General features: G+C 47.2%; 2 protein-coding genes and 1 long non-coding RNA gene across 4 annotated transcripts; 1 reads left to right on the top strand and 2 right to left on the bottom strand.

Moving 5' to 3' along the window:
• Positions 1–73,064: 73,064 nt before the first annotated feature.
• LOC115339453 lies at positions 73,065–75,197 on the bottom strand. 2 transcript variants are annotated; one of them, XR_003922722.2, is made up of 3 exons: positions 74,952–75,197; positions 73,991–74,235; positions 73,065–73,781 (listed from the first exon to the last, which is right to left on the bottom strand). It is a non-coding gene; the product is annotated as an uncharacterized LOC115339453 (long non-coding RNA). The 2 variants fall into 2 exon arrangements; XR_003922721.2 differs by having other exon boundaries at positions 73,991–75,197.
• A 226-nt stretch (positions 75,198–75,423) lies between these two features.
• GARS1 (glycyl-tRNA synthetase 1) lies at positions 75,424–104,264 on the top strand. Its single transcript, XM_030009618.2, has 17 exons — positions 75,424–75,632; positions 79,235–79,336; positions 82,311–82,413; positions 83,553–83,694; positions 84,710–84,798; positions 86,256–86,332; positions 88,090–88,235; positions 89,287–89,436; positions 91,009–91,171; positions 92,083–92,247; positions 94,873–94,980; positions 95,514–95,659; positions 97,537–97,622; positions 99,823–99,932; positions 101,294–101,387; positions 102,329–102,519; positions 103,909–104,264. Exons 1-17 carry the CDS (start codon positions 75,471–75,473, stop codon positions 104,032–104,034), a joined length of 2,160 nt encoding a protein of 719 aa, XP_029865478.1. The 5' UTR covers positions 75,424–75,470; the 3' UTR covers positions 104,035–104,264.
• Positions 104,265–112,312: 8,048 nt separating this feature from the next.
• Positions 112,313–121,628, bottom strand: LOC115339283 (oocyte zinc finger protein XlCOF6-like). The gene is given in 4 exon segments (XM_041122699.1): positions 112,313–116,604; positions 116,606–117,341; positions 117,733–118,786; positions 121,043–121,628. Coding segments are annotated over 3 exon segments (2,250 nt in total). The 5' UTR covers positions 118,593–118,786; positions 121,043–121,628; the 3' UTR covers positions 112,313–115,950.
• Between the last annotated feature and the right edge of the window lie 268 nt (positions 121,629–121,896).

Below are 121,896 nucleotides of genomic sequence, written 5' to 3' on the forward strand. Positions count from 1 at the left end.
CACAAAGCACGGGGAGACTTTAGGAGGAAGGAACACGAGGTTCTCCTCTCTCTTATTCAAACAAGTCTAAATTGCAGTGCTAGTTTTTTTAGCCAAATGTTTTTTTAGAAAAAAAAGGGAATTCAGCTATCCAGAAATGCCGTGCAGATTTGCGTCAGCTTTTGTTGAATTGCCCAAAAATAATAAAAAAAAAAGAGCCTGTAGGAATTATTTTCAATAAAGTCTGAGGTTTTCATTTCAGGATTATAAAAATCAAGAAAAAATAATTCACTTACAAATAGTTTCTTGTTTTTAACATTGCCTCAATTTTATCTTTTACAAGTGTTTAAAATCTCACAAAGTCAACCCCCCCCCCCCCCCCATTTGTTCCCAGCTGAAACAAATGCTTTCTTCAGCAAGTTTTTTTCCTTATTAACTGATTGATTGATTCACTTCAAATTTTAAAAGAATTGCATTTCTGGTCAGCTTAAATCTGAACTTTCAATGAACTATAGCAGTCACTGAGCTGCTTTATAAGCTTAATTAGTTAATGAAGTGCTTATTATCAGTGCCAAAGATTTCTTTGACGCAAATTAATAACACCTAGAAATGTAAATAACCCCCCAAAATCAGTTCTGAGAAAATCACATTGACTAATTTATTTTAAACACAACTAATGGGTTATATTGCTTGGCCAGTTAGTATCGATTTATTTTAAGCAGTAATTAACCATTCTGTGAATAAGAAATGTATTATCTTTTGCCTGTAAGAACATGTAGTTATAAAGACGGATCGATACCGATCCAGCTAAACCCCGCTGCACTGATAAATTGCTGCTGTTTGCATTTATTATTTATACTGTTTCTTAGGTATCCAAGTACATTGTATACAAGTGCATTGTTAATTAAAAAGTGATAAAACATCCTGTTAGTTTATGGGCTGTGGTGAACCCCACCGAGAGAGGCTGGCACAGGGTGCAAGGGGGAAGACCCCCCGCCCCTGCAGAGCACGTGCGCGGTTATCACAGTGGTGAGCGCAGTCTGACCTTCCTCCCGCCCCTGACGTTACCTGACCTGGTCCGATTTCTAGGAAAAAACGCTGCTCACAAGTCTCCCAGCCCAGCTGCACATGGAGGGGCGAGCCTGCCTCTTGCATACAGCACGAACCCAAACCGCTCCGTTTTCTCCACCCCAGCACCTCCCACCAGCCTGCCCTGCCCGCTGGAGCACCCAAAAATGTGCTTTTGGGGCAGGTGGCAGGCGTGGACCTGACGTACCACCCACGGCTGTAATTCTACCGTTCTGGGTACCACCGTCTCTGGGTGATGCTGGAGTGCAACAGCTTCGCTCCCCCCTGCACCTCTGCATAACGCAGCGGGCGAGCACCGTGTATCCTCAAAAAGCCCCTATAACCTAGCGGGCAAGCACGATGTATCCTAAAAGAGCCTGTATAACCTAGCAGGAAAGCACTATATGTACTAAAAAAACCTGTATAACCAAGCAGGAAAGCACCATATATACTAAAAAACCCCGTATAATCTAGTGGACAAGCACCATATGTACTAAAAAGTCCATATAACCTAGCATGCAAGCACCATAGAACCTAAAAGAGCCCTTCTGACGACGCGAGGTGCACACCACTTTTTCACTCCCTTTTATATATCTATGAGTTTTCTGCAGAATGCAGATTGCCGTGATCGCCGCCGCTGCTGGGCAGCTTCTCCCTCCTAACAAGATCTCCAAAGCAACTCCCTCTTGCCTCCAGTGACAAAATGTTTTTTTTTTTTTCTTTTTCTTTTCCTTTAAATACAGCTTTTGGCTGTTCTAATCAGATAGTATCACATGGTTTAAGGTTGTAATTTTTTTAAAAAGCACATTATTTATTTATGCTGGTTTTGCTGCATATTCCAGCGAGGCAAGATTTTGCCTGAGGGTTGAGCGCGCAGGCCTGATACAATAGCCTGCGTAGTGTGTCTCGCAACCAGGCAAGCACAATAAGCAGGCAGACACAAGAGTAAACTGTTGCCACATATTTTCCTCTTCATACTTTAGTGTTGTGGGATTAGAGTGTTTATGTTAGAAATTTTTTTGTTATTATCTTCTGTGTGTAGAGTAGTTAGAGACCTGCAATGTTGCTTAATCACATCCTACATAATTTACCTTCTACCCATGCCCTCTTGTAGTGTCTACTCAAAAGCCCCAGCTCCTGGAGCCTGGCGATTATTCAGCAGTTTAAGAAATTTTTTCTTTCTTAAATTAAAAAAAAAAAAAAAAGTTTCTTTCCCTCGTGACTGGAGAAAGCTGCTTGAACAAAACTCTTCTGTGAAAACAACTAACACGCATGGTTTTTAAAACCCTGTGGTTTTTTTCCAAATCCAGTCTTATGATTTTTCGTGTTGGCTGAGGAGAGGGGAAATCTGCCTTATGATTGTTGGTTCTCGTTAGTGGCACTGTCGTGATTGTTACATGTAGGAATGCGGCTGCCGAATCTGTGCGGCTCTAATACAGAACACCAATGCATCATCCATCGTCTTCCTCTGCAAAGCTGGGATGAACGAGGAATCCCCGCGGGACACTTGGCACATCCAGCGGGATCGAGCCATGGCACGGGGCAGCCACCTCTGGAGGACTCAAACCATGGCTCGTCGAAACTTTGGGGATAGTCAAACGACAGGTTTTTGGCACTTTGGAAGCTCTAGATGCTCAGTATACCTAATAAATGCTCTTCTATTCATCTTGGATATTTATATCAATATCACAGTTAATTACAAGCAATATTTATAGTGTTATACCATGCTATGTATGCATTTATAAATTGAGCAAGGTAATTTTATATTTACCAGAAATGCAGAGCAGAAAAAAAATGACAGTGATCTAATAGTTGTGAACAAAATATGTCTAAAAATATGTCAAGAAACTGGAATTGTTGTATGGAGGAAATATCAACATAATGACATTTGTCTTAAAGACAGCAGGAAAGCATCAGAATAGCAGAACTTTTTGCAAGTTAATGTGGGAAGCCTGAAGTGAGACATTCCAGAATTTGGGATTTTGCCTCAGTTTTCAGAGGTGGGGAGTGAACAGAAAAGCCGAGGAAGGGAGCAGTGAGGAACTGCTCTAAAATTCCTGAACCAAACAAAATGTTTCTGAGTGCCTAGAGCTGCATGACGGCAAGATGCCGGAAAGTTTCTCATGGATAAGTTCTGCTAAAATTGCCAAGTCCTTGCAGATGACTTGGGTGTCAGCAAAACCTCCCTGTCCTGTGGCAAATTTTGTTTCCGGACGACATCCATCTCCAGCCATAGTGTGCAAGTCTCGCAGTGCAAGGGTTAGGTGGTACCCTTAGCTGATGGCCAAGTGCTCTTCTCTGTGTGTCCATCCTCGGGTGATCCTCTTGGGCAGAAGTGGAGCCCGCTCCCCGCAATGCCACAGCAATACCATCACGCTTCTCTCCATTGACCAACCCCGCTAGCTGCCGGCTGGACATCCCAGCCCAAGGAAAGCCTGGCTTGTTCCTGGAGAGCAGAGGAGAACTCATGGAGATGCAGCGCCCGAGCCCCACCGCCTGGGAGCAAAGGGCCAAACTCTTCCTCTGGGAGAGATTTCATGGACCAAATTGTTTAGTGGAAAAAGTTTAGGAAGTAATAGCTTTGAAGTCAGTGGGACTGATTTACACTGTTATGTGGCCTTATTTCTAACCCTAACAGCATGAAAAATAGCTGCCTAGAGTGGTTTGATTTCTTTTTTTTAAAGGCAGATCAACTGTTATTACTGGAAAAAGTGAACAAAGGTTCAGGGGCACAAGGACATCTTCAGTCTTCTAGGTGGGAAACCTTTCTTTAATTTCTCCAGTTGTTTCAGGTAAATAATTAAAATGATTGAAACATTAAAATGTCCAAAATTTAAATAGTAACACCTCAGTTATAAATAAAATTATGTACAGTACGTATTCTATTACTACAGATAAATTATAAAAACAAAATATTATTTATATTATTAGAAAACAAACCTTTTATTAAAAAAAAAAAAAAAATACCCCCAGGTAAAAGCTGCCCCTGTTTTTCTCTCTGTACCAAAGAGCTTTGAAAACTTCGGGGTCCAAACCTGAGGGGTGCCCATGAACAACCTCCTTTGAAGCTGTTGAGGACTGAGGACACTTGAATCCCTGTAGGAAAAGGCCCCGAAAGTTTCTGGACCTCAGTTACAGAGGGAAACTGGAGGAACCTGGGAGTACTCAGCAGCTGTGCAACCCAGGCAGGGTCATTGGTGGAGGTTTTGGGACAAAGTCATATGCTTTGGACTTCACTGAAATGAAGAAAAAAGGAAACAAATAAAATCAGGGGGAAGTGTTTTTATCATAAACTCCTGTCCTCAAAGTGCTGTGGCAATAACAAATGCATCCTCCAGCACATAAAAGAGAAGAAATAAAGGTTAAAGCTGGGTGGAACTTCATCGTATATTTTTTTTTAAACCTTTTTACTTTAATTGCCAGTTGTGATGGCAGGGAAAAAAAAAAATGTAAAAAGCAAGAATAGCTAAAAATAGGTCAGATAAAAGGCAGCATATCTAGCCATAAATTATCCAGAGCCCAATAAAAGCTCAGTGAATGAGACAGTGGAATGTGTGGGGGCATGAAGACATAATGATATTAAATTAGAGCTTGCCTTCAAAACTGAAGAGGGTTGTGAATTACTCTCATTTAAGAGCCTTGCAGTAATCGATAGCGGCTTTTGCTGCCTGTGGACAAAATCTCATAAATTCCCCTTTATTTTAGGTGTCTGTGCAGGAGGAACGTGTGCCATGGAGGCTTCAAGACAGGCGAGCGGAGCGGGTCCCGGTGCGGTTGCGGTCCTGGCAGTGCCCAGACTCTTCATTTCAACTTGGATTTGCTCCTCCTTCCCGCCCCCGCTCCCAAGGGGAAAGCAGGGTGCTGAATGCTGGATGTGCTAATTGCTGTGCCATCGCACTTAAGAGGTAAAACACTGTCAAGATGGGCTCCCTTTGGAGAAGTTAAATCTCCCTGAAATCCTCTGCCTACATTGTGTGCACCATCTGGCTGGACAGCAGCTCCATAATGTATCGCCGGCTCTGATTGATTGTCTTCTCACCACGTTTAGACCAGTGTAACCCTAATATGTAGGAGCAACATAGTTTTCCATCACATAATTTGAAGATCTTCTAGTGAGTGCCCAAAGCATCCAAATTATTCACTTCTGCAGCCACCTGAATTTAGCACAGCTGCCGTGTACGTCTCCTCGTAAGCCCTGTCCCTTTGTAGATGGGTACCATTAGTAGACTGGTACAATTTCCATGCTTAGAAGTTCCTCATAGTCTGAAACCTGCCAAGAATTGCTGATGTCTTGATTTCTAGGGTGGGACACAATGGCGTGACAGATGTCTCTGGGCACAGAAGGTCTGCAGAACCCGTTATCCCATAGCCAAGACTTACTATGGGCCACAAAACTCTTCCTAAGACCTTCTAACACACTTAAGACCTACAATAAAAGACCACAAGTACAATGTGCCACGGAAAGAGAGGAAGACACAGAGAGGGCATCTCCCATGTCCCAAGGGGATTCATTAAAGGCCTCCCAGAGGGACCTAGAAAATGAGCCATGCCTCATACCATGGAAAAGGTAAAAAATATCAGCAGTCCTAATAAAGTCCCAGGATGATCCAAGCTTCTTTGCCTTCCTGCGATATTTGCATTGCCTCTTGCATGTTAATATTTAACAGGAATCTGCTTCTGGGTCCATTACCTTGGGAGTAACGTGCCCATCTTCCTGATGGGCTTTAGAAAACAAGCCTTCACGACAGATGGACGTGATCCTTAGAGCCACAGATGGGCGTGATCCTCGGAAGAGGTGAGTAAGGACAGGTCTTAGCTTGGCAATGAGGAGGAAAAAGCCTGCTTTTGGCAATGGCACTGGCCAGAGGAGCTATCAGGAGTGTTATCAGGATCTTTGGAAGGAAATGGCCCTGTCGTGAAACCCAGCATCCCTTGTCCAGCCGGGGTTTCTCAGCTCTGCATGCGAGAAAGCAGAGGCCAGCAGTTATCTGCATTCCTCTCATTCCACCAACAAAGTCTCCCTGAGGTTCATTTCCTCTAGAAAGGTATTAAGGAATATTAAAGGGATAGGAATCTGCTCATTAAAGACACGTCCGGCAGATCCCTCGCTCGCAAAAGGAAAGACTGCAGGGCTTAATTTACCCAATTGTTGATGATTGATTAGCAAGGCCATTTTAAAAATGCTTTTGATCCCCCAGTCCCCTCATTACAAGCATGGCTGGGGCTGGAGCGTTGGACTATTCCCAAGTAATCTCGGAAGCCGTGGGAGCTTTGAACAAGTTTTTATTAATATTCCAATCGATGAGCACGAGGGAGCAGATGAAGAAAAGCATTTTGCCATATTGCGTCCACTGTGCCAGGTTTTCAGCAGGCTTGGACAGCTTGCTTGGCTGCGTAGCTGAGCTGCTGGGTGCTTTCCACGGCTGCACGCTGGGTGTGCAACAGGGCCTTTTGCACGTGCGCTTGGCCGTGGCAGCCTGCGCAGCTGCAGCAATTGTGCAACGCGCTTTAGATCTGCTGTTGCAGTCACGGCTGCTTGCTCGTTGGAAATGGGTCTGAAATGCTGGGCTACAGGGGAAACGCGCGTGTGGCGAGGCAGGCTGGGCTAGAGCTGCTTTGGAATATGTGGGGGTCCCCAGGTCATAATGTTTTTAAATGAGTCTTTTCATCCGATGTGCTAAAATTTTACCCGCTGTGAGAGGGTGAAGCAGTTCAGAAACAGCAGACCAACCCAAGGAGAGCCTGTTCTCCGAGAAGAAACGTCATCTCTCCAACCTCAGTCCCCAGTGATATGATGAACATTGCAGGCAGCATTGCAGCGAAAGGAGGGTGGAGAACAGGCAGAGAAATGGCAGGACAGGTCCTGCCACTGCAGGCAGGGCAAAAGCCAGGAGTTTGGCATGGGAGGGAAACCTTGCATGAAGCAGTCCCTGGCGCGACTCTCGTGCTTCAGGCTATCCCTATGTGAACAGTCACATCCCAGTCTGGTCCCAGACCTGACTCTGAATTTGCATCCAGACGACCCGGAGATCTGACTCCATAATTATGCATTTGAAGGCTGCTCGGAGTCTGGGCTACTCAGGAGACACATGTGGTGCCAATTTGGGCTTGGGACTCTGGAGACTCATTCAGCTGCAAAGTGATCACAGGTAACTTCTCAGACACTGATGACCACAAGAGGCACGCTGAGATCTGCTGATGAGAAGCCTTCTGTACAGAGTAGGCATTCATATTGTTATTAATCAAGGTCTCACATCTTACCATCTGGTTCTCAGCCTGGTTTCCAGGTGGCAGCAAGCTGTTCAGATGGGCTCGCTCCCACCCACGGCAGCCCTCTGGGCTCCAGTGCCTGTCAGCGTGAGCATGGAGAAGATCTCTTCTGAGCTGTGCTTGCAGCCCTGCCTTTTTCATCCGCACGCGTAAGGGTGGGGATGGTTCAGAAATCAGAGATGGCATCCAGCTCACCTCACTTTAGATGGCTCCAGCACAAATGTCTCTCTCTGAACTCATTGCCGCAGGTTCCTCCTTCAGTCGGTGGACTGAAACAGGCACTTTTAAGACATGATTCATCTGTTCTGGTTTAGATGCCAACTCCAGGATGAATTGTGTGCTAGTCTCCATTGCCCAGACTGTTTAGATAGATCTGAATTTAAAAAAAAAAAAAAGTTCAAGCTGACAAGCTTAGAGGTAGACATCTACAAGGGAGATAAACCAAATGAGATGCTTCCTAGTACAGGCATGTGAAAATGTTTCCTGTAACTGGAGACTGGCAAGGTCTACTTCGGACCAGAGGACTTGACTCTTCTCAGCAGAGATTCCCATGAATAATACTAATAGCAGTCCCCACACTTCCCTGGGTACAGTCATCCCCTCTGCAGATTGAGAAATAACTACATGTGGAGCGCCATGATTGCAATGCAGCGACCAAATTAAACACCTGAATTTAGGTCCTTGCGTGTGGGTTTCTCTGTGTGAGCAAGGTGTCTCAGCAGCTATGACAGTCAATGGAGACGCAGTTGATTGATAGTTTGCATTGGTTAGGTGTGATGCCGGTGACCAGGCATTAAAGTGTGATTCAGTTGCCTAACATAAAAGACGATGGCATTTTTGATGTCATAAGATGTCACACTTGGCCTCTTGCTACAGAACCAGAAAGGCACAGGTCACATACAAACCCAGTGTCATCCGGGTCTGGTGTCTGCCAGGTGCGTGTGGATGACTTGGATGCTCTGGGACATCTCAAATGGCACAAACCATCTATATTTAGGCAATCAAATTGCTCCCCTGTGACACTGTGAGTCCACAGGCTGAATTCCAGCCCAGGTCACCACCACCGTGAGGACTTAGGCAAGCCACGGTACTCCTCTGAAAGAAAGCGCTGCCCGGCTCTTGGTTGCTCTTCTGAGCCTGTTGATGGTGTTTTGCAATAACTGCATGGTCCCATGGCAAAGGTGTGCGCTCTGCTCCTGGGTGTAGCCACACTGGTTACTTGTGCTTTCCTGTTAGCCGGTCCACTAACATCTCCCTCCTGGAACGACACGTTGAACAAATGGCAGTCAGGGAAAAAACCACAGAAGCAACAATATCTGGCAGGGATGTGGTGGCCTTAGAGAAAATTTCAGACAATCACATCAGACCTGAATTAGTTGTCATGCTTGTTTTTGTAGCTTGGCAAAGTTCTAACAGCAGACATTAGCACTATGACTTTTAATGTCAACATAATTTTAAAGGACTCAGTGTCTTAAAGCTGAACCCCATTGTGCTAGACATAAATGCAGAGCAAGGACACAAACAGCTCAAATAATTTGAAAGATCAGTTGCATGTTTTTGCAGTGTGAAGGAGTGATTAAACTTTTGGGGTAGCTTTATGCCTGGGTCTTCACTGAGGTGAATCCTAAAGTTGAGATTAAGCTTCATAGGCATTCATTGAAATAAGTTAGTTACTCCAGGGATAGTCTTGGTGGAAGATTGAGTCCTTCGCTCCCAGTCAACCAGAATTCATCCTTTTGAGGTTTTCTGAGCACTTAGTTCTGTCGAGCTAGCTGGTTTATCAAAAACACAGGACTGGAGGGTCATATATAAATTGAGGCTACACTATTTGCTCTTAGGTCTTACTGGAAGCTAGGAGTACTTTTCGTTTCCATAAGGTTTTGAAACAAGCTTGAGGAATCTTTCCCAATTTTTCCAGAGATTTGCTTGGAAATGCTGTAAAGCATCAGTATGGATATATCGAGGTAGTATTCATTTTCTTGTATCTACAGTGACTAAAGTCATAGCCTTTATATGAGAAGAAAATAGGAAGCAGAAGAAATGCATTGCTGAAAATCATCAGAAAGTTCTTTTTACTCAGGAAGAAAGTACAGTTAAACAGAATAAGTAAAGGTCAGCACATTCAACTTTCGGGTCAATTCCCCTACAGATTTCATCAAGAGTTGCATTTCTCTAGTGGATGTGGCATTTTAGGTACCATTGACCAGAGACAAAGCAAAACACACCTCCCAGCTCTCCTCCGTAGAACCACAAGGTTTGTTGCTCTTCTTCCATTTCCCTGAAGTCAGGCAATTACCAGGCCCTTTCAGTTTTCATTTTTTTGGGGGAAGTATGCTTCAAATTCCTATGATCATGAAGAAAAGGGTCAACACTGAAGATTTAGAAGGATCAGTTTTTATCAATGTAAACACCTAGCTTTCTTGAGAGTGCATGGGATTTGAATCATCATTTTAAATGGAGTTTGTAATTCTGGACCAGCACTACCCAAATCAGCATCCTGTCCCCCAATGACTCTGCAGGTCTATAGAGACGGCTGACTTAAGGGGAAGAAAAGGTCGGGTTTGAGCTGGGGAAATAGGGGTGAGGGCAGACCTGAGCAAGACAGAGTCACTGTGCTTTGTCTCCATGCCTGTGATGCCCTCGTGGTGAGTTGTGACAGCAAACACATCACATACTGCCAGGTGCTCTGGAAAGCGCTCAGAGAGCGAGATGAGTAGGTTGACTATCAACAGACTGACTGTCCTCTTTGACTTGCTTTTTAATGTGGTCTCTCACCAAAACACTGTTTTATCCTCCTTGCAGCTTGAAAAGCTGATTCCGGTCCCTCTTCACACGAAGCTCAGCTCTCAGTCTCAGCTGGATATCCTGATAGCTCGTATTAGGTGATTAAGAGAGAAGTTATGCTGCAACATTTCTTCATGGCACAGATGCATCTGATGCACGGATCCATCTGCCAGCTGGCCAGCAGGACAAGGATGGCCAGTAAAACTTCCAGCCTGCTTTTCTAGATCAAGGTGGTGTCCGCAAGCTATATTCATTCTGGGACAAACTCTACCCTGGGAGACTCATGGGCAATTCCAATTTTCAATATGCTCTCTGGCCTGCTGGAGTTTATCTCACCCTAAGCATCACTGTAAAATCTATCACTCGCTGGTTGCATCCCGGGACGTCCCAGTTCACAATCAGTGTCAAAGTGCAGGAAACCTATGGCTACGTTTTCTTCCCCTCAGATATAGCATTTAGGTTAGGAAGGGAGTTGTAAAGTTGACTATTACTCAAGAGAAAGAGCCCATTACCCTGTGCTGGGTGCAAATTTGTAAGGAGAAACTTCTCCTGACTCAAGGAACTCTCTGTCTGGACAAAAGGAGGGTATATGAGATGGAGGAAGAAGCAACATGCAAGGCAGGATACGGTGCATGGACTTTGGTCCTCCAAAGTTCAAATCCTCTGAAGGTCTTCCCAAGCTTTCTCCTCTGAACCTGAAATCCTGCTCTGGCTGGGACCTTGGCAAGGGTTGGGGTCTGAATGTGCCTCAGTTCCCTCTCTGCGGTAACAGGGTCACCAGTACTTGTCTGTGCCACTGAAGCTCTCCAAGTGCTTGCAAATTGTTCAGACACCGTGTATGCTCTAAACAAACTGAACTGGGGATTGTATAAACTATCTATGCACATCAATTGAGTGTTTTAAGAGGGGAAGAAGGAAGGTTTTGTTTGTGTATTTTTTATTACAGGATATAAACAGGCAAATAAATAATTTACCATGTGGTCCATGCTTTAAGGCAGCCCAAATCCTTTCCTGCTGTGTCTTTCAGACCCCTATTCAAAGTCAGAGGCAGGCAAGGGAGCAGCTATACATTTACTTTATTGCTCTGCAAAAAGCAAACAATCTCAAATTAGTTGAAAGTGAGGATAGGAAAGAATGTGGCCATTCTCATCTCTTAGGTCCTAGGAGTAGTGTCTCTGCATTTCTTGGACTAGGGTTCATCTCACCAGCCTTTAGATGTCCACGTCATGGATATCTCCTAAAAGACTGATCATGGAAGGCTCCCTTTATGGAGAAAATGGGTCATTTCTACAGCATGAGTCATCTGATCTTCTCTGAACTATTTTAAACAGTCAGATAAGCATCACCCTCTGTCTTCTGGGACAAGCCCTACAGCAGGGAGATGGACTGGCAGCACTTGTGGACTGAGGCCAAGAGGTTCAGAGGAGAGGACAGGCTTCTGCTTGTTTTCAGATGGCTCCAAAATCACAGAAGTGGACTCCTAGGGACTGCAGATTTAAGGGCACCATATTTCAGCACACCCAGGTGGTGCTAGATTTGTGCAAGAAGCCAGCCAGAAAAAGCAAGATCTTTAAAGATGCTTTTAAAGGTTGTGGGAATGGATATGCAACCTGAAAACATGCTGAACAGACTTTTGGTAGATCACTTTTGGTCTCCTCCTTCTGGGACCAGACCTTGGATTCAGTCAGCTACATGCTGTGATCTCCATCTAGATTAGTCAACGGAGTTCCCAATATGGGTTCAGTTCATCACCACTACAAGCTGGTGTTGCATCATTTCAGCCCCAAACCAATCGTGAGACATGATCACACACAAGAAACATCTAATTTCCTACTCTGAACCAAATCAAGAAAGAAGGGATGCTTGGACATACACCCTTAAAGTTGTTAATGCAGAGTTTGGCTCAGCCTTGATATTTGTGTAAAATTGCCCATCACATCTCCAGGGTGTCTCAGCATCAATGTTGACGAAACCTAAGCTTTTCTTAACTATATTAAAGAAAACAAAGCCCCTTCCCTCCCACCTCTGACTTACCACCTGGACTAGGCAATTTGCTGCTCTAGAAAAGATAGAAAATTAAAGCCACAAAGTAGGTAGGAGTTTCCTCTGGAAAATCCAGGCTCATCAGGACAAACTTTTGGGCATGGAGACAACTATTGTGTTGGAAGGAAACTCAGTGAAATACAGGGAAGGGAAAAGCCTTGTTCATGTTTCAGTAGGTCACAAGGTGCAATAAATGACCATATTATTGAATGCAAATATGTACTCTGGATCAGTTGAATGGCTTTTTGAGTTTGGTTAATCAGTTACAGAATATGTTGCTTGCTGTTGCCTTTTCAACAGACTTCAGGAAGAAGGCCTTGGGTTTTTAATTTAGACCAGATTTGTCTCTTTTTAGGAAAAAAAGCCCATAGTGTCTATGGCACTGCCAAACCTATTTTGTACGGATTCCCGGCTTCATCAGGCCCTTAGAGGAGAGGGGACCACAGCCTGGCATGATAGCGGATTGATGAGGTATCTCACAAGATCTCTGACCTAAAGGTCAAAACTCTGTAGCCTACTGCATTTTAGCAGCTCCAGAATTCAGCTTCCACCTAGATACAGCAAATGATATCACAGAACCAGAGAATCATAGAAAAAAATTGGTTGGAAGAGACCTCTGGAGATAATCCAATCCACCCCCCTGCTCAAAGCAGGGCCAACTTCAACAGTTGCTCATATCTTTACACTTCTTCAGCCTGTGTTCAGAAATAAGGTCTGTGAGTGAGTCTGCTCTTTTTTAGGAGCACAGGAACTGTGCAAAAACTGTGCTTTCCAAGACCTTTACTAGAGAGATCTTGGCAGTACAGCAGACTGGGTGACTTTTCCCTATAGATTTCCTTACTAGCCCTCTAGGCATCATCTGAAGTCCAGCCCCATGACTTAGACTTCAGCGGGACCTATTTCCTTTTTCTCCATGTAAAACCCTCCAAAATGAGCCCAAAGCTCTCAGTATCTCACCTTAAGTTGCTAGGAGTTAATACACAAAAGAAGACCACACTGCCCAGTGCGTTGCAAGAAGATAATGAAAAAGTTTTCAAAGAACACATTCCAACACTCAGAGGACAGGGCTTCTGGGAGATTGTCATGGAGGCAGGATGACACTTTCTGATGCTTTTGACATGTTTAGGCCTGTATTCATTCTCCACTTCCAGGCAAAGCTGGTACATGCTGTGGCAAGAATTATATAAGTAGTGACAGGTCGATATCCCCAGCACCTGATTTTTGCTCAGAAAGAGAAAAAACAACATTAGAGATTGAAAATTGTGGTTTATACTCAGGGGGACAGTAGCACGTAGTTCAGCAGACTTGGTTTCTCTTGCTGTCCCACTGAAAGTAACAACTCTGCTTCCACAACACTTCCTTTTCTTCCACGCTCACTCAGATTTGAGCTAACCGTTATCCCCCATGGCTGCGTCCCACGAGTGGCACTCACGGCCCGTTTCCTCCTTCTGTCCAGCCATGAAGCGAAGATCATACGCAGGGTGACACGTGGGAGCACAGCTCGCCAACAGACTGCAGCACAAAACATTTCCTACAGGTATCTCCATCTTTCCAGGTAGCTACTGACGTGGTGGGCAAGAATACTTGAGTTACTTTGAGGAAGCAAAGCTGGAGGGATTTGTGTTGTTAATCACTCATTTTCCTGGAGCAACTGGAAGTGAAATCCTGAAAAGTTCGAGTCAATTCCTGAAGCTTTGTTAACGTTGTCTTCTGGGTCCCATCAGCAAAGCTGGCGTCTCAGGTCAGGACTCGTCCCATACTCGGCATGGTCTGTTCAAGGTCGTGCTAGACCCGTCTGAAAGAAATCCCACGGCTCATTCCCCTCTGCTATAATTTATCAATACAGCAACCTCATTGAGGAGAGACATCATTCTCAGTTTTAATTCAGCAACTGGTTCTGAAGATATCAGGGTATCCAGTGTTGCTGGATATCGGGCAACGCTCTGAGTGGTTTAGGAGAAGCCCTTGGTAAAGGCAACACCGCAGAGGTTGGAACAAAGGATCAACAGCAAAGCTAGTAACACACCATAAATGTCCCCCTCCAAACTCTGAATTAAACACCCACTCAGCTGAAACGTTTGAATGATGAATATCATCATCTGGGGGGGGGGGGGAGGGAAATCTGGGCGGCTTTATTTTTTCCAGCGTTACAGAAAGTATTTCCTTCCTCCTGCAGATGTGCAGCTAGGCACTGGAAACAGTTACCCATCAAGTTCAAGCAGCTGTACTCATGTGTCACCAGGCAATGAGACTCCAGGCTCGAGCTGTCAGCTCCTCTATTGAAATTAATAGGCCAGACTGTTTACGTTAGTGGAAATCATCCCATTTAAATATATATATGTTATGCTGAATACATAACACAACTGTAAATTGGCAGCACAGAGAGAAGGGGAGCGGGTCTGGAGAAGGCAAGATGGAGAGGGAAATGACAGGGTGTAAAAAGAGAAAATCCGGGAGAGGGAGAAAACATCCTCGGGGGAAAGATACTAATTCGATGAAAGAAGTGTAAGGAAAGCCAAGAACTGATCAGATACCACTGGAATGAGAGACAGAAAGAAGAAGATAGATAGTTATACGTACGGATAGATGGAGGGATAGATATATAAGATCCGTGCAAGAGCAAACTTGGTGTGGGACTGTATCAGTGTCCCAAACATCAGAGGTCACTTGGACCAAATATCTCCAAGGGTCAAAAAAGCTTCAAGTGGTAACAGCGAACTTGAAACCAGGGAACAAACACAGCCCAGGAAGAGAATGTGCTTTTTTTTTTTTTTTTTCTTCCTTACTTAGTATTCAGGAAAAGCAGCTTTTTTTCTGCAGCATTTAAAGAGAGTAAATAATCAGGAACATGCTGCTGGAAGAGCTGGGAAGGGGCCAGAGAACATGGGTGTGCGGCAGGGGAATGGCCAGACGCTGGCAAGGTTTCCCATGCGTAGAGGTGGGTGATGGGGACTTCTCCATCTGAGCCGGAGGAGAGGAGGGGGAAGAGTTTGCAGCCTGTCTGCACGTGGATCCCGTCTTGGGACGAGGTGATAGCCCAGATCCCCTCCCAGTGGTTTGCTATGATGGGAATCGCTTGCTTCCATCAAAGGATCCCTGTTAATTTCTCCTTACAAGCATTTGGCTTGCCTGGGCTTCCTATGGAGGAATCGCATCCCGCGGGGTTTCAAAGAGGCTGTTGCCATAGCTGTTTGGGACCTCCAAGGTGACACTGGGCTGGGGGGACCTCCAAGGTCACTCTGGGCTGGGGGACAGTTCGAGGCTTGGCAGAAACATGTGTCTCTCCATCAGGAGGGATTCTGGGGACTTCTCCCTGCCTTTGATGCATCAACAAGAACCAGGAACCATTTCTTCAGATGTCGATAAAATTCTTATTTTGATGAAAAGAAACAAAGAGAGGGGAAGAGACCTTATCCTGAGACCAGAAGCATCATCTTTGAAAAGCGAGGTTAAAACCAGAGATAACCCAGAATTTGGTGGTGACTTAATTTATAAGGGAAATGGTTTCTCTGTCAAGAAAAAAAATTGTTCCGTTCAGACCCCCCCCCCCCCTTTTTTTTTTTGCAATCAGAAACGTGAAGCTTCTGATCTGAAAAAGAATGTGCCTTTTTGTGTGTGTAAAAGGTTGCAGTTTTTAACAGCTCTTTTGCAACGGTGCTGCTGCAGTGAAATAAATCCCCTTCTCATGCCTGCACTGGTGGGGCAGCGAGGCGAGAGCAGGGTCTGGCAGACGTCGAGTTTCCCTGCATTGCCCCACAGCGCAGCCGTGCAGGGAAAGCAGAAATCATTCAGAGGTTAAATATCGCCGTGAAGAAAACATCAGCCTCGCCTGCATGAGTAAGGTCACAACTCCAGGAGTGTGTAAATGCATTTTTGTTTCGAAGGGGTTTGTGTCACAGTGGTTGTCTCAGCTCTGGGGTGCTGCGAGAGGCGGCCGCTGGAGAGAGAAGGGTGTGATGTGAACAGATCCCAGTATTCAACTGTCAAGTATTAACGGGCCAGGAATGCTGCAGCTGTAAAATGTGGAAACAAAATAATTCTGTTTTGCAGAAGGACCTCGCCGAAGATGACTCCACCAGCACACGATCCACCAATCCATCACCTCCCAGAATCCCACATGAGAAGGTGGGATAATTACTATAATTTTAATGTACTCCAAGATGATTTAAATACACTGGGTAAACTAAAAATATCCTGCTTTTCCGTGAAGGCACTGACTTTCTGAGGTAATGCTGCCCCAGAGCTGCTGACGGTTCATGTGCCAGCCCCTTCTATTACCCCTCGGGGCTCCATAAACCATGTCACAGCTCTTTCCCCTTCGCCCGGTGGAAAGTCTTTGCCTCCTGCGTTTTGCATACCTCTCCTTTGGAAAAAAAAACCTCTGCTGTTTCTCTTGCAGCCTGGAGATCAGGCGGGGAACTACATCTCCCATGGCTGTGGTAGAGCCGCAGAAGGGACAGAGAATGGAGAAGAGGACGTTAGCAGAAAGGGTGGGGAGCAGATGAATGCTTCAGTATGCTTGGAAGTGTCAGTGAAGCGAATAGTGTGTTTCTAACACGGTCCTGAGCGTTGAAATACTGCTTAAGTTGCCTCCAGAACTGATGTGAAGTCTGAAGATTTGGAAATACCTCCTGTGATTGATTGAGTGACTGATTGATTTGATTATATATATTTTATATGTGTGCGTTAGGGCTTGATTCAGCTGTCCAAACATAGTTTCCCAGAGCCAAGTTAGATGCTATAGGGTATCCAGCCCAGCTCCGGCTCTTGCTTCTGAGGAGTGCTCATCTTCCCTCGGCTCCGTGTCACTTTGCCAACACCGTGGGATGTCTCAGATATACAAGGGCATCTCAGATGGCACCAGGCTCCTGTGCGTAGGCAACTGAATCCCACCCTCTGAGTCATTAAGGCTCGCAGAGATCATGTTTTCAAGGTTTTTCTCTGCAGTGACTGGGACCAGAACTTTACCTTAAAAATAAATAACATCCAAAGCCAAGATTCTTGGATAGTCCATTAATTTTGTGGGGGCTGGTTTGGAAATATTCTGAAATCTGATCCTCGCTGTAAAGCTGGGAATCTTGGCAGCAGTGTCAAGAAGCAAACTGTGTATATTTTGCCTAGAATTGTTTCTTCTATACAATCAGGAAATAATAATTAAAAAAGAGACTTTTCTCCTTTAATTTATTTTCAGGGGTTTTCATGGTTCCCTTGCTTGTCCACCATCCTTCTGGAAGGAAGGAAACTTAAGATGAGGTTGGCTCTTGCATTTGTGCAAATGCAAAATTCTTAGATAGCCTGTCATGACTCTTGATGTTAATCGAAGTGGGTTTAGTAACACAGAAGTTCACTGGACCATTCCTATGGATAACTCGTTTAATAAATGAGGTGAAACATGCTTCTTCCCCGGATGAGGATCAGGGTTGGGCTTTGACCAGTGCTAGGGAGGTTTCTGATTTGGAATTGCACAGTTCTTTGGTCTTTGGCAAAGAATGGGGGCAAGTGGGTCGGTCTGGACTGCCAGGTTTTTGCATTCATTTGTAGGGTCTTCTGCATGAGACCTGCAGGGCAAGTTCACGCTAAAGGAAACAAAGGATTTTGCAAACTCCAGCTGATATGAAACCGATGACCTTTGCTCTCCTCCTCGGCTGACCACTGTGAAATTATTATTGCAGAGATAAAGATCATAAGTTTTTGTGTCTGGCTTTTTTCCTAGATCCTGTTTAACAGTATTTCTTGGCAGTTTCTTAGTAGATACTTTTTAGCCCTGGCTCTCTTCCTGGAGTACTGGCAATTAAACATATTAACATTCATCTTTAAAAATAGCGAGGAGTGGGTATCCAGCCTCCCCAGATGAACACCCCTGAACGTGGGGACAGCCTGCGATGGAGCAGAGCCCAGAACTGAACCACGCAGACGGTGGAGAGACTACCTGGTCTCTCAACATCCTTTCTAGTCTTTGTCTCTAGGACCTCCTCACTCTTTTTTCTTCTCCCTGGTAAATTCATGCCTATCGCTTCCAGACTTTCCAACCCCTGGCTGGTTTATACAGAAACTGCCGTGTCGAGAGGAGGTCTTTATCTTTAAATGAATGCTGTGGTTTAAGCTGTTTCACCCCCGGATAGAGCGACCTGCATCTGACATGTTTTCCAGGCTGCTGCAGTGTCAGTGTGCCCGTTGAGCTATGAAGGAAAAACCAACAAACAGTCCTTTTCCTCCCTCTGCTTGAGCTCTGACAGCGTGAAGTGGAAATGACCTGGCTGGTAATTTAGTTTTGAGCTTCCCTGCCTGAGCCTCTCTCAGCCTTTCTAAAATGCAGAGGAAACATATTGTTATCTCCAGATACTGATGGCTGCCCAAGAAGAAACAGACCCCTCTGGGAAGCACATTTTAATCTCTGCTTCTCTCCACACTTCTCCATCAGTGAGGACAGCTGGCAAAAAATGGTGTGGGAAAAGACTCAGCTGTTAAGTGAGCAGAGGCAGAGGCGAGGGCTATATACCCATACTTACACCTCAACTTCACAGTGAGTCCTTGGTGTGTTACCTGGTGAAGGTTTTCTTCCGGCTTGTTCCAGGGCAGTTTCCCGCAGTGAAGAGATGCTCTGAGCTCTCATTCCCCAGGGTTTCTCACCCAGGGGCACCGTGGTGATGCTTTGTGGACCAGAAAGCTCAAATCTCTCCCTCCCAGAAGATTTGGACAAGCCTGAGAGTGAGCAGAAACCCAGGCCAGGACGTGGCAAATGGAGGGCAACGCAATGACTGCGCGCCATTACCCCAAAGGGAGCTCATGGGGCTGAACCACTGCAGGAAGAGCACTCAAGTCCACGGACAGTGAAGATGTCCAAGGACAGGGAAAGGGGCAGCCTGAGCAGAGAACTGGAGGAGCAGGGGGTCTGCAGCAGATATTCACGGATAATCAGCAAGGGAAAGCAGCAGCCTAGGAGATTGCTTCCCTCCAGGAGCCTGCAAGAACCAGCTGCCAAGGACAGCCCCACAGAACCAGGACTGGCCTTTGGGAAGAGCTGGTATTTTGATTTGGGGTCCATCACAGCCAGGACACAACTGAGCTGAATTTGAATGTAAGACTAAGCTTGTAAAACACGGAGCGAGGACACTGGAAGTGATGTGCCTTGAAGGGCAAGAAAAGTCCCGCTCCTTCCTACTGAATCATTCCCCAAAAACATGGGTCCCTCACACCCTCCCAGCCTGCAGAGTTCCCAGCTACTGCGGTCTCAGGGATTGTTTTGGGGGAACGTTGAAGGCACCAGCTGGGCAGATCACTACATGCAGGACTGGGCTTGGTGTGGGGCACAGCCCAGCCACTTCCAGCGTGGGGGTGGCTTGTGCCCCTCTCCCTCTGGCCAGGCAGGCTGGGATGGGGTCATCAAGCAAAACATGGAGGAAGAACCCCAAGGAGCTATTGTCACGGCTGTTGCCAAAACCTGGGCCCCAAAACTCCACATTCTCCATGTTATACAAAGGATGTCGTTCAACATGTTGGTGAGGGCAAATCTACAGAGATTGGTGGTAATAGTAATGAGTAATAGTAATAGTAATGTCTAACGTAGGACTAGGAGGCACCAGTCACGGGCAAATGTCGATGAGCTGGGTGAGTGTAAAGGAAGAGGGGTTGTTGTAGTCACCCTGTTTTGGGGAGGGACAAGGTTCCCAGGCCCTGGGGTTGTCTTTACCCCCTCTGTGATGGGCAGTGACAATGGCTGTCCCATAATTTTTTAAAATGAATTATTTGGTCTTGAAAGCTTGACCCTTTTAGCCCTCTATTCTTTAAAATCAACAGGAAGACTATGGCACTATCTCACAATAGCCAGTCCTTGAGGCGACGCCTTCCACCAGACATTTTGAGGTTTTAATCATTTTTGGTGTTCCTCATAATTTCAGTTAATAAATCCAGGATGGTTACAGTGATGATTCATGCAGGATGCATCCTGTTTCTTCTCTCCCACATCTCTCTGGCAAAAAGCTGCTATGGATTAGGAACTTTGCCCTTCATTTTTGGAAATTGCTCTCCCACTATAGACTTCAAATGAGAACTGCTGTGGTATTTCACTGTGTGCTATTTCAGAGTGCTGGCTTCTTTGATACAGTCATCATCTATATGGAAAAGAGGTGTGTACATGAATCAATGGTATAGTTCAGCTGCATCTGCATTAGAAAGGCATAAAAATGAATGAAATGCAGTAACTGAAATGCGCTCTCCTAGGATGCTATGCCAAATCGGCACTTCAGATATACGCCGAGACACTTTTCAGGTGCAGGCTGCAGAACAAACAGGGTCCTACAATTTCACACCACAGTTTCTACATTTCCATTTTCACCTCTGGAGACTGGAGCATGTCAAGGTTTGGGTGAGTTCCCCAAAAGTTGCATGATACGTCTTTCATCTGCTATTTAAAAAAAATAATAAAATGGTTGGTTTTCTACTTCCATGTTCTTTTTTATTGCCCAATTCTAGAAAATGCAGATGTTTTTCAGCCTAGACTCTGGTGGAAGGCTGCTCTTTGTAAAAGAGGCAACAGAGCAAACTGTGCCTAATCATCTTAATACAAAACAGTTGGTCCATGTAGCTTTAGGCAGTCTTAGGGGCATCCTTTGCAGGAGAAGGACCTGTTTTCTGCTTTGGGTTTGCCCAGCTCACCAGCTGGGATAGTAGAGCCACCCAAACCAAGACCTCTTCTGCTGTTCTATTTGATCAATTAATAAACAAAGCAGTTAAAAGACAAAGCGAAAAATCCTCAGGAGAACAGATGATCTAAGCTGCCTTCCTTGTTCTGCAGTAACAGTGAGGGAAAAAGAAAATATTCTTACTTCTGCCCAGCCTAATCCCATCACCTGTTGCACCTCACAAGCCAGAAGCCTACACGTGAACACAGCCTGCATCTCACTGAGAGAAGGGACCGCAACACCCAAAGCAGGCATTGGTGGTGGGTTTCTGCCTCTGGGATGTTCAAGACTCTGCTTATAACAGTGGAGAGCAATAGGAACTGCTGGAACATGATTAATTTCATCCTAAAACTGACGTTTAAAATAGGTCAGACAAATCCCCCTCAGGGACTGCCATTTTCTCACCACTGGTTCTAAAGGGAGCCTGGGGCACAGCTGTAGATAACTACTGTGAAAATAATAGGTGAGATGAATCTCACCCCTTTATTGAAGGGATCTGAATACGTACTTTAGTTCCCTCTACAGACTGTGTAAAGGGGGCAAGTCCAAAGAAGAGGCCATTAGACTTTATCATTACTCCCTCGGTCTCATAATCAGCTGACAAATACTAGAGACAGCAGAGACTGGAGTTGGTATCTCTTCACTTTCCAAACCTTGCTTTAATGGCTGAGCTTCTCTTTGCCCTGGTGCTTTCAGGTATGAGTCAATGGCAACATCCTCACTCCAGTTTCAGAAGCATGAAGCATGTATTTCTGCTCGTTGTCAAAAGCACAAAAGATAGCAGGTAGAAGAGGAAATGAGCAGCCAGCTCTATTCAATATTAACAGCTCTGCAACTCGGGAGGCATGTTCAAGCGAGTTTATCCCCCCCCCTCCCCAAAACTGGCAGGTTGAGTAAAAGCACTTGGTAGAAGAGTGACCCCAGGGAGGATGAGATACCTTCTACATAATTATCTCCAGTCAGGGTTTGGCTCTGCTATCGTAGATGTTAATCTTACACGCCCACTGCCGAATGGCCACATAACAGCCCTTGTGGTGAAATACGTGAATAGAAGGTAAAGGAATGCAATGTTCTTCTTGTTTTGCATGGTTCAGGATCAAATGCATCAAACACCGGTAGCACGTTTCGCATCGCATAGAGCTGTGCCTTATCGCAAGGCTGTATCCTGTTGGCATCATGACACCCCCAGCCTCACAGCTGAAACTTGTATCAAGCAATCTCTGCCCTGAGGATCTTGTAACTGAAAGGTGAATGGGAAAAAAAAAAGGAAAAAAAAAAAAGAACACAGTATGCTTCGAGAGCTCTAAGCTTTGATTCAGCAAAGACTTTGAGGACGTGTTTCATTTAAATGAGCCCTGAAATTCACTCCCATCTATAAGCCTTAAGAACATTCTTATGAAAATAAGCCATGATTATTTCTTTCCTTAAAAAAAAGACAATAAACTAGAGCCAACTCCGAAGATATGAAAATAATCACCATTAATTTATAGCCTAATCAACTGTGGGAGATACTATTGGTTTCTAAAGGATGTTTGTAAGGCTGTTATCTACCGGGATCAATAACCACCTTGTAGTAAAGCCCCAAGGTGCTGGCAGATGCAACCACAATATTCCCTGCAATTGTTGCTCATATATTTTTGGGAGTGTGGTCACAAAAGCCAGCTGCAGGAATAAATTCAGACCTGGCCTAACCTGACACACTATCTTTGGGAGAGGTACACGCTCCTGCTGAACCTGAACTTTCAAGTAATAAAAACCCACTTAGGAGAACACTTTTTTTTTTTTCCAAACTGCTGACTTACGGGCACTTGGGTGGTCCTGGTTTTAGTACAGGTTTGGGGTTTAGTATCAATGTCATCATTGCAACTTTTATTTCTACAGGTAGTAGTGACTGCACCTTATGCTGAGAGATTCCCTTTCACATGACCCTTAACTTTGGTCTTCATCCTTGGGCTGATATGGGCCTTAAAGACAAAAAGCATGGGCAACTGTAGCTGTGATGGAAAAAAAATTAAGTGAATACGTTACCTTGCATTTGTGAGGAACACGTAGCACGAAAAAAGATAGTAACCATGGCACAGCTAGCACTCTGTAACTCTTTACACTGCGATAATTGTATCCTTGAACCTGAGACAGCAGGGTAAAATGGAAGGGAGAGTGGCAGTGATCCAAGCCCAAGTTTGATAAAGCACTGCCTGTCTGGAGTCTCATAAATCCAGCACGGAAGCAGAGCCCTAAAAGGCAAGAAGGTGTGGAGCAGGTAATCACGGCTCCTGAATGGATTACTGTCACTTGCAGGGTGTGCATCAATGCTCGATGCCCTTCCAGACGGCAGGGTCTGGTTGAGGAGTTTGCAAGTGCAATACTAAGACCCGCAGCAAGCCTTCACCCAGATGAGGTCCCTCCCGGTCTTCGATCTGGTGACCCAACGTTTTGGCTCCGCAGAGCACCGGCAATATCGGCTGTTTGGTGGTGGCCAGCGCATTTCCCTGCTCCCTGCCAGATCTGCCTCTTGTTTTCAGGCTACCCGCAGGCAGAGGAGGCAGAGAGCTTTCTCTCCCCCTCCTTTCCCTTTTCCTATAATATCAGGCTCTGGCACAAAGGCGCTGGGGGGGTCTCACGAGGCTCATCCCTCTCTTGCAGAGGAAGGAAAGGACCTTTGCGCTGTCCTTGTGCCCTTTGGTTCTGTTTTGCTTTATGCCTCTACTAAATCTGTCCCCAGGGCTCGGCGTGGCTGTTAGCAGCTCTACGGCTTGGCACTGGGGTCTGTTTTAAGGTTGCCGCGGTGACTCTGATGGCAGCGTTTAAAAATGGCACGGGCCGTTATTTAATGCCAGCTGGGTAGGGTTTGCAGGGAAGGTCGGTCAGTGACCCGGCGTGACCCGTTGCGGATTGGCAGCCCTTTACAGCAGGAATGTCATGGGGGGTGACTGGGGAGGGGGATTCACATCTGCCCGTGTCTGCGGGGAGTGGGGCATTTTGGCTGCGGTTCGGAGGAATTTCCTGCGGGTGAGAGGCACTGAAAGCTCGGGCCAAGCACCACCATAATCGAAACTGGTCTTGAAGAACAAGGCGCTTCATCTTATAGCAGATAAACCTGCTTTAATTACACGTGTGTAGTAAGCAGGGGAGTAAGGACTGATGATAAGAGAGACGCAACAGCCACAACAGAATTAGCTTAATTTCTCCTGTGCCCTTAATTATCTTAGAGGAGGAAGGGCTTGAGGGATATAAAATGCTTGGGGAGGTGCGGGGGACGGGAAGGCATCACAATCAGTTTGCAAGGCTCTCCCAGGCTACCCCAGTCCCCTGGGGCACTCACAATCCCAGCGTTCCCCAGGCACGGTGTCGACATTGCTGCGGCCACCATCCTCCGTAACGTAGGACACCTACAAACCACCTTTGGGATGCACAGTGCTCAGAGCAGGTTTTGCACCTCAAAAGCAATGGGAGCTGGTCAGCAATGGACGTCATTTCTGGTCATCGATGACATCTGGGAGCGTGTCATCAATGGACATCATCAATAGCACCACAACTAGCAAAGGGCAGACATTGCCCAGTGTCTAAATGAATAACAATAAGTCGGCACTTCGATAGCTTGGTGAGCTTTGCACATCCACGTATACCTGCGAATCACTCACTGTGAGAGTGCATTAATAAGAATGACTCCCAGGCTGTGGCTGCAAGCAGATGAGAGAGGACGCAGCTGCCCCATGATGGGGAGGACGGGTTTGGAAGCTGCTTTTCTCCTGAGTCAGCCAGGCCATGCACATGGTGGTTGTGCTATTGGCCCCTTGGCCTTCTCATGACACTGCCCTGATGTCCAGGAGTGAGGACTCTACCCCCATTTCTCAATTTAAGGTTGAGTTTAATCCCACCTGCCTGTTCCCTTACAAGTCTTCCTCTCCCCCGCAGCAGGGACCATCTCCTCATTTAGCTTTTCCACAGGCCCTTGGAGCTTTCCCAGGGGAGGAAAACCCCCTATTTTTTTCTGTAATTGCACTGGGGTGAGGCTATTTCTCCAGGCAGCATCTGGATGGGAGGCTCTAGGTGACACAAAGCTCAGTGTGTCCCTACCTTGGGGTTTTTGCTGACTCTTCCAGGCAGGAGGAAGACCTCATCATGCAAGTGGCCTCTTAGATACCTCTTCTAAGATCAGTCGTACTCCACTGAGCAGATGCTGAGGTCATGGGCATGCTCATAATTATGTTCCTGGAAGCTACAGTCAACCAGCTGTAGTGTCAGTTGTGGCCCTGGTGCAGCTCTGGTCTGCATCAGCGGCATCTCCCAGACAGACCTGGGCATGGTTCAGAGGTCAGCAGGTACAGGGAGCATCCCCAATGCATGTGATATTGTGAGTATTCATAGGGTCGGGTGTAAGGGCAAGAGCCATGCTGCCATTTCTGGACACAGAGTTTAAAAAAAAAAAAAAAAAAAAAAGTCAGAAAATAGCCCTTAGCATATATAGTACTCATACAGTGTGTCCTAAATTACCTGCTCGGATGTTTTTAGGCAGCTAAAATTAGGTGAAATGAATCCTGCCGTTAGCGCCCATTGCTGATCATCCTGAAGTCTTTGCCAGCTAAGGTGCATTGCAAGGCTCCTATCTACCATACCTCCAGCCCACTGTGTAGTGGTCTGGCTCAACAAAGACAACTGTGATAAACAAGACACCCTGCCATCTCTTTGTCTGCATCCTCCAACCCATTGTTCATTGGTAATAAAGTCCTCCTGAGCTGGAGGTGGCATCTTTACCCTCCCAATTAACCCACGCCGTGCATCTGAGTCATTTCGTAGTGACTCCAGCCCTGGCCAAGCTACGAGATCCTGACCCCCCCAAGTTGCTCCCACCTGGTACCAACGCTAGCTGCTCTCCTCAGTGCCCCGCAGGGTGGGAATGTCCACAAAGGGAGGGGAGCATCGCTACCCAATCCTCAAGACAAGAAATTCAGGACGGTTTTCTCCAAGACCACCCAGGAAGTAAGTGGCGATACAAGATCAGGATTTGGGCTCCCAGCTCCAGCTTCTAGCCCCAGGCTTAAACCACAGAACCAAAAAAAAAAAAGCATCTGTGAACCACACAGTCTCCTGTTAAAATAATCAGAAGATTAGACTATGTTAAACTCTTAATCCTTCAGCCTTTTCTCAGGCCAAACTCCAGTTAAAATCAAATATGCAAAGACCTTAACATTGGGCCATAAGGCAAACAAACTTCTGCGATCATTTTTTTAGCCCACAAAACTGCAATAACAAGTAATTACCCTAAATCTACAGCATTCACAGGAAAAGAGCTGTATATAAAATAGGTTCCTTATGACTTTTTGGGCCAGCTTTGTAATTTTCCTTTTGGAATTTCTGACACACTGAAAGGAAAAGGAATTTTTTAACTGTATCTGCGAGAAGATGGTATGACATTCTATTTCCAGAGTAGAAGTTTGAAAATAAAAACTTCCATGTGACCTGATAAAGCTTGAACTTTGAATATCTATCCTGATTCTCTCTATGAGTATACCCATAAAATTCTTACAGCTGGAGAAAGATAGGCCTTTAAATAAAAATGCTGAAAAAAATTCATTTGGGTTGGAAGGGACCTTAAAGATCATCTAGTTCCAACCCCCCCCCTGCCGGGGGACACCTTCCACTAGACCAGGTTGCCCAAAGCCCCATCCAACATGGCCTTGAACACTGCCAGGGATGGGGCAACCACAGCCTCTGGACAACCTGTTCCAGTGCCTCACCACCCTCACAGTGAAGAATTTCTTCCTTACATCTAATCTAAATCTACCCTCTTTCAGTTTAAAGCCATTATCCCTTGTCCTATCACTACATGCCCTTGCAAAAAGTCCCTCTTCACCTTTCTTGTAGCCCCCGTTTAGGTACTGGAGGGCTGCTCTAAGGTCTCCCCGGAGCCTTCTCTTCTCCAGGCTGAACAACCCCAACTCTCTCAGCCTGTCTTCACAGGAGAGGTGCTCCAGCCTTCTGATCATCTTCGTGGCCCTCCTCTGGACTCGCTCCAACTGGTCCATGTCCTTCTTATATTGGGGGCCCCAGAGCTGAACTTAGTGAAGGAAAGAATAGAGCCTCTTTAATCACTGAATTTTGTTTATTGCAACATATTATGGACTTGAGAGGAAAAAAATTTGAAAAATAATTATGGTTTTAGGATATAATAGGACAGCCATTATGAAATGCATAAAAGTTTGCTGTTTACAGGGGAAGTTGTCTTAAAATTATTATCCCCAGGTTTTCAGCTGAAGCAGAGATGGGTAACTCAGTCCTGTGAAATACAGCGTAGTTCATTGCAGGAGGAGAGGCAGCCACTTCCAGTGAAGAGGAATATGTGAAACACGATGGGGCAGTTTGTTACAGGGTATTTATGGAGACAGCCTTTTTTAGGACCTTAGCCGAGGCAAGAGTCCAAGTCAATGTCCTGCAGAAGCCTTAATTCTCATGTTGAAGCAACAAAACCTGCAGGTGCTCAAGACGATGAGCCATAAAGCATGAAGGCACTCTTCTTTACTTGTTTGCACCAGCGTAAATCAGGAGCAGCTCTGTTGATGTCCAGGATATTAGGGCTTCCTCCACACAGTGCATAGAAGCAAAGGATCAGACCCAGCCACAGATGACTGTGGCGGTGCTTTAGGCTTTGTGGGAATGTTTTAAAATATGTGCTTTATTGTATTGCAGCAGAACATCCTATAAAAAGCCTTGACTGAAAAGAATCATTTTAATAATGGGGAGAAAAGGTCTGAGTTTGAGTCAACAAAAAGATGGGCTTTATTGGGACTGTCAAGGGAAAATTACTCTATTCAGCCTTATTCTTTGCTTGCATAACTAACGTAAAGGGGGAACTGCTCAGGTGAAGTGAATGAGGTGATAGTGGGACTAAATCATTGTAAGGAAGTATCAGGCCTGAGATTTCATTCCTCCCAGCCTCAAAAACCACTGCTTCCCACGGGCTAGATTGTGCCTGTGTAAGACTTTCCTTCTTGGCTCTTTGTAGTGATTTATGTTCACTTGCAGTGTGTTATTTAGCCATAAGTTATACCTTTGTGCTATATGATCTCCAGGCAGGATGCATCCCCTGGTAAGCAATGAGACAAATCAGGAACTCAAGAGATGTATAAACCCTGTTTTGTCTGTAGTGACTGGAATAAGGGTTTTCTCCATATTTCCTGGAATTTATTTGGGGCTGGTAAGATGCAGGTTTCCAAGTCCTCATGCTCAGCTGGACACAGGAGCAGAAACTGCTGGTCCTGGGAGCCAAGACTCCTCTCTACATGGATGCCACTGTTCAGGCACTAAAGTATGCTACCTACTGAATGAACCATAACAATAAAAAAGGAAATATTCAAGGCTTTTCATTGACACATTGCACCCCGCTTCTTCACACTTGATTGTTGCACTTGTTCATCACTGAGGCCTCCAAACCAGATCCTGATCCTTCAGCATCCAAAAGCTGGCTTCAGAGTACGAGGAGTAATATACCTGTATCATAAGTTCATATAATGATTTGGGTTGGAGGAGATCTCTGGAGGTCACCTTGTCCAACCCCCTGGTCAAACCAGGGCTATAGCAGTGGACAACTTTGAAGTTACACTGCATTGCTCAGGGCCTTAAATGTGAAACTGTTCAGCCACTGAGGAGGGTAACTGTGATTCCCATACTTTATTATTCCTTTCTTTAAATCATCTGAGGATTAAAAAATATCTTATCTTTTAATTAAGAATCAGTTTAGCTTCAGATTGCAACATAATTTAATTTATTCAGAACATTCCTAGAGTTAATTGACACCAACACATATACAATGGCACTTTCTGTCTTGGTGCATTTCCCAATCTCCACCACACTGTGGTTTGTGTAGTCCAGATAGCACAGATACATGAAAGAGGAGATCAGTCGTGCCTGGAGGCTGCTTCTTGCACCCTGAAGTTACATTGACTTCAAAGGAATCAGATGGTTTGGCTCAAGCTGAGATACTTCACAAAAGGACACCTACTGAAGGCAATGGAGAGTGAATGACATCCACACACATTGGTCTCATGGCCCATCTAGCTCAGGTCCTGTCTCTACAAAGGGCTCAAGAATCAAGAGATCAAGAGTCAATGGTTGAAGATCAAAGGATCAAGAGCTCGGAGAAGAGTATGAAAGCAGGGCAAACATATAGTGGTATTGCCTTGAACACTAGTCCCTAGTCTCCTGGTGTGGCTCTTAGACTTCCAGAAGTGCTGTTCTTGCACTTAATAGCCCTTCAGGAATTTCTCTCCCATGAGTTAGCTGAGCGTTGTTTTCAACCCATGTAAACTTTTTGCATTCACTCTGTGATAAAAAAGCGCTGCCATCTGACAGAGGCAGTATGAGTTGTAGGTGCAAAGATATTATAGCATTTTTATTGCGTGTGCAGATGTGTGAGCCTGAGCCCTGTGCTATGGTCAGTGTAGGCTGGAGAGTTAAATCTATCATCAGCACAGGGTAGCAAGCAGGTCATTCCCTTTCATGCCACTGTCTTTAAAAAGCCTGCAGTTTTCAGCCACGTCTGCCCTATCAGCCACCACGGCTTGGCATGGCATTTTGTAAAACACCGAACAGAAACTGCTACAGAAATCAATCAGTACAGAAACCAACACTGAACAGCTCAGATAGGCAGGGACCCAGGAGACAGGACAAGCACTCAAGAGTATAGGTGGTGTGTGATCCCCAGATTTATGCTGGCAGCATGGAAATCCAGTGCTGAAGAGGTACAACCATGGGTCAGGGAGTCAGCTTTCTCTTCGGCAGGTGCCGGATGATTGACTTCTTTCTTGAGTGAACCAAGTTCCTGTGCAATGTGCAGAGAGATGGACAAAACCAGTGATAAAATGGCTGGATACATGCCCAACTGCTTCTAGTCTCTTTTGCATCTTAGTTACAGCATGTTCAAGTCAGGTTTCAGCTCGGGATTTGGACATCATGCATGGGACACAGTTGCCCGTACAGACAAACAGACACATATCTCTCATTGCTGTGACGCCCTGAAGTATCTCTCCTGACCTCCCACCACAACTCCAGGATGCTGGAGATGTCCTGTAGCTCTTGCATCCTACTGACATGGATGTTGCAGATCCCTGGTGGCATCTCAACTGCACCTCTATGCTTAAGCGGCAGAATCAAGCCCCTAAATCTGGGGAGAGGATTAGCACAGGAGCAGCAGATAAGTCAGCAGAATTTGGGTCTTCTCACCACTTTGGTGACTGCTGGTTGCTTTGGATCTGCTGCCCAGCCTATTAACATGGTATGTCCTGGCTTACCCAGGTGTGAGGGAAAAATGTGCACGTTACAGGTCACTCGGTCAGTTTGACGATGGAGCGAATTCCTCTATCAACCATAACCTTGCGGAAGCATCACTGTCTGCGCAGGAGCCTGAGTGTGCCCACTCCCCTTCGGATGCGCACAGGCCAGTGGGATGCTGCAGTAGCTCCAGCTGTGCACCCTGAACATGTGTCCCACAACACATTTGTCAATCTCACCTTTTTTTTTTTCAGTTTGTATGACTATACACATCAAGACAGAGGCCTCAGTGATGGGACGATGTTGTGGTGAGTCTAAGCACACTGGTTTTAACCCAAATAATTTCTCTGATTCTGTTCCTGGTGTGGCTACATAAATGCCTGGGTTGGCACAAGTCAAGAGGCAGGATCAGGCCAGAAGCAAATGGACAGGCCTTGGTGGGGATGAGGACTACTTTCAGTGCTGCTAGAATTTTATATTAGCTATAAGTGCTTGTGAATCAATGGCCTGATTTAAACCATTAATATCATTAAGTATTTAATTAAGAAAGTGAATAATTAATTATATATGTTCATACAATAATAGTCATGATAATATTATTGCTAATGAACAATAATTAACAATGGATTGCATTTTGGGAGGCAGTAATAGTGCTGACACCACTGTGATTAGGAATATGGCTGTCCCCGAGGCAGGCTGGGACACGCTCGCAGGGAAACCTTCCCGACACCGCATCCAGCCTTTCTTTGCCTTCCTCACCTTGGCATCACCTTCAAGGACCGTGGACTTGTTAGGGCTTCTGGTCTGGGCAGAGCACGTGTTGGGAGCTGGAGGTGGTATCATGGCTTAGGAGCAGCAGGGGCTGGTATCTTCCAGGGTTCCTGCACCTTCTCCTGTTACGCTGCTGGGGGCTGGCTCCCTTGGCCCCATCCCTCACCGTGCCCAAATACACATCTTCTCCTGTTCTCCCCCCAGTAGAGGTTAGAGAAACTTGACAACAAAAACTGGAAAACCACTCTTAACCATTGCTGTGCACCTCGTGTCAGGCACTGCAACAGCATAGAAAAAGATGCTGGTTTCTTCCCCCAAATACAGGAGTGGTGAGTCTTGCCAGGCACTTTTAACTTGCTGATTATCACCAGTCATTTATAGTTGCTCTGTGTGTGCGCTAATGCCAACTGCTCCAGTCTGAGTTGAGCCCTATAAATAAGAATTAAATAATGGTAACTGCAGTAGAGATGATGATGGCAATGTTATCATGATATATATCCATGCTGGACCCTTTGCGAGCTGTGGGATGAAATGTGAGCTTTCTACACAGTCAGGAACAGCCCAGAGAGTGTTTGGAAAATTCAGGGGGAAAAACTGGTTTGATTTTTGGCCTTCTTAAGGGAGGAAACTTGTAGGAAATATTTTCCTGGCTGTGAGAGTAGCCGGTGTGATGGTTAACATGTTCTCCGTACATACGTTCCCGTCTCACTTTGCATACTCAGGAATGCAAGGTTAGCAGGAAAATGCAGCTGGGAATCTGCAATGAAAAATTCTGCCGACTCTTCAAAGAGCATCTCTGATCGCTTTCACAGGCACGTTCAGCTTTTAAGGCGATGCTGCTGACGTGAGGGGCTTCGGCTCTGAAAGCTGCAGGGCCACCTTCCCAATGGAGGGGCAAAGCTGGACTCGGGGAAAGAAGTGCTGAGGCTGTTGGGAGGGGAGAAATGTATAGCCGTGGGATGCCAATGGGAAAGGGTATTGTTGCTGCTGGGGGAGTGTCACGGTATTTTGGGGTGTTGCACCCAAGTAGGTTTCTTCCCGGTCCAGCTCTGCTGTGACAGCCATCCCTGTCCCAGCCATCCAGCCAGCCCTGCGACCCCCAGCACCGTGCAGAAACCCCCTCCCCGTGACTGCTAAGGCTCTCAATGACTCCTGCTGTCCTTTTTAACCTCTTCAGTCCGCTCTCTTCAATTCCTCTGAGGTTTCCTCCCTCTTCCATTACTCAGTGACCAAGTCCGCTGCTCGGTGCAGGAAGCAGTAAGGACGGGAGAGGAGAAGACAGGGCCAACTGGCAAGATAAACTGTTGGCAAGAAATCCTCCTCACTCCTGCTCCCCGTGCCGCTCAGGACTCGGACCCCCACGGAAACGAATCTGCTCCCAGGTGCCAGCCGGCGGAGATGGCTCCCTCTGCAAGGGCTCAAGGTGATCGGGAGGGACGGTGATGCTGCACTTCATTTGCCAACCTCCGGACGAGCCAGCAAGGAAAAACCAAAGGGCTGGGGAGCTGGAAGGGACTCGCAGAGACATCCAGGCTCTGCGTTAAATCAGCAAAGGTTTTTTTGGCCCCTTCTCCTTTCCCGAGAGGCTGTCCCATAACATCACTGCTCTGGTAGTCAGAAACCTCCTTGTAACTATTAGGTTTCATTGACTCACTTTCAGTTCATTTGCGCTTAGTTTTGCTCTGCTCAATCTTTCATGTTTACCCCTGAGATGAATGTGCAGACGGCAGCTGTATCCCATCTCAGCTCCCATTTCGGTAGACTACGCAAGCTTGGGGAACTATTCTTGTGGGGCAGAAGGTTCACGGATCAAAGGCTTTGCTTTCACTTGCCTCAAGTGATTTTCCCTAAGAGCAGATTTGTCTTGATGTTATTAACATAGCTCACGAGAGGAAAAAAATAATGGAATGTCCTTAGTCCTGGTGATGCCAAATACATACACCTAAATAAAGGGGTTTTTTTCAAATTAATTGAAAAGGAAGATCTATCATGATATCAAGGCTTGTGGAAAAAAAAAACCCGTGTGTTCTTCTTTTGCATGAGAAACCCCATTTGTGGACTGGTGCTATAACAGCTGCTGGAGGATGAGGGCTTTCAAAAGTTAATTGATTAGAGGAAAATCCCACCTCCTTAATAGTTATTCAGACTCATTTCATATTTTACAGCTATTACATAGTTATAAAGTAGCTGATAGAAATGCCCCTGGATTACAGATGGGAAAACTATTTCTCATGAAAAGATCAAAGTCCCAGTTTCCATATTTGAGCACCTCTACCAATAAATCACATGCAGGATACTAAATTTCAGCGTCAGCTTTCTTCTTTCAGACCAACAAGACTGTGCAACTACTCAAAAGCAGAGAGTTTAATTTTAATTAGATTATCAAGTGTTTTTAAAATCAGGTACATATAAAGATATTGGCAATTAATACGCTGTTCGGCTCTGTCATTTAACCAACCTTTTCAAGGAGATTACCCTTGGCTTGGGATAAGCTGCGGATGGTCACTCTTAGAAGCATTTCTTTACTAAATAGTAGCTTATTTCACTGAGAAGTTACACTCTTGTGCTGACAATACATCATTGCTCACCGGACTGGTGTTGTCAGTAAAACCTTATTTACTGCTCCTCTGACCAACTAAAAGCTTTCAAAATGGGCAAGAACACTCATGTCTCTAGAGAAAATGTGAGACCTTCACATCTGGGAACAACTCAGCTGATCCCCTAAAAGTCTGAAAACACTTTTTACGCACCTGTGCTACTGCACAAAATAAAGCCAACCCAGAGACCCCTAAGCTTGATCTGCCAACAGGACCAACAAAGTACCAACAAAGTCAGTGAAAACTAAGCAAGGGTGATTTTCTCTGGAAGGGGAAAATAAGGGATTTTCTTAATCTCCAAGGCTCCTAAAGGGAGAGGTTTTTTGGCTCAGCTCTGGGGCAAGGCTAGGTAAGGTGCTGTGACTTGGCTCTTCCATTCTTATGATTTTGTCTAGAGTCTCAGGCTACCGTGGTGGTGGGAAGTCAGTGGTTGTCCCCTGGAAGGCAATGGGAATTTTACCCTTGGCTTTCATGAAGGTCACTTTTTTTTTCTTTTATGTTTTTACAAATCTCCAGTCATAGGAGTTCTATGAGGATGTGAGAATCATAGGTTTCAATTTTGAGCTAAAAGGTTCTAAATGTGAATTTTAGATATGCGAGCATAGATGCTAATAAGAAGTCACAATTACTAATTTAATATCTCAGCCTTTTTTACAGAAGGAGGTGGAGTGGGACTGAGGACTGGCCCTTGATTTTTGTTCAAGGTCAGCAAAACCGCTGAGGGAAGTTAATTTTTAACCTCCCTGTGGAATGCTGTAATGGTCAGGAGATGTAAGGTGGGATTCAGCTGGTTCACTTGTCACCTAGGTGTCTGGTGCCATTTGAGGTGGCCCAGGGTGTCCCATGTGGCCTCCAACCGGGCCAGAATGGCACATGTCTTCTGCAGGTCCTATGCCAGACTTGTCAGCTCCCTGTCTTGAATGCTCTGGAACTTCTGAAAAGCAATGGCTGCTTATGTGTAGGCACTGAATCATACTCCCATGTCAAGGTCAACCTGTTCTTGACGTGCTGCCTGCAGCTAATAGGGGCAATCCTCTATCCTGTATCTTGCTGTGCCCCTCCAGCCTCTCAAGGTTGAGTATGAACAACTAAGGAATCTCTGGGTCTCGCCTCTTTGATCAATAATTCACTGGGTGTGATCAATGGAGGACATCCCTGGCTTTCCCTGAGGGCCAGATGTGAGAAGGGAAATGAAGAGCTCAGCAGTGGCCTTGATGGGGCTCCATGAACCAAATGATGATGGTCTCCCATGGACAACATGCATTTCATCCTAAGTGCTGTCATCCCACAGTTCAAGAGCCGCACCTTCACTCTCCTGTGCTCTCCAGGGGGGGCTTGGGGAGGTCCTCAGTACATGGGCAACCTCAGCTGGGTGGCAGCAGGGCAGCTTGAGGGAAGAGACCGCATGGCATCCAGGGCAGCGCTGGAAAGCAGATGGGACTAAGAGCTCCGACTTACCCAAAAAGCCAGCGGATCTGCAACGTGCATGTCTGATACAGCTGCTGTCCTCCCAAGGTTTGGAGCACTTTATTTGGACATGCCTGCCAATCTGAGCAAAAGAGAGGTGGGGGCAAAGCCCTTTGTGGCACTCAGGCCATGAGAGAGATGTGAAGAGCTGAAAAAAGGGAGCTAAAATCTCCCTCCTTTTCAAGAGGATCTGCTCAGCCTTTTCATTTGCCTGCCAGCTGTAAAGCCTTCTCTTCCCTTCTTCATCACATTTTCCCGCTCATAATTATTTCATCAAATCAACTTCTCTCTTTTTCCTCCTGCAAGTTTCAAACTGCCCAACCCCACTCTGCAATAAATCCATCTAAAACCACAGCTGCTTCTGCATCCCTCATGCCTCGGTGCCTGTTTTTATTGAGTGCTTTCTATTAGACATATATATGTATACATAAATATATATATTTTATGTGCCTTTCTTTTCCTCCCAGTGCTATTTTCTTTCCACTGTCTTGTTTTCGCTCCCTCTCTGGCCTCATACGGCCATTTGTCACTCTTTGGATGTTTTTTCTTTTATCAAGATGTTTTCTCCGGGAATGTTTCCCACCAACGCAAGCTGCCTGGCCCATTAACTTCCTGAGTTCAGCTGACAGCCTGTATTCCAAGTCCCATTGCCTTGTGATACTGAGTGCTTCTGAGATGCAGGAATTGGTTGGTAAAATGACCTAGTCACATGCATAATGGGAAGAAGAAATACTGTTTCAGAGTAAAGAAGATAATAAATTTTACAGCTGTGCTTATGTCCCTCTCTGTTTTTTTCCTCTTCCTCTCACATGATAATCTGATGAATGGTTGTGAAAGTTTGACTGTTTCTTAACTGGAGCTTTACTGAAGGATTTGCTGCTGCAGACAAATTTGTGTTAAATTTCTCACAAACACACTAAAGACCCCAATCCATTGTCGTTTGTGAAGATCAGTCAGGCTTGTGTCCATATTATTGATACAGACAAATGTCTTTGAAATCTTTGTTTAAGCACTCAACTGGTGCCATGAATTATCTGTATTTAAATTAGCAAGCTTGCATTTGAGGATTCATTAGGCTTCCGTGCTAATTGGGTCTTGCTAATGATGAGAGCATCGTTAAACCGACGTTGTCCCCGCCATCTTGTTAGCTGACAATTTAAGGGATCGTAAAAGGCAGCCAGCGGGGAGGCTGCATGACTCCAGAGGTTGTTAATGGCTCTGGTGCTCGTTCAGCTCCGAGTTGGTGGTTTGGTGCCAGCCTAACATGTGTCTGTGTCACAAAAATAATTGCCGCGGTAGATGCCACGCTAAAGCGCTGCCAGAGGACATGTGCGGGGCACGAGGTGATGGTTTCTCGGCCCCGTGGAGCTGAGGAACGCTGCTGCGGATGCTTGGATGTCTTTGCTAATGGTTTATACGCAGACAAACCTGAAGCCTTCCCGGAGTGAGAAGATGCAGGCTAAAAGGTCTTGGTTAAGGGGATCTTTGTCATTGTCCAGTGTCCAGCTCACCGCAAAACTTAAATCTTTAGCTCCTCTGTCTTACCCCCAGGGTAGGGGACATTGCTAGTAATGTGCACAGCAGAGGCGTGGGGAGGTTGCAGGTCCAAACCCCACGGAGAGCCCAGATGGGCGCAGCTACGTGCAGGTGATGGATGACCCCATCTCCTCTGGAAAAGCATTTTCTTACAGCTAATGCAGCCCCGGGGGAATCTGTCCTTCCATTGTCCGTGTGACGACTGCTGTGGATCATTGACCGCTGCTTAGCCTCTTCTTAAGATGAAATGCTGCCTTGGTGCTTTGTTAGCAGGAGGACTGAGGGCTGGGGCGTGCACCAGCTCCGTTACTGATTGCTTTTGTAAGGGGAAAAAATAGGCTGGGTTTTTGAGCAACAGCATTTTTAATTTTGAGCCACGGTAGTTTTACGTTAGCGCAATTAATGGCATTTGACTGTGGTTGTCTCCTTTGACACCTGGTTATTTGCAGACCTGGGGCACTCCTCACGCCGTTGCACCACGCATACAGCCTCCTCCGGATGGTCGGGTCCCAACAGCTGATGTAGCGAGAGTGCCAAGGGGCAAAGAAAGTAAACAAATTAGGTAGTTAAACCTCCACCTCGATGATTTAGTGATAATTACATATTGAAAAGCAAAACGAGCGGCTGTTTGCATAGCAACTGCAATATAACTACATTCTAATTACAGTTCTGTCACAGACGAAGCTGGCCATTTAGAAAGCTCCCGTCCTACCTCTGTGTCTTCTCTGGTGTGCATGCTCCATCCTCAGATGGTGGAGCAGGGGAAGGCGAAATGCGGCAGCAGCAAATGGATGGACAAACCCACCTCAGGGTATAGGATGCATGATGGGGTTTTCAGAAGCACCTGAGCTGTACAAGGAGCCTGCACCAGTGCAACAGGACGCTGGAAGCACCCATGAACCCACTGCTGGAGGAGAAGACCTGAGTCATGGAAGGTCCCCCAAGATAGGGTTGGAAAAAGCAGGAGCACCCCGGTATAGGGCAGAACACATGCCAACTGTTCTTGCCAGCCGTGAAGATCCAGGGAATGCCATGAGGCAGGCAGTCCACATTTAGGGCAGAAAGGCTCAGAATCAGTGTGTGTGACTGTGGGGGGTTTCTCTTTTTTTTTTTTTTTTTGAGTTTCAGTGTGGCTGGAAAGCCAAAGAACCAGGGCAGGAATATCATAGAATCATGGAATGGTTTGGGTTGGAAGGGACCTTTAAAGGTTATCTAGTCCAACCCTCCTGCAATGAGCAGGGACATCTTCAACTAGATCAGGTTGTTCAAAGAATATATGTGAGGAGGTGACTGAAAACCCATCAGAGATGGGCCAGGGCATGCTTCAGATTCATTAGGGAGTAGGTACTTGAGCCTGAAAAAAGACGGTACCTGCTGGTTGAGCAAAACCCATAGAATAGACTGGGGTGGAATTGTAATTATTAATTCCCACAGAACTTCCCATGGATGAGTTTGGCTCCATGGCCCATTTAGAGCCAAATAATCATGTTATAGATTCTCCCACAAAGTGCTGCATCTTCCTCTCCTTCTGCCAAATGATCTGATTCCAGTGTCAACCTGAAAGTGTCCCGCATATTCCTAAACTTTTCCTGGGGTCTCGATACAGAATAAAGCACCAAGGCACTTAAGCAACAGCCTCCCCTTGACCTAAAGAGGGTTAAGATACAGTGGGGACAAGCAGCCGAATACCCCCCCCATCAATCCTGAGCTGAATCTTGTCCACCTGGGAGAATTCATAACCAGCATTAGGTGATCAAGCTCAGAGATTTTAGGAGTCACAATTTTAATAAGGCAAAAATGAGAAGCCGTGCAGCCTTACAGGCATCTTGTGCCCTTTCGGACCACTCGCAGAACCAGAGATGTCCCCGCCGTGGGGAGGATGGTGGATCTGGGAAGGAGCCACATGGGAGCAGAAGCTGGAGGATGGGGGGACCCGGGACATCTGCAAATACAGTATATTGGGGACAGTTGGCTGAGGCCTTTAATTGTGCAGGCTCTGGAGTCCTGGTTGCAATTTATCACAACCCGGCACAGATGTTGAAAATAGGGCAGATGAATCATGCCCTAAAAGTGCCTGTTTCTGCTGACTACAAAGGGAGCCTGGGGTGACCGGCTCCGCTGGAAATGTCTGCATTGTGGATATATGAAATCAGGTGAGAGAAATCCCACATCTCCCACTGCTTCATCTCTGTTTCTTACCTGGAACAGTCACTTTTCAAGATAAAAGGCTGTCCCAGGCTCCGGGGCTACTTAATCCTGTACTGAGCTGCTTAAACAAATGACAGTGGTCATCTGGGTAGAAATTCCTGCAGACTTGTTTGCAAAGTCGAAGGCAATTTTGAAGCAAGGCTGTTTTACTTTAGTGCAGTGGACAAGAATTCAGCAGAAATTTTGGAGCTAAATTAAAGGGTTTTAGTGCAGCCAACAGGAAAACGAGTGATGCAATCGGCCCACTCTTCCTCGTCTTGCTTATTCTGAGATTAAATTCAAACTATTGTATTCCACCCTGACAGCTTGCACTTCCCACAAGTTCTTGTGCTGACTACACATATTTCCCTTATGAGAATTATTGTGGGGGTAATGGGAGGAATTTGGGTTCTTATCTCTCCTCCACCCCAAACAATCAAGTCCTGTGCCTTCCCAGGAGCAAGCAACTCATGTGAAGGTTTTCCATCAAATTGAACCCCAGGCAAATTGTTGATAAAATGATATGTTTAAATGTCATCAAATTGAACCCCAGGCAAATTGTTGATAGAAATAATATGTTTAAATGTCATCGTTAGGTTTCGTTGTTATCAACCTGCTAAGAATAGCAGCATCGCTCACACTAAAATTTGCAAACTGAAGGAGGCATCAATGAATTGGTTTCCTACGTCTTCTATGTGACCGTAAGGCTCAGGTTTTATATTGAAATCAATTAAATTTATGGTCAATAGTGGATTGCTTTGTTTTATTCCTGGAGAAGGGAGGGGTTTGAAAAAGGAAAGAGGAGAAACTGCAAGAAAATCAGCAGCTGAGGCTGGTTTGACCACGCAGGCTTGACGACAGCATGGGTTGTGATGTATAGACTTGTGCAGTAGGAAATGGACTGGAGCCATGACGGAGCATCTGTCAGATGATAACTTGCAGTCATTTGCAATCTGTGCTGGAGGCAGACCAAAGGCCTGAGCCAATGCTTCGAGTTATCCAGGCCTTTTCTCTGGGTCTTAACTCCATCTTCTTTACATCCCATAGAATAAGACTCTTCTGCTGCTCTACTGTAGCACAGCAGTGACATCCAGGGGCCATTTCATTTGCTGTTGTGATCAGCCTACTGATATCCAAGAGCATATGTACCTAAGCCAAAACCCCACTGAAGTTGCTTGGAAAGATCCCCATCAATGTCAGCAAGCTTTTGATCCATCTGTTTTACTCCATGTTTTTTAACAGTTAGCAAAAAAAGAGCTTTCGTGCCCAATTACCTTGGTTGCTACCTTTTTGGCTGAGTAATCTAAGAAAAGTCTCCCTCAGTCAGCCTTCTGTTCAACACGGAAAGTGACTTTGTGTGCTGTGATTCACCCAGTCCTACCATATCTCCCAAAACCAATGACCTATAGCATTAGCAGTAGGTCCATCCGCATCTCTTGGATCACACCAACAGTGTAGCCTCAAGCTTTTGCACCAAAAGCTAGTCCTATTCAATCCTCTAAGCATGGGGTCAGCAAACTACTGAGTCAAAGGCAATCAGACATGATCTTAGCCACCTTGATGAGCAGTTGGCACTAAAACCTGCCAACCTTTAGCCATGTTGGATGATGGGTGGTCATCTGGACTTGGTGGTGGAAACCTGACCTCAGCATGACTGGTTCAGATCTCTCACCTGGATTTAATCTGAATTTCTTAGACTCCATCTTGTTATAACTTTTCTTGATGTCATTTCCAGCACTTATACCTGTGCAGATGTTGGTAACCTGGAGTAAAGTCACTTCTTCATTTTTTCTTGGATATGTTTTTTTCACTCTAAAGCAGGTTTTCAATGCCTAAAATCACTCTGGCAGGATTTCTCCAAATCTCTGCTGTTTCCTTAAGATCTTTTTTTGGACATGTGAACATCAGGACTAGACATAACTTTTCAGAAATGGTCTCACTAATGCTGTTTACAGAGATAATATCACTTCAGCACTCCCACTTCATATTTGCCGGCTGCGCAGCCAAAGATTACTCCAACCTTCTTGGCTGAGGCATTGCTGGGAGTTCATACAGGAGCAACTGTCTACCAGGACTGTTCAATTCAGTTCTGAGTCACTGCTTTCCGGGATGTATCCCCCCATCTCCTAGGTGTGACCCACATCCCTTGCTCCGAAACATCTGACTTTTCCTATCGCCACACTGAAATAAGTTGTTCAGTGGTTTGCTCTTCAGCCATCAGCACCTGCCTGAACAACCAGCCTGCACCCATTGCTACTTACCACCAGTCCCGTTTTCATACCGTCTGCAAATTTGACCAGCTCTCTGGGATTCTTTTTGCCATTTGCAAATAAGGGGCTGCTGCTTTGTGGTTATTGGATCATTCTCCAGCTATTTGCTCTTTGCATTTTTCTTCCTCCCACTTTCTCTCAGCTTACATTTCACCGCCTGTGCTTTTACTCCTTTTTGCTAACATCAGTCGGGTCTGTTTTTATTTTCTAAAGGTGGCTCGTTTGGCTCAAATCACCGCACACGAGAGCAGATGTTTGGGTTCGAGGGGAGGTGTAATGAAAGAGGATCACACTGAGAACATGCCCTGCACGTCTCTGCTCTGTGTAGACCAGATACGCACCGCGTGGCCCAACGTGACAGTCATCCTGCATTGAAAATGAGAATATGAAAATATTCCTCAAAACAGAATTGCATAAAGCTACCAGAGGTGGCTCTCCCAAAATCCCTTATTCTCAGCAAAAAAAAAAGTTTTCCCATGGTCCAGTAACCTTTTTGATAACCCTTTCCCTGGTATACCAGAATACCAATAAATAGGTAGCAAAGGAAATATTTTGCTACAGGCTTAACTACAGCAAGGTGAGCACTTTCTCCGTTTTCATTTTTCTCCTTTTCTCAGCTAGTAGGCTTTTTTGGCGGGGGGTCCCCAGGTGGGACAGGGCAGGCTGGAGTGCTGGACTGAGCGCTCATAGGAAAGAAGTTAAAGAACAAGTGGAGATTTTGTACCTTAATTCCTGGTTGGGGTGTATTGGGCAGTGAGAGGATGAACTGAGGGAAAAAAAGTAAGAAATTCTCTCTATAAAGAATAGGAGGTTTTTACCCAGCTTGAATGGAAATAGGCAAAAAAGAAGCCTCTCACCAGAGCCTTGTTAAATGCAGAAGCAGGGGTTGGGGTTTAGGGTTTAGTCATGAAAAATTTATTTGTATTCCTCAATTTCAGCCATTTATAGAGCTTCTTCCCCACGGCACCAGAGAAGTTCATCATCTTTTAATGGCTGTAAAATCATAACGTCTGTGCACATTAGTCTTTTTCCCATTTTGCAGTTGGAGAGCTGAGACAGGGCAGCCCAGCATCCCACAGACAGGCGACGGCAGGGAGATGCAGGATCAGAAGTTGGTGCTGTAACTGCTGCACCGTCCTCCCCCTTTGCCCGACTGACCCTGCAGCAGCGCGTGGCAGGGGACTCGGCTGTCACTGGGGCGAGATGCTGTAGATCGTCTCTTGATTGGAGACCGAACCAAACATTTCAAAGGAGTCGTCTTCTGTTTAGAACCAGCACTTCTTTGGATCTGTTATGCAAAGGATAAAAAGCTTTTCAAAATAGCCAGCATGATTATTCATGACTACTCATTTGGAGCAGTGCTTGTTTTCCACGGCAGCGCCGATGAGCTCACCTGAATAAAGATTTATGGGGGAGAATTGATAGCTGAAGGTTTTGCACAAGCAAAGATGTGGGCCAGCACGGTCCTTCTGCACAGGGTGCATCCCGCTAGACCGGAGACCCCATCCCCATCCCAGTGCCGGTCCAGCCCCTGCCATGCCTTCATACAGCTGTACTGTGCCGGCTGGCGCAGTAGAACTCATCCCTGCTTGGTTTATTTACTAGTATCCACATAGGGAAGGGTTTAGGGGCAAACCGGGTTTCTGAAGGAAGCTCTTGATGGATGGGCGCACCTTATGGGGTGTGATGATTCCTGCCAAAACAACCTGAAGAGATATGCCCGAGGCTGCACGAGGAGGACGGGGCAGCGCTGGGGAGGGAGCCCACGGAGGTCCCAGCCTAACTCCACCACGAACTCCGACCAGCGGGCTGCAGGGACTGGAATTTCCTGACTCCCGAGACCTCGACTGCACTGCCTTAACACCCACTGAAGTCTCCCTTGCTTCTCCCTCCCTGCTCCCCCCACCTCGATTTTATTTGTCTGTGGTTTTGCACGGGGAAAAAACAAAGCAACCGGAGGTTTCCCGGAGACCATGCTCCACGCTGCCCATCAGAGAGCAGACAATAATATTTAGCTGCTTTGATCAGTTTATTGTTACAGTATATTTAGATGGCGAGCTGCAAATTCCAGTGCAGCAGCAGCAGCTGTGAGCAATGTAGTGCGTGTGGCGCAGCCCAAAATACAGGCAGGATTTGTCAGTGCAGCCGAGAGCGCCGGTTGGGCTGTCTGCTGCGTGATGTAACCCCTCCTTTAATTTGTTTTCCAGAAAATTCATTTTGAGAAGTGCTCTGCGAATGGCTTGGCAGCAGCCGGAGGAAATGGGCTTGGGAGGACGTCAGCTGTCAGCCCACAGCCCCCGTTGCCAAGCCCTGGCCGGCGAGATGGTGTGGGGGCTTGCAGCGTTGCTTTCCCTGCCCGGGAAGAGCCTTTGGGTTGGGTCCATACTGAGTTACTCTCGGTCAACCGGTGCAGCAAGCTCCAGCGCAGAGACCGTATTTATTTGTATGCTTCCACGGTGCCCGGCACAGAACAGTCTGCACCTGTGGATGTGACAGTAAAACGAGTGATAAATAATAAGCCAAGAAGGAGCCAGTGCAATTTAATTTGTGTAAGTGAATACAGTTAACTGGGGAAGGATGCTCAGGCTGGCTGAGGACGTCCTTCCCTTCCCCTGTGGGGCCAAAGCCTTGCAGCATTTAGAGGATACAGCACAGAGAGCCTTGCCTGCTCTGTTGTGCTCCACTTGACTTTTTCGATTTATCTGGAGGAGATGGAAGGAGTATGGCCGAGAGAGGGAATCGCAAGGTGTGCCAGGTGCAGCGGGAGAGGTACAAAGCAGCAAGTGATCTGCTTGTCCTTGTCCTTGTCCTTCCTTCCTTCCTTCCTCCTTCCTTCCTTCCTTCCTTCCTTCCTTCCCTCCCACTGCTCATGTTTATTAGCACAGAAGATCCCACTGACTTGCTCTGATGTTCAAAGCCCTGTTACACCTTCTCCTCCTTCTCTTGGAAGGCAAGGAAAGATGGGTTGTTCTCTCCCATGGACTCAGAGCTGCAGGGGACCTCCAAGACCATCATGTCCATCTGTGGCTTCAAGCAGAACCTCACCAGGTCCAGCCCTAACAGACGTTGCTATATAAGAAGCAACATCTAGTGCTTGCTCTAAAAGACCTCCACAACCTCCTGGCAATGTGTCCTGGTGACTGCTCACCTCTCCAGCAGGAAGCTTTGCCTGATATGTAGTCCAGATTTCCCTTGGTGCAATGTACCAGTGATGTCCCTTACTTGTCCTGCCCTTCAGGGACCAGGGACACAGAGAACAGACTGTCCCTTAGTGCCACCGCAGCCTTTCGGAAGCAGACCTTGGCCAGTGTGCTGTGCCTCAAATAGGATGGTGAAGTCAGTTCTGCACTTCCAGGTAGTGAATACGTGAAGAAGTCTACTTTCTTTCTGGAAAGGAGGTTCATGCATCTTTTCCTTCCTTCTGCCACCCCATAAGTCTCACTAGGGCCATAAGGGGAGATGACTACTGGGAGTAAGGCCACTGGAAATCAGCTCCCTAACTTCTTCCATGACTGCTGACCCTAAGGCCAAAATTGGGTGCTGTGCAGCAAAAACGGGTACAGGTGATGGTCTTACTGGCTTCAATGGGATTAACATATGCCTAAAAATGCTTTGCTGGAGAAGGTCAGAGGCATCTGTAGTGGGTCACTACAAGATGTGATAAGAGAGCATCTGACGATTTTCCTGGGCTTTGGAGCATGGCAATTGCTGAGCGTTATGGATTAGCACTGTAGGTGAGCAGAAGGGCAGTGCAATCTCCAGTGCAAACTCCTCCCTACTTTGCTGCAGGTCACCTACTCCATAACTCACTGGAGTTATTTCTCCCTGCAAAGAAGGGCAAGCTGAAGAATTTGGTTGGCCAGATTGGATTTTTTTTTTTTTTTCTTTTGGAAAAATAACAGCATAGCGTTTCCTCTGCCTTGTCCTCTCCCGTGCTGTACTGGTAGCTGCACTGAAGCTGATTGATTAGTTTAATAACAGGCAGTTGATATGCAGCCATAAAATTATGCACTTTTACTCATCAGCCTGATTGAACTCCTCTGCTGACTGTACAGGAGCAGAATGGCAGAGTTATAATAATGAGGGAAACAGCCAAGGGAAAAGCAAGCGCAGTGGTGTTATTGTTGTTGTTTTAAAGCTGAGGAAGAAAATGACTCCAGGGAGGAGCTTTTCCAAAATAAATACCAAAATACAGAGGGAAAATGTTAAGATGTAATTAGCACTGGTACAAGTGCCATTAAATGTCTACTGGGGTTGGAGGCGTCAGCAGAGCTTCTTTTACACCCACCTGGTCTATGTTGGGGTTTCAGGACGTTGGGGCTGACCCTGCAAAATACCCCCAGTCCCCGTGTCCTCAGAAAGGGTGAGAAGGGCTGAGCCCTTTGCAGGATGAATCAACTCGGGAAAAAGAAGGGAATTCAGCTTTTTTTTTTTTTTTTTTTCTGATTCTGGCCAAGGAGGGAAGGATATGGGGATGGAGCTGGGAAAAACGTGTCTGGGAAGGGTTTGTCCCCTCTGACCCGATGCTAATGGCATCAGCGGAGAGTAGGTGGTGTGACGGAGGTGTGCGAAGTACGAGGGCTCTTGAAGCCCAGCCTGGTGAGGACATGACTCGTGTCCGTGATGTCCCTACGGCCCTGAGCTCTGCTCTCTGCATTTCTGGGTACCAGAGGAGCTGAAGTCAGACTCTGTCCTGTGGGGTGTCAATCACGCTCTTCGAAGCCACCAAAGGGAGCTGAAGATTCCCGTTCAGCCATGAATCAATATGCAGGAGCAGGCAGCGGGGCTCGCTGATGAAAAGCCACACAGCCCCTGCCCATGCATGGGGAATGGCATTTAAGACTTTATTTCCCAATAAAATATTTCCCAGCGCTGCAGCATGGCTTGCTCGGTTGACAGGCTCACTGTTTGTCCTGCACACATTCATTTTATTTATAAGACTAATTTGTCTGCGAATAGGTCATCCTGCTTCTTCTGCCTGTGATCCTCGTCGGTCTCACTGCTGTGAAACATTTTAATTGAACCTAGCCACGTACTGCACCCCCAGCACGGGCATCACACAGAGGGCTGGCTGCCTTGCCACTAGGTCCAGTCTCCATCCAGAAGGCCCAATACAAAACGATCAGCTTTTTTCCCTTTTGGGCAGATCTCCCTGAAGGAGGGGATGGGAACAGGGGAGGGAACAGGCACCGCTTGGCATTTATTTTCTCCCAGACAAACACTTGGCAGATGGTTGCACAACTCTTCTTGCCCTTCTCCCTGATTGCACCCTATCCAGGTTGTTCCTGGGAGCAAGGCTCTTCCTTATTTGCTCCAAAGGGCTTTGGGTCAGGCCATGCGTGGCTTCTACGATGCTGTTGGAGATTATACACAGCTGCCCTGACATATCCAAGGGTGCTGCTTCTCCAGCTACCCCCGTTTATTATGGGTGCCCGCACCTGTGGTTCTTGAGTGAGCTTTCCTCCTGGGTTCCTCCTATGCCACCTACTGGTTCCCATCTCCCTCTGGACAGGAGCAGCTGGGTTGCTGTTGGTGTGTGTTTTCTTGTCCAGATTATGTCTCCAGGAGCCACAGGTCACGAAACTCCTCCACAGCTCCTGACAGCCAAGTGCTGACTGGCATAGTCACCCTGCCTGGGTGAGATAAGTGTCCCCTGAGGCCGGAGGGGTACAGTTTAGAGTCACGACACGATCCCTGATGTCACCTCCAACAGACATCAATGCCAAGGTCCCCAATGACCATCATGGGAAGGCAGACCCTGAGCTCACGTACAGCCCTTTGGACTCTGCAGGGGCAGGACTGGGCAGGATTCAGTTTCTGTCCTCATTCAGGGTTGATTCAGCCTGTGTCACTCCTCATGGACATTTCTTCTCCTTATCTTTAGAAACCTCTGGTGATGGAGATCCATGATCTTCCCTGTAGTGACTCCAGTGCTTCACCACCCTCAGCCAGAGGTGGGGTTCAGCTGCTTCTCATAGACATCTGGTTTCACTTTGGGCACCCTGTTTTCTGTGATTCCATGAGATTCCTGTGAAACCACAGCCTCAGTAGCCTCCCAGCAAGAGCACAGTCAGGATTTCAAAAGCTGGAGCCATGGCGAACTTCATGTCCCTTAAGGCAATGTCCGTAATCATCGGGCTGCTCCTGGCAGGGTTTCAGTGCCAGCTGCAGCACATCTCGCCTGGGTATTTCTTGTAGTGTGCTATGGAGCTAATCCAGAGTCTGCTGAAAGTGATGGAAGTCTTTCGATGTACAGCGCAGGGATGGATCAGACATTGCGAAGAGCATCCTCTCACGAGCCCAAGAACCAGGAGCGAGGTCCTGGGTTGACGAATTTGGAGCTGGAAGCCCTGAACTCTGTTTTCTCTCTCTACTGTTGTGGGCCTGCTTCCCTCCTGGCAGCCTGTAGTCTTTGTTAGACATAGCAAAGGAAGATGTGGAAGAGTATGCACCTGAATTCAGGGTACTGCTGGTGCTAAAGCAATACCTTGCTCCATTGCTAAGGAGCAGGCCTGCATGTGGCTCCTTGTCCTCTGGGCTGGAGTGTGTCCTCTGGCCTGTAGTGGAAAAGATAAGCACACTGTGTTGTAGCAAAGACTTTGCTTTTATTCGTCTTCATCTAAAGCAAAACCAGACCCCATAAATCACTAACAAGTTGTCTTTCTGCAAGTGAAAATGTTGGTAAGAGCTGTCAGGGTTTCTTTATGCAATGAAGTTGGAAAACAAAATTTAACTGCTCCTTCAGGCTTCCCTTCCCCTTCTTTTTCTGGCAAAAGCCCCATTACCAGGATGGAAAGCTTCAGTATTGAAATTTGCCATTGAAGTTTTAAAAGGCAACAACCACCACGAACCTTTCCAAATACTTTGGAGAAAAAACTGACAGTAAAACCTACCAAAGCTTTTTTCCCTCTCCTTATTTTGAGTAGTTGCAAAGAAAAGCCCTTTCCAAGGTAAAGTATGTCACAGGGAGGAAGCATAAGAGGTGGCAAAGGAAGGTAACGTGGACAGAAGCTGCAACAACAAACAATATTCTGACTCAAAGGATGTTGCAAACACATTGTATATACTTGGAAATATTTTTAAACCAGCAGAAGTTGAGGAGAAGATAGCCCAGGGCAGGAGGAGAAAGATGTGGAGTTTGAGTTAAGAGTCTGGGGAGAGTGAATGATCATCAGCCCTGAGAGGGAGCTTCAGGGCAGCATGGAGGGGGGGCAGAAGCAGAGCCAGTGAGGTTGGGAAAGCCACCAAATTGAGCAGGCTTGCGTGGGACATGGCAAGTCACTAATGCAAGAATGGGTCACGATATAGTCCTGTCTTGAAGTCACCCAAGCGTGCAGAATGTTTGCAAGGTGTCAGGGCCAGAGTCTGTCTGTACAGCTCTAGGTAAGCCTGAAACAGCAGGTACAAATTGTTAATAAAAAGAATGTTCATACAGCAGTTCTTGCCAACTGAGAGGGGGAAACCTATGTAACAACGAATGCCTAGTGATTTCCTGCTCTGGGCAGAAGGTTTGGCTAGGTGACCTCCTGAGGCTCCTTCCAATCTGATTTATTCTCTGATCCTATGAGCAAAAGTCAATGTGCTCACCAAGGTCCTCGTACATACTGCAATAAGGATGATGAAGAGGATGTGGCAAGTGAAGACCAGAATTAATTCAATCCATGGTGAATATCTTTCTCCAGACTTTGAATATCATAGAATCATTTAGGTTAGAAAAGACCTTTAAGATCATCGAGTCCAACCACAAACGTAACACTGCCAAGTCCACCACTAAAACACATCCCTAAGTGCCACATCTACACATCTTTTAAATACCTCCAGGAGTGGTGACTCCACCACTTCTCTGGGCAGCCTGTTCCAATGCCTGACAACCCTTTCAGTGAAGAAATTTTTCCTAATATCCAAACTAAACCTCTGCTGGAGCAACTTAAGGCCATGTCCTCTTGTCCTATCGCTTGTTACTTGGGAGAAGAGACCTCGCTACAACCTCCTTTGAGGTAGTTGTAGAGAGCGATAAGGTCTCCCCTCAGCCTCCTTTTCTCCAGGCTAAACAACCCCAGTTCCCTCAGCCGCTCCTCATGGGACCTGTGCTCTAGACACTTCACCAGCTTCATTGCTCTTCTTTGGATACGCTCCAGCACAATACACACATAACCCCAAGGATCCTCTAGCAGGGTCTTGGTCCCCCTTACAGCATTGGGGTTTTACAGATGTTTCTAGCAGAGTCTGGCTTCATTTTGGGGATGTCCCAGATCATGTCCATGGATTCTCCTTCCCTTTTCTCCCCAGAGAGTTACAATTGCTTGGGAAACGGGGACTTTACACCCAGTTGAAAGAGAAAGGCAGGTGCACAAGAGATCTCAGCCCTGTTGCATCCCTCTCAAGCTGGTCGGTATTTTTTCTTCACTGCCCACCCCCTTCTCAGAACTGACTCCCCCCCTCCTTGCTCTAACACAAACACTGACTGCCATCAAACCAGAGCTGGCAGCTGCTTCCCCCTGCACTGCAGAGTCAGCCTTCCCTGCTGCTGCCCCGGCTCCTCTGTCCACAGCACAAAGCCAGGTCCACTGAGGCAGAGTCCTCATAGTCGTCATTTTTCACCTGGGAGAGAGAAAGAAGAAAGGAGAGGGACTGGGGAGGAGAAAAGAAGAGAGAAAGAAAGGGACAGAGGGAGGAGAGAGGAGAGGAGAGGAGAGGAGAGGAGAGGAGAGAGGAGAAGAGAAGAGAAGAGGAAAAGAGGAAGAGAAGAGAAGAGAAGAAAGAAAGAGAAGAGAAGAGAAGAGAAAAAAGGGAAGAGAAAAAAGGGAAGAGAAAAAAGGGAAGGGAAGGGAAGGGAAGGGAAGGGAAGGGAAGGGAAGGGAAAGAGAAAATTAAAGATTTGCCAGTGATTTTAAAAACATATTTTATAGAAAGTAGAAGGAATGTGGTGTGAAGCAAAATGCACATCTTAAATGTACTGCTTGTGTTTTCCCCGCTGCAGGGGCAGCTCTGTGGCTGCCGTGCACTGCAGGACGGTCGCTGCCTTTGTTTTCTTCCATTTGAGCGACCTCCCGGTCACTCCAAATGTCACAGCAGCCTGTGGAGCGGCGCTCCCCCCAGCAGTCCCTTCCGGAGGGGGGGACACTGTCACCAGATGAGAAACTTGGCTTCAAACACCAGAGAGCAAATCGGTGTCAGAAACGTCAGAGACACTGGGAACAAGAGGGAGAGCGGGTGCAAAGCTGGGGGCTTGGTCTCAGTGATCATTATCGATCAGCATACCCGATACTAATACTCCATGGACTGCAACAGCAGCCTCAATGGGCCAAAATGCCCAAAATTCACCCTAAACACCACCTTTGGAAACAAAAGGTTTCCTCACGTTGCTTCACTGTTGGACTTTGTACCGACATACTGATAAAACCTCGAGCTACACAAGCAACGCGCAGCAGACAGGGGTCTTTCCCAGGCAGTGCTGCTTTATTTTGTGGTTGACATTTAGCTATCACTGAGATGGGCACATTAAAACCATGACAAGATAAATATTTGCTCAGCATGAAGAGCTGTCGATAGGTGAATTGCCTGGCATTACCTCCAGCATGTCTCACACAGCGTGAGTGGGGATGCACGGGCTGGAGCCAGGAAAATCCCAACCTCTGACCGCTCACAAGCTATTAAAGATACCAGTTACTCCTCTGGGGAGTCTGTCTTCTGCCTTAAAGCTCAATTTGTCATGTGAGCAGCATTGATTTGAAAGTATCAGCTGCTGGATTCATCTACCTAAATCTGTTGAAATCCTGATGGAGCAGCTGATGGAGGCCAGGACACACTTGTTCCATCTTCCAGCAGAAATCCAAAATGGACCAGATGAGTTACGGTGCTTCCAAGGTGCCTCTTTCCCTCCATGGCCTGCCAAGGTGTCTGCTAGCTGCACACAAGGTTTGGTGTGGCGGAACATATACTGCTGCCCTTAAGTGTGTCCTAATCATTTGTCACCATCCCTGTTAAAAAAACCTACCTCCTTTCTAATGCAAATTCAGCTGGATCTCAGCTTTCCAACTCTCTGCTATTGTCACATTTTTCTCAGATAGAGTAGGCAGCCCTGTATCTTGTATTCTCACCCTTCTGAGGCAATCCTTAGCTGTAATCAAGTCCATTCCCAACTTTAGCTTGTGTTTGTTAACCCCCTCCCTCTGCTAATTACCTCCAGCTCTCAGACTGTTTTGGCAACTCACCATCCCCAACTTCCCAGCATTGTTTTTAATGGGAACCTGGGAACTTTGTAGTACCTGTTTCATTAACACCCTGCATGGAAGCAACCTTACCTCTTCATCCCTCTCATATTGACTCAGCCCCTCCACCTCCAAGATGAAACCAGTCCCTTCTGACCCTCCTTTGGGGTGAGTTCATGGCCTGCCACTTGTCCACGGTGATCACTTTACCTTTTGCACTGTCACCCCCATGACCAGATGGGACTGTCCTTCCTTTGAATGTCACTATCTAGTAGACACTGGTCCCAAGGCAACCATTAATTTTTCATCCAGCGTTGAATTCATCTAGAGCCACCATACTGAGGTCCTCAACTGAGTGATTTCATTTTCGATGCATGATACTGCGTGTTCAGAAATGACCAGCTGTGTTTTTAGAAACACTAATGCTATTCTGCTATTACAGCTTAGGTTTCTCAGACTGAAATCTCTATTAACCAAAGCCTTTTCATTTCTGCTTATTAAAGGCTGGAGCTCTTCTCCACTTGAATTCAATGGCTCATAACAAATCCCCACCACTACCCACCCTTGGGTAATGTTAGCTCAAAGATGCAAAGGCATGAAAGACTCTCTGGCTCTGAGCTATCAATAAATCTTAAATGGAATGTGGGTTTTTTATTAATAGGTGTCCTCTGCTCCCTTTCCTCCCTTCCGTCTTCCTCCACATGTAACAGCCCATTACTGCAGCACTCCACTCGCCTGAATCCCTCATTTGTCACCCCAGACTCCGCGCAGTACTATATAAGCTGCTGAAAAAGCTCTCCTTCTCTGTCACGTCACTTCAATCTGCTCTTGTCACACAAAATCTGGTTTTGTTTTGCATTTGCCTGCTTTACTCCTGCCTGTTTCGTTATCGGTTTAACACCTTTTTGCTTGCGTTTTCTAGTCTCCAGTCAAAGAAAAAAACAAAAAAAATTTCCTACCCAGGAGCTGTCGGCTTGCTTTGTTATCTGCCCATCTTTGTCTTCTTCCACGAAACCGAAACTTTCAGCTGCATATCGCAGAGGAGGCAGCTCACGCCAGTATTTTTTTCTTTCTTTCTCAATCTCTGAGAATAATCTCCCAGCTGCTCCCCCTCCAAATTATTTCTTCTGCAGACTCGCAGGGTCTCTGAAGTCTGTGCTGACCTGCATAACTCCATGTGATACTCCATCTGTTGTTGACTTTTATGTGTTTACTTACTAAGGGGAAAACTGAAAACGTGACTTCAAGATCTGGCCAGTGTCACTGTCATTCCTCAGAAATAAGATCTGCCGTGGATTGAGCTCTGATTTTGATCTGCCCAAGCCTGCTCTGGTTCAGGCCCAGGGATGCTGACTGAGGAAGGACCCATGAAATGCCTCCTGTGCAGGGCTTCATCTTGTGTGGGGCCACCTCAGCCCGTGGAGAACCAAGGGTGCGAGCCAGGAAGGGACAACAGAAGTCTAGTGTGCACAGCCACCAGCAGTGAAGTTGGAGCTCTTAGCTCAGAGCGGTCCCCAGAGTATCTGTTCTGTACCCCCTGCTCCACCAAGGGGTGCAAAGCACTTCCCAGCACGGGCATCGTGGTGGTCACCCTCCCTAAGGACAGCCGCAGGAGAAGCAGCTCTCCAGAACAGACCATAACCTACTGGTTTGAGCTTGGACCAGTACACGTGAACCTGTTTTAATGGGAGTCAGACCCCGATATCTCAGCATAACCAAGACTCTGCATTCAGATGCAGACTGGATTGAAGGTATGTCTGGGTTTATATGTACATAATTCTCTCTCTGTTTCTGTCTCCATATAGGCATACATGATGCCAACAGCTGGACCTCCAGTTCAAGTATATTTATACATACGCGTATACGTGCATGGCCAGTGAGGTGTATTAAAAACAGTTTATTTCAGAAATAGCATAATTTTTCCTGGCGAAGGAGAACAGCTTCTCTTATTTTCTGTGCCACTTGTATTTTTGGGCTTAGCGAGGCAAAATGCCAAGGAGCGACAGCATGTTTACCTAAGAGCAGCTAAAAGAGCTGTGTAGCAATCAAGGTATTGAGTGGGTTGGGCTGAAAATAGATCAGCTTGGAAAGACTTTGATCAAAAATGTTCAGCAGGAGACTGGATGGCCGTGAGCACCAGTAACAACCTCTTCAGGAATATATCCCCAACTTGCCGAAGCTGATTAGGTGCAATGCTTTTGTGCAGTGTGTCTGTGGTCTGCCTCGCTGACTCACTGTGCCATAGTTACCTCCAGCTGTGGGGACTGAATTGTCCTCTCCCGTCCTTTGAGGTTTAACTTTCTAGGTCAACATTGAGGTGAAGAGACACGTGGAGGATCCCCCTGCACAAACACTGAGCAAGGTGCATGCTCCTTCCTCCAGTCGATCCTGAACCTTATCATGAAATGCGATTCAGTATTGGGAATGTGATCTTTTTTTCTGGGAAAACCTCTTTTTAAAAGGTGTTTGTGGCCTCACTGGGACATCACCGAGTCCTTCACCTCAACCTTTCTGGGGCAATTATTTTTGTTTAACCCCTTGAAGCTCTCCTGAGCTCCCACTAAAACAGGTTCCAACCCTTTTTCAAGCTGATAAAGTTTTGCCTCTTCCTTTCTCGGTGAGCAGAGGTGCTCTGCCCTCTTCCAAGCCTAACCTACCTGTGTGATTACCAAACTATTTGCCTGCAGCTTCGCATATCTCACTTTATACAATACCTTGTGCCAGCTCTCCTTTCTGGGCATGTCTACATAGCTATTTTGGCCCAGGGTCTAGGTCTGGCATGCCTCTTGGCATCCTGACAGTCACGACAGATTACAGAAGAAAGTGTTCAGGCTCTTTCGGCGGCTCCAGGAAAGCTCTCACCCTGCGATAGGAGAACACGAGCACAGCCCAGGCCTTGGCTTTCAAGGTGTGGGTATACGACAGGTCTAGTCATAGGCCCTGGGCTCAGGTCCAGACAAAATGAACAATATCGTCATGTCTCTGTAGCACTTTGTTTGGAAGTGTTTCCAGTCCTTAATTGCTTTATTTTGTAGCAAATGGCTTAGGACGTTGCTTTTTTCTTTGCAGTTTTCCAGTTGCAAACATCAGGGAGAACTGGTCACTGTATAGGGCTGGGAGAAATTTGCCCACCAGATGCAGCACTGTAAAACCAAGGGCTCTCCTCAAACTGCCAGCTGTGGAGTTTGTTACAGACTTCTGTACCTACTATTATCATGAAAACCACGGTTACTTCAGGATTTTGCATTTCCAGGGCTGCCAGACCCCTAGTTCTATACATCATCAGCGGGAAGAAATAAAAGCACCGTGTAAGAGTTGTTTGAATGGGGTCCTGCAGCTCCCCACCAGCTGCAGAGCACACCAGGTCCATCGCTGTTCTGGATGATACTGCTCGTACCCGTCCCCCCAGCCCCGTTGATGTTTAAGGCTTTATCAGACTGCATAGGAAGTGGTTTGAATGTGATCCAAGCAATTACCTGAGGTTTTCCAGCCTCCTACGTCACATCTGGCACGACCAAGCCAAGGGTGTCAGGGTTGCTGGCTCCAGGTCTCTTCCTCCATGTCATACATCCCAGGTCTTCTAATGGGAGGGGTAGTATTTTAGCACTCCGTAAGAGGCTTAGAGACCAAATTACTATCTGAACACAATTATACTGGCCATGCAATTCTCCTTGTAGATCTTGAAAATTGCCTTTCTATCCACATCAGTCCTTTCCTGGATCAACTAACAGCACAAACCTCATTGATTCCCATACGCGCTGCTGCATGCCTACGGCTCTGAAAAACTCGGGGAGAAAAAACCCCAATTGTCAGCACATTTGGGTTGAAAAAGAGGAAATCAGAGTGAAAAATTAAAAATGGCAGACCTTTGCAGTGCCACTATTTTCATCCTGGGCTCACGATGCTGTGCTGGTTTCCTGCCCTCTAGTAAAGCTGAATAGATTTCCAAGCACACAAGCGGTACGAGGACCAGCAGCTTGCCGGCTGACTTCTCCTCACCAGAGAAACCTGCTGATGGCAGCAAGTCCATGACATCTCCTAAGTGAGCCCAGAGGGGCTCGGCCCTCAGCCTTGGGAAGCAGTGGGCTGCGGTTTCACGGAAAACAAATAGCAATGAAATATTTGACCTTCCAGTGTCAATCTGAAGGTCCTTCCTGCCCGATGGGGAACGCAGTAATGGGAGTTTTCTGTCCAGCAGTGACTGTAGACAGGGCTGTGTTTTCTCCCTCGCACCCTTTAGTTCTAAGAGAATGTGAAAGGAAATTTCAAGCTTGGTACGGAGACCAAGCATAGGTTTTAGCTTATGCCTGAATATTTTAGGGGCTGTCTTTTAGGACGCTCCTTATACTGCTGAATCACAGCCCAGGCACTGGGGTTGGAGAACTACTGGTTTAGGGGAGATGATTTCAGAAACTGAGGGTAGAAGGTCAGGAGGCATGGTATTACTCCTACGTGAACTTGGTTAGTTACTGTGGATCAGCTGATAGTCCTCAATTTGTTAAATCAGGTAATTTGACCTTAAATTTAAGCCCATAGATGCAACCACGGAAAGAGCATTTCCAGGAATAGGCTATTTATCCTGTAGCTGTGCACAGAATTACAGCAAGATAACAACTCTGCGATATGGTTTAGTTCCCTCTGGTTGCTGTGCATTTTGGGTGTTTAAAAGAAGGGGGTTTTTTTCCTTTTTTTTTCTCTTTTTTTTAATACTAACATTGGCGTTCCCCTACTTGCTGATTCCAAAGGTTTCAGCTTTAAAATGGAGAAAACTAATGAAACTGGAAATACATTAGTGCTGTCTCAGTGGTAAAGGTACTGCCAACATCCCAGCCCCGGTCTGATCATAGCACCCAACTTTTAGCTTCTGTTTGCAGATGGGCTGCTGGGACTGACTGTTCATTATTATGGGCAAAAGTACTATATACAGCGCATCAGCTACAAAAAGTAGATGCCTCTGTGGTACAGCTGACTGGCTGTAGAAATGCTTTATTTCAGCATGTGATGGGGACACTGAAGCAGTCCGTTGCCTGTGGCTCAGGGGCTTGATTCTGCTCACAGCCAAGATCCCCAAAGACGCTCAGTGTCTGTTATCCCTAACAGTGTCATGCCACTGAAAATCCCAGGTGCCCAATAATCCCTGTACAAGCAAGAACAGACATCAGCCCACCAGCCAGCTCCTTACTTGTTTGCATTCAATGCGCATTTATAAGCAGGCAAAAAATAAAATACCGTGACTGGATAATACTCTCTTGAAGACCACTTGTATTTCATATCACCTCAGCCTAATGCCACATACAAAACTTGCCTGCAAACCTGGGAAAATCATTTGCAGGGCTACCAAAGCTCAAAGAATAGCTCCAGTTGAGGGCTCTTTATTTCTTGGGTTTTCCAGGCAGGGCTTATGTAGGTGACACAGGGATCGTGTTATTTTTCAGGAAAGAGTTTCAGCTCTTAGGAGCCTGCACAAGTGGCCTGATGCTGAGGGGTGCTGCCATGGGCTGTCTGATGCTCCACCAGGTCACAGCTGCAGTCCCTGCGTTAGTCTCCCTGTGCTCCCCTTACAGCCAGGGATGGCCCTTTTACGGCAACCTCATCTCACCACCTCAAAGAAGTCAGCTGGAATAGGTCAAAAAATGCCTACAAACCCATCTTGTAGGCTGCTCCCTCCTCCAAGCATATTAAATCTTCTCCAGTCACATGTGAGACCCGCTGCCTTGGTCAGGGGCTGGAGGATGAGGATGGGAGGAGAGGAGCAGGGCAGCTCTGCTCGGCCAGGCAGGAGGCATTGGGGAAGTCACCATGCCTCAGTGACCCTCTCCAAGTTTTGCCCTTAGTAATGGAAAATCCCCACGTCATGCTTTTCAGAACTACAAGTGAAATTATTGCTCTGTTTAATTCCAGCAGGGATGGAAGAGGGGATCTCTACGGCCCCTCAGGGAACCTATATCCACTATACCTTTAAGTGCAACACTTGCAGCTCTCCTGCATCTGGCCTTTTTAGTGGCCTTTTCCTCTGTGACAGGCATCTGGCTACTCTCCAGGCTGCTCCTCCTGAGTGTCTCCAGCTGATGCTGGGGGAAGGTGCCATAGCCCAGCTTTGCAACTCTCTTACATGGATCCAGAAGCCGGGATAGGAAGACCTAGAAGAGTGTCTGGGACCGTCTCTGATCTGCCTTGTTCTTGTAGCTCAGCAAACCCCCTCATTATGCCCCTATTTTATTCCCAGCCCTCATACTAGGGCTTATGTCAGTCTTACGTGACCCTCACACCAGGGAAAGCTTTCCTCAAAGCTCCCGTATGGCCCATAGACTGTCCTATCGGGTCCACAGCAGGGAGAAATGTCCACCACCTCCTCACCTGATTTATATGTCTCCAGGTAAATTAAAGTGATGGCTTTTACTCATGCTGACTTTCTAGCTGCCTCCACGGTGCCCATGTTGGTGTAGAAGCATGGAAAACTGGGGGTTTGCCATAGACTGTTACAGGTAACATATCCAAAGAATTGATCAGCACCTTGGGAGGGTGCTGGCTTTTTAACATCCATCCCAGTAGTCCCTGGCATTTTTGGCAGGAAATCAGGCAGATGTGATCAGGCTATTTCTGTGTGTGCCTCCTGTTCACCGCTTGTGGACCTGATGATCATTTCCGACCTCGTTTGATGGTGCTTTTGCAGCCCCGGAGAGCTGAAGCCTACAAAGTTTGTGCAAACAGGCAGCCAGGTAGAGAGGGAAGGGAAAGGGAGAGAGAAAGGAAGATCTATTATTTTTTGGGCACAAGAACCCATCCAGGGGTTCAACCTGAAGTCTTGCATCCAGGGAAGAACAGGTCACTTATGCGATCACTCATTCCTCTAAACACCAGTCAAGTAGTTTCCCAAGGAGCAAGGGGGTCTGTTACCTACCCCAGTATCTCCACTTGCTGTATCTCCTCAGGCTGGTTTGAACTGGGGATAAGGCCTGGAGAAGAGCCTCTCTGGCTTAAACCGAGTCCTCACCACCATCCTTGTCCTGCAAGACAACCGAGACGTTAGGAGCCACTGGCAGTGATTTGGAGTCTGACGACTTCAACTGTTGGAAAATGCGTGTGTGCACATGCGTAGGTATTGGTGGGTGCACGAGCTGCTTCACAACCAGACCCTGTCCCCGGTACATCAGGCTTCAATTTGTGTTTTGTTTTCATGTCGAGCAGCTTGTCTGAACAGGCGAGAGCACAGTTAGATGCCAAGCCAGGCTGCAGGTACCAAGGGGATGGGAAAGAGCAGCCGTGGGCAAGCAGCAAGCATTCAACTCAGACCATCTGCTGCTGTTGGATTAATCTCTAACCTGTGCTCTCAGCTGGCCAAGGGGAACTTGCTAGGCTGAATTTATGTCTCTAGCTTCAGGTTACAGCCTGGCATGTTAAAATAAACCAGCACTGACTTTGGGTTAACTTAAAAAGCTGGGCTGTAGATTAGAGATGGAGAAGAAATCGTAGAAGGAGCTGTACGCGATCACCAGTGTGGGAAGGAGACAACCTCATGCTACCAACAGCTTGAGCATGGCCAAGGAAAGGAAAAGGATGGAAAAGGAAAAAGGAAAGGAAAGGATGGAGAGCCCGAAGATGAAGGGGTGGCTGAAAAGAGACTTGGAACCATGAGCAAAGGCGCTCTCCTTCTTCTCTGGGATCAAACATTGTGTGCTCTGAAGAAGCAAATTTGAACCACTGTTTCTCTTGTTACCATTGTTTGTTTTGTTTTCTCTTGCAAACCATCCTCTGCCAGAGGAGTAGTAATCCTGAAAACTTGGAAGTATTGTGGAGGAAGGAGGAGAATTTTTCTTTTTTAAATTCCCTTTTTAAAAAAGGGAATTAAAAAAAAAATCAGATGTTTTCTCTGTCAGGGAAAGGTAAGAACAGAAAGGGAGGAGAAATGAGAAGCTTTCTCCTAGCTTGAATGCTGGAGCAGGAGCAGACGGATGAAAAGCACTAGTAAGAAAAAGTAAGTTTGAGGAGTGGACTTGAAGGCTGAATTATTGCTTATCTGATTCCTCTGCAAACCTGGCAGTCTCGCAGGATGGTTTCAGGTAGCATCTGACCGAGTCTCCCAACTCATCTGCGTGTGGGTTTTGGGTGTGTTGGAGCTAAGCTAAACCTGCCAGTCATTTAAAGTTTGCTTTTACATACACGGAGGAGAGCTGGGCTGGTTGGACTGAGCGTTACAAAGCCTCTTTCTAGGAAAGAAGCTTTGCGCAACAGAAGGGAAAATAGGTCGTTGTCAAGGTTTAGGGCATTTGCAATAGAAAGTAAACAAGTGGTGTGGCATGGCTGGGTGAGATGGGAGGTCAGCTCCGCGCCGAGCAGGATCTGCCCCCTGCTCAAGACAAGCCTGCACTTGCAGGAGGGTTTGGCCGGGAGGAAAGTCAGCCTCCTGTTTGTGGCAGCAGGACTCGGATCGCTACCCTGCCCTGATTCTCCGCGTGACCCTTGGCAAATCATTTAATCCCAGTGCCCCGTCTGGGCACAGGGAGGAATCACCACCCCGTGACACCCGAGGCTTTGGGTGACAAGCTCTGTGGGGCACAGCCCGCACCTGGGCGTGACGCGCCCAGAGCAAACGGGGCCATCGGCATCGCTGCGGAGCTGCTGATAAGGGTGGGAGGCTAACAGGGACGGGAGGCTGGTGCCAGTGCAGTTGCACCAGCCACGGCCATGGCAAACCCAGAGCAGAGCCTGTCCCAGAGAGACTCAGATGCAGAAAGAAGCAAAACCAAGGCAAAAACTAACAACCCCCAACCGACTGCAAAAGCACCGCAAGCCCTTAAAAACGCCCTCAGGCATTTGCCAAGCGAAATCCCAGGGGAGCTCAGCCGCCTCCCTGGATGATACTGAACCACACGGCAAGTTACCTGCCCACCGTCCCCCCTCCTGGGGCGCAGGGCTGGCGGGGGGGGGGATGCTGGGGCACGCACCCACGCGTCGCCTGGCGCAAGAGGCAATGGACGGCTCCGTCCTCGCAGCGAGGGCTGCGGTTTCTCCCTCCCCAGGAGGGGACAGGCTGTGCCGGAGCAGGGCTGCGGCACCCGGGGGGCTGCGTGGGGGCTCTGGAGCACATCTGCCAGCCGCCTGGCCCTCGCCGCCAGCCCGCGAGTACATCTTGTTTGTGTTTTTCTGCGGAGCACACTCCCAGTGGGTTATGTCAGAGGTGAGGAATGCAGGGCCACCCTGTGTCATGAGATCAGACTTACATTTTTAGGCTGAACGCTTACCGTATTTGCTGGGAAGGAGCACGCAGGCGGCACGCGGGGCCCCGGAGGGGTGGGAGATACCCCATTGCCTCCATCCCTCTTTTCCAGCCCTCGCTCCAGCAGAGCCGGGTGGAGCGGATGGGGCCCGTCTGCTGGAACAAGCTCTCCCTCTGTTCCTCACAAGGAGCAAGAAAGGAAACGCAGTGAATTAACGCGAATGAAAAGGCAGCAGTGAAAGGCGGCCGGGCGCCATGCCAAGCGCTCGGAAAATGCTCGCGGAGAGAGGTGGTGGTGAGCTGCTCTCTGCCGCCGCTGAAGGCATCGGCACCCTGGATTGCCCCACGGGGGAAACTCATCCAAACACCAGTACCCCACAAAATATCACCGTCCCGGGGCCTGAAAGCATGAGGAGAGACACGAGGCCATCCAGGGCAATCAGGGAGGCTGGGAAAGCTGGGCTGGGAGCTCTTGACGTGAAAGACGTTTGCAGGGTCTGACCCAAAGCACTGTCCAGATCAGTGACTTTCCCCCAGTTTCATTGCCGGGAGCCAACACTTACGTCCAACCTTTCTAAAATTTCTTGACTGCTTTGCAGGAGTCCTTCTGCTCGAGGAAAGCTGGTGTGAAACAACCCTGCTGACGTCTTGCAGGGTTGCTGCACTGCCCGTTCCCTGGTTTTCCCACTTAAGGCTCAGAGGATCCTTTGCAGCTCTGCTTCCCACCTAGGGCAGAAAGAGGGGAGCCGCTTGGATCCCAGTGCTATTGCACAGAAAACCCACCAAGCCGGGGTCAGACCCTGGCACAGGGAAAGGCTCTCCATCTCTGCTCTAGCATGGATTTTGTTTTTCCTTTTTTTTCCTTTTTTTTTTCTTTTCCTGAAATAGCTGCAGTAGTAGGTATCCTGAGATCGAAAAGCCAAAACGCAAAAAGAAACCCTTCCACAGACCACGTCCAAACTGAACGCCACTGTTTGTTGGTTTGGGGTTTTTTTTTTTGCTCTGTTTTGCCTTACGGAGGGTTTTGACATGGTGCTGTTTTGTTCTGTGTCAGAAGGAAAACAAACCCTGAAATACCAAATTCTTTCACACAATGGACTTTCCTTTCTCTAAACATCCCTGTGAGATGGGCCTCTTGCAGCTCTCTCCTCTTCCCAGAACAAGAGAACAAATACTAGGAAATCTGGAGAGATGAACTGCACGGAGCTGGCTGCAGCGGCGGAGTGCGCACCAGCCCCACGTTACTCAATGTCTCCACTGCCGGCTGGTTCTCACCCGGTGGGGGCAGATGAACCTCCAGGAAGCGCTGATGGTCCCTGTGCCGCTGGTAGTTTTCTGCTGTGCACCGCAGACTCCTTTTTGTGTCCCTGTGAGACGTGACACGGGACAATTTCAGGTCCTCGACTCTTATCCTGGACCCTCTGTCATCTACTACCCATTTGTCATGTCACCCTCCATGTGCAGTTCCAGACTTCTTTGGTCACTCTACCATAGTCCCAAAAACCTCTTAGGGAAATTCCCCCTTTTGGGGCAAATGCTGGTTTTGGGGTCTTCTCTAGGCTTGTGGTTCTATGGAGGCACCAGAGAGTGTCCTGGGGAGATGAGAGAGGTGACGAGCAGGGACAGAAGGGACTAGCAGAGAGCAGGAGCTCCAGAGGGACCTTCAGACCCAGCACCCTCCCCTGGGCAAGAGGGTGGAGGTCCCACAAAACATGAAGGTGATGTGTTGACAGGAACGGGCTGGTTGCTGCCTCGTAAAAATAAGGAGGGAGAAGTTATTGTGTGGGATCCTTGGGAAAATGAGGCTTGTTTCATGGTTTAGGATGTTATCTTCTCTTTCTTCCCTCTCTCTTTGTCTGCCTTCCCTTTCATAAAGTTGTGCTTTGATAAGATTTTCTGTTGTATCATTTGGGGTGGAGGAAGATGGTCTGAGATTGGGTTTCATTTTCCCTGGATTTGGAAAGGAAGGAAAAGGGGGCTTGAGGCAGCATTTAGCAACAGCCCAGGACACTGAACCAGGGCCAGACAAGACCTGGAGAAGGGGCTGCAGGTCCACCTTGGCTGATCCAGAAGACTTCTGCACTATAAATGACATGAAGAAAGGATCCTGGCTTTCATTAGATCTTTCAGATGCCCGGCATGCTTTAAGGAACAGAAGACGTCTTTAGCAATGATTATATATATTTAGGCTTGATATAAGTTCAGTTCAACTGCAGTGAACTCATTCACTTTTGTTACACTCCTTCAGTTTTGGGGAAATACACTGACATTGCTTAGCAACCTTTAATCATTTTGGCAGAGAACAATAATCTGGGAAGGCCGAAGTTTATATCTGTTACCCTGCCCCAGATGGTTACTTGATCTCCCAAATAATAAGTTATCTGGCCTTGCCATTTGCTTCTAATCAGCATTGTTTTCCGAATTGCAATTGAGCATCCTGAAATCATAGAATCGTAGAATATCTCAAGTTGGAAGGGACCCATAAGGATCATGGAGTCCAACTCCCTGTGCCTCACAGGACTACTATAAATGCGTATTGCTCGACTTCAACGTTGGATTATTACTAGTTCCGCAGTGTGGCAGTGCACCATGCTATCTCGGGCAGATCCGAGAATATAAGGCAGTAATATCTCTGTCTGACCCAGGCAGGCAGTCGCTGGTTTGACTCGGCGCTGCTCAGCAGTGGGATGTGCTGTCCCTGCCAAAGCAGATACTGTAGGTTCTTTATTTCCTAATTGTCACTTTTTCTATGACTGCTTCAAACAGAAACAAGGAGCACGGAAAGAACAGTGCTTCCCCTGTCAGGGATGGGGCGGAAAAGACAGAAAAAAAGACTAAAGGAAGAATGTGGTGAAAGGCACCACCACATCCAGGGGCTTGACTCTGATCTCGCTTGAAGCAGTGTAAACAAGCAGGTTACAAAACCTAGGAGGTCTGACTGACGCTGGCACCAGAAGAACAAGGAAAACATATTTTAGACCAATTATGCTGTAGAATATATGTAAGATTTTCAAAGCACCTAAAGCCATTATCATCAAACAGTGCAGTAATCTGATTTTTAGGGCCAAATCTAAACACTAGGACCACAAGAACCAGATCTTCAACCCAGTATAAAATGACTTTGTTTTATTGTTTCTAAAGATTTTGTATCATTTGAAAGATTTCCTACCATAAGATCTCACTGCTGCTCTGCTAATGTCCCTGCTGGGACACCCTGCAGCTAGCCCAGACTCATCTCCCCCAAGCCTTCCACCTATCTTCCTGCTCTCTGTACTCCAAATCTCTAGATATCTCTGTCATTCCCTGCAAACTGGCTTGGGTTTGCCCTTTTCTGCTGGATACTCACCCAGCCTCTCCTGACCTACTGCCATATTTCCCCCACTTCTTGTAACCACCAGCCATGATAAAGCTCTCCGCTCATATTCAGGATGGGACTGCCCTTGCCGGTGCTCCTCCCTGTGAAACTCCCTGGAAGAGCTTCCCACACACTTGGACTCTTGAGCAACTCAACTCACCTACACAAACGAAAATGAGGTAGAGCTGGTAAGCCTGAGAGGCCCAGACCAGCCCCTGTGGAGCAATAGGACAGGACCTGCAGGGACATCTTGTTCCTTGATATTCTCCAGGTTCCCATTAGGAGCCAGGCAGAGCTACCTGGCTTGCGTAGATTCAGCTAGCTGTCCCTCCTGGACCTCTCCACTGGTCACTGGTGCAGGCTAGGAACACGGGGCTGCTGCTCCACCTCTACCCATGTCCTCTGGGGTAGACCTAGAGACTTGGAGAAGCATACAGTCATGGCTGATCTGTCTGAAGGCCAAGGACACTGGGAAATATGCTGGCACCAGTAGAGTGCCCTGTTCCTACCACAGAGAGGTCCTTTGAGCACTATGTTAGGCTAGATGTATTGCTCCAGGGTATGGCCAGTGATTCCCCGGAACATTGCTTTATTCAGGGGCATCAGGTATCCCACAGTCCCATGAGTAAGCCAATTGTCATGCCTCATGATTCATCCTTCCTGATCCCATAGAGCAGTGAGAGAGCCACAAAAGCCCTTGGTGGTTTTGGTTCTCCTCAGCTACGGTTCATTCCTTCCAGTCCTTCTTGCTCTTACATCCTGGAGGGCAAAACAGAAAAGATCATGGTACAGGAGCAACGATCAATATAGTGGTCCGTCTTCCTTTACACTAACCAAGTGCACGCTCCATTGCTGTAAGCAGCTACCCAGGAGGAATGAGAAGACATCTGGGAGATGCTCAAGGGTATTGGTGTACTGCTGCACAAGCCACTCCAGAAAGGGGTATAGTAAGGGTTTCAGGCAGCAACAGCACAGTGATTTAATCAACTTCAGCAGGCTCTTTGCCAGGCATATCCTGTCCAGCTTGCGTTGAACTGACTGGCAATGAGGTGAGCCAGTGGCAGCCAACTCCAAATGACCACGACTAGCCTGGTTTCAGTACTCAGTAGCTGATTCATGTTTTGGTCTTCTGCCCCACCCAGTCTAGAGTGAGTTCAGCACGTCTACCCGAGCTTCACTTTCCTGCTTTCAAGGCTCTCCCTCCTCCAGAGATCTTCCCACATTCACGGCCCAACCCTCTGCCATCAGTCCTCGCTGGTCTCCTGGACTGGACACCATGCAAGGCAAGAGCCAGCAGCCTGCTGGCTTTGATTCATCATCATCTAGGAAAAATGCTGGCTGATCCTGCCGGCTCTGCTTCCTCTTGCACCATCTGCTGTTCATGATAGCCATCCCCAGCACAAAGACTCGGTGTTTATCTCCACCACCCTGTCTCCTGGGGAAAGGCCACTTCTAGGGTCACTGTTCCTATATGGCACTGCTGAAGATGGCATCTGGGAAGTGGAGCTGTGGAAATGGTGCCATGCCATGGCCTGACAATGCAATGGCATCCTGTCTCCTTGCTTTTTCCAAGGCTTTTGCTAAGGCAGTGGCTCAGAAACATCACCTTATCCTCAAAGCAATGCCCTCCACAAACCTCTCCACCATGCATGAGCACCCGTGTGTCCTGGTGTGCCGGGGAACAAGGCAGTGCTGGCCGCGGTGGCCGGTGGGATGGACAGGCTGCCAGTCACCATGAACACTGCATCACGTGCTCTGGATTTGGCAAAAAAGCATGGCCACGGGACCATGGGAACACATATCCCACCAGGTTTGCACCACCAGGTAATGCTCAAGTTTGGTCTCAGTGACTTACCTGTCTATGCTATGAGTTAAGAATCAAAACCTGATGATTTCCCACGGGGCTCAGACTCTTGAATGATGTAAGCATTTGTGGTCCCTTTCCTTAAATAACTGCAGAGTGGAGCCAAATGGGTTTTCTCTCCAACAGATGGGCTGCTGACAGGTGCTGTTGGAGGCTGAGAGATGGAAAATCAAAGAAGATGCCCTGCCGTGGTCTGTCACTAGGTTGAAGAGAGAAGAGCAGGCGAGATCTGGTTTCCTTATTCTGCCAGGCTATTCAGATGCTCTAGCAGTACAATGACACAAATATTTATTAATTTTTCCTCTCTATTCTGGTGGGTCAGGAAACTATTATTACCTTGTCTTAAAGGCAGGAGTGTGGAACGTGTCTTAAAAATGGGAGACTGGGTTATGTCCTTCGGGACAACAAGGATCTGCTTACGTAGCACAGGTCCCAGAAGAAGCAGGGTTTTGTCAGAATGGCATTCTGTAAAATAACAGAAAACAAAAGCTTTTCTTTCTCCCTAAATAAATCAGTTCTGTGTTTCCTTTGTGGTTCACTTTTAAAGGCTTGCTGAATTCAAGGAGGATGTGGTCACACTCATTGGAAACTCCAGATGCTACAATATATAAACACAAATCTGCGTTAAACTCATATTTTTGATGAATTAAATCTCATGTGCTTTCACTCTGTTTTTCTTGCAGTGTGATGGCAGGCTGCTACAGTTTCCACGTCCCTTGGAGAGCATTTGCCCAATACCTCTGATATCTCCTCCTTGATTTCTTTGACAGGATCCAGTCTTCTGTTATTTACTGATGTCACAGTAATGTTATTTACCGATGTCACTAGGCTACAGCCTAGGAGAGAAAATCAACACAGTCGTGAATTATGGGCTATGCTGGTAGGACATTTCACTCTGATTGTTTGATTTTAGTGTGAACAAACTCCAGATAATTAAAGATGAGTTCAAGCTACAACACTTCACTTTTGGCTTCTGAATTGCCCGAAGTGGTAAGGAGTGTCTGGGTTGAGTACTTTAATGTGAGTCATTGGGAAGGTGAGATCCTTCAGCAAAAACATGGATCTGCATGTAGGTCTGAGTTTTGAAGAAGCCTAGTATTATAGCAATGCAGCTGTATCTCCACTCAACTTTCAGCAAAAACACTAGGATGAAAATATCATGTGGTGTTGTGTGGCTGTTCTTCAGCTTTAGGTGTGGCATCCTCCAACTGGTCCTTCACCTGCAGGACATTTCCATCCCACCCACCACCTTCTGCTGCTGAGCACCTGAGGGAGGAGAGCAGCATCCTGGCCTGTCGGTGTGCGTTTCTGTGATGGGAGATGCATGAGGGCACTGACCACCGGGACATAACATGTACCGTCTCTGCAAAGGTTACCACCAGCACCCTCATTTTGTGCGTAGAAACTCCAAATGTTACCTTTAAGGAAAAAAAAAGAGAAGGGAAAAAAGAGGCCAGTCTTGCTTTCTCCTTGAACAACAAAACTCTTTGACTCCAAGCAAAAGCAAACTGAAATCACTGCATTTCAAAATCACTTTGGAAGATGATAGTGCTGTGGTACAACAGTGAGGGGGAGGGTGTCCCCCAGCACACAGCCACCCTTGGCCACGATTAGAGGAGTAACTTGAGCTTTTCCATCCGAGTGCACCATTTATTATAAATAACGACCATCTTTAATCAGAATTTATGGCCCACTGGAAGCCTCGCAGTAATGCTGTTGTCATCTGTAAGCACTGGAGCCTGGGGAGGAGAAGAGAGTAGGATGTGTTTAGTTATTTGATGGGCTCTTTCATGACGGCTACATTCAGATCTACCCATGTGCACAAAGCACCGTGATTTGGAAAGTCTGAACAGTCTTTGGCAAGGTCCTCTTTGTACACCCAAACTACAGCACCACACATGCTCCTTAAGCTGGTCAAGACGTATGTGGATGCGCTTTTGCCTACCCTTGGAGTTTATAGCTCTTACTGTTGGTTAAAAATGTGAAAGAATTAGGCCAATATGTGGACAATAGGTCTGGATGCCTCAGCTTGGGTTTTGGAGCTTTAGCTCATGATTTTTAACTCCCTGACATCACACGGGCAAACACTTGCTTTGTTGTCTGATGAACCCCATGGTTTCAAGCCAAGCTTTTGACCCAGAGAGTCAAGCCCATTACTGTGTAGCTCAGAAGGTAAAATTAACAACAACAACAACAAAAAGCCTTGGAAACACAGCCTGACTCAATTGCCCTGTAAAATGCCACAATGGCACAATCAGATATGGAACAGTATTTTTACCACCTGGGAAGAAAAGAGGCATGGACCCTCTTTGGATGTGAAATTAAACCACTGCTTATTTCTAGCAGATTCAGCCTAAATCAATTTGGAGCTTATCTTCAAATTTAGGGGTTCCCTGCTGCCCCACAAGGAGCTTCTCTGACAGATCAAGTTGGGTCCATTTAGGGAGCAATGGGTTTGCATCACCTCAGGAGGGTCCCTGTGAAGAGCAGGACAGTGAAGGTTGGGGCTCATCCCAGCTGTTGTCAAGAAATTAATTTTTGGGTTGATATGAGGAGGGGCTTTCTTTGTGATGGGTGGGACAAGAAGTCACCAAAAAGCTAAAAACAGAGAAGGAACAAAACAAATATTTATGGCTCTGAAAAAAACCAAATTGCAGCACATAGCAAAATATTTTCTCTTTATATCCTTCTATGGGGTAATGATTATTCACCACCTGAATTACATTGGTGGCCATTGACTCCTCTCAGGATGTACATACGAAGCGCTGCTGTACTGCACGTGTGATGGTCTGGATGGACAACTCAGTCCCTGGGGAAGTGTCCGGTGACTGGTGGCTTTGACGAGACCTATAGAAAAGCCACTTGTGATAGAGAGAAGCACTTTGGATCCCAGCTGGTTCACATTTTATGTGTACTCATAAAAAATCGAATGACCATTTAGCATGCAATCAGCTGATGAGGTAAGGTTTTTTTAAACCAGAACCGTAATAGGTCGTGGCCAGTCACTAATCTCTAGCTCTCATGGTCAGAGGTCCCCTCTGATGCATGGGGGGACTCTCCTATCCTGTGCTGATGCCTGGAAATCCCTGTGGTCTCGGAGTCCCCCCCAGCTCTGGGCCCATGCATGGGCGTGGAGGCACTGATTGACATTCAATAGCCACAGACTGGATGGAAAATATTGATTTCCTTTAAGAGCTCAGGAGAGGAGGCAGATTCACAGATGCAGTTGTCTGTATTCACAAAACAGTGAGACCGAGGAGTGTTGGGGCTCAAGCTTCCCACATAGACATTGACCCCGGTGGGCTGAGCACCGGATCCAACATCACACCACCCATCTGGGGCCTTGCACTTATTCTGGGCTTTTCTCTCCTTGGAAGCAAAGGGAATACAAAGACAAACCCTCTCCTGTGCCATGCTGAAAGGTCCAGTCATGGAGCAGGAGGATAACACTGAAATAAGTCTCCGTAACATGAAAGATATTGTTCTTCTACACCAAACTGCAATGCAGACTCCTGTCTCCTATGTCGGTGTCCTGGTGGCTCCACCATGGAGCCAGCAAATATTAAATAAGCTGCTGTCTCCACCAAGCTGGGCTGTATTCATCCTGGCAGCCCCAAGGTGACATCTTTTGCTGCTCCTTTTACAAAATGCCACATCCTCTCGGGGGATGTTTTCAAGCCGAGGTGCCCTTTCAGACCTGAGCTTCAAGGCTAGGAACAAGCCACCTGGGACCAGATGCAGAAGCAGACGAAAACATGACTAAGGAGGCATGAGGTGTTCAACCTGGAGACAGCACTAATTGGCTCAGATTTGTTTGGCTCATGTATATGCATTGGTGCTGTCAGAAGTGGGATGTGAGAGCATCACCAGCGGTGAGGTGCCACCGTTTTATGAGCGCTGCGTGTGGGTGAAGTTACTGGCCGCTGAGGGAGGTTATTAATCTTTCCCCTGTGATTGCCTTGAGTGTTGGAGAAGCGAAACGCTTGTTCTGCAGCCCCCCACGCTCAAATCAGCAGCAGCTGGAGGGGAAGTCCAAAGAAATGGCTCCTTAGAGGACAACGCACCCACTTGAAGGACAGAGATTCCTCTCCAGGAGTGTCACAGGCGCTTTGCAATTTGGGAACCTTGAGGTCGAAAGCCCCTCTGCGGTGCACACCTGAAGGGGCACTTCATCTTCTCTGGCTGAAGGAATTTGTCTTAACTAAAGCGTTTCAATTAAAAGTCAAGACTGAATCACTGCAAAGTGCCGGAGACAAGAGTCATTAATACTGGAATGCAAGTTTTAAATAATTTTTAATATGCTCTGCAAGGCATCCATAAAAGGCCCTTAATCAATATGCATTTCAATTCCTCACATCAGGGTTTGCAGAATTTAAATTCACAGCAGTGGAAGGGTCGGGAAACCAATCTGAATTTCTATCAGAGTTCTTGCACAGCCAAACCTGGGAGACCGCCTGGGTCCAAGCTGTCAGGTGGCTGTGAATGGATCAGACTTTTTTGGTGGCCTGTGCCAAAATGAACTGGTGGTCCCAGTCCCTGAAGAACGGGTGTTGGGGAACATCATTGACACGGGGGCAAGTTTTTGAGTCCCTGTCAGTGACAGCAACCGGGATTTTGCTTGGCCATCTCAGCCAGTATCAAATATTCTCGGGCACTATTGGCAATTTAAGCATTACCTGACCATCCCCTGGTGAGAAGAGCAAAGAGGATGAGGAAGGGCTGAGCCATTGATGTTAGTTCTCAGGGCTGCAGGTGCTCATGCCTGGGGACCCCAGGTCTTAATGTGCAGCATTCACATGCCCTCACGGCATACGCCATGGATTTGGTAACTCTCTCCCTGCATAGGTACGGGGCTAGTTTTGTGGCTGGTGCACAGCAAAGCAAGCTGATACTCCTGCCTCCCGCTGTTGGCAGTGAGAGGAGGAGACCCAACATCTCACAGCAGGAGCATGGAGAGGCCTGAGCTTTCCCAAGACAAAAAGGGACAAGGGGACCTGTCCGAGAAGGCACTTGTGGGAGTGCAGGGGGCTAGGCAGTTTGAAGCTAAGCCTGTGCTTAAGCATTTGGCTGGATCAGGGCCAGAGGTGCAGAAAAGAAATTTCCAGCACGGAGAAACCTCTAGGAAGAACCAAACCCTAGAGGAAGCTCAGGGTGAGGTTTGCACTTCCTATTTCAGTCTAAAAAAAGCCCTGCCCCAGAGGGGGTGAGTTTCAGCAACATCCAGTGTGTCTGCCCCCCTTCTTTGTATCCAGAATGGGGCTGATGAAAGTAAAGCACGTGGATGCCTCACGATGCAGATGCACCCTCGGAGCATCTTTTCCTGCAGTCAGCATCCTGGGGCCCTGGGGCAGAGCAGCAGCACCCTTTGAACAGTTCATAGGAGGAGGGATGCACCAAAAGGAGCAGAGATGGTTGTTGCAGCTAACTTTACACCCAGAGATGAAAACAGGGCCTGGGGACAGATTTATCCCACGGTTATTTGCATGCTCTGTGCCATGGGTTTGGAGCAGGTCAGCTATTTCTCTCCCCAGAGAACCCTCAAACATGGCTTGGGGGAAACCAGGAGCTGGGGCTTGTACGCTCGAAGCAGGTTGGATGCAGCCACCCTGTTCTGGAGGCTAAAAAAATGCAGCCCTATAGAGGAAAGCCAGGTTAAGCCATTTATGTGCATGCCTCAGGCCCTGCTTAGTTTACTGCTAGCCTAAAAATCCCCTGGTGCTGGGAAATCGTCTTGAACCTTGTATGCACATTGCTGCAGCTCAGCTTGTGTTCAGAGGGATGCATGTGTCTGATTTTGCTACCTTGATGCTTGAAATGAGCTTGGAAAAAGCAGGCAGCCTTTCGGAGAGGGAGAGGGAAAAAAAAAAAAAAAACAAGAAAAGAAAACCAGAAAGAAACCAAAAGCGGGGGCGGGAAGGAAGGAAAAGGAAGGATTTTGTCTCGGGGAAAGGCAGCCCGGAGGCGTTGGAGCCTTGGAGGACCGTCCTCACCATCGCCCCGCATTGCGAAAGACCCTTTTGCTCAGGCTCGGGTGCCCCTCGGTTTTTTTTTTTTTGGGGTTTTTTTTTTTTTTTTTTTTTGCAAAGCATCCCTGTACGGAAACTCTGGCCCAAGCTGCGCCTCCCAAAAACCCAGCGGGAATGCTGGAAAGCTGGGAGGCCCCGTAGCGGGGCCGGGAAGGACGGCGGGGCTGCGGGGAGCGGAGCGGGCGGCCGGCGAGGGGCCGCCTGCCATCTAGCGGCACCGGGCCCGGGGTGCCCACCCTCGCAGCCCAAGCAGGGGAAAAAAACCACCCCAAAGCAAAGCCCAAACCCCTCCGACATTTCTCTTCCCCCCTCCCTCATCCCTCTGCACGCAGGGGGGATCGGTTTCTGGCTGGGGGGGGGGGGGGGTCCTGCCAGCGGGGTCTTGTGCATCTGCCAGGAAAATGCACCGAGACGTAAGTGCGGTGAAGCATAAATGTATTTGCAAATTGAAGAGCCAGGCTGAACCAAAGAGCCGTGTACTCCTCCGCGTGTGTATTTTTTTCCCCCTTCTCCTGCATGGCTCCTTTCCCCCTCCTCACGCCTCTGCAGAGGATTTTTTCCTCCATTCCCTCCGTTAAAAGAAATCCCCCACGGCCAGAGCAGGGTTCTCCCCTCCTCTCCATCCCTTCCCGTCTCCAGCAGCCTCCCTCTTGCCACCCATTTTGTGGCCTCTCCGCTCCAACCCTGCTGCTGGCCCCCATGGGGACCCAGAGGGGAGGAGCAGGGGGGGACACAGCCCCTTAACACCCCCCAGACTTTTCAGGGGGTGCTGACAGCTCTCTGTTTCTGCACCCAAAAGTTTGCAAGCTGAAGGTGGGGGGGGAATGCCCAAACCCCCTCTTCCTTTGCCTTTTCCTGCAAATTCCCTCATGCAAAAAATTCCCCCCTGTGTTGTGCTGGGGGCTCCCCTGTGCCACAGGGGTGACATCTCCCATTTCATTCCCACAACACAGCCTCGTACCCAGGGATGGAATTGGAGATGGCTTTTCAAAGGCCACCCTGGAACAGGATGGAGTAACGCGCTCCCCACAATCCCATCCTGCCCCATGGGATCCTTTTGGGGGGGTGCTGCAGAGACCCAACATGGGCATCGTCAAACTGCTCCCCCCCCCTCAAAGTGCTTATTGAGTGCAAAGAGGCACGGACCTGGAATCAGATTTAAAAGGAGGGGAAAAGCTGGGCTCTGGACAGCCGTGAGATGTTAACCAGTGGCGATGGTGTGCCCGGGAGCGCTGGTGGTTCACCTGCCCATGGGGGTGCCAAAAATGAAGCCAGCGCTGGGTTCTCGTTGCAAACCGTTACGAGGCGTGGGACTCTCTGCAACATCAGATCAACAGAGATCCTCTGCGCCGGAGTGGGTCTGAGCAGTTTGGCAGCACCCCGAGACCCAAGGGGATGGTACGGGCACATACTGGGCCTGTGCCCCGGTCCTCCATCGGCAGTGGATGCACGAAGCCCTTCCACGCAGCTCCACACTGATATAAAACTTTATTTTTAGCTCCGATATGAGCTTCTTGGTGATTCCCAGAAATATTTAGCCCTTCCTACTGATATTGGCTTGGAGATAAGGTCCAGCCAACCCTGAGTATGACCCAGTTCTGGGGGTCCGGTTTGCTCACAGTCTCTCGTTTGCAGCTACAGTTTGGTGCAAAACACTGCCTCATTTTCCTCCCTTCCTGCACAGCCTAACAAGGATCCAGCAGTGTGCCTTGTGTCCGAGGACCCTAAATCACGCTGTCAGTCTTCAGCAGTACATTGCAAAAGGGGCAGTTGGGGTTTCCTTGTGCACTCCCCACCCACCCTCCTCTAACCATGCTCAGGAAATGTGTCCACCCTCCTTTTTCTTCCTTTTTTTTCTTCTTTTATTGCTTTGTTCATTTACCTAAAAAAACAACACGACTTTAAAAGTTCAAGTTGACTCTACAGTCCAATCCTCGTGTGAAGCCAGAGGATACCCATGGGCAATCAAATGTGTCATGAAGGATTTATTCACAAGGCCAGGTCTTTACGGCTCAAGTCTTGCTCTGTAGGTGCTCTCGGCCAGATGCTTTTTAAAGTCCTTTGGTGAGAGAGCTGCACTCCCAGCTAGATGGGAATGGGCAGGGAGAAGGTCTTTTTGGCCTTTGTGTTGAGGTTGTCACATACCAGCCGGCCACGCTGCTGGGAACTGGTCCCAGGTGCGTTTTACCTGCAAGGAGAGAAATTGCTGGGGTCAGCAGTGTGTGCGGGGAAGGATTTTATAGAGGGAAAAAGGCTCAAGGCACCAGCCTGGCCCGTCTCCATCCTCGGCTGCAGCTCCACGGTGCTGCTCTGGGGACCAAGCCTGCTTGGAAAAAGAGGAAAAAGAGGAAATCTAGGAAGGGGGGGGAGAAAGGCATTTTGGAGAAGCACTGCTACCTGGTCCTCCAGGTTTGGCACAGGAGAACTGAGCTGCTCCTGGTCGCTGGGGTTTCCCATCTCCCCGGGTCCTGCCCAGGTTTCCTCCGTGGTCCTGGCTGGTTTGCCCTCTCCCAATTCCTCCGCATGAGCCAGTTTCTTCTGGGGTAGATTCCACTGTCTTCACATCTTAGATCACCGTGGCAAGCTAGAATAGGGCTGCAGAGTCCTTACGCACTTATCAGCATTGGATTAATTAAAAAAAACTAATCAGGAATAGAGAAAAGCTCGGTGTTAACCTCATGCTAGAGCGGTTTCCAAGTAGGTATGCCAGCAAAATAAAAACAGCAATTTGCAGCTAAATAAAAATAACAATTAAGCATTTGAAATACAAATATACCATTCAGAGCAAGCAGATAAATATTCAGATGCGTTCATTACAAGGTTGAGGCTGTCTCTCAAATAAACAGACAGGTACAAAATAGCAGCCTGAATATGCCAAATTACGCCAACATCGCATCAGCGCCCGACGCTGCCGGGGCGAAGGGGAGATGGGGCGGAGGATGGGGGCAGTGGGGAAAGCATGCGTGGGAAGCGTAAATTTTTTTTTAATTTATTTTTAATTGGTCTTAAAATTTTGTTTCATGGAACCGGTGTTTGGGTTCTCCTTCACAGAGGGCTTTAGTTCTCAGGGATGGGAAGTTCTGCTGCGGCACTCGGTGCTCCTCTTTCTGATGTGGGGCTGTCCGTCCTCCCAGGGAAGCCCCCCCACTCGTGTCCGCAGGGGAAAGCAGGATTTGGCCTCCTGCCTGCCGCCCTCACCCCGACCCGAGGGGTCCCGGCAGCGTGGATCAGCGAAAAGCAAAACACCGCCAAGCCCTAAAACTACAAACCCTTTGGAGCTCAAGTGCTGCAGCTGACTGAAAAAACAACATCCACCCCCCCCTCACCGCCCTCCACACGGCCCCCACCGCTTCCCTACCCCACAGCGCGGAGCTGGGGGGGGGGAAACCCGGCTGAGGGACGAGGAGACACGGCGCCGAGGAGGCGGCCCGGGTGGGTGCTAGCGGTCCAAAACCCCGGCGTGGGGCCGGGTGGGTGGGTGATACGTGTGTGTGTGTGTGTGTGTCCCGGGGCGGGGGGCAAGCAGGTATCGCCGCCGCTCCACACAGACCCACGGAGGGGAACGGCAGCCCCTCACGGGAGCACCCGCGCTGCGGCGCGGTGTTTGCCGCGCAGGCGCAGCCCGGCCGAGGGAACGCGGGATGGCGGCGAGCTCGGGGTCTGTGTGTGTGTGTGTGTGTGAGGCGGGCGTCCCCGCGCTCCCTCTACCGGCCCGCCGCCGCCGCCGCCGCCGTACGGCCCCGTGCCGAATCTGCGGCTGTGGGCGGACGCCGTTCGGCCGTGCGGAAAGTGCGGCGGCGGGGCCGGGACCGGCTTTACGCCGGGCGGGATTTCATCATGCTAAGGCAGGGGGGTGGGCGGCGCGCCGCACCTCTCCATGCCGCTGCCGCCCCGTAGAGCCTTGCCCGCCCTGCTACGCCGCCTCGTCTGCCCGCCCGCCGCCCAGCTCCGCTCCCGGCCCGCCCCGGCCGCGACCCCCATGGACGGTCCGCAAGCCGAGGCGCTGCTGGCGCCCCTTCGGCAGGCGGTGCGGCAGCAGGTAACCCGCCTCGGCCCGGCTGAGGGCGGGGTGGTGGTGGTTTGGGGGGGGGCACCCCCGGCTGAGGGGAGTCCCGCTGAGGCGGGTGACCCCTGAGGGGGGACAGCCGCCGGGGAGGAACCGCCTGAGGCGGGATGGGGGGGGGGTCCCGGCTGGGGGACGGGGATCTCGCTGAGGGGGTCGGGTGTGTGACAGAGCCCTGCCCGGAGCTCCGGGCCCGGTGGCGGTGTTTCCCCCTTGAGCCCCGCAGGGCCCTTGCTTGCGACCCTCCGGTTCCGTGGCACGGGGCACTGCGGTACCCTGCGGGCTTCGGCGGTGGGACCACAGCAGAGGGTCCCCGTGGGCTTGCCCGGGGCTTCTGGCCAGCGTCGGTTCCCTTGGGTGCGGGGTCTGCAGGTGTCTCCCCTCGGGTGGGTCTCGCTCTGGCCCAGGGAAGGGGGCTGGCAGGGCGTCCGTGGGTGGCAGCGTGGGTGGGTTTCCCGTAGCCTGCTCTTTCCCCTCCCCGGAGCGATGGCGTGTGTTGGAGCTGTCTTGCAGAACTGGATCTGTGCGTCAGTCTACCTGGCTTGCCTCTCCTGGGCTTGATGTGTCTTCTGTGCCCAGGCTAGGGCTGACTTTGTCACGCTTTCAGGGCCCCGTAGCTGGCTCTTCACGTTTTCTGTAGAAAACAGCCTGCGTAGGTTTCCTCATCCCACAGGGTCACTCGATGACTTGCCTTTAGAGCTGAGTTTGTGTTGGGTTTTGGAGGTAAATGGTATTCTTTAGAGTTGCATATTTGCCTGATGCAGTAAAGGGTATTAATGTATTTGCACATTTTCCGTTTCATCATTCTTATTTGTCTAGATACGTAGCTGTCTCCTATTAGCTGGGACTGCATGGCGTTCTTTCGATCTCCCTCGCAGATGAAGCTATTATCTTTACCTTCCTTCTTACCTGAGAAGGATTTGGTTGTCATTTTATTTCCTAAGTGAACCCTGATCTTGGTATCCTTGCTGTGTATGCTGATGGCAGTGGAGCCTGCTCACAGCACATGGAAGTTCCCCTTCCTTCCTGCTTTAGCAGCAAGACCTATGCTTGTGAGTTCCTCGCGTGCCTCCTGTAAGTGGCTGAATCCATAGTCTTCTGCTTAGCTGGACACATAGCTACGTGTGTGTCCCGTGTATTCATAGATTTGTGCATGTGTTTTCCCATTAAATGAGTGGATTTATGGCCCTCTAATTATACCAGCACTTCAGTGAGTTTTTATTATGAATCATTGTACAGCATAATGCCTTGGCAAGAGAGTTTCTTGTAAATAAAATTATGATCTCTAGAACTAGCCAATTTATTTATTTATTTTAAAATCCCGTATCTTGGGTGCTGTCATTTGCCTTTAAAGTATCAATGCACCCCTTCTTTCTGGCTGCCTGTGGGATTGAAACAGGAGCGTGGGGTGCCAAGGAAAGGTTTGTGGGTAAATTTGTATAGCTAGGACCATGGATATTGTATCGTGCACCTGACAGTAGTAATTCACCGAGGTGTTTGCACAAGAGAGAAAGGGAGGGAGTAACGAAGATTGGGGTCGTTGGTACCTTACGATGCAGGGGACCCTGTCTAACAGCTTGTGGAGAAGTGGTTTAATTAAACCTAAGGGACACTTAACCTATGGGGAGGAAAGTGAGCAGCATATCTTCCTGCAGCAGTGCCTGATGCAATAAGCTGCCGTGATCCAGGGGTGGATCCCTCTCTGCTTTACTGGTCTATGGGACAAAGCTGCAGCAAAATTTGCCACATCGAGTGCTGCTGTGCACTCCTCCTCTGGGTTGGGCTCAAGATTGTAGCTTTAATTAGATTGAGTCCTGTCAGCAAACGTAATTATTTGCTTCAGTTGTGTTTTTTTTTTTTTTTTTTTCCTCCTTGCGTATGTCTGAGTACTCTTTTACTTATAGATGAGGACAAAGAGTTGCTGTATGCTGCTTTTAGATGCTCAGCAATGAGGAGGGTGATAGCTCTGTTGAGTCAGCAGTAGCTGCTTTGCTGCTGCCTTGATGTTTTTCCACTGCTGACCCCCTAGCTCAACAAAGGCAATTTGGACTTACTACTTTAAAAGAAAAAAAAAAAAGATCAGATCCCTCCCTCTGCCACGTTTCCCAGGAATGGCAGTTTAAGTCCTCAGCCCTAGAGTGAAACTTTCACGTTTTGGTATAACGAGTTAACAGGAAGGAAACAACAGATTTGTTCTGTTCTTGTAGCTGACGGGCTTAGGGAGCCTGACAGGATTCTTATTTTTCTTTCTTTTCTTTGTGTGTGTTTGTTTTAATGCAGTCTTTTGAGTCTTCCTCCTTTTATTAATAAAATTAGCCTTTGAACCCCTTAGTCTCTGAGGCACTTTTTCTGATCTGTTTATTGAATGGCAGTCTCTGTATTCTCTTCTCTTTGGTTTCTCAGTTGCCTGTAATATTAATGTCAGAAAAGCTCAGAATTTATGAAAAAGCTGGTATTGTGGAAATGTTGTAATCTCTTTGGATTGTGGTTTTGGTTTTTTTTTTTCCCCTTTTGTTTAATGGAGAAGTGCAAGATGCAAGAAAAATGCTGAACTTGGAGCATCCCATTCTTAGAACATCCCACTTGAGAAGCCATTGACATCTTTGTGCTTTTTCCTTCTGGGTCAGCTCCTTTGTCCTTCTCAGTAATTCAAGATAGACCTTGGTTTTGGCTGAAGAAGAGTGGACTGAAAGGAAGACTATTAATTAATTTATCTCCAAGAGCAAGCTGGGCATTACTGCTGAGGATCATGCAGAAAAGCATGCTGTTAGGTATTTAGGGGTTGAGAACTCCCCTGGGATGAAGGGGGAGAATCGTCCCCACAGGGCAGAGATCTTTGTGGAACCATAGCAAGGTGATGGTGGTTTGACTCAGGTCAAGACCTCAGTGTAAGCCCACGGCAGGGTTTTGCTGCTCTGAAATATTTAGGCTTTTTTTTTTTGGTAGGTTTTTTGATTTTTTTTTTTAAATTCTTTTTTTTACTCTATTCTTTCCCAAAGTTACTGGATGAGTTTTAAAAACAGTAACAGTTTTTACAGATAATGCAATGCCTTTTTTGCTTAGACATTAGGCTAAAAATGTCTGTTTTCTGTGAGACTGTCTTCTAAAAATTTGTGTACTTACTGGCCAGTTTTGAACAGATATGAGAGCAAAAGAAGTCTAAAATGGTCATAAGTTTTGAAGAAAAGAGGAGGGGTAGAAGGAAAAGAAGCCTTATTACCGAGAAAGAGAGCACAAAGCCTGTATTAACCATCTGAGAATCCACTTAGTGCATCCTCAAAGACAGATAACTAGGATTTGTGGAAATCTGCTGTGAAGTGGTACATACAGGAGTATGTTTGCACACTGAGATTTAATAACAGGTCTGGGATTTAACAGTAGCGTGGGGGGGCTGAATTTCTCTAATGATGTCTGGTTCTGCTAACTCAAATGCTTAAGTGTCTCTCACCTGCATGGGGAGCGGGGAGGTGGGACAAACCCCTCCTTTCGGATTGCCAGGAGAGCTGAAACAAGGAGAGTTCTTGTCTATGTCATTCAGAGAAAGAATCTGTGTCTTGTGTTTTGTCCCCTTCTTCTAGGGAGAACTGGTAAGGAAGCTGAAGGAAGAGAAGGCTCCCCAGGTGGATATAGACAAAGCTGTAGCAGAGCTCAAAGCTCGGAAGAGGGTCCTAGAAGCAAAGGTGAGTCTGGAAATTAAATTTGAGTTCCACAGTTTTATCTGAAAAGGCTTGAGATCTCTACTTAATGCTTTTTTACAGTATTGATTTGCGCTAAACAGTCATAGGAGGGTAGACTGAATCACTTCTGAAATAGTTTGCAAGTTTCCAACTAGTGGCAGTTTCATTCTTTATCTTTTATGCTAATATCTGTTAGCATTAAATCACAGTGTGCGAACAAATAAATATGAGTTCAGTTCGTTCACAGTCAAAGTGGAAATTCAGTGTGGATGTCGCTAATCTTTGTTTACTGCATAGATCTGTTTTGTGCGCAGTGAGAGGACATGCTGCTCACTGTAGTGAGTTTCATCTTCAGATTCTTTGCGCAGCATTTAAATTCCAGGACTGGCATAGAACACGTTTCTTTAGAAACCACTTTCTTTGCAACAGTTTAAACAAAGTTTTTGGAGACATTTTAAATAGTCTATGGTTTTCCTCAGCCTTCAAGAGAGGCATGTATTGAAATTGTGCCCCCTTTTTGAGATGCGATGGTTCTCTAAAAAGTCTTTCTGCAAATCAAAAGATAGAGCTTCAAGACTGTTTTGTTTCTAGATCAATGAACAAGTAAAAATACACTTCCTTATCCTGCAAGCTTCCCCCCGCTTCTCGGACTGAAACAACAAAAAGAAACTCCTGAAGTATAAAAAGAGTCTAGTGTGCAAATTCACGCAGGAAACTGCGAGGTTCTTTTCTAATTTGTATTTCATATAAAAATGATGGTAGTTGTGTTTCAGTGGTACTCTTAAAAATAAATGAATAAATAAATAAATAAATATATCACTGCTTGCAACTAACTTACTGTGAGAATACCAGTGTACCTGAATTGAAACCAGTTGACCCTATTTGTCCTACTGGGTCATGTGAGGCGAACAGTTAGTGTTCTCCGTCAGGTCTGGCATTATGGCTACCTCTTTGCATACATTTAACCCAAGTAAAAAGATGTCATTTTTATTTAGTATTCAGCACAGAACTGTGCTTTGAAACCATTGCATGAAACCTGTATTGATAGCTAGGTTGTCCTGGAGTCAATAGTTTCTAAGTGTTTTCCCAATTCTGTTTCCCAGCACTTGGAAGCTTGACGTAGAGGGATGTAGCAAAGCAGGTTAGGAGTCTTGGTATCCCCGTGAGCCCCACCTTTCTGTTGGAAGAGTGCCTGTAGTATGCAGTGTAGAGGCGTGTTTGCCAGTTACACAATTTGTGTGGGCTGTATCCCTGTCAGTGCAAGAATGACCTTGCAAACGCAGCATCTGCTCTTGTGAGTGCAGCACTCCAATATAGTTCTTCTCTCCTGATGGTGTTTCCAGCAATGCATCACAGTCACTTGCACCTTTTGCAGAGGGCAGCAGTGTGAATGCTCGTTAGCTTTAGCAGCTGCTGGTGCAGTTTTCAAGCCCTGTGATTCCTACTTAAAGATAGCAGAATGGCTCTGAATTTGAAGCTTTATACAGGGCAGAGCAGCTGAGTGTTCAAAATTCCTTGGCTTTTTGTCCTCAAACCATATTGTAAGTCAGTAGATGATTCTGCTACTATACAGGGTCATTCTTCCCCTTGAAGGCTAACACAGTCACTTTTCTGCCTTCTATTTATGAATCTATTTATGTTTATGAATGTATGCTGGATAGAGACTGTTTCTTTGACTTCTGCGCCAGTTCATTAACTATTCTCTTTAGATAGTAGAAGAGGGGCTCTATGGAATTCTGTACCTACTCCAGTTACTCCTGTGCTGCTGGCCATTTCTCCCTGCCAGTTCAGAATTGGGCTGTGTCACTGTTGCTCTCCTTCCGTCCATCTCTGGGCAAAAGCCATCCTTTCTGTTAAGAAATCCTGCTCATTGTGAAATGTGATTTTATGTTTTTAGGCAGAGTGCCAAATGGATTCCCTTTCCGTGCTTTAAAAGTACTGTTTTGGTGTGGGACAACACTGGTGCTTGCTGTCATGTGTGCTTTCTGTCTGCCTTTGACTCTTTTGTTCTCTCCTGCAAAGCTATTCCTTGGCTTATGCTAATTCATGGGAGCAGCAGAGGTACAGTGCTTTTAAAATTAGACCACGTGTACTTGTCTTTATAGGTGCTAAAAAAAGAAAAGTTTGACGTTATTGGTCATATGATACTTTTTGTTACCAAAAGGCTGTTCAAAATGATAGTGTTGGCCACTTAGGGGGACCTGAATTAATTTATTGAACTTCTTGGCTTAACTCTACTTTCATTATCAAAACATCTTTCTTGAAGCAAATCCTTCAAGTCTCTTGATTTCACTAATGGAGTGGTTGCAAAAATCATAGTTTTTCAGATAAAGTAGTGAGTCTGTTTGAAAATGTTTTCACAGAATCTAGTCAGGGCATTTAGGCACTCTGTAACTAAATTTTCTGAGTGCAGGGGGCCATGTTTGGGAAAGCCTACATTTTGCGAATAGATATTCTTTGTACGAGTAGCTAAATACACACCTTTGGCAGAGCACAAGGATGATGATGTTCGTAATCTTCATAGTCAAAATTCTTTCATGTGAGGAACACTTTATTGAAAGCTTCATATATGCCAAGAGTTAGATGTTTGTAGTCTCAGCTAGTCACTTCAAGCTTTTTTTTATAGTCAGGAGAGGGAAGTACATCAGAAGAATTGCTTTGGAAATTGGCATTTCTTTCCAGTGATTGTAAAGAAAGCTGAGGATAACTAGCTCAGACTTAGTTGTCTGGAAGGTAGGGCAGATGAGTGAGTCCACCTCAAGTGTGTAAAATGAGGAATTGAGACAGTCATGTTTGTAATTGAGCACTTGAATCTCAGCGTCACTATTCCTCTTTGGAAAATGAGCGTGTTGGCAGGATACCTTTGCTTCGAAATGGTCTTTACAGACTTTTGACTCATAGTGTGGTGAATGGAGAAGATTCCTCCTCCTCTCAGAAACAGGAGCTATTAACTGTTTTCAGTTTACTTGATTTACAGGAGCTGGCCTTACAGCCCAAAGATGACATTGTGGACAGAGTTAAAATGGAAGACACCCTGAAAAGGAGGTTTTTCTATGATCAAGCCTTTTCTATTTATGGAGGTACAAATTTTAAAAAATTTGCATTTTAATCCCTTTAGGCTAATGTTCTAGTCTTTCTAGCTGTGTGAAACGCTGTAGTCTTGCAATGTTATGTTAATGCAACATAAAAGAATTTTTTTTTAAGTTGGCTTTAAAATTTCCTGCTTGAGTCTGTAAGCCTTTCAAAAGTTCCCCCTTCCTAAAGTCTTTAGGTGGGGGGGCACCTCAAATTTTGTCTTTTTGCTTTCTGGATGTCAGTGAGTGGACTTTAGGATGCATGTTCTGAGCATTACATTGTAGAACATGGTTTCTTTGCAGAAGGGTAAGGTGTTTTGGCATTTAAGGGGGTGATCGGCATATTTCCTCGTAACCATTCATCTCTATCTGAGCTTTCTTTGGAAAGATAATGCTCAAAACTACTGTGAACTTTAGAACCTGTTACCTTAGTGAATTTTGCCAATGAACTCTATTGAACAGGTGAACAAATGCGGCTGTTGAACCCCGTCAGGTAGCTGATTTGAGGTATCTTGGGGCAGGCGGGGGACGGCACAGTGCCTGTATGGTTACTGCTCTTTCACCTAAGATACTAAAATAAATACTCTGAGTTGTTCTATTGGCTTTTTATTTCTTTTTTCATCTTTGTGTCTAAACGGCTGATTGGCAGATACGTGTTATTACTGACAGTAAAATACTTCTTTGGCCCATGCATTATCACTTCTTCTGTATTCAGATTCCTCCTTCAGATAGATTGCTCCCACAAAACTCTCCACAAAATGTAATCCATTGGTGGAGGGAGCGTGGCTTTTACAGTTGTTGGTTGCAGGTATTTATCAGTTTCGGCTTCTACCGCTACCCGATGCCCCAGCGTGCTCTCTAACTGAACTGCATTGGTTAGCATGTAGGGCAGTGTCTGACGAGGTGCTTCACAGAGTTTACTTTCAGCCTTTATGTCATGGGTCTTTATGTAAAAAGCTCTCTACAGTGAGCCATGTTCTGTATTCTGTTTAGCACAGCGAAGCTGATGCTTCATGCTTAGAAAATGACATCAGACTTAAACCAACTGGTGGAAGCACTGAAAAGGGAGGACATTTCCTCTAAACAATGGAGCTTCATACAATCTTGCACCTCTCACATTTTTTTTTACTTTTTTCTCTTTGCAGGTGTCAGTGGTCTGTATGACTTTGGGCCTGTTGGGTGTGCTTTGAAGAACAACATCATCCAAGCATGGAGACAGCACTTTATTCAGGAAGAGCAAATCCTGGAGATTGACTGTACCATGCTCACGCCAGAGCCGGTTCTGAAGTAAATATGGGTCTTTTTTTCTGCAGCATGTCATTTCTGGTCATAGTTGCTTTTTACAGTCTTTTGTAGAACTACCCACAGGGATCTTGAGACTGGGTCACCCGATTTCATACCTTGTTGCAGTGCAAAATAATTAGATATCAGTGCACAGGTCAGTGTGAGAAGCTGTTGTTCCATAAATAAGGGAGAGCAGTGGGACTTGTGTCTGAAAGTCTAATGTCTTAATGTCTCCTAACAGTCCCACTAGGTAAGAAAATGCCATTATCCCTTTTTCTGAAAGATCAAGATGACAAGAAAAAGAATTAGGTGACTTGCCTAAATCTGGGACACCGGGGTCATAGTTTAGGACAGTGGCCATGTTGCTTGACCATCTTTCCCTTCTCTGTGGAGGGATGGCAGTATGCAATGTGTTAACTGAGCTCTGAGTGCAAATGATGCTTCTGTAGCCTTCAGGATTGAAACCCTCTTTTTATCCACAGACCAGGTAGAGGGACCATCTTCCAGGGTGAGAGCATAGTTCAGACTCTGGACCGTTTCACCTCCATGTATCTCCACTAAAACCACCCACAGGTTTGCTAAACACGTCAGGAGCTTTTGGACTGAGAGCCTGAGCTGAGTCAACTGCATTTCTTTGTATGGGTCACGGCATAACAGGCAGAAGCTTTCATGGATCACTGGTATAAAATAGTGGGAACCTGTCCACCTGAACTACTGGTTACTCCTCACAACTGCATCTATGTCTTGCTTCAATCACGATGTAGTTCCTAAAGGCACTAGGTGTCATCTTAGTGACACATTTTAAGATTTGGATGGATTGATAACTTTCTCACGGATCAGATTTTCTGTGGGATGGTACTGCTTAGTGTGAACCTATAACCTGAAGCAAGAGTGAGCCTGCAGTTTGGGCACATAGTTTGAAGGCCTTCTCTTTGGTAATGGTCTGTCCACTGGGATCACACAGTACCCGGGACTGTCTGGCAGCTTTCATGTTCCTTTTTTGTATCATCTTTTCTAGGACTTCTGGCCATGTAGACAAGTTTGCTGACTTCATGGTGAAAGATGTGAAAAATGGGGAATGTTTTCGTGCTGATCATCTCTTAAAAGGTTTGGTTTTGTTCCAAGGCTAGGTGGGCTTGGGAATTTCTTGCCGTGGTACAAACATGTGAAAAGAGTATGTTTCTCAAGGAAGGCCAGTTGGTGTAGCCAGTCTTTCATACTTGTATTCATAGTTCATTAATCATGCCATACCAAAGATCCCATAAGTTCTCAGCTCCACCCAAATGTTGTGTTAGTGTCTTAAACAAGGTACAGGATCTCTAGTAAAAACGTAGTTGGGTCCCTTTTTATAAAATCCTCTGTCATCAGGCCATAAAAGATTACTGTGTTGTCTAAGCTGAGGACTCCCTCTATAAGAACATTGCTGTTCTCTACCATATTCTGGTCTTAGTTTTCTTGAGTTTAGTTGCCTTTTGTTCAGAACTGAGAAATGATTTAATGACCATCTCAGGGGACAGAGCATGCTTTCCCTATGCAAAGGTCAATTACATGGCAGCTGCTGACTTTCGTATACCTTAGAACTCAGCTGACATTTGGGAATGCTAAATAGACTTGAGGCATTTCTTAGGTTTGCAAGGTTCTCACACTTCTCTCTGGTTATTGATTAAAATTTGTTTAAAAAACAACAAAAAACCCCAACCAAACAAAAAAGTCACATGAAGGAATCTTAGAAATAAGAAACATATTTGAAAACTTTTTCATGTACAGCTCCATTGTGAAAGGAAGGATTGTTCCGCTCTAGGTTTAAGCGGGTTGTGCTCTCTAGTTTTCTAGCCTTTTCCTTGGAAGTTAAGTATGTAGAACAATCTATATTGGCATTAAAGCTGTTTTCATAATATTAGGTTAGAATTTTCGTTTTATTAAAAAAAAACCAAAAGAAGCCCATCTAACGTCTGCCCACTTTGCACACTGAACAGCATGATAAACAAGAGTGTCCCTGTCTCTTCTGCAGCCCATCACTGGTGAACAGCCACCTGCTGTTACTGCCACTAAAAAGTCAGATTGCTTTTTTTCAAATGAGAGTGGGAAGTCTTGGCATCACTGTCTGCCTTTGTATCTCATGGAGGATGTTGTGCTTTAAAGTGGAATGCAGTCTAACCCTACTGTACCAAGTCAGTACGTGCCTCTGAGTGCATTTGGATAAAATTAGCCTTGCTGGCTTGGGATCAGACATTGCTTTTAATTTCCAGTCTGTGCAGAAAGAAAATAAGGAGAAAGGGACTACAAAGCCATTGCTTGGGTTTAGAGGAACAAGTATTGGAAAGAAACTAGATAAGGACCTGTTGTTTTCCCTGTGGCACACCAATACAGCAAACTGGTGTAGCGCCTCAGCTGTAGATCAGCATTACCCTGATGACGTGGGTGGAATTATCCTGATAGACCCTAGCAAGACAACTGGTGGACATACGCTCATGCTGGAGGATTCTCCTGATTTGTCAAGCTTTAAATTGGGGTCAGTGATGGGGTTGCAGTATAAACTCACTACGTAATTTCCTTGCTTACAGCTCATCTGCAAAAGCTTATGTCTGACAAGAAGTGCACAGCAGAGAAAAAGGCAGAAATGGAAAATGTTTTAACGCAGGTAGGTGCCTGCATGGGCACGTGAATGCTTCAGGGATGTGTGTGTAACAGAGGAGGTGCGATGCATCAAGTCCAGAGGAAATGTGTCTCGAAACATGCTCATAAGTCTTTACCTCAGAGATACTTGTAGGTTATACATGCTCCTAAATATGGAAAACTTACTGGTTAACAAATACTGTAAACTTGCTGGTTAATTGCATCTCCCTCCTTCTGCTGCTTTGGAGAGTTATTGCTATTATATTAGTCTCTTAAATGTTGGATTGGTAGGGCTGAAGCTCTGTCCTTGGATCTGGTCTGCTCTGTTCCACTTCACATCCTGGCAAAAAGACTGTTTCTTCTGAGTCCCCCCTTTACCTTTGTAAATCCCTCACTGCAGGATTATGATACAAAGGAACAGAGATGGATGAGAAGTTTTGTCAGGGTTTTTCTGAATGACCTTAGCACTGAATTGGTATGTTTTAAAGCTATCTCGGCTTTGAAGCACTTGAGATTTGTTCCTCTGTCTGTAGCACCCTGCACAGTTTTTTCCTGTGTTTACCGTGAGAAGAGTTGGTGCTCTCGGCTGACATTCCTGAGCAGCTGTACAGACACTTGCCTTTATTTTTTCATTTGTTTTTCTTACTTTGTTTTTAATGTTTGTTCTCATGACTTCTAAGATAAATGCTTCCAGAGCCATGCATAGAATGAACGTTTCCTTCCAGAAAGAGCAATTTATTTTTTTCAGTGTATTGCATCGCTAAGCAGCTGTCATTAGGTTTTCCACACTACAACACTGAACTTTGACCATACTTCAGGGGAATCTCTGTATTAATAAAAGCTTTTTATCTCCTGTCTTGAGTTTTCTCTGATATATGAAGGATCATGACAATTAATGCTAGAAGCAGCTCATTTGATTTTAAACTTGAGTGTTAAATCATTGCTGTACTGTTCAGTATAGATCCTTTATTGTACTTAAGTCTAGAAACTACATTTAAATGTACGTATGCAAAATGCTAGTACATAAATGCACAAAACAATGCCAGAAGTCACAGCTCTTGTGCGGTTAAGCTGCAGTTAGATCTCTGGTTCTACTAGTGCTTGATTCCCATCTTCCAGAGAGAGGGGAAGGAGGGTGCCTGGAAGGGGCTGACATTATCCCACTTGTGAAAGCGTCCAGTCATTACCAAATTGTTTCCGGACCAAATGGAAAAATCTTTCACCAAGAAGCCCTGTGCTGCAGATTTTCTCTATTTAACTAAAATGCAGAATAGCTCTGAAAGAGAGCATCTAACGCATAGCTTGAATATTGTGTTTCATGCAGCAGAAGAAAGAGAAATTAATGCAGACAAAGCCCTGCAGGAATTTTAGCTTTCTCCTCTGTCATTGCTGTATTTTTTTTGTTCCCAACACACTGCTCCCCATGTTTTTAGCTGAAACTGTTAAAAAGAAGCTACTAGTGGGTGGTGATGCGGTCCCAATGACTTTTCTTCTGCTTTACACCCACTCTTATGCTCAGTGCTTGCATTTCTAGCCTTCAGACTTTCCGTGGTATGACTGAGTCGTGGACCTATATTACTAATACGGGTTTGCAGTTGTGCAGTGTATTCTTCTATGATTGGTTCAAACTTCTAGCTTGCTTGAAGATTTAGGTTAAAGGGGAGTATTTTGGGCAGGTGATTCAGAGCTGTGGGTCATGCTTAGTAAAAGATGGAGAGGACATAATTCATTCCTGTTATCTTGTCTAGTAATTAAAATAATTCTCCTGTGTTTTGAAATTAGTTGGACAATTATGGCCAGCAAGAACTTGCAGATCTCTTTGTGAACTACAACGTGAAATCACCTATCACTGGGAATGACCTGTCCCCTCCTGTTTCTTTCAATCTGATGTTCAAGACCTCCATTGGGCCTGGAGGAAACATGCCTGGGTAGGTGCTAATCTCATTCTGCTCACACTTTCCCTTCTTCATAGATCACTTGGAATAAAAATTAAGTCTCAACAATTTTTTCTTGAGTAGCTTTCCCCTGCTTTTCAGTTCTGGTCTTCTCTGGCAGGTTAGCATTCCTTGTACTCTTGGTGAAAGGTAGGAGAAACAAGGAGCTGTTGCAGAATTATGAAAATACTTGAAGCAGCTAGACTATGTGGGTCACAGCTATGCCCTAGCATAGCTTGGAGTAGTTTCCATAAAGCCAATTAACGCTGGGTCCGCAATTGTCAGCGACTTCATGGTTATAGAGAACCTGCTTCAGCATACCTGTTTCAGGATGAAGTTACTCAGCAGGGTGATCCACTCGTAGCATCATTTGCTAGGTGTTTGTAGTTAGTGTGTGAGAATGTAGAGGCTGTTGTCTTGACTTGGGGTCTCCGAAACTAAAACTGAAACCTCCACTGAAGAGTGGAGAATATGGTTCTTGCATATGCTCTGGGATGGGATCAGAGATACATCATGTGTGTTCTCCGGTGTAGTAGCTTAAATAGTCTGTGTAGGTGGTATTCTTTGTGGCAGTCTCAAGTCGCTGTAGGGGTTGTAGAGGCCTTACACTAAAGCCACTTCACAGTTTGTGTAACAGCAGAGGTGCAGTCATGGTTTGCCTGCAAAATCCACTTTTGTTAGCAGCCTGGTACAGCTCATGCCTACATAGGAAAGGCAAGGAGGCTGCGTTCCCTGTGATCTCCTTGTTGTCACTGGCCGCTGTATTTCATTCAAACGCCTTTTTCCGTTCCATGCTTGCATCTCAAAAGCAGCCAAGCCATCCAGTTTACTTTTGGGAGTAACTGTGGAGTGCTGTGTTTGGGCTGCAGCCGATGTTTGGTTTTTTTCCTCTCAGTCTATTGCTTCATTGTTTTGTGTCTGGAGTTAAAAGACTCAGGAGAAAAAGTACCACCTTTAAGTTTTGTAGTAACTGTGTTTTTCTTTTCTCGCTGCTTTCCCCACCCTTTTATCTTCCTGATTTTGCCTCTCCCCCATCTCCTTTCAGCTATCTGAGGCCAGAAACTGCACAGGGAATATTCCTCAACTTCAAACGTCTTCTGGAGTTTAACCAAGGCAAACTGCCTTTTGCTGCTGCCCAGATTGGAAATTCCTTCAGAAATGAAATCTCACCCCGCTCCGGCCTTATCAGAGTGAGGTACTGCAAATTTCCTCTTTCAACAGAAGGGTACCTGGGAGCAGGTAGCACCTTCTTTTTGTTCCAGTGTTTGTACATGATTGTTTCACTTTAGTGCTTTCTCCCAGAGGACTCCTGATAATGTGCCTGGTGGGTCTTGGGGTTCACAGGCGAACGCATATAGTTAAGGTTTTAACTACAGAATTCTATCTAAGCCTGGCTGGTAAGAAGTAGGATCTCTGAAATAGCTGTTTTATTAGAAATGCCTAGATTAAACTGGGTTTTACTAATAAAATGTGGCTTCCATCATAATCTAAATGGATCATATTAAAGGTAGCTGTGTTCTCTACAGGTCGTGCAGCTTTGCTTGTTTAATTATGTTCATGTGATTTACTTGAAAACTGAAATCTGGAATCAAAATGCGATTGACTTTGCAGCAGTATTGCCTTGTCTCAGTTCTGCAGGTTCTGCAGCTTGCTGCAGAGAGGAAGTTGTCAGATAACGTGACTTGGGACATGTGTTTCTGTCCCAAGATCAGTCAAGGAGGAAAGCCCAGGGTTATTGAGAATTACTTTAAAAGCTTTCTATCTCAGGATAAAAGTGATTATTGAATTTCATTAAGGATAATCTCTATTTTAACTGAACTATTTTGAACAGAAGTCTCTTCTGTCTAATTTGGAACAAGAGCTGCCATGCACAGTCAGTGTGGTTCTGCCATACAACAGGCTGTTTGTGTTGTAAACTTGGTAATTGATTAATATGGTGCCATAAATGTCACTGAGAGGCAGTGGAATCGTTAGCACTAAGGCAACTCTTTGGAATTTTCTCAGTCCTCCTGTTCTCTCTTGCACATCTGGAAATGAGAACTTTTCTCATTGAAATACATTTTCAGTCAAATATAAATTATACGCTTGTGGCACATTTATTGGAGACTGCGTTATTATGCTATCATAGCAGATTACATCCTGATGCCTGTGATTTAAAGTTAATGATCACATAGAGCTTTTTTTAAAGGTTCTTGGTAACAAGCTAATTCAATGTAAAGTGATTTCAAGCAGGAAGGCTAAGAATCAATGTATGAATATAGATGTATTAAAGCCAAGTTCTTAGAATGTGCACCATTGCTGAATGTAGCAGTATCATTATCTTCAAGAAATTCACCTCACCTGGCTATTTTGAACACCTCTGATATGAGTTAAGGCTACTGAATTAATGAGCAGATTAGTCTTCATTCACCCTGTAGGAAATGTATACTTCTAACATGGGCATCACAGCGGTCTGGAAAAACTCCAGAGACTTCTGGAAGCATTTCCAAAGGTGGTATTCTCTGCTCTGAATCACAGTGGTGATAACCATGGCATGGAGATCTCTAGACGCATTTGTAGAAAATTTTATTAGGAATTTGAAGTTAAAACTAAATCCAGTGTCAAGACTGGTTCATGCTCCAGTCTATATGCTGTCTTGGCTCTGGGTTTGCATATGTTTTGAAACTACTGACTTGCTTGTGAGAGGCTAAAGCATAATCATTTATTAGAGGGGCTGTGGCTAACACATAAAATATTTAATACACATGCTAGTTTGTGTTTCCATTAGGGAATTCACCATGGCAGAAATCGAGCACTTTGTGGATCCCAGTGAGAAAAATCACCCCAAGTTTCAGAATGTGGCAGACCTCAACATCCTCCTGTACTCTTCCAAGGCCCAGGTCAGCGGGCAGTCTGCCCATATAATGAGGCTGGGAGATGCTGTCCAACAGGTAACGTTCCTCTTGCAAGCACGCGGAGCTTGCTCTTTCCAATATTGCTCTCGTGACTAAATTACAAACTGTTGTGTTGGTGCCAGCTGGGGTTTGCTCCCGGATTTAAGTCAGTTCTCCTCCCTGAATCAGTGTGATTGAGATCCAAGCCTGGCCCTTGTTATCAGTAATGAAAGCTGCTGGTGGTGCTGGGATAGTGGTTAGAGGTTAAGCTTCACACTTAGCTAATGGGAGAGGAACAGTTAGGAATACTAGTATCTGCCAAAAGCTCAGCAGTGACTGGGAATCTAATGCTCAGCTGCCGACCCCCATCAGTATGTGGCTTGCATGTTGGGGTTTCCCGACCTGATGCTCCATGCATGCAAATCACAAATGAGTAGGTTTACCAATCCCCTCCCTCCACCCCCCCAAAACACCAAATAAAACCCCACCAAAATACCAGCCCCCCAACCTACTCTCCCCTCTCCCCCCCAAACAAAACAACAACAACAAAAAGAACGCCACCCCCCTGTTGTATTGCAACTGTGAACTGTAGGGTACAGCTGTTGTGGAGTCCTGAGCCATAACTGCAATTCCCATGCACTCTTGTAATACCAGTGACTGCACTGTTGCATACAGCAGGGTATTTTCAAGTAGGTGATCTTCAGAGACAGTGATGAGTCCTAGAGTAATAATAACTTACTATTTTCTTCAGATGGAGATACTCCCAGTGGTACTAGGTGAATTTGAAAAGATGTAATAGTTTCAAGGGAGACATAGTACTTTATCACAGGCAGCTGCAAGAAGTTCTGTCTGTAACATGTCAAGTTGTCTGCAGAAGTACCACAAATCATTACTTCGTTTCCTTAGGAATTAATGTCTATGTGTTTTTTTTTTTTTTTTTTTTTTCTTTCTGCTTTTTCCCTTTCCAGGGTGTGATCAATAACTCCGTTCTCGGTTACTTCATTGGCAGAATCTACCTCTTCCTTACAAAGGTCGGTGTATCCCCAGAGAAGCTGCGCTTCCGACAGCATATGGAGAATGAGATGGCTCATTATGCCTGTGACTGCTGGGATGCAGAGTCCAAAACATCGTATGTAAGTTGGAAAGCAAAACAGCAAATGGCACTCCTTGTCAGAACTGTTGATAGTGCAGGAAGGGGCTCCGTTTTATTTCTTGGGTTTTTAAGACCAGGGCTATGAATCTGATGTTTCTGTCCAGCCCCACGTTGGTATGAACACAGTTACTACAGTGGAAATATTCTGAATCCAGGACTAGGGATGGGTCAGGTCCCTGCAGTGGGCTTGCACAAAGTTTTTGAACTGTTCATGCTTGTTTGTAGGTCCATGCTTCAGACTCCTTTGCTGGAGCCTGAAGTTGCCTGGGGACTTTTTGCAGGTTGAATTTCATCTGGAATAAAAGAAAACCAAGTCCTGGTGCTTTCCAAAGACTATAACCCCTGTAACAGCAGTGGGGAAGGATTTATTTTGCTGGAGGTGTTATTCCAGGGCAGATTCCTTCCTGCTAGAATGCTTGCTTTTCCTTTCCCACTTCCAAGCTGTGAGAAATGAGAGTTCACTCCTGCCAGTTCAGACAGCTGGTGCTGGGAGAGAAATTTCCCAGGGATTTTTTGTCTTCCTGCTGAGTCACTAAGAGCTTTTCAGTTCGGGCCTCGTTGGGTGCTTTGTTTTTCTCATATATTGTTGGCTTGATTTTGAAAAATGTATCTTTTTTTCTTTCAGGTAAACCAGCAGTAGGTAGTTAGGGGCAAGGCTCTTAGACTCATTTTAGATTCTCTTGGAAAGCTTTCAACCTCTTCAGTAAGTCTCAGCCAAGTATATCAGTTGGAATGACAGTTTCAAAAGAAATCTATTAGAAAGTGTAGTAACTAGACTGTATTGATTATGAAGTCATTCCCCTCTTCAAGGGTACAGAATCTAATTTTTAGGTAGAATCTGAGTTAAAAAAAAAAAAAAAAAGTTATTTCGTTATTTTTCCCTTGTGTGTAGTGAAGCAAATGTTCTTCTGCCCTGTTACCCTTTCCAGGAAGTCTAGAGTATGTGCAGATTCCTGAAAATATCTAGAGAACTCTGTGTGGTCTAGTTCCAATAAAGGATTGAAAGATTGAAGGGATTTTGCTGAGGTCTATGGGGCTAGCCTGTGACATTGCAGTGACCCTTATATGGGTAGACCCCATCCATGGTCCTGACCAATTTGATAGCCAAACTGGTAGCGTGCTCAGCCCAAAGGTGTCCACACAGGGAATGGGTCCAGGCTTCAGATGGTTCAGCCAGCCTTATTTATGGGCAGGAAGAACCTCCTACAACCTAGGGGTGAGGAGGTTGTGTGTGGAATACTGTTTGTCTGTGTGTTTTTTGTGGGCTTTTTCTCTCTTTCTTTTCATTTAAGGAGCTGAAACAGGCTTATCACTAGTGATGTTTCATTACAGCTAGTTAGAGGAATAGCAGCCAGTAAAATTCCACCAAACTTAAGATGAGGAAAAAAAAATACCTGCAGCTTGGATGAGTGATTTGTCTTCATATAGAAAAGCCCTGTAGAAACGATTGAAGGAATGACTTCCTCTGAACGTAGATAGCGGACTTCCATGTGTTCATAGTTTCTCTTTCCAGCCAGCCCAAAACAGGCTGGACATGTGTGGGCCACACCATGTAAATAAGATTAATAAACTTTGCAAGCCTTGTCATGGATCAGGACAACACTCGCAGAGCAGTATGTCCAACAGCCTAACCCAGAGGTGAAGATGGCAATTCCAGGGGCATGACAAAACCACCTTGTGAGCTAGATTTATGCTTTGATTTGTCACTTAACTGCCCAAAAATGTTTATACCAACTTGCAGCACTCAGTAGTATGAACTTAACTTCACTGAATGGTTTAAAATCCATGCTATAAAGTTATTACATAAACCTTCTGAGAAGTAGTTGTAGTATTCTAATGGTTTAATTTGTGTAAAAATTCCCCAAGATGTTCTGGAACACCATGGTTTTTCCAGCACAGGGTCCTGACACCCTGCTATATCACTGCAGACTGGAAAACCACACAGCATCTGGCTGCCTGCATGGCCATGCTGGTGTGACAGAGTGAATGAAAAGCAGCTGATGTGCCCTTTCCTATATGGGATTGTCTTTTAGAAAATCCAGGTGGTGGCTGTGTTTGCTGCAACTGTTGGAAGTCTTCATCAATTCTGTATGTGTGAATGGTGTTTTGAGATTCGTCCTTGCTATATATGCTGAAATGTTGAAAGAAGTTCTTCCCTTGCATATAATCTGTGTCTTACTAGCTCGTAAGCCAGGCTTCTGGCCACTCTAGTGTGGCTGGTTGCCTACTGTCTATTCCATACTTGCAGAGTGGTAAAGCCCCAAAGGCATGATGTCTCATGTGCCTATAGCATGTGAGTGATAAGACTGTGTGCTCTGGCCTCAGCCCCAAGCTGTTGGCACAGTGCTGTGTTCTGCCAAGCCATGTGGAAAACCTGGCTGTGAACACAGGCACTGGTTAGATAACTGATCGTTTCCTCTGGAAACAAATGGAATCATTCAAATGAAGGAGCAACTAGTGAGTGAGAGCTGCTTATTGTAACAGAGTTAATTATGTAGAAAAAACAGTCATGGGAGCAGGGAGGGCTTAAGGGCGAATAAACATATTTGATGGTTAAGTGGACAAAAAAGTGAGTTGGTGAAAGCTTCCACTTTGGTTTTTTCAGGGTTGGATTGAGATCGTTGGCTGTGCTGATCGTTCCTGCTATGACCTCTCCTGCCATGCCCGTGCCACCAAAGTTCCTCTTATAGCTGAGAAGCCTCTCAAAGAACCTATATCCTTTCACAGCAAACCAGATTCTCTTGAAATGAAAAGTGATTTGGCAGTGAGATGTCTTGGAGAGCTGTGCAGCTCTATTTTAAGTTACAACTGTAAATTTAACAGGGAAACCTAGTGCTACAGAGCAGTGTGACTTTGGGATGTAACCTGCAAAGGATTGAGCATGTGGGTGACTACTCAGGTGGGGAAAGGGGATTTACTATTGTGCTTGGGTTCTTCTAGCTTAATGCTAGGCTCTCTTTTGACTGTGAGGCATGGTTTCAATGTGAATGTGGGTTTACTATCCCGGGTTGCTCCATGTCATTCCATGGTTCTCCTGCTAGCTGTACTTGTAAAAAAAGTTGTATTCTTTCAAAATTTGTGACCTTCTGCCCTTCAGTATTTTTTATTGTTCCTTTCATTTTGGAGGGAAGTTCCTTAATCCAGTAGCAGAGGAGATTTCTTTGTGTTGCGTAGCAACTGGCGTTGACGTAGCAAAAGAACCAGGCCCTGCTTTCTGTCACCTCAGACTCCTTAACTGCCTCGTACAGAACAGTCAACATTGTTCAGTTTGAGGCAAATAAGGGAGCCATTGGCAAAGCGTATAAGAAGGATGCAAAGGTGGTGATGGAATACCTTTCCACGTGTGACGAGTGTTACGTCACTGAGATGGAGCAGCTCCTCAATGACAAAGGGTGAGATGGCTGTGTGTGCATGGTATCCTTCTCTGACACCTCTGATGAGGGTTCCCAAAGTGCTGCTGGATTAATTTGAGCCACCTGAAACCAGCTTCCTCCTGAGAGTAGGCTAAGTGGATCATCTGAAATGTTTTAGTGCTGTCCCTTCTGCCAAGTCATTGCTGGTCATCGACAAACATATCTCTTGATATAGGCACATAAATGTGTAACCATGGTATTCAAATATTTGTTTATTTGCGTGGGAATGAGCTTCTGGCTTTAGCAGGACCATCCCATAAGAGAGACACCTCAGTGAAATAGGAAGTGTTTATCAGCTTCCCTACTGTGGATTGAGAGTTGACCAGGGCTGGCAGATGGTTTTGAACTTAATTTTAAAATCAATCAAATAATTCTGTGAGTGATGGAACAAAATAGTTAAATGAGAACCAAAACTTGTGTGAGTATCCTCCAATGTTTGTTGATATGCTTTAGGACCTGTTGCAGCCTTTGATCTACTGGGGCAGCAATTTGTATGTTTTTCCTCGACCTGTCTGCCTGTATTCCTAACACATGCAGGAATTGAAAATGTAAGAGATCTCTACAGTTGTCAAATTTGGCTGAAGCAGGCCAACAGCTGTATATGTTATGAGAAGGCTAATGGTGCAATAATAAAAAATAAACTTTATTTCCTGCTTGAAATGGTACAAGGTGTAGGATCAATGACTACATTCCAGAATGGTAATGTTTACATCTTCTTTGTTTGTTTGTTTTTCTTTTTTTTTCCCCTGAACTAAGATTTATTTCTTTTACATATCTGTGAATGTGAAAGTGTAGAAAAACCAGTAGCACTCAAAATGGGGAGAGAAACTGTTGCAGAATATGGTGATGTGTACATGGATCCAAATCAAGAAAGTGAACATAGTTCATCCAGAACCCCACTGAAATGATTCAACAGATGAGTTACAAGCAGTATCCTGGGTTTGAACTGATAGTGGACTGCAAATCATGACTGTGTTTAAACTCAGCATCCAGTTGTAGCTGCATTCAGAGCAAAACCTTTATAAGCTTCAGCCCATTCGGTATTGAGTCCAAATGCAGGCGATTAGTGCACACTTCTTAAACACGTTGGGTTTTATCTTATGTTGATCTGAATGCTTCAGCAAGGAGGGTACCATTGCTGAGTACATGTTGACAGTGTCAGTATGTTAGACCTGCCTTTCATATGGCCATGTTTGTATAAATCCATGATGTGAAGTCCTCAGGTTTACAGTGACAGTTTTCTGTTAGGACACATAATAATAAAGACATTTGCTTCCCATAAGTGGGGTAGGTCAATAGAGCCTAAGGTCTCCTCAGCAAGGAGTGTGTGCTAGTTGCAAGTTGGCAAGGAGCGAGAGGAAGTAGTTAAAGGACTGTAATATCAAAAGCTTTAGAAATAATCAATAAACTAACTGTGCTGTATCCTCCCCTTTGTTTGGTATCTGTGAAAATGCAGGGTACCTTCTGACACAAGTCAGTTTTCATGTCAAGTGCATGGACTTCTCAAGATGTACAGTCTGCAGCAAGTGCCTCTTCCGTGTGCCTCCCTCTTTTTTTCTTTTGGTGTATATGCTTCATCCTGACATTTTTCCATTTCCTAATTGTGTTTGCTTCAGGCTGTTAACCACAACTAAGTTCACTGTGATTATGAAAATGATTGCTTTTAATGTAGATGTAGTAATCTTATTATTAACATAAATTTCTTTTAATGGGTATGCCACATGTTTCTTTGATCTCTGGGGTTTGCCCTGGCTTCTCTTGCCCTATTCCTAAAGTCAGCCAACCGATGCAGTTAAAGAAATAAAAGCTACAGCAAGAAATAAACAAGTTATAAGTGACTTCTTTTTCCTTTGCAGGGAATTCACTGTTGAAACTGAAGGGAAAACTTTTAAATTAACAAAGGACATGGTTACTGTGAAGAGATTTCAGAAAACATTACATGGTAAATTTGTATCTTTGTTGTTTGATCATCAAAAATAAGAGGCAGATCAGGATACACTTTGAGTGTGAACTTTATTAGTTGGATTGTCCTGTTAGTATTGTACCATGGCACAGGAAAAATGCCAAATGTTATTTCCTTGAAATTCAACAATTTAAGAGAGTTGGAAAGCTTTCACACAGCAATGGGATTTCAGTGACCATTGGTGCAGGCCTGTCTGCCCGCTTCTCGCCTGGTCTGTTCAGTAACCCATTTAATAGACTTTGAGTGGTGTATTATATTCGTGCTGCTTCAGTTGCATGTTCTGGGATTTGTAAGGTCCCATGTGGTGCTAAGAACCAGCTGCTGTAGCGATGGAGGAGCTGGGGAAGGTGCACCAGCTTTGGGAGCTTTAATCTTCAAGTCCGTTGCAGTGTAGCAGATGGGTTGTGGCAGTCTGTTGGTAGGGCTATGGCCAGATCTCCTGTGCTCAGAGCTCCTGTTGTCACTCTGCTGCCTGGAGCCAAGTCTTCTGGCATCTGCCAGCTCACCAGGCTGCTGTCCTGACCAGACTCTTTAAGCTGACAAGTCCAGTCAGTTCCCCTGGTAGTTGATAATCACACATCAGCTTTGGTAAGTGACTGGATCTCCACAGAGCTTTTGTCCTGATATGGTAAATGGGGCTAGAAGGTAACTTTCCAAAATGCATGGATTTAGTTCCTCAGAGAAGTCTTGTCTTTCCAGCCAGCTCTGTAAGCACCTCACCCAAGGTCATTTGGGAAGTCTTTGACAGAGCTGGAGACTGAGGTAGATTTTTCCCCAGTTCATACTGTTAGTGGATCATCCTGCCCTAGGTTGGGACTATGATAAATGCTCCTGGGAAGGAGTAGAATAACTTGTAGCATGCGCAGAATATATTTATTCTTGCAGCTGCTGAGCCTTTGACATGTCCAGGTGTCTTTCAGTCAGCGTGTGCTGCTGCTGTGCCAGGCTTTGCTTTGTCACAACTTCAAAGAAGGAATCAGAGTTGTAACTGTTAGGGATTATAGTATTGCTGGGGGCCAGCAAGTAGAACCCCAGTTGCTGGTTTTGAATTTGTACATTTGGCAGTTTGGCTGCTGTCTGCAAGCAGAAGGCAAAGCTTATGGTTTCCCTCTCTCTTGTCTTGAAAACTGGTTGGTCAATGCACAAATAAAACAAGACCATCCTTTTGGGAAGGTAAAGTCCCACCCTGAGTTAGGTGCTCAATTGAGGAGGATTGGCTCTCTGGGCACATAGAGTGGGAGGCAAGTCAGGGTGCAGTGCTCAAGAGCTGGATGCTACCCTTGATTTTCAAAAGCAGCTGATACCTATAACTGTTGTTTCTTCTCCAGTAGCTATCTGAGCTTTTTCTAAAAAGCTGCACTGTCTGAGCAGGGCAGCTGTCCACTGAGGTCCTTTCATACACAGAGGGAAGAAGTAGGAAAAAGCCTCTTTGACAGATGTGTGGCAAGGACTGAGAGAATGATGGGTGTATCATAACATAGCACATCATGTCTTCCGGGAATTTTTGCAAACAGTAACTAGTTGATCCTCGTTCTTTCCCACTCTTGTGATACATTGGAGGGGGATGGAGAAGAGGGAGGGGACGAGCATTGAAGCAGGCAGCTGAACAACTCAAGAATACGGAGGGAGTCTTTGCTAGAATTTGAGTTGGATCTGAAGCTCCATGCTTCTCTGCTCAGTCTGCTGGATACTGAGGCTGTGTCTGTACATTAAACCAAAGTGTGCCAGGGATTGAGCATTACCCTGCCGTTATCCAGGCTGTTAAATTGCTAGCGTGTTCCCTGGCGCAGTTTTGGTCTATGCCAAATAGAACTCTCCTAGACAATGCCTGGACATAGTTTGTGGCTTGGTGTGGAGCGGGGACCGTTCCCAGTGAACGGTTTGGATGAGCCTTCGCTTTTGTGAAGGAGAAGAGGGTTTATCTGCATGGATGCAAGTTGTGCTACGCTATTTGCTCTCAGGGCCAGATGTTATTTACAGCCTAAATATATTCTGTACGTGGACTAAGTACAAATCTCTACTTCAGGTATTTGTATTTAGAGCATGTCTAACCTTTTATTTCCATGTGCTTAGCTACATGTAGTCAGAACTTCTGAGCAGAAAGGCAGCTTCAGTAAACACATCTTTTTTTGTGTGTAAATTCTTTTTTAATGATGACATGGGTTCTTTTGTGTTCCAGTGGAAGAAATCATCCCAAATGTAATTGAACCGTCATTTGGTATTGGGAGGATCATGTACACAGTGTTCGAACACACATTCCACATCCGGGAAGGAGACGAGCAGAGAACGGTGAGCTTTCCTGTTGCTGGGCCTCAGCTTAAACCAGCTGCAAGCATTTGCCTTTCCCTGACATCCAGGGGAAGGGCTAAAATAAGACTGCACAATACACAGTAGAGATGGGAAGACCCAGGTGGGCTGTTGAATTGCTGTTTTTGCCAGCGTACGTGTCATTTATACATGCGCACTGAGAGCATTCTGGGGCTGTGTGTGCATGGGGCTCTCGCTATTACTGGCAAGGGGGCGAGAAATTCCTCCTTCTGGATTCACACTTTGCAATGTCCCATGGCTCAGAGAAAGGCATCTATTCAGTGTTTTATTTCCTCTCTCTTTGCTGCTTGTCCTGGAATCATAGTTCTGTGCAGCAAGATGGACAATAGACTAACTGTGTCCTCAGTCCCCCATGAAATTCAACCTTCTCTGATTCTGGGCACCCCTAAAATCTTGGCCTGAAACTTTGCTGTAGCAGGGGCCAGAGGGAAGTGTGTGTTACAGAGCACCAGCCTGTTGCAGCCAGTGCCCAAACTGATGATCTGCACCATTGCTGGTGGCCCATGGGAAGCTGGCTGTAAACTCGATGCTGGTTCCCGTTTGTTGTTTCTGGCTGCTAGACTGTGTTTATAGAAAAGAAAAATAACAGTCTCTGGTTGCCACAGGATGTGATAACGTTATGAGTGGGGGGAACAGGATTCAGGAGCCCAGAGTTAGGACACACTTGACGTTCAATCACAAACTGCTCATGAAGTCTAAAATATCGGACTTAGCTTCCTCCTAGTACCCATTTACTTTCTATATAGCCTGGGCTGCTCTGTATTGTGGTACGTCTCAATTGCATTACTTTTGTACCCTTACAGGCCTTGCTGATTGCCAGGAAAGATGTTTCCCCCCCCCCGCCCTTTTCCCCCTTTTGGCACATTTTTCTTTTCTGAGGGTGTCTGTGGGGGGTTCTGAAAACCTTTGAGCTGCATATGCTCCATGTGTGTGGAGTCTGTGTGGGAATCAAATGGAGTTTGGTTTAGACTGTGCATAAGACTAAATCTCCTGGGAAGACCCCTCTACCCTTCATTTTTCTGTAATTCAGATGATGTTCACTTTCTTGAGGGAGGGCTCTGGTAGACCTCTTTTGGTGGGAGGTAACATTTAGGTGTCAGGAGGGAAGGGGGAGTGGAGGGCAGCTGGAGAAAATCAATCTTGCTTCGGTGGTGTGAGGTGTTACTGCTGGGGCCCTAAATGCTAATGTCTTGCAGAAGGCCAGTGACTCCCCTGGAACAGTTACCCTGCGTCCAACCTCAGTCAGAGCTTATTCTCACCTCCTAAGAATGTGGCCTAACCATTAAACTTGTATTTATTTGTGCTTTTTCTTTTTTCCTTAGTTCTTCAGCTTCCCAGCTGTTGTAGCACCGTTCAAGTGCTCCGTTCTTCCTCTAAGCCAGAATCAGGAATTCATGCCTTTTGTTAAGGAATTATGTAAGTGTCTTAAGCACTGTGGGTCCAATGGGGATGTGCACTGGGAAGAAAGGTCCCTTCCTCAGTGCTACAGAGAGAAAATAGCATTGGGATCACACGGCTCTTACATGTGCAAAGGGAGAGCCATCAAACTAAAACAGCTGACTTCGTTGGTATCAGTCAGCTTTGGGTATCTGTCAAACTCTGCAGTCTAGCCTCAACTCCCTGCCCTTCCCTGTGCTGGTTCGCAATGTAAAAGACTTCTTTTTTTCCCTTCTCTGTCAAAAAGATATCTTTCCCACTGCTTAGGAGAAGCTGTCAGGAGCAGTGGGTGTTTGGTTTGGGTTTTTGTTTGTTTGTTTTTTTGAATAAAGTTCTTTTCTTCACTCTTGTTGGCCAGCTAATTTATTGAATTGGTCCCAGAGCTGCTGAGCCTCCAAGCATTTCTGTCAAAATGCCCACTGGTGCCATCTAAAAGTGAGTAAGTGAAGGATAGGAACGTAGGCTGCATGTCAGACAGTGCCTTTCGCTGTTGGCATCAGTTCTGCTCAGGACAGACAGTTCTGCTCGCCTCCCCATGATGCACATGCCCTTGCATACATGTAAGGCTGGTGTGTTTTTGAGTTAAAGCGAGTTGTGGGACTGTAATGACAGGTTGAAGAAGTCAGCGAGTTTGCTCTTTGGGTGAGAGTCGAGTGATGCAGTGTGGAGAGCTGTGAGAGTAGCAGTGTACCTGTGGGGTGGGTTTGATCTTGTAGTCTTGGGAGAGACTGGACCATTGGATCTTCTGTCAAAAAAAAAAAAAAAAAAAAAAAAAGGGTCTGTTCTGCTGCTTGAAACCAGGACACATGGTGCCTCACTTGAGGTAGTGCCATGAGGATACCAGAGGCCTTTGCTAGGATCATATTGCCTCCTGAGTACGTAATGAGTCTTGGTGATCCCCCCTTCTCTGCTTCTTGCAGCTGAAGCACTCACCAGGAACGGCATCTCTCACAAGGTGGATGATTCCTCTGGATCCATCGGCCGGCGCTATGCCAGGACTGATGAGATTGGCGTGGCCTTCGGGATCACGATCGACTTTGACACTGTTAACCGGACGCCTCACACCGCCACCCTGAGAGACCGCGACTCGATGCGCCAGATCCGAGCCGAGGTAAAGGGCAGGCAAACGGGCTTGGCTCCTGACAGAGCCAAGTCTGTTTCTTATGGGCTGGGGGCGAGCATTAGCTGCTATTTCTGATCCAGCAATGACTCTGGTCTATTCGGGAGCTGCCTCCAGCTCTCATAGGCAATTTAGCTATTCTGAGAAATCCCCAGGGAAGAGATACTGGTCAAACGGAAGATGCTGGCTCTGCTACTAAAGTGAGGAGAGGCTTTTGTTTTTCTTGGATGCAGAGGTGTTGAACTTAATTGAAAACCATGCCTTGTGGTGATTGCGCTGCTCTTTATAGTGCTTCTTTCCAAGGGAGGGCTGCTGATTAAATGCATTTGCTGGGTTGTGTCTGGCTTTCAAAGGCAGGGCTCCTCCGAATCCACAGGCACCAAAAGGCAGGAGATCTTTGCCTGCTACAGGCTGGCTGACAGAGCACAGCTCAGACATAGCTCCTTAAAGCTTGCTTCCTGCCCGTGTTGCCTGTGCAGCACCAGAGAAACTGGTGAACCATTGCCCAAAATCTATGCCCTAAGCTTGCTCTGCTAGTACGGCCATAATACAGAGACTGGAATAGCAAACCTCCCTATGGTGGTCTCATTGTGGGCGAGCAAAACCTGCTCAGAGCTGTGGACGTGTGGCCTTGGCACCTCTGTTGTGTCCTTCTCTCCCTGGTCCCCATCAGGAACACAGTTTGGCTCCTGGAGGAGGAGGAGTTCGCGTTCGTCTGCGAGGCTGAGTTGTTCTAGCTCCGCTCTGTACAAAAGCACCTGTACTGCTCGGGGCTACTGAGCTGCCTGTGGGTTTGGTTCAGTGTAACAGGCAGTGCCAGTTCCTCAGGGAACCCATCTGTCTCTGTATCACCTGGATGACCTCTCAATGCCAAGCAGCAGAGGCGAGACCTTGTTATCCTTCAATTTCTACAGATTTTCTAGTTTCTCTAGGCTGATCCTTTGCACCGTGACAGTGTTCTATGAGGAGCAAAGAAAAGGCGACTAGCAGCTTCTTTTGTCCTGGTCTTACAGTAAATAGGGCCTGGCTAAATCTTGGCTTACAGCATCTTTTGGATGTGTGTATTGTTTTCTTTCCCTTCCAAAACTGTAACATAACACTACCAGGGATGAGCCTTGCTGTGGTCCACCCCAGTGACAGCTGCATTTCCCTCAGGGCTCACCCTGAATAACTGCGCAGTCTTTGCTGAGATGACACAGACTGTGATTTAAGATGTCCTCCTAGTTAATGGGTTTTCTCCCCAAAAATAATCTTGCAAGAAGATACCTTGCATCTGTTCTGTTGCTGATGTAAACATTACCCATGTTCCCCAAGTATCCAACAGAGCAACTTGATTCTGATGACTTTGTGTTTCATATGTCTTTGTGATTTTGCCTGCAGATCTCTGAACTTCCTGCCATCATTCGTGACCTGGCGAACGGTTATCTAACTTGGGCTGACGTTGAGGCAAAGTACCCACAATTTGAGGGACAAGAGACTGGCAAAAAGGACACAATAGAGGAATAAAGAAAAGGACCTGAAGTAAAATCCTGTCAAATGTCCACTTTTTACTGTTCATGTTAATATGAAATAAACTTATCGTGTATTATTCAAAGCTGCATTGTTTGTGCACACAGGGACTATTTGTTTTTTGTTTTTTTTTTTTTTTTTCTCAATTGCTGCCTGAATTTAACTTTAAAACCTGAAATAATTGCAGTCCAAGTTAAAGGTGTTATGAATAAAAACGCCATTATATATGCCTGCTTCTCTGTGTTCATGCAGCCTTGTACTTTCTTCAGAAATGTCTTTTTTTTTTTTTTTTTTTTTTCTTCCCTCATGCTTATGGCTGTGGGTGTTACAGGTTTGTTACAGCCCCTCAGGAAGGCAGGGACCATATACCCTTTCATCTGGATTCGGATCACCTTGGACTCTTGTGCAAGATGGTACTCGTTGCTTCGCCTCCTGTTTATGAAGGGGTGATCAAAGTGTTGGTCCTCCTTTCACCGTTGCAGAGTGCTTCAAGCAGCTACCTTAGATGGGTTCAGTGCTTTCTTTTGGCTGCAGGTGTTTAATACCTGTTTCTGCAGAATTGGGAGCATTTGCATGCAGGAGAACAGAGAGGGGATGGAAAATCCTGTTCCAGTTCTTGCTCTTGGCGTGGTTGGTTTGCTTGGCTGAGGGAGCGAGCAGCTAGGAGCGTGGCGAGTAGGAGCGCTGGCAGGGTCGCTTTTCCATTAAATGTCTTCTGGCAGCAAGGACTGAAATGGGAGACTGCCCTAAGCAGGTGGGAAAAGAGCCAGGTACTCTTTGACTGCCCTGGGCACTGGAGAAAATTAAACCCGTGTGCTGTCAGCGTGCATTGCTGCAGCTGGAGGTGGGAATGGCACCTTGGTGTTTAGGGAGCACTAAACCCCGCCTGATCGGGACCGGTTAGGAGAGGCCTCGCACCTACTGGTGTTTCAGGCTGTCATCCCACTGAGAAGCGGAGAGGCAAGATCTTGTCTCCTTCCATGTCATTTCTTCTCAGCCTGCTCGGATGTCCTCCAGCCCTTGGAGAGGGCTCTGGTACTCCCATCCCAGGGGTTTCTATCCCTGGGCTAGAAACCTCTCCTTCAGAGGGTAGGGAAGCATTCTCCTCCAAGCTTTTGCTTGGGTTTAAAACACTCGTATAAAGACAGGTTAGAAGACCTGAACTCTCACACTGTGCTGGATGTAGCTGGTTGGAGACCAGCAAAGATAGGTGATGTGCTGGGCTGGGAGAGCAAGCACCGTGCAGCTTTGAGGAGCCCTGGCAGCAGGCATGGCTTTCAGCCGCGACCTCTCCCTGCCATGTGCCTGCAGCCGGCTCCCTGGAGTGACTCCTACGGGGATCAGTTTCTCTTTCTGCCACATGGCCGTAGGGGAAGCCGAGCTGGAAATCGTTGCACTGGCTAAGTCTTTTGCATGTTTGCGAGAGCTCTTTTTAAAATGTGACGGTAGACAATGCTGCAGAGTGAAATCAAATGATGACCTGAGAGCTTTAGCTAAAATAAACTAATAAGAAATGCCTCTGAATCGCAGGGCCTTAGCTGTGAAATAAATTGGATGCTTTTGAGAGGCTCTGATCTGATGCCCGAAAAAATTCCCAGTGGGAAGAAGCAAAGTTGGTGTTTCAAGGGGAGGAACCTGAGCAGTGTAGCTGCAGGTTGCAATTTACCTGCCTGTCCTTGCCCGTCTGTCCCTGATAACTAAATCTGAGGACTGTATTCCAACCTTTCTTCAGCCCTGGTGTAAATAAGGCATCTCCCTCTGCTGGCTTTGTCAGCTTCAGGTGCATAAACCTCCTCTAGGAAGCTTTAGCTGTGTTAGAGCCTTGCATAAGAAGGTCTGATGCTCAGCAAGGAAAGGCTTTAAAAAAAGGAATGCAGAAGAGGTTGCTTGAAAATACCAATCGATTCGTGTGACTAGAAGCTGCTTTCTCTGTGCTAGCAGCTGATACCTTCTCCAGATTGGCAGACAAACAGTAATGACTGAACATTTCTGAGTAATTTCCTTTAGTTTTAGCTAAACTGCTGCAGAAGCAGATAGATCAGGGGCAGTGAGGGGGGTGGAGCAGACACAGGGTGGGGATTTCACCATGCCCATAAATCACCGTGCTGCTGATTTTGTTTTGTTTTGCTGGGCTTGGTTGCGTGAATTCATCCTGGTGGTGACAGCCAGCATGCGGTCACCGCTTTCAACCGTCCTTTTCCTCCTTGCTTCCCCAAACTGCATCCTTGAGTTAAACTGGCAGTACTACGGGTCTGCCTTCTGCCTGAAGGGGGCTAATGGAAAGAGGTGACTGACCTGGAGCAGGGCTAACGCACTGGGGTGTTTCTTTGACCTGGGGCTGCTCCACGTACCTGCAACCTGTAAGCTGTGGCGATGTGTGCCTGTAGATCCCTGCTAGGAGGCTTTCTTCGTCTCAGTTTCATAGAATCTCATAGTATGGTTTGGGTTGGAAGGGACCTTAAAGATCATCTAGTTCGAACCCCACCCCCACCATGGGCAGGGACACCTTCCACTAGAGCAGGTTGCTCCAAGCCCCATCCAACCTGGCCTTGAACACTTCCAGGGATGGGGCATCCACAGCCTCTGGACAACCTGTGCCAGTGCCTCACCACCCTCACAGTGAAGAATTTCTTCCTTACATCTAATCTAAATCTACCCTCTTTCAGTTTAAAGCCATTATCCCTTGTCCTATCACTACATGCCCTTGCAAAAAGTCCCTCTTCACCTTTTTTTGTAGCCCCCTCTTTAGGTACTGGGGGGCTGCTCTAAGGTCTCCCCGGAGCCTTCTCTTCTCCAGGCTGAACAATCCCAACTCTCTCAGCCTGTCTTCACAGGAGAGGTGCTCCAGCCCTCTGATCATCTTCGTGGCCCTCCTCTGGACTCACTCCAACTGGTCCATGTCCTTCTAATGTTGGGGGCCCCAGAGCTGGACGCAGTACTGCAGGGGGGGTCTCATGAGAGTGGAGTAGAGGGGGAGAATCACATCCCTCGACCTGCTGGTCACACTTCTTTTGATGCAGCCCAGGATACGGTTGGCTTTCTGGGCTGCAAACACACATTGCCGGCTCATGCTGAGCTTCTCATCAACCAACACCCCCAACTCCTTCTCTGCAGGGCTGCTCTCAGTCCATTCTCTGACCAGCCTGTGTTTGTGCTTAAGATTGCCTTGACCCATGTGCAGGACCTTGCACTTGGCCTTGTTGAACTTCATGAGGTTCACACGGGCCCACCTCTCAAGCCTGTCCAGGTCCCTCTGGATGGCATCCCTTCCCTCCAGCGTGTTAACTGCACCACGCAGCTTGGTGTCATTGGCAAACTTGCTGAGGGAGCACTCAGTCTCACTGTCCATGTCACCGACAAAGATGTTAAACAGCGCCGGTCCCAGTACTGACCCCTGAGGAACGCCCCTCGTCACTGGTCTCCACTTGGACATCGAGCCATTGACTGCAACTCTTTGAGTGCAACCACGCAGCCAATTCCTTATCCACCGAGTGGTCCATCCGTCAAATCCATGTCTCTCCAATTTAGAGAAAAGGATGTCATGTGGGACAGTGTCAAATTTTTCCCCTCTGCTGGGATGAGTGAGGGTCATAATATTTGGCAAATGCTCCAAGACGCACAGAGCTAATGTAATAAATGAAGCCTGGTTATTAATTTGAGTGAAGCATGGACTAGACAAGCCAAGGTGCCTGCGTGCCAGGTGCTGTACGAACCCAGCCAGCGGCCCACGGGCAGGGAGAGGAGTACAGAGGGCAGGCAGGGCCTTCCAAAGCTACCAGTGCTTTGGGGTGTCCTCATTTTGGAGGAGCTGAGCGGAGCCCTGTCACGACTTGGGTTTTGGGCTGCATCGAGGGACCTGCCTGTCTCCAAGCAGGTGTCAGAACCAGTCACTCCCACCGTTCCCACTGCCCACCGTTGCCTTTTGAGCAGTGGCTGGAAAGTCAGGTCAACTCCTCTTCATCCATCTCCCCAGCCTCTGCTGCTGTCCATGTTTGAAAAAGGTAATTAAACACCCCCACACTGCCAACAAATGCAGCAGCACTATATCCCTAATGTAAGAACGAATAAAAATTCACAGCCATGAGTGGGAAACTATCACCAGGGAACTAATTAGCAAATTGTGTCTCAACTGCACCGCCTGGCCTTCAAAGGGGATTGTTAGCCCAGGATGAAGGTAAGCCCCTCATGTGGTTTGTAGTTAAAAATCTTGTTATTTAGAATACAAAAAAGCCCCGGAACCAGCTGCACCATGTTAAATCTGTTCAGGTGCAGACCTGACCAATGCTAGGCACAACCGAGGTGCTCCTGCTGTCGCAGAGGACAGGGGATGAGGATGATTTTGGAGGAGGTGGAATCTGAAGCCCGGCCAGAGAGATGCTGATGGTGGCTGCTCCGGCCCTGCCTGGCGTCCCTGGGAAGCTGAGTTGCTCATCCCCTTCTTAGCTCACAGCCCGTGTCGCTGTGAGGTGTAGCCAGCGTGTCCTTGTCCTAATATGCAAACGATTTGCAAAAAAGCTGCTTGCTCGCCTGTGTTTCAAGCAAACAAATAAAATAGCTGGGACGTGTCAGAGGACATAATTAAAAATTTTAGGACAGTCCTCACCAGGATGGAGCAGAATTTACCTGCTGCTGCAGCAATGCAAAGCAGCAATTTGCCGGGCTTTACCGGTGTCTGTGCTGGTTCCTGGCTGCACCCATCAGCTAGTGGGCACCAAATAACTGGGTGCTGTGACTTTGACCAGCGCTCGATCGTGCAGCGATCTTCAAAGGGAACTGCAAAAAATAGCTCAGAAGAGACTGTGTAATGCCACTCTGCTTAAATTCACCCCGGAGGGCTCTGAGGAGCCCATGCGAGATGAGCAGGGTGCACCCTTCCGCAAGCAGCACCCACTTCCCAGAAGAGGGTGCTGTCAGGCAAAAAATAGCAAACGCAAGGGAAGTATTTAGACACTGAAACGCTATGTTTTATTTTTAACTCTTCTGGGTGTTTCACTCGTGCTGCAAACCCTGGACCTCCAGCACTGCGTTGCTCTCATGCTCTTTCTTAATTCGATGGCTGAAAACGCTGTTGCAGCCCGGATTTTAATGCAAGACAACGATCCTAAGAAAGTCTTAGAGATGTAGTTCATAGCAGTTCATCTTCAGGGGCGTGCGTATCTGGGGTGTAAGAGCGAAGTTTGGATCCCCCTGCCGTGAGCTTATGGAGTTGGGAGGATCCCTCTGATTAAATGCCATTATTTACAGCATGGATGGTTGTAGCCTCTGGGGCTGCCTCCATGATCAGCGGAGTCTGGGGAATGATTTGTCTCAATTTTAAGTGGGCATTGCAAACAGGCATCACGAAACCGCTGGTTTTGTTCCGCTGACGGAGGGGGACGCCGGGGAGGGGAGCACAGCCAACGCCTGAAGGTAGCGGCGTGAACCTCGCCTAGCCTGCGCGTTGCAAAAATCCCCCTGATAAAAAAACAGCTGAAGGTGACAGGCTTGTCCTAACAAAGAAGGCTCCAACAGGTGTATTTTGGAAATTCAGCTTATACCTTTTCGATTCCTATCTTTGCTGTGACCTGCAATTCACCTTCTGCGCCAGATAGGCAGAGTTAAGTATTTATAAGCGGGAGCTGCTGAACCTCAATCTAACTCCGCATTGCTCTGCCACACTCATTTCCATGTTCCTATCCGAGCTGATCATGTAACACTCCGCTTTCTGCTGTAATCTGCAGCTATCTCCCCTGCAAGGGGATGGGAGAACATTGCTCATTCATTTCATAAAGCTGCAAAAAATGAAAAGCACTGGCAAAGCCCATTGGTCCTTTCTAAGTAATATCTCAGCTTGCATTGCCAGGACTCTAGCCCTGGATATAGACAGTATTTAGGGTCATCCCCACATTTAGGAAGTGTGTGAAGAAGGGCAGTAGAAAAGAAAGGTTCATTTTCTCTTCTAGTACAAGAACTGGTGAATAATCAATAAAATTGGCAGGTGACAGCTTCGAAATAGGTGCTTGGAGGAAAAATCACTGTGTATTTGTGCGGTTCTTCCTCTCTTTCCTTTGCACCTTCTGGTGGCCGCTGTCTGGTCTGTGAAGACTTGGAGGTATGGGAAGAACCAGAGTCATAGTCAGTTGTTTTCCCAGTGGTCAGCATACGAATCAACCCACACAAGCTAAATCCATCTATGCCAACCTTTAACTGAGATAGTGCTAAGAGCAGCATTTAAGCCATTGATCTGTAATGGGGTTAAACAGGCGCTGCTTCAGACCAGGCCTCTACGTCTTCGTTTATAAATTGATGAGAAATGCAGCTGCTTTGCAGCAAGAAAAGCAAGAAACCCGCAACACCTGTTCCCCAAAACCCAATGCAAAGAAAGCTTGTCAGGGACTTTCCTTTTCGGTTTTCAATTCGGGAGCAGAGCAAAGCTCTGCTTTTTCTTCAAGAGCTTCATGTTAGTGAAAGGGCTATTTACGTGAGACGTGTTGTTACAGCAACTGAACCGGAGCCCAAGAATAAGGATTCCTGATCCTCCTCCAGGTATATAATTTCATATTTCTGAGCTCTGGTTTCCTCCAGTGTTAAGCAGCAATAGCAGGGGTGTCCGGAAAGTGCCTTTAGGGCTGGGTATACTGGTGGATATTTGCTACCCTCCCGCTCCCCCAGTAGGCCCTGGCTGAGGTCCCACACCAGTTCACACTCTTCCAGCAGGCAATTCCCAATTGCATTGTTCTCAGAAGACATAAAAATGAGCAGGGATCTCATCCCCCCTTTGGTAACTGTCCCCCCTCTGATCAGGACCCCCTCGGTAATTTTCCAAATCCTGCAACCCCATTTGCAAAAATATAATGATGAAAAGAAAAGCCCACAATTGAATTTTCTGCCTCTTGGGGGAAATCAGATATGAAATAATAAATATATATTATATCCTCCAGGCAAAACCCTGCTGGTCACTAATACCTACAGATTAATTGTACTAATCCAGTGTGATCAAGGGGAGATGGTTGGCTACTTGGCACTATTTTGGTCCCTCGCTTATGAAACTCCATCTCTGTGTTTAAAAGTCTTTACATAACCTTAATCACTTAGATAAGAAAAGGACTAAACTGTCCCCAAACATTTTATCTTCTGCACAGATGCTGCCTATGAATTTTGACTTGATTAAATAACACGGCAACATAATATTTTGTTCTGAATAACAAATGTTCCTCCGTAGGAGGGAAGGAGCATCTCGACCGGCTGTTTCGTGCAAACAGAAATGGGGATTGATGGAGGTTGGAGGATCCGGCAATTCACCTGGTTGGTGAGAATTGCTTGGAAAATAGCTAAGGGGCACTGGAAAGAAATACCCCATTGTGTCACCGAATGGCCTGTGACAGACATCTGACTTAGAGAGGTCCCCAAACATGTAGCCCGGGTGCCATCACAAACCACAAAGAAAAATTAAAGTCTGGGGAAAATCCCGGGAAGGGAGTGCCTGAGGACTAGCATCTTAGCTGAGTGCACCAGCAGAGGATTTGTTAAATAAAAGCGGTTTGTATCTTTTCCACCATGTCTACTTCCAGCTTCTTAAAAAAGGGTCTTCTCGTGTCCCGGGAAGCATGGTACTGGGCTGGCATGGAGAAGTGTGGCTTTAGGATGCTCATGATGCAAGGTGTGAAGGCGAACAAGAGAGGTCTTGTTCTCGTTTCCTGCCCTGCTGCTCATTCCCCATTGATGAGCTCCTGTTTGTAAAGCTGTGATCACCAGCAAACAGTAACCACCTTAGGAGGAGACAACCAGGATGCACCAGACGCTTGGAGACAAGATTTCTCATCAGTCACGGTTTTCACCTGCATTTTGCCTCTGTTAATGACTGATTTTTGCAGACTGAATTACATCAAGATGAGTGAGGACCTTGCATGTGCTTTTCCAAATTTTTATAGAGAGACTTGGAAAGTTAAATCCCTTCTCAGTGATTCCTACAGTGAAACCTCAGTCTCACGCAATCCCCTTTCAGACCTGCCATGGGATGAAGGATTGACCCGCGATGAAGATGTTGGTGTCCTGGTCCCAGGTGGATGCTTCTATCCCAAGCTCTCACCTCCCCCACCTCCATCCCATTCGGGATTATCCAACAGCACTGAAGCACAGCCTTGTTCAGTACAGATTTTTATTATGAAAATAGAGGCAAACCATCTGCAAATCAGAGGAAATACAGAAAAAATCTAGGGGAAAGAGGTGAATCCCATAGCTGGAGGATCCTGTGCAGCAAAAGTATGCTGGTACATGATACTAAAAAAAAGGACAATTACAAAATGTAATTTATTTTACTTTGTAAAAGAAACGTAGGGAAGAACAGCAAATAACATTGGATCGTATGTTAATATTTCAGTGGGTGTCCACAACTCCTACTAGTTCCTCCATCTCCTGCATGGCCTACCCATAAATAAAAACAAAGTCATAAAAAATATACCTGGGAAATGATCGCGTCCCTCTGTGTGGATTATACCGACCTTTCCACACCCCTCGCTCCCTCGGGAAGCCACACGCAGCCGGGACCGTTTGCAGGCAGAGCTTCATCAGCACGGTGCAGCACAGTGTACAAATTATTAAGGGCTGGGATGTTTTTGCATCAGAGGTACCTGCAGTGCTGACTCCATGCGCCAATCATGTCTAATAACTGCTGACCATTGCAGCCTGTGTCCCTACAGCCCCTGCTCTTTTCCCAAATAAATTGGCTGCTGTGGGCTAAAACCACCATGAACTGACGGGGATATCTCCTTCCGAGCCTGGCTTCCCTTTGCAGCCTGTAGCGATGTAAGTAGAGTCAATGAAGTCCTGGAGTTTCATCCCAGAGTGGACACCTAAATAGGGCAGAAAAAATCACTTTCTCCATCTCCCTCTTTCTCTCCTTTGATTTTAAATAGGGGATGACCAGCTCAGATGTTTACATCTGTGCTGTAGAGACATGAATTCAGCCGCAGAGCATGGTGGACCCGCAACAACCGAGATAGGGAAAATTAAATATACTCCCAATTTGTTTTATTTTCTTACTTGACATTGGGAATATTTGCAGGTGAGAGACTTTGTTAGATTAAGAATTCATCTTCATTCACCCCACAGTGGTCAAACTTTTCTAGGAAGCCAATGGAAAGCTGCCCAACCACAGCTCATAAACACAGAGCTGCTCCTGTTCCCCAAAGGAGGATGCAACCGGGTGATGCTCATGCTCTACTATTTGTCCTCCTGGGTCTTATTTGAAAGATGCTTAGGCAAAGCCTTTTCTTCTTGTGTCCATCTCCAGTAACATGGTCTGTTACTCATCACTCATAATCCCCCTGATTGGAAAAGCGGTCACCTAATCAGGGCAGAAGTTTTGCCAAGTGATGTACGTAGATGCTTTCCCATCATCCCCAGCTCGAGTTTGTTTATGTGCAACGGGATTATTAGCAAGACATAATGTGAGTTAAAGCAATCAGGATCAGTTAGAAAAGGGGAGCTGGATAATTTATTCCTTGCTGTCATTTAATTCCTGAGAGAAAATCCCCAAACAAGGGACAAGGCGGGGGCAACTGGTCAGCAAGGGCTGAGCCTACACACCAGCTCGCTGTCTCTTTAGCTTGCAGAAATAGGGCAGAGCTGTGCAAAGATTACTGGAGCAAGAACATCTTGCACAAAAAAGCAAGCTTAAAAGGATAGAAAGCTTTCAGGAAGCAGCAGTCTTCCACCATGGCCTGTTTTCCAGTGAATGATTTAATTCACTGCTTTTCATGTAATAGTTTAGTGTACTATTATCACGGTCTGTTATCAGTCTACCTATTTAGGGCTGATGAATTTGCCGCCAGCAAAATAAATGCAGGGAAAAAAAAGCCAATGAAAACAACAGAAATGCTGAGGGAAATCTTCGAAATCAAACAGATTATTTACTGGGGGAAAAAAGGAATAAAATGAAAACAGTCCTTAATTTTGTATAACTATCCATTTGGCTCATCTGGTGACCACATGGGGTTTGAAGACAAGCTGGCCCAATTTTTGCAAGCTAATAGTGGTGTATGGATCATTCCTTCGGCTCCTGCCATTGCTTCGTGGCATCGGAACTCTTTGCCGTAGTTAATGGCAGGATATTCATTTAATGGACAGGACGTAGAGCAGCAGGGGCTGCACTGGGGCATGGAGCGCAGGGCGCACGCCAAATCCAGCAATGGTGAGCGCTGCTAAAAGCACGGAGGGAAGGGGATCATTTCACACCGGCTGATTTTAAATGGGGGGGGGGGGGTGCTGCTGGAGCTCCGAAGGGACGTGCAGGTACTGAAAGTTAGCATTGTATGGACATGGTGTTGTGCCCCTCTGCCTTCGTGCAACCTCAGAGGCAAAACCTGGCAGCTAAGGAGGGATCGGGAGGGTGGAGGGTGCTGCTCTGGGCATGGGGAGCACCCAGATTTGGGGAGGGGGTGGTGAACCCCCTTCTTACTGTTGCTGAAGCGAGCTCTGGCACTGATGTCCAGGATGCAAAAGCAACTGAACCCCCGCGGCAAGTCTGAAGTGGCATTTCAAGTGATTGCCCAGCAAAGCCCTTCATTCTTCTCCCCCAAAACCATTCTAAACAGCAAGTTGGCTTGGCCAGGTGGCCACGGAGGTGCACCTTGGAGGTGACCTCCATGTCACTAAGCTTTGTCAGAGGGGTCCTATGGATTGGCACAGTCCATAGGGCCAGAGTCTTCATGCCAGATGTGGGGATGCTCACCCGCACCCGTGGTGGGAACAGCTTCTGCTAACCCCCAACTCCACCCGGGCTGGTGGGGCGCGGGGAGCAAGCTAAAGCCTCCTTTTCTTGGCAGAGCAATTAAACACACCTTTTCCCGGTGCCATGCTGTGGTCACTACTGCAAATGCGTGACACAGAGGACAGTTGTTGAGGGTTTCTCCCTACCTCAGTGAGGCTGTAGGTGGCACAGACCAGCGGTCTTCAGGTTTAGGAGCCACATCTTGGCATTGCAACTGAGCTTGTGGTGCAAGAAACAGGTCTGGCAACTTCCCAAATGCTGCTCTGAAACTGTGGCTGTGCAATGAATGCCCCTAACTCCATAATAAATATGCCCAGGGATTATCCTGCACAATCAACCCATACATAAGGTTATTTTAAACTAGGAAAAATGGTGTCTTCATATAAACCCTGCATTAGTTCCCAGCCAGAGCTCTTAATCCAGCTCTGCAAACTAAGCCATGTGGGTGGCTGTTTGCCCTCCACAGGGAGCGTTATTGACCTCGGTGGCCCTTCCCCAGGTGTCAGCGGGGTCCCCATCCCCGAGTCCTTTGGCCATGACATCCTCCCTTATTTCTGGCTGCAATTTTTCCACAGTAGCAGACCCTGCACTGCTCCATGTGTCTGCAGGATGGCTGGAGCTGGTGTCAGCTGCTGGAAGGCTAGGGACCAATGATGGTCTGCTCCAACTCCTGCCGGGAAGTTGGTGATGGCAAGCCTCATAATGTTTGGTGAGATTTTTGGTCTTTTTTTTTTTTTTTTTTTTAAAGCTCCAGCTCTTGGAGTCATGTGAATATATCTGAAATCACAGATTTCATTTACTTGCTTTAAAAAAATGAGCTTCTCAGCCCTCCTGTTAGCAAAAAACCCCCCACCAAACCTCTTGAAATGAGGACTTTCATATAAGATATAGAAAAGTAGCCAAAGTATGTTTTTATATCCCTCCCTCACCCCCAAATTTCACATTGTGTCAGCCAGTTTTGACTGAGGTTTGATTCAGGGATTGCCGTGTGCTGAAGTCCAGATCCTCCCAGGTTTTCCACTCCTGGCTCACACCAAATACTGTGATATGTTTCCAGGGGAACAGTTCCCACAGGACCATGGATCTTGGTGGTGGACGCAGCAACCCCATACCCAAGTGAGCAGGCATCAGCCCTTCCTTCCCTGAGTCCTTGATCCTTACCATCATGGGACCTGTACGACCTCATAGTCATCAGCATCAGCCTCTGTCTTCACCACGATGATGGGGCTGCTGTGGCCACCCACTGGCACACGGCCAGTTGCCAGGTCCTCAGGGAGTTCCTCTCCCTCACCAGGAGGGCTTTGCTTCTTGAGGTGGTTCTTCTGATGCCTCTTGAAATGTCCAATGGTCGTGTAGCTTTGCCCACAGTCGGAGCAGATGAAGGGGCCCTGGCGGGTGTGAGTGAGCTGGTGCTTCATGAGGTTGGCCTTCTGTGAGAAGCTTTTGCTGCACTGGCGGCACTGAAAGGGTGCCTCTCCCGTGTGGACCCGCTGGTGGGTAATCAAGATCTCCCTCCTCTTGAAGTCCTTCCCGCACGTGGCACACTTGAATGGCCGGTCCTTGGCATGGGAGGGCTGGTGGAGATGGAGCTGGGCCCTGTTGGGGAAGACCTGCCCACACTTGCTGCAGCGGTTGGGCTCATACTTGGTGTGGACCCGCCGGTGGGCGATGAGGGCAATCTCCTTGTGGAAACCTCTCCAGCAGATGGCACAGGTGAAGGGCCACTCCTCACCCTGCGGTCCGAGGGGAACTGGGGCCGGCGGTGGCTGGTGCTCCCGCGTGTGGACCCGCTGGTGGGTGGTGAGGGGCAACCTTCTGGGTGAAGGCTCGGCCGCAGGCAGCACAGGGGAAGGGGCGCTCACCGGTGTGGGTGCGGCGGTGGACGACGAGGCGGGACTTGTCGATGAAGGCTTTGGGGCAGTCGGCGCAGGGGAAGGGACGCTCCCCAGTGTGGATGCGGTGGTGGACTGCCAGCTGAGCCTTCTGGGCAAAGGCTTTCCCACACTCGCTGCAGGAGAAGGGCCGCTCGCCGATGGGGAGCAGCCGACAGGGGACAGCCGGGCTCTCCTCATCTTTGCCAGCCACCTTGGCATTGGCATCGGTGTTGGCGTTGGCATTGGCGTTGGCATTGCTATTGCCATTAGCCTCGCCATTGCCGTTGGCCTCGGTGTCAGCATTGGCGTCGGTGTTGGCGCCGGTGCCTTCGCCGCCTCCCTTGTCCCTGCCACGCTCATGGACACGGCGGTGCTTGACCAAGGCAATCTTCTGGCGGAAGCCCTTGCCGCAGGTAGGGCAGGGGAAGGGCCGGTCACCGGTGTGGACGCGCCGGTGGACGGTGAGGCGGGACTTGTCGCCGAAGCGCTTGCCACAGTCACCGCAGGGGTAGGGCCGCTCGCCGGTGTGGACGCGCTGGTGGGTGACCAGCTGGGTACGCTGGGCGAAGCGCTTGCCGCACTGCCCACACCCGTAGGGCTTCTCCCCGGTGTGGGTCCGCTCATGCTTGGTCAGCTCCCCCCGCTTGGCGAAGCCCTTGCCGCAAACCCCGCAGCGGTGACCCCCGCCCTCGGCATGAGCCCCGTTGGTGGTTGGCCAGGTTGCCCTTCTTGGTGAACGTCTTTCCACACTGCCCACAGGCGTGGGTACCACCGAGGGTGGTGGGGGGCTGCCCACCCCCTGAGGCACTGGTGGTCTCCTTTTCCCGCGCGTGGACGCGGCGATGGGCTGTGAGGCCGACCTTCTGGCTGAAGCGCTTTCCACAGGTGGTGCAGACGTAAGGGGCTTGCTGGGGATGGTGGCCCTGGTGGTGCCGCAGCATCTCCCTCTTGCTGCCAAAGCGGTCCCCGCAGGTTCCGCAAACGTGGGCACCGGGCCGCTCGTGGGTCCGCTGATGCCGGGCGAGGTGGATCTTCTGCCGGAAGCATCGCCCGCACGCAGGGCAGGGGTAGGGCTCCTCCCCAGTGTGAATCCTCTGGTGGGTCACCAGCACTGACTTCTTCTTGAACTCCTTCCCACAGGTGCTGCAGTGGAAGATCTTCTTCCCTGTCGGAGTGGATTCGGCCACGATGGCCCTGGCAGCGTCCCACTGGGCGCCCTTGGTGCTGTGGACCCGCTGGTGCTTGACGAGGGTGATCTTCTGGCGGAAGCCACGGCCGCATACACCGCACTTGAAGGGACGGTCACCCGTGTGGATCCGGTGGTGTGCCACCAGCTGTGACTTGTCCACGAAGCTCTTCTGGCAGCTGCTGCACTGGTAGGGCTTCTCACCTGTGTGGATCCGTTGGTGCACGATGAGCTGTGACTTCTGGGTGAAGTTCTTCCCACAGTCCAGGCACTCGTACGGCCGCTCGCCCGTGTGGATCCTGTGGTGCTCCTTGAGTTGTGATTTGGTGATGAACCTCTTGCCACAGTCGGTGCAGGGGAATGGTCTCTCGCCCGTGTGAGTCCGGAGGTGCTTGGTGAGGTCTACCTTCATCTTGAAGCTCTTCCTGCACTCAGTGCAGGCATGGGGCTTCTCCCTTCTCTCAGGATCGCTCTGTGTGCTGTGCTTGCTATGGTCTCTCCCATTGGCCTCCTCTCCAGTTCTGATGGCTTCTTGGTCATGCAGCTCTCCAGCCTGGTCAACATCGCCTTCCTCACAGCCTTCAGCCTGTATCTCCTCCTTATGGGATTTCTGGTGGGCTGCCAGGATGCCCTTGTGCTTAAAACTGTCCCCACAAATCATGCAAGTGTACGACTTCTCCCGAGTGTGGCTGAGAAAATTCTCTGCCTCCAAGAGCTCCAGCGTCATCATGGCTGGCTGTTCCATCACCTGGTTCTTCAGAGGTGGGGGCCCGGGTGGTGTTCACTAGGGGAGGCATCGCTGGGAGTCCTCCTGGCCATTGCCACCAGTTTTCCCTGCCTGCCAGGGCTGCTGGGAGGTAGCGACCATGGGAAAGTGCCAGCGCTGGTTTGAGTTACTCTTCTTTAGAAAGCCTGTGTTTTTCTTCATGAGGGCTGAACCTGAGAAGAAACCAAGGCAGGTGTTATTGTCAAGGCCAACAGGAAAAAAAGCCAAAAACCAAACCACTTTTAGTGTGGTAAACTGTCGTGTGGAAACGACAATCATAAAAAAAACCCCAGCCAAGCTTAGTTCATTCTAGTAAAACCAAAGGCCAAGAGACTGTAAAATCTAGGAGGGGATTGAAGGGGTTTGCTGGAACTGCCTGGCACAGGCTGGACTTTCTCCACATCTCCAGGTACTCACGACAAGAAACTGGTGGTTTGGGGGGGGGCTCCTCCTGCTGTGCTGATCTCTGAGCAGGAACCAACATCACTTTTCCTTCAGAGGGGTGGTGAAGGTTGGTGGTCATAACCATCAGGGACCAACTCACGGTCATCAGCATTTCTAGAAGTAAATCCCTCTTGGTTAGGGCACACCCAGACCCATTTCTGGAGGATCTCTGGGGTGGTGCAATCCCTGGTCTGAGCCAGGATGACCAGACCAAGGGCTGGGGCCAGGACCAGACACGTCCCATGTGAAGAGTGGTCACTGAGATCATCTGAGCCTCCTTCAGTGCACTGGCAGAGAGGGACCTTCTGGGACGACAAGGGGAAATGTTGAGGATCAGCAAACAGCTGCTCATCTCTAGAACGTATCATGTTGCTCTCCCCAGCCTCCAGACAGCACCGAAATCTCACATCTGTGAAACAAAACTGCCCAAGCATTGTCTGGTGCTCATCTGGCTGTGCAAACCCCGTGGGGCTCCCGTCCCTCGGAAGGTGCCCATTTATTTCTCTAGAGATTTTGTGTCACGTCCAACTCAGTGAGGGGACAGGGACATCTGGGTCACAGCTGCAGCCAGACAGGCTGGAGGCAGAAGTGAAACTCACACTGATGTCCTCGGTTCCCTGTGCAGCACCAGGGCAGACACCAGAGCCTCTGCAAGGCTGCTGGGGCTGGTGGCCAGGAAGATGTCTGAACGGACAGAGAGGTCCTCCTGGTGTTCAGGAGGACAGCAAGGACTCAACCCCTTCCCCTGTCCCCTTGCCCTGAGGTTAGACTGCCGAAGGTCCACCTTTGCCTTGGTGCCAGCTTCAATTTGCAGGTTTGTCACGTCTGACCCATGAAGGGTGCAGCCACACCACCACCAGCATCGACCTAACTGCATAAAAAGTCTGGGCTGAAGAAGAACCCCATTTGCCATTGACTTTCTTAATGGGAGAACCAGCACCAAACTGACTCAGGAACTTATCTGGGGCAACTCATGGGGAGGGCTCCCTGATGGTGGTCCAGTGAGTCAAAAATCTCTCCTCTCCTGCTCCTTGACTCCCAAGTGCCCCAAAGTGATGAGGCGTCCTGAGAAGTCCCTGCCCAACCCCTCAGCTGGGCAAAGGAAGCCCTGATCCAGCCATCCCAGCATGCATCCAGGGCATTTGCACCTCTATCCTTTCTCACCAAGAAAAAGGATGGGTGTTGGGTGAGATGTTCTCTGGGGACCTTTCAGATAGGCTGAGAAATGGAGGTTGTTTTTACTCTCTGTGGTGACCAACTTTTCCGAGCCCAGAGACAACTCTGGGCAAACTTTTGTCTCCGGCTGTTCCATGTGCTGGGCTGTTTTTCCCGGAGGTGACGGCGTGTCAGCACAGCTGCCTGAATTTCGCTTGTGAAACGCGAACGGGAGCAGCTCCTCAGCTGTTGCTTTGCTCCTTTCGCTGGGAATAACCCCCCCACACCAGCACACACACACACACAGAGGCACAGCCATAGGCAGGCACAGCTTCTCCTTGCAAGGCAGAGGCTGGACCTATTAACTCATTCCCACCCGTGCCTCCATCACTCCTGAAAACGTCGCAAGGATGCCCCAGAATCATGGGGTTTGGGCAGATTTTAAAGGACGGATGCCCCTTCTCCTGTTGTGCTGCTGTTCCTGCTGTTCCTACTCCCCGGGTTTAGCCAAGCTGCCTGCTCCCACGCCAAGCAGGACCAGCTGTACCTCCGACTCCAGTGGTCACCTCCAGCCAGGGGAGCAAGCCAAAGCTCTCAGGGCAGGATTCAGCCTGAGAAAGACAAGCAAGGCGATGTATCCCAGCCAGTGCAGTTTGCTCCGCCGCAGCCAACCTTGACAAACGCTCCAGCTTTGTAGCGGTGACCCCGACTTCCCGAGATGTCCTGCTGCCGCCCTGGGATGCTGCGGGACGCACGCAGACACCACGGAGGGGTTCAGCCCTGAGCATCCCGTCCTGGCCCCAGACATCCCAGCTCAGCCGTTTACTGACCTGTCTCCCATCTCCCTCAGCAGCACGCGGGTCGGGAAAGTACCCAAGTGTCATGGACCAAATTTTCTTATTTCTACCCACTTTGAGCTCTTCTTCGTCTTCCAGCTACTCCGTTCGTGTCTGCTGGTGCTGACTCACAGGAAGTCTGTGTCAGTGATGTAAAAACTACCGGGGGAGGAGAGACAGAAAAAGAGGAGCTGGCTTAGGGAAAGAAAGGGTTTGGGGGTAGGAAACAGCAACCCTAAAACCTCTCGGGCATGGCTGGGGGGATGCCCAGCCATCACTGCCTCCCTGCCGGTCCCCCTGCCCGGCTGCCCGGTGCCTGGTCCCCGCACAGGCGCTGCCTGGGCTGCAGGCTCCTGGGAGCTGTAGTCCTCGGCAGGGATGCTGCTCGTCCGCTTTGGAGGATGCTTATGTTTGCTGGCTGGGGGTTGTTATAGGGAAACGCAGTGCCCACGCTGCAGCAGGCTGGAAATAGCTTTTGATTTACATTAGTTCTCTTTTTTAATTGCTATTTTTAGGTGGCTAAACTGCACTGCTTTGCATTAGAAGTCACCATTACGTACCTCCGAGACCTCATTGTCGATGCTTTCGCTCTCTCTTCACGTGGCTGACCCCCCCTTTGGAGTTGTGCAAGCAAGAAAAGCCATCCTCTTCTCCTCTTCTATCACCTTTTTGTCTGTGAATCTCAAAACGCTTTGGAAATGGGAAAGGCAGTGAGGTGACTTGAAAGGGGACATTTGGTGAGACAGTGGCAGAGCCCATGTCTGGGAGGTCTCCACCCAATGAGTCCAAGAAAATTGTTTTCTCCCCATGGCTGTGAGTCTCCTTGTGAGTCTCCAGCTCCCAGGGGA

Source organism: Aquila chrysaetos, chromosome 3 (genome assembly GCF_900496995.4).
Source record: "Aquila chrysaetos chrysaetos chromosome 3, bAquChr1.4, whole genome shotgun sequence".
Taxonomy (NCBI): domain Eukaryota; kingdom Metazoa; phylum Chordata; class Aves; order Accipitriformes; family Accipitridae; genus Aquila; species Aquila chrysaetos.

Excerpts from the sequence above, each read along its gene's own strand:
- GARS1 (XM_030009618.2), top strand. The coding sequence starts at position 75,471 with ATGCCGCTGCCGCCCCGTAGAGCCTTGCCCGCCCTGCTACGCCGCCTC. Across the intron at positions 99,933-101,293 it reads AAGGAGACGAGCAGAGAACG|TTCTTCAGCTTCCCAGCTGT; the intron begins GTGAGCTTTCCT and ends TTTTTTCCTTAG. Across the intron at positions 101,388-102,328 it reads GCCTTTTGTTAAGGAATTAT|CTGAAGCACTCACCAGGAAC; the intron begins GTAAGTGTCTTA and ends TGCTTCTTGCAG.